Source organism: Cervus elaphus, chromosome X (genome assembly GCF_910594005.1).
Source record: "Cervus elaphus chromosome X, mCerEla1.1, whole genome shotgun sequence".
NCBI lineage: Eukaryota > Metazoa > Chordata > Mammalia > Artiodactyla > Cervidae > Cervus > Cervus elaphus.
The window spans coordinates 123,185,391-123,300,466 of record NC_057848.1 but is presented as its reverse complement, the minus strand read 5'-3'; the positions used below and the strand labels follow the sequence as shown (position 1 = coordinate 123,300,466).

Sequence of the window (115,076 nt, the reverse complement as noted above, 5' to 3'; positions counted from 1 at the left end):
CCAGTATTCTGGCCCGGAGAAGTCCATGAACTGTATGGGATTGCAATTGACTCCATGTGGTCGCAATGAGGTTGGACACAACTGAGAGACTTTCACATACACAGCTAGCAGAACTATAAAATGGTTCAGCACAGTGGAAACAGTTTGGCAGTTCCTCAAAAACCTAAACAAATAAAAAGCTAAACATAGAATTATCATCTGATCCAGGGACTTCCCTGGAAGGCCAATGGTTAAGATTCCATGTTCCCAAGGCAGAGAACACAGGTTTGATCCCTCACTGGGGAACTAAGATCCCACATGCCACATAGCACAGCCCCTCCCACCTCAAAAAACAAGAATTACCACCTAATTCAGCAATTCCACTCCTAGGTAAACACCCAAAAGAACTGAAAACTGATACTCAACAAATACATATGCATGTGTGTTAACAACATTATTATTCACAGTAGTCAAAATATGGAAATAGCCCATATAATCATCAGCAGATGAATGGATAAACAAAATGCAGTATATACCTACTACAGACTATTATTCGGTCATAAAAAGTTATGAAGTCATGCTATATGATATATATTACAGTGTTGATGAATTTTGAAAACATTATGCTATGTGAATAAAAACTGATCACATATACCACAGCCTTGTCTAACTCAATGAAACTATGAGCCATGCCATGTAGGGTCACCCAAGGTGGATAGGTCATGGTGGAGAGTTCTGACAAAACGTGGTCCACTGGAGAAGGAAGTGGCAAAACACTACAATATTCTTGCCTTGAGAACCCCATGAACAGAATGAAAAGGCAAAAAGACATGACACTGAAAGATAGGTCAGTACGTACCCAGTATGTCACTGGAGAAGAGTGGAAAAATAACTCCAAAAAGAATGAGCAGACAGAACCAAAGTGAAAACAAAGCCCAGCTGTGGATGTGACTAGTGCTGGAAGTAAAGTCTGATGCTGTAAAGAACAACACTGTGTAGGAACCTGAAATGTTGGGTCCATGAATCAAAGTAAATAAGAAGTGGTCAAACAGGAGATGGCGAGAGGGAACATAACATTTTAGCAATCAGTGAACTAAAATGGACTGGAATGGGCAAATTTAATTCCGGGAACCGTTGTATCTACTACTGTAGGCAAGAATCCCTTAGAAAAAATGGAGTGACCCTCACAGTCAACAAAAGAGTCTGAAATGCAGTACCTGGGTGCAATCTCAAAAATGACAGAATGATCTCTGTTCGTTTCCAAGGCAAACCATTCAGTATCACAGTAATCCAAGTACATGCCCCAACCACTAACACCAAAGAAGCTGAACAGTTCTATGATGACCTACAAGACCTTCTAGAACTAACACCAAAAAAAGATGTCCTTTTCATCATAGGGGACTGGAATGCAAAAGTAGGAAGCAAGAGATACCTGGAGTAACAGGCAAGTTTAGCGTTGGAGTACAAAATGAAGAAGGGAAAAGGCTCGTAGAGTTTTGCCAAGAGAATGCACTGGTCATAGCAAACACCCTCTTCCAATAACATAAGAGAAGACTACATGTGGACATCTCCAGATGGTCAATACTGAAATCAGACTGATTACATTCTTTGCAGCCAAAGATGGAGAAAGTCTACAGAGTCAGGGGAAAAAAAGACCAGGTGCTAACTGTGGAGCAGATCATGAACTCCTTATTATAAAATTCAGGCTTAAATTGAAGAATGTAGGGAAAACCACTAGACCATTCAGGTATGACCTAAATCAAATCCCTTACAATTATAAACTGGAAGTGACAAATAGATTCAAGGGATTAGATCTGATAAACAGACTGCCTGAAAAACTATGGACAGAGGTTCATGACACTGTACAGGAGGCAGTGATCAAGACCATCCCCAAGAAAAAGAAATGCAAAATGGCAAAATGATTCTTTGAGGAGGCCTTACAAATAGCTGAGAAAAGAAAAGAAGTGAAAGGCAAAGGAGAAAAGGAAAGATACACCCATCTGAATGCAGAGTTCCAAAGAATAGCAAGGAGAGATAAGAAAGCCTTCCTCAGTGATCAATGCAAAGAAACAGAGGAAAACAATTGAATGGGAAAGACTAGAGATCTCTTCAAGAAAATTAGAGATACCAAGGAAACATTTCATGCAAAGATGGGCACAATAAAGGACAGAAACGGTTATGGACCTAACAGAAACAAAAGATATTCAGATGAGGGGGCAAAAATACACAGAAGAACTATACAAAAAAGATCTTCATGACCCAGATAACCATGATGGTGTGATCACTCACCTAGAGCCAGACATCCTGGAGTGTGAAGTCAAGTGGGCCTTAAGAAGCATCACTACAAACAAAGTCAGTGAAACTGATGGAATTCAAGCTGAGCTATTTCAAGTCCTAAAAGATGATGCTGTGAAAGTGCTGCACTCAATATACCAGCAAATTTGGAAAACTCAGCAGTGGCCATGGGACTGGAAAAGGTCAGTTTTCATTCCAATCCCAAAGAAAGGCAATATCAAAGAATGTTCAAACCACCACACAATTGCACTCATCTCACACACTAGCAAAGTAATGCTCAAATTTCTCCAAGCCAGGCTTCAACAGTACATGAACTGTGAACTTCCAGATGTTCAATCTGGATTTAGAAAAGGCAGAGGAACCAGATCAAATTGCCAACATCCATTGGATCATAAAAAAAGTAAGAGAATTCCACAAGTGCACATGGAACATTCTCTAGAATAGATCACATCCTGGGCCATAAATCTATAAACACTCATGAAAGAAATCAAAGAAGACACAAATAGATGGAGAAATACATCGTGTTCATGGATCAGAAAAATCAATATAGTGAAAATGAGTATAATACCCAAAGCAATCTATAGATTCAATGCAATCCCTATCAAGCTACCAACAGTATTTTTTCAGAGAACTAGAACAAATAATTTCACAATTTTTATGGAAATAAAAAAAATCTCGAATAGCCAAAGCAATCTTGAGAAAGAAGAATGGAACTGGAGGAATCAACCTGCCTGACTTCAGTCTATACTACAAAGCTACAGTCATCAAGACAGTATGGTACTGCCACAAAGACAAAAATATAGATCAATGGAACAAAACAGAAAGCCCAGAGATAAATCCACACACCTATGGACACCTTATCTTTGACAAAGGAGGCAAGAATATACAATGGAGAAAAGACAATCTCTTTAACAAGTGGTGCTGGGAAAACTGGTCAACCACTTGTAAAAGAATGAAACTGGAACACTTTCTAACACCATACACAAAAATAAACTCAAAATGGATTAAAGATCTAAATATAAGACCAGAAACTATAAAACTGCCTAGAGGAAAACATAGGCAAAACACTCTCTGACATAAATCACAGCAGGATCCTCTATGACCCACCTCACAGAGTAATGGAAATAAAAGCAAAAATAAACAAATGGGACCTAATTAAACTTAAAAGCTTTTGCACAATGAAGGAAACTATAAGCAAAGTGAAAAGACAGCCTTCAGAATGGGAGAAAATAATAGTAAATGAAGCAACTGACAAAGAATTAATCTCAAAAATATACAAACAGCTCATGCACTCAATTACAGAAAAATAAATGGCCCAATCAAAAAATGGGCCAAAGAACTAAACAGACATTTCTCCAAAGAAGACATATAGATGGCTAACAAACACACAAAAAGATGTTCAACATCACTCATTATCAGAGAAATGCAAATCAAAACCACAATGAGGTACCATTACACGCCAGTCAGGATGGCTGCTATCCAAAAGTCTACAAACAATAAATGCTGGAGAGGGTGTGGAGAAAAGGGAACCCTCTTACACTGTTGGTGGGAATGCAAACTAGTACAGCCACTATGGAAAACAGTGTGGAGATTTCTTAAAAAATTGGAAATAGAACTGCCATATGACCCAGCAATCCCACTTCTGGGCATACACACTGAGGAAACCAGATCTGAAAGAGACACGTGCACCCCAATGTTCATCACAGCACTGTTTATAATAGCCAGGACATGGAAGCAACCTAGATGCCCATCAGCAGACGAATGGATAAGGAAGCTGTGGTATATATACACCATGGAATATTACTCAGCCATTAAAAAGAATTCATTTGAATCAGTTCTAATGAGATGGATGAAACTGGAGCCCATTATACAGAGTGAAGTAAGCCAGAAAGATAAAGAACATTACAGCATACTAACACATATATATGGAATTTAGAAAGATGGTAATGATAACCCTATATGCAAAACAGAAAAAGAGACACAGATGTACAGAACAGACTTTTGGACTCTGTGGGAGAAGGCGAGGGTGGGATGTTTCGAGAGAACAGCATGTATATTATCTATAGTGAAACAGATCACCAGCCCAGGTGGGATGCAGGAGACAAGTGCTCGGGCCTGGTGCACTGGGAAGACCCAGAGGAATCGGGTAGAGAGGGAGGTGGGAGCGGGGAGCGGGATGGGGAATACATGTAACTCCATGGCTGATTCATGTCAATGTATGACAAAACCCACTGCAATGCTGTGAAGTAATTAGCCTCCAACTAATAAAAATAAATGAAAAAAAAAAGTCTACAAACAATAAATGCTGGAGAGGGTGCGGAGAAAAGGGAACCCTCTTACACTGTTGGTGGGAATGCAAACTAGTACAGCCACTATGGAGAACAGGGTGGAGATTCCTTAAAAAACTGCCATACGACCCAGCAATCCCACTGCTGGGCATACACACCAAGAAAACCAGAATTGAAAGAGACACATGCACCCCAATGTTCATCACAGCACAGTTTACAATAGCTAGGATGTGGAAGCAACCTAGATGTCCACTGGCAGATGAATGGATAAGAAAGCTGTAGTACATATACACAATGGAATATTAATCAGCCATTGAAAAGAACACATGTGAATCAGTTCTAATGAGATGGATGAAACTTGAGCCTATTATACAAAGTGAAGTAAGTCAGAGAGAAAAACACCAATACAATATACTAATGCATATATATGGAATTTAGAAAGATGGTAACAATGACCCTATATGTGAGACAGCAAAAGAGACACAGATGTAAAGAACAGACTGTTGGACTCTGTGGGAGAAGGCAAGGGTGGGATGATTTGAGAGAACAGCATTGAAACATGTACATTACCATATGTGAAATAGATCACCAGTCCAAGTTCAATGCATGAAACAGGGCACTCAAAGCTGGTGCACTGGGACAATCCTGAGGGATGGGATGGGGAGGGAGGTTGGAGGAGGGTTCAGGATGGAGCATACATGTATATCCATGACTGATTCATGTCAATGTATGGCAAAAACCACTACAATATTGTAAAGAAATTAGCATCCAATTAAAATAAATTAATTAATTTTTTAAAAAATAAGAAAAAGCAGGAGAATTCCAGAAAACATCTACTTCTGTTTCATTGACTATGCCAAAGCCTTTGACTGTGTGGATTACAACAAACTGTGGAAAATTCTTAAAGAGATGGGGATACGAGACCACCTTACCTGCTCCTGAGAAATCTGTATGCAGGTCAAGAAGCAACAGTTAGGACATGGAACAACAGACTGGTTCCAAACTGAGAAAGGAATATGTCAAGCCTGTATATTGTCACCCTGCTTATTTAACTTATATGCAGAGTACATGATGTGAAACGATGGGCTGGAGGAAGCACAAGGTGGAATCAAGATCGCTGGGAGAAATATGAAAAACCACAGATATGCAGATGATACCACCCTTATGGCAGAAAGTGAAGAGAAACTAAAGAGTCTCGTGATGAAAGTAAAAGAGGAGAGTGAAAAAGATGGCTTAAAACTGAACATTCAAAAAACAAAGATCCAGTCCCATCACTTCATGGAAAATGGACGGGGAAACAATGGAAACAGTGACAGACTATTTTCTTGGGCTCCAAAATCACTGCAGATGGTGACTGCAGCCAGGAAATTAAAAGACCCTTGCTCTTTGAAAGAAAAGCTATGAAAAACCTAGACAGCATATTCAAAAGCAGAAACCTTACTATGTCAACAAAGGTCCATGTAGTCAAAGCTATGGTTTTTCCAGTAGTCATGTATGGATGTGAGAGTTGGACCATAAAGAAAGCTGAGCCCCAAAGAATTGATAGTTTTGAACTGTGGTGTTAGAGAAGACTCTTAAGAGTCCCTTGGACTGCAAGGAGATCAAACCTGTCCATCCTAAAGGAAATCAGTCCTGAATATTCATTGGAAGGACTGATGCTAAAGCTGAAACTCTGATGCGAAGAGTTTGGCCACCTGATGTGAAGAACTGACTCATTGGCAAAGACCCTGATGCTGGGAAAGACTGAAGGCAGGAGAAGGGGATGACAGAGGATGAGATGGTTGGATGGCATCGCCAACTCGATGGACATGAGTTTGAGCAAGCTCTGGGAGCCGGTGATGGATAGGGAAGCCTGGCACGCTGCAGTCTATGGGGTCGCAAAGAGTCGGACACGAGTGAGCAACTAAACTGAACTGAATAAAAATAAGAAACTCAGATGATGATACTGAGTGCAAATCAGAGCAATGGGAGAGGGAGTGTTGGGTGACTGAGACAAGGAGGTCTTGCTATTTTATATGAGATGGTCAGGGCAGACCTCACTGAGGAAGTGACATTCAATCAGAGACCTGAAGGAAGCCTGGATTATTAGGCTGATTGCTTCCCACGGTCCTGTTTGACATGTTCCTCTGATGCCTGGATATCTATAAACTGGTAGTTGGATCTATAAGTTGACCTGCTACACATTCAGTTTGGGGGCAAGAATCCTTCCTACGTGGTGCTGTGAGATCTTCCATCAGAAAGCATGTACATCTGGGTCTCGTGACTTTATGGCCCTAGATAGCCACTGCCTGGGTCCACTATTTCATTTAGGGGTATGCAAGTGATGAGAGTCCATCATTCCTTGTTCAATATGAGCTATTTTTAAAATTCTTGTTACACAGAGATTACTTTCAAACAATTCTCCCTCCCTTATCCTAAAGTCCCTCAGTTTAAAAACATTATTGAATAATTCCTTAAAGTCTATCAGTTCAGTTCAGTCGGTCAATTGTGTCTGACTCTTTGCAACCCCCTAGACTGCAGCATGACAGGCTTCCCTGTCCATCACCAACTCCCAGAATCTGCTCAAATTCATGTCCATCGAGTCAGTGATGCCATCCAACCATCTCATCCTCTGACATCCCCTTATCCTCCCGCCTTCAACCTTTCCCAGCATCAGGGTCTTTTCCAATGAGTCAGTTCTTTGCATAAGGTGGCCAAAGTATTGGAGTTTCAGCTTTAGCATCAGTCCTTCCAATGAATATTCAGGATTGATTTCCTTTAGGATTGACTGGTTTGATCTTGCAGTCCAAGGGGCTCTCAAGAGTCTTCTCCAAAACCACAGCTCAAAAGCATCAATTCTTCAGCATTCAGCTTCTTTTATGGTCCAACTCTCACATCCATACATGACTACTGGAAAAAAAAACACAGCTTTGACTAGATGGACCTTTGTCGGCCAAGTAATGTCTCTGCTTTTTAATATGCTGTCTAGGTTTGTCATAGCTTTCCTTCTAAGAACCAAACATCTTTTAATTTCATCTGCAGTGATTTTGGAGGCCAAAAAAAAATAGTCTCTCACTGTTTCCACTGTTTCCCAATCTATTTGCCATGAAGTGATGGGACCAGATGCCATGATCTTTGTTTTTTAATGCTCAGTTTTAAGCCATCTTTTTCACTCTCCTCTTTCACTTTCATCAAGAGGCTCTTTAGTTCCTCTTAGCTTTCTGCCATAATGGTGGTATAATCTGCATATCTGTGTTTTTTTATATTTCTCCCAGCAATCTTGATTCCACCTTGTGCTTCATCCAGCCTGGCATTTCGCATGCTGTACTCTGCATTAAGTTAAATAAGCAGGGTGTCAATATGCAGCCTTGACGTACTCCTTTCTCAGTTTGGAACCAGTCTGTTGTTCCATGTCCACTTGTAACTGTTGCTTCTTGACCTGCATACAGATTTCTCAGGAGAAGGCAAGGTAGTCTGGTATTCCCATCTCTTTAAGAATTTTCCACAGTGTGTTGGGATTCACACAGTCAAAGATTTTGGCGTAGTCAATGAAGCAGAAGTAGATGTTTCTCTGGAATTCTCTTGCTTTTTCTATGATCCAATGGATGTTGGCAATTTGATCTCTGGTTCCTCTACCTTTTCTAAATCCAGCTTGAACATCTTGAAGTTCACGGTTCACGTACTGTTGAAGTCTGGCCTGGAGAGTTTTGAGCATTACTTTGCTAGTGTGTGAGATGAGTGCAATTATGTGGTAGTTTGAACATTCTTTGGCATTGCCTTTCTTTGGGATTGGAATGAAAACTGACTTTTTCCAGTCCCGGGGCTACTGCTGAGTTTTCCAAAGTTGCTGGTATATTGACTGCAGCACCTTCACAGCATTATCTTTTAGGACTTGAAATAGCTCAGTTGGAATTCCATCACCTCCACTAGCTTTGTTCATAGTGATGCTTCCTAAGGCCCACTTGACTTCACACTCCAGGATGTCTGGCCCTAGGTGAGTGATCACACCATCGTGGTTATCTGGGTCATTAAGATTTTTTTTTTGTATAGTTCTTCTGTGTATTCTTGCCACCTCTTCTTAATATCTTCTGCTTCTGTTAGGTGCATACCATTTCTGTCCTTTATTGTGCCCATCTTTGCATGAAATATTCCCTTGGAATCTGTAATTTTCTTGAGGAGATCTCTATCTTTCTCATTCAATTGTTTTCCTCTATTTCTTTGCATTGATCACTGAGGAGGGCTTCCTTATCTCTCCTTGCTATTCTTTGGAACTCTGCATTCAGATGGGTATATCTTTCCTTTTCTCCTTTGCCTTTCACTTCTTTTCTTTCCTCAGCTATTTGTAAGGCCTCCTCAGAGAACCATTTTGCCTTTTTTCATCTCTTTTTCTTTGGTATGGCCTTGGTTACCACCTCCTGTACAATGTCATGAACCTCCATCCATAGTTCCTCAGGCCCTCTGTCTATTTTCAAAAGCTTCAGATACATGATTTCATAGCTCCCCCTTAAAACCCTTCAGTTTTAATGCTCATGTTATAAGAGTCCCAATTTGGTTGAAGTCATCTACCAACTTTCATTTCTCTAGAACTTCAGTTCCTAGATTGCTATCCCTGTCTCCAATACCAACCATCCTTTGAACCTTGCTGATTTGATTTCTGTTTAAATGACCCTTCCACTTCTGCACAGAGACCTGCCCTCCCTTCCTTGACCTCCACTCCTCCAGTGATCTACCCAGTTCCTCACTCACTCCCACAGAAATAACCTTAACATCATCACCCAAAGTGGAATATGTACAATATTAAGTTCATGTACCCCACTCTCAGAGAATTTCTTCCCATTGCTTCAGCTCATTCTCTCTAGTACCCCAACCAATCGTTTGTTGTTGTTGTTCAATCATTCAGTTGTGTCCGACTTTGTGACCCCATGGACTGCAGCATGCCAGGTTTCCCTGTCCTTCAGAACATCACCCAGAGCTGGCTCAAATTCACGTCCATTGAGTCAGTGAAGCCATTCAACCATCTCATCCTCTGTTGTCCCCTTCCCCTCCTGTCTTCAATCTTTCCCAGCAGCTGGGTCTTTTCTAATGAGTCGGCTCTTCGCATCATGTGGCCAAAGCATTGGATCTTCAGCATCAGTCCTTTCAATGAATATTCAGGACTGATTTCATTTAGGATTGACTGGTTTGACCTCTTTGCAGTCCAATGGGACTCTCAAGAGTCTTTTCCAACACCACAGTTCAAAAGCATCAATTCTTTGGTGCTCTGCTTTCTTTATGGTCCAACTCTCACATCCATACATGACTACTGGAAAAACCATAGCTTTGACTATACAGACTTCTGTCAGCAATCATCATACCCTAAAAACAGACACTGAAACATCTTAAAGACTTTGCACCCATGAATATAGACACCAAGGCATATCAGAGACAAGTCACCATGAAAACATCCCCCCCGCCAAATCATTATGACTTCAAATCCTGCCAAAGATCCATGAAAATCTCAGCTATCTCCCACATGGACAGAACCCCCAAATTCATAACCCTGCAATCCCCCAGGTACCTCACACCCTGGGATAAAGACCCTCCAAGAGTATAGAAACTTTACAACCTGAGGCACAGCCCACCAATAACACAGACCTCATCCTCCGGAACAGACCAGCAAACAACTTAGATACCTCATACATTAGACACATACCCGCCAAAAGTTCTGAGACCTCCAACCCTGACACAGACCTGCTCAAACCTCAGAGACCCCAATCATGTCTGACACCTCACACATCAGACACAAACCCTCAAAGAACTCAGAGGTATCCCACACCAGATCCCAAACACCTTAGAAACTATACATCTTTAATCACAAATCCTCCAAAAGCTCATAGGCCACATGTGGCAGGCACAGACCCCCAGAAGGCTACACATCTCATACCATGGACACAGAATCCCAAAAAGATTTATAACCTTATACCTTGGGACACAGAAACCCTGAAAGAATGCAAACATCAGATCCTAAGACAGAAAACTTAAATCAGCTCAAAGATCCTCAATACATGGTCCATATCCACAAAAGCGTCATAGAGAACTTAACACCCAGACACACAGCCATAGAGAGAGTTCAGAGACAGCACATCCTACAAACAGATCCCAGAGGAGAGACAGCTCATTCTACAAAAAAAATCCCCCAAACAACTGTAGATGCTACACATCCAAGGATATCTACCCACAAATTGCTTGGTTGCTATTATCTTGAACAGAAACCCAGACAGCTGAGTAACCTCACATTCTGGACACGGAAACTAAATTGCCTCAGCTCGGAGCCCTGAAACATACATCTAAACAGGAACCAGCAATGCAAACCTTAAAATGCCAAAGCCTCCATACTCAGGGATACAGACCCACAGAATATCAAAACCTCACCATCAGGGAAAAGTCTCACAGAGGTTGACAGTCCCCACACCCTGGACAGCAAAACCACAAAGGGCTCAGAGGCCTCAAACTCAGGTAGAAAGTGGGCAAATCAGCTTAAAAGAATTCACAACCTAGAAAACAGGACACCTGGTGGAAGAGGGGTTAAGATCGCATACTTCTACCGCAGGGGCATGGGTTTGATCCTTTGTCATGGAACTAAGATCTCATGTGCCACACAGCATGGCCAAGAAAAAAAAATAGAAAATAGGACACAAGACAGCTTAGAAACCTCATACTTCAGACATAGGTCTCCCAAAAGCCCAGAGACCTCACACCATGGGACCCAGAAGAGCTAAGAGATTTCATTCTGTGGAACAAAGACCCAAGTAACTCAGGTACCCCACACCATGGATGGAGACTCAACATACTAAACTATAAAGATATCATGACATAAACAAAGACTCTCAAGCAGCTCAGACACCTCACACCCTGGGACACAGAACCCCTAAGCACCTAGTATCACCATATGATAAAATGTCCCCATCAGCCTTTGAGATTACACAACTTGGAAGACAAGATTCCCTAAATTACTTGCACATTTAACATACTGCAAAGAGACATTAAAAAGTTTACTGATGGGATTTCCATGGTTGTCCAGTAGCTAACACTCTGTGCTCCCAGTGCAGGGGGCCTGGGTCCAATCACTGGTCAGGGAACTAGATCCCACATGCTGCAACTAAAGATCCCGAGTGCCGCAACCAAGACCCAGCACAGCCAAAAAAAAAAAAAAAAGGAAAGAAAAGTGTTACATTAAAAAAAAATCTTTTTTAAGAAAGCTTATTGATCTCACATTTCAGACAACTGCTAAATCACCTCAGATACCTGGCACATGGCTAAACATACCTTGGAACAGCAATGTGGCCTCAAATTTAACGAGAAAACCTCAAAAATTCAGAGATGTTAATAGTCAGGGATGCCAACCCTCAAAATATCAAACACCTCACAACCATGGTAATGAACCCACAAAGATTTCAGAGAACTCATGCCATGGTCAAATACAAATCAGCTCACAGACTTGCACGTGCTCAGAAATGTGAGAGGTACACTTTGAGAAGTAGAACCCCAAAGGATTCAGAAGCCTCACAGCCCGAGATACAGCTTAGAGACCACACATTCTCACATATGGACCCCCAAACAGCCAAAGGAAGTCACAGCCTGAGACAAAGAAACACAGTTATCTCAGTGACCTCACATCCATGTGACACAGACTCCCAAACATCTTAGAACCTCAGACTGTGGGTCAGAAACCCCCAAACGGGCTCCCCTGGTGGCTCAGTGGTAAAGAATCTACCTGCAATGCAGGAGACCTGGGTTCTATCTCTGGGTCAGGAAGGTCCCCTGGAGAAGGGAATGGCAACCCACTCTAGTATTCTGGCCTGGAGAATCTCCATGGACAGAGAAGCCTGGTGGGCTACAGTCCATGGGGTCGCAGAGTTAGACATGACTCAGTGACTGAGCATGTGCACACCCTGGAAACATAGACCAAAGTACTCAAAGTCTTCACATACTGGGAAGCAGAGTCCCAAATAGTTCATGGACTCTGCACCCTAGGATACAGATCCCCAAAGAACTAAGATATCTCACACCTGGGACACTGTCCCTCAGCCAGCCTAGAAGCATTACTCTGCCCCCTGCAGAAAAGGTGACAGTATAGGTAGTCTGGTGTTGTGGCTGCTGTCTCCCCTCTCCCGCCACGGGGCCAGAGAGGGAACTTTCTCCAGATTCACCCGTATCCTTACTGTGAGAGCTTGGTGGGGTTCCTGGAGTAAAAACCTGCCCTGCAGCCCCCAGAAGCTTCACACTCTCTCTCTAGCCTGCACTCAGCCTCCAGCAATCTGTCAAAATTTCTAGTTAATGTTCCTCTCAGCTCATATAGCATCCGGTGGCTTCTGCCCCAGGTGAGCAAATGCTCTGGTCCAGCGCTCCCTGCAGGCACTAGTTTTTTTTTCCCCAGATTTCAGGATGACCATCTGTCCTGTGATCTCAGTTCTCTGATGAGTTCATACTATTGTTAATTTGCTCTCTGTCCAACTTCTTTCTTGTTGTAAGGATAGGAGTTACTTTTCTTCAGTTCCTTACGTGTCCAAGTTGAAACCAGAAGTCTTTTCATTTCTTTTTAAGAACATTTTCTCTCTCTCTCTCTCTCTCTCTTTTAAACTATTTTATTTATTTATTTTTGGCTGTGCTGGGTCTTCACTGCTGTGTGGGCTTTCTCTAGTTGGAGAGAGCGGGTCCTACTCTCTAGTTGCAGTGTGCAGGCTTCTCATTGGGTGGCTTCTTTTGTTGCAGAGTACAGGCTCTAGGGCATGAGGGCTTCAGTAGTAACAGCACGTGGGCTCAGTGGTTGTGGCTCCTGGGCTCTAGAGTACAGGCTCAATAGCTGTGATGCACCGGGTTAGTTGCTTCACAGCGTGTGGGATCTTTCAGGATCAGGGATTGAACCTGTGTCTCCTGTCTGGGTAGATACCTTACCACTGAGCCACTAGGGAAGCCCCTCTTTTCATTTATTTTTTATCTTAAAAGCTTTCCTCCTTTTCATCCCTTTTTCTTAAGCCATTATCTGTTGTGTTTATTATGCTCCTTCTTTGCTCAGTCCTTCTATGCTCACTCTTGGTTTCTGAAATGAGTTTTAGTCATTTCTAATTCTTTAATTCTATTACTTCATTTTTGGATTTTTCTCATTCTGATTTAAGCTGCTCTTTCTTTTTTTTTTTTCATTTATTTTTATTAGTCGGAGGCTAATTACTTCACAGCATTGCAGTGGGTTTTGTCATACATTGACATGAATCAGCCATGGAGTTACATGTATTCCCCATCCCGATCCCCCCTCCCACCTCCCTCTCTACCCGATTCCTCTGGGTCTTCCCAGTGCACCAGGCCCGAGCACTTGTCTCCTGCATCCCACCTGGGCTGGTGATCTGTTTCACTATAGATAATATACATGCTGTTCTCTCGAAACATCCCACCCTCGCCTTCTCCCACAGAGTCCAAAAGTCTGTTCTGTACGTCTGTGTCTCTTTTTCTGTTTTGCATATAGGGTTATCATTACCATCTTTCTAAATTCCATATATATGTGTTAGTATGCTGTAATGTTCTTTATCTTTCTGGCTTACTTCACTCTGTATAATGGGCTCCAGTTTCATCCATCTCATTAGAACTGATTCAAATGAATTCTTTTTAATGGCTGAGTAATATTCCATGGTGTATATATACCACAGCTTCCTTATCCATTCGTCTGCTGATGGGCATCTAGGTTGCTTCCATGTCCTGGCTATTATAAACAGTGCTGTGATGAACATTGGGGTGCACGTGTCTCTTTCAGATCTGGTTTCCTCAGTGCGTATGCCCAGAAGTGGGATTGCTGGGTCATATGGCAGTTCTATTTCCAGTTTTTTAAGAAATCTCCACACTGTTTTCCATAGTGGCTGTACTAGTTTGCATTCCCACCAACAGTGTAAGAGGGTTCCCTTTTCTCCACAGCCTCTCCAGCATTTATTGCTTGTAGACTTTTGGATTTGAAAAAATAAACAAAATTGACAAACCGTTAGCAAGACTCATTAAGAAACAAAGGGAGAAGAACCAAATTAACAAAATTAGAAATGAAAATGGAGAGATCACAACAGACAACACTGAAATACAAAGGATCATAAGAGACTACTACCAGCAGCTCTATGCCAATAAAATGGACAACTTGGATGAAATGGACACATTCTTAGAAAAGTATAACTTTCCAAAACTGAACCAGGAAGAAATAGAAGATCTTAACAGACCCATCACAAGCAAGGAAATCGAAACTGTAATCAGAAATCTTCCAGGAAACAAAAGCCCAAGACCAGATGGCTTCACAGCTGAATTCTACCAAAAATTTAGAGAAGAGCTAACACCTATCTTACTCAAACTCTTCCAGAAAATTGCAGAAGAAGGTAAACTTCCAAACTCATTCTATGAGGCCACCATCACCCTAATTCCAAAACCAGACAAAGATGCCACAAAAAAAGAAAACTACAGGCCAATGTCACTGATGAACATAGATGCAAAAATCCTTAACAAAATTCGAGCAACCAGAATCCAACAACATATTAAGCTGCTCTTTCATATCTTATATCATTTATTAATCTCTTAGTTCATTTGGAAATACTAGGATAGAAGTTTCATTGGGTTTTTTTTTTTTGTCTTTCTGACATTTTCTTATTATCCATAGGAATGTTATTCTGCTCCTTATCCTCTTTTTTCTTGTAATAATGTTATATGAGATTTGACTTTCCTTCTTTTATATAAAATCAATTTTCTTGAATGTTTAGAAAGGAAGCATGGTTCAGGATTGCTTTTTTAACTTCATGGCTTTATAGCTCCCTCTTCTGTTTTTGTAAAGAGCTCAAAACTGTGGGAACTTGGTCTCTGAGATCTTGGGGTTTCTATCCTACTTTCACTTTTATCTGGACCTTCTTTTTCCTTTAACTCTATGTTCTTCCTGCTCACATTGGATTCTGTTCCCAGTATTTCCAGTGTGGTTGTTTTGACAGTTCATAAGACTCAAACTGTTCCTCCTTTCAGAATTATTCTTTATTTTTGTGTATGGATGACAAGTTCTATTAATAAGTTTTTAAAAATCTCTATGAGATACCGAGAGTTGAATTGGGGGAACAGAATGAAAACACTAGAATATTATTAATAAAGAATAATTTTAGGGGATTGTCTGGCAGTCCAGTGGTTAGAACTCAAACTCTCATTTGCTGATGGCCCGGGGTTCAATTCCTGGTGAAAGAATTAAGATTCCATAAGCCTCGTGACCAAAAAAAAAAAAGAATAATGTTAGCAGTCCATGGGGTTGCAAAGAATCAGACACAACTTAGTGACTGAACAACAACAATGTGGGGGAGGGTGGATACTGAGTAGATGGACAGTGATGGCAGGAAGCTTTTCACTGCACATCTGTTAATCTTCATTTTTTAAGTAAATGCATATCACCTATTCCAAATTTAAGTAATTCTTCAAATTGTGCCTCCAAAATAAAAGACATCAACCCATGAGGACAGGAATTGGAGAAGAAAATTCTGGAATGTATTTTGGTGTAGGAGGCATGTGGATGAGTGGTAATAGCAGAACAGAGAAATCAAAATTATATACTAGCAGTTGGGAGGATAAAAATCAGCATGATATTAAAAGTGGAATCCCCAAATGACTCTGAAATCAATAGTATCAGGTACTCTGGAAGTAAGAGTGTATTCCAAAACATGAAAAGATTCTCAACATCGTTAATCAGAGAAATGCAAATCAAAATCACAATAAGATTTCACCTCACCTGTCAGAATGGCTATCACTGAAAAAGTCTATAAATAACAAATTTTGCTTAGGATGTAGAGAAAAAGGAAACATTGTATACTGTTCTTGGGAATATAAACTGGTGCAGCCACTAGGGAAAACAGTATGGAGGTATCTCAAAAAAACAAAAATAGGCTTCCCTGGTGGTCCAATGGTTACAAATTCACCTTGCAATGCAGGGGACACCGGTTTGAGCCCTGGTCCAGGAAGATTCCACATGCTGTGGAGCAACTAAGCCCCTGTGCCACAACTATTGAGACCGCACTCTAGAACTCATGAGCTGCAAATACTGAATTCCAGATTCCTAATCTACATAACACGAGAAACCACCACAGTAAGAAGCCCTCGCTCTGAAACTTAGAGAGCAGCCCCTATTCGCCACAGCTAGAGAAAGCTCGAGTGCAGCAACGAAGACCCAGCACAGCCAAAAAAAAAAAGAACTATCACATGACCCAGCAACTCCACTCCTGAGTATTTAACTGAAAAAGAAAAAGAAAACACTAATTAGAAAAGATACATGCACCCCAATGTTCATAGCGGCATTATTTACAATAGCCAAGATACGGAAGCAATCTAAGTGTCCATCAAAGATGAATGGATAAAGATGTGATGCATATATATACTACTTGATCATAAGAAAGAATGAAATTCTGCCATTTGCAACAACAAGAATGGACTTGGAGGGTATTATACTAAGTGAAATAAAATCAGACAGAGAAAGACAAATACTGTATGAGATCATTTATATGTGGAATCTAAAAAATAAAACAACTAGTGAATATAGCAAAAAAGAAACAGGTTCACAGATATAGAGAACAAACTAGTGGTTACCAGTGGGGAGAGAGAGGGGGCAACAAGAGAGGGGTAGGGGATTAAGAGGTACAAACTGCTATGTATAAAATAAATAAGCTACAAGGATACACTGTACAGCACAGAGAAAATAGACAATTTTTTATTATAACTATAAATGGAATAAAATCTTTAAAATTTTTGAATAACTATGTTGTACATCTGAAACTTATATAAATAATATTGTGCATCAAATATACTTTGATATAAAAAATAAGAACTTAGACCCAAACATCTCCAGTTCTACCACATGAGTCTGGAAGGATATAAAAGATCTGAACAATTATTAATAACTGACATATACAGGACATTACAGCCAATAACAGCAGAATAAACTTTGTGAAATGCATATAGAACATTTATCAAAATTAACCACATCCAGAGTTTTAGACTAAGCTTAATAAATTTCAAAGTGCTGAAATATCTCAGAGCATATTCTCCCATAATAGTAGAAATATGTGGCATCAGGACTTCCCTAGTGGTCCAGTGGTTATGACTCTGTGCTCCCAATCCAGAGGGCACAGGTTTGACCCCTGGTCAGGGAACTAGATCTCACATGCAGCAACTAAAGATCCCACCTGCCACAATTAAGAGTTTGCATGCCATGGAACCTTAAGACAAGGCCAGAGGAAATAAGAAATGTATACAAAATAAACTTTGTGCATGTTAACAATTTTAAAAAAAAGAGTTCACATGCCACAACTAAAAGACCCCACATGCCACAATGAAGACATGGCCCAGCCAAATAAAGAAACAAATAGGGACTTCCCTGGTGACTCAGTGGTAAAGAATCTGCCTGCCAATGCAGGAGACATGGGTTTGATTCCTGATCCAGGAAGATCCCACATGCCACAGATCAATTGAGCCTGTGCTCTAGAGCCCGGGAGCAGCAACTACTGAGCCCATACACCCTAGAGCCTGTGCTCAGCAAGAGAAGCCACCACAATGAGAAGCCTGTGCACCACAAGTAGAGGGTAGCCCCTGCTCACTGCAACTAGAGAAAAGCCAGCACAGCAACAAAAACCCACCACGTCCAAAAATAAATAAATAAAATTATTTTTTAAATGAAATACATATAAAAAAAGAAATACATGATATCATAACTAACAATATGATGACAAACATCTAGAACTTCTGGGAAATTAAGTAGTACATCACTAAATAACAGATGGGTCAATGTAGAAATCAAGTTAGAAATTAGAAAACTGAATGATAATGAGCATGAAAGTGAAATCGCTCAGTCCTGTCCGACCCTTTGCGACCCCATGGACTCCCCATGACCCCATGGACTCCCACCAGGCTCCTCCGTCCATGGGATTCTCCAGGCAAGAATACTGGAGTGGGTTGCCATTTCCTTCTCCAGAGGATCTTCCTGACCCAGGGATCAAACCCAGGTCTCCCACATTGCAGGCAAAGACTTTAACCTCCAGGCCACCAGGGAAGACCCACATAAAACCAGGAGATACAGCCAAAGCTGTACTTTTACAAGCCTGGGTGCATATGTAGGGGGAAAAAAAAGCTTGAAGTTAAATAACCTCAGATTTCATCTTAAGGAACTAGAAAATGAGGGATAAATAAAACCCAAAGCAGGACTTCCCTGGTGGCGCAACGAGTAAGAATCGGCCTGCCAATGCCGGGGACATGGGTTTGATCCCTGGTCAATAGCCCCTGCTTGCCACAGCTAGAGAAAGTCCACACACAGCAATGAAGACCCAGTGCAGCCAAAAATAAATAAATAAAAAATTTTAAAAACATTTAAAAAATTAAATCTTAAAAAAAATTGTCTATCTATTATTATTATTTTTGGCCATACCACAAGGCATGTAGGATCTCAGTTCCCTACCTAGGGATCAAACTCATGCCCCTGCACTAGAAGCATGTAATCTTAACTGTTGGACTGCCAGGGCGGTCCCGTGTAGTGATGTCCTTTTTATTCCTGATATTTGTTATTAGTATATTCTCTCTTCATTCTTGATTAGTTTTTCTACATGTTTATCAATTTTTAAATAAGTTTTCTAACAACTAACTCTTGGTTATTAATAAATATTTTTTATATATTTGTTTCCTATGTATTGCTTTCTGTACTTCCTTTTTTTTCCTTTTTGCTATTGCTTTGGATTTTTTAAAATTTTTATTTATTTATTTATTCATATATTTTTAATTTTGGCCATGCTGGGTCTTCGTTGCTGCCCTCAAACTTTCTCTAGTTGTGGCGAGTGGAAGCTACTCTTCATTGCAGTGTGTGGGCTTCTTATCATGGTGGCTTCTCTTGTGGAGCACAGGCTCTAGGTGCATGAGCTTCAGTAGTTCTGGCACATGGGCTCAGTGGTTGTGGTGCATGGGCTTAGTTGCTCCTTGGCATGTGAAATCTTAATGGACCACGGATCAAACCCATGTTCCCTACATTGGAAGGCAGATTCTTAACCACTGGACCACCAGGGAAGTCCTAAGATATATATATTTTTTTATATGAACCATTTTTAAAGTCCTTATTGATGTATTTCAATATTGTTTCTGCTTTTTATGATTTGGTCTTTTGGCTGCAAGGCACATAGGATCTTAGCTCTCCAACCATGGATTGAACCCACACCCCCTGCATTGGAAGGCAAAGTATTAACCACTGAACCACCAAGGAAGTCCCAAATAAATTATTTTTAAACAAGGATATCACTACAGGTCTTATAGACATTGCAAGTATTAAAACAGGGGAATTGCCAACATCTGTTGGCTTATAGAAAAAGCAAGGGAATTCCAGAAAAACATCTACTTCTACTTCACTGACTATGCTAAAGCCTTTGACTATGTGATTATACAGATTACAACAAACTGCAGAAAATTCTTAAAGAGATGGGAATACCAGACTACCTTATTTGCCTCCTGAGAAACCTGTATGCAGGTCAAGAAGCAACAATTAGAACTGGACATGGAACAGCAGACTGGTTGTTGAACAACAGAAAGGTCCAAATTGGGAAAGGAGTACATCAAAGCTGTATATTGTCAACCTGCTTATTTAATTTCTATGCAGAATACATCATGAGAAACACTGGGCTGGATGAAGCACACGTGGGAATCAAGATTGCCAGGAGAAATATCAATAACCTCAGATATTCAGATGACACCACCCTTATGGCAGAAAGTGAAGAGGAACTAAAGAGCCTCTTGATGAAAGTGAAAGAGGAGAGTGAAAAAGTTGGCTTAAAACTCAGCATTCAGCAAACTAAGATCTTGGCATCCAGTCTCATCACTTTATGGCAAACAGATGGGGGGAAAATGGAAACGGTGATAGACTTTATTTTCTTGGGCTCCAAAATCAATGGGGACGGTGACTGCAGCCATGAAATTAAAAGATGCTTGCTCCTTGGAAGAAAAACTATGACAAACCTATACAGCATATTCAAAAGCAAAGACATCACTTTGCCAACAAAGGTCTGTCTAGTCAAAGCTATGGTTTTGCCAGTAGTCATGTATGGATGTGAGAGTTGGACCATAAAGAAAGTTTAGTGCCAAAGAATTGATGCTTTTGAACTGTGGTGCTGGAGAAGACTCTTGAGAGTCCCTTGGACTGCAAGGAGAACAAACCAGTCAATTCTAAAGGAAATCAACCCTGAATATTCACTGGCAGGACTGACGCTGAAGCTGAAAATCCAATATTTTGGCCACCTGATGCAAAGAGCTGACTCACTGAAAAAGACTTTGGTGCTGGGAAAGACTGAGGACGGGAGAAGAAGGGGGTGACAGAAGATGAGATGGTTGGATGGCATCACTGACTCAATAGACATGAGTTTAAGCAAGCTCTGGGAGATTGTGAAGGACAGGGAAGCCTAGCATGCTACAGTCCGTGGGGTCACAACAGTCAGACATGACTGAGGACTGAACAACAATGCCCTCCTGCACTGTTGGTGGGAATGTAAACCGATACCATTATGGAAAACAGTATGGAGATTCCTTAAAAAACTAGGAATAAATCTACCATATGACCCAGCAATCCCACTACTGGGCACACACCCTGAGAAAACCACAATTCTAAAAGACACATGTACCCCAATGTTCATTGCAGCAATATTTACAATAGCCAGGACATGGAAGCAACCTAGATGTCCATCAACAGATGAATGGATAAAGAAAGGTGGTATATATATACAGCAGAATATAACTCAGCCATAAAAAAAGAGTGAATTTAAGTCAGTTCTAGTGAAGTGGATGAACCTAGAGTCTCTTATACAGAGTGAAGTAAGTCAGAAAGATAAATAAAAGTATTGTATATTAATGATATATGTGGAAAATGGCACTGATATATAGAAAAATGGTACTAATGACCCTAGTAGAGAACGAACTAGTGGACACAGTGGGGGAAGGTGAGGGTGGGACAAATTGAGAAAGTAGCATTGACATATATGCACTGTCATGTGTAAAACAGTGAGTAGGAAGTTGCTATGTAACACAGGGAGCCTGTCCTGGCACTCTGTGATGACTTAGAGGGGTGGGATTGGGGGAGGGGAGGAGGATCAAGAGGGAAGGGATCTGTATATAATTATGACTGATTTGTGGTGTTGTATAGCAGAATCCAACACAACATTGTAAAGCAATTTTCCACCAATTAAAAAATTTAAAGAACAAAAAACAGAGCTATGAACACTTTTATGCAAATAAATTTCCCAATTTAGATGAAAATATGCAAATTCCTTGAGAAACAAAGCTCTCCAAATGAACACGAGAAGATATAGACAGTCAAGTTTTGATCACGGTAAGCTGAATTAAATGAGATAAATATCCCCTCACTCTCTATTTTCTGTAAATAAGCATGTGGAATTGATATTTCCTCCTTAGAGGTTAGATAGCATTCACTGGTGAAGTCATCTGGGCCTGGAGTTTTTTGTAGGGGAATGTTGTTGAATCCAATTTCTTTAACAGTTACGGAACAATTAAGAGTATCTATTTCTTCTAATGTCATTCTTAGTCATTTTATTTTCAGAGAACTTGCCCATTTTATCTAAGATATCAAATTGTTCAACTTGTTTATTATATTTACTTATTATCCTTCATATATCTGTAGGATATGTAGTGATGTCCTAATTTTTATTCCTGGTGTTAGTAATTTGAATATTCACTTTTTTCCCTCTTGATCAGTCCTGCTAGAAAATTTTCACTTCTACTGACCTTTGAAATGATTAGTAAAACTTCATGAAAAAAATGCACCTACATACTGTCATGTACTGCAGGTAGGAATGCAAAATAATATAAGACCTATGGAGAACAATTTGGCAGTATTCATTGAAATTACAAATGCACATATACCTCTTGACCCAGTAATTACATTTCTGGGAATGTGCAAAACAATGCATATATGATTATTCATTACAGTATTTTCATAATTAGAAACTGAAGACAACCCAAGAATAAATACACTATGATACATACACACAAACGAAAGCTCAGGAAGTATAAAAAAAATGAGGAAGTTCTCTCTATTGACTTGTAAAGATTTCCAGGATATATGGTTAATAAAGCAAGCTGCAAAACAGTGTATCTAGTTAGTATGCTACATTTTGTATAAGAAAGGGGGTTATATCTAGTCATAATTGCTTGTATATGTATAAAAATATTCTGGACAGATACACAGTAAACTAACAAAGATGGTTACTGAAGAAAACCCAAGTTCTTTGGCCTGGAATACAAGTTCTTCTAGGAAATGCTTTGAACCCAGATTTCCTGACACTTTGGTATAAGACTTTAGTCAAATTACTGTTTCTTCACCTCAACACAAGATAACAGTACCTATCCTCATAGGGTTATGAGGATTAAATGGATTAATGGAGTGTCTGGCACATAGTTAACATTCAATAAATCTTAGCTCAATTATCATCATAATTTACCTGGCTCTAGCCTACCTTCTCATCCAGGTCCTCAACAACTTCCTTACAGCTGTGGCTTTCAAGCCCAGCTATAAATTAGGATCACCTTGGAGACATTTTTTTTTTAATATTGAGGCCTGACCCCACTCCCGAGACCATATAAATCAGAGTCTCTAGGGAAGGGGGTTAGTGCAACCCAGGCACTGACATTTTTAAACAGCACCCCAGATGATTTTGATCATGCCTACCAGATTATTGATTCCCTCAATGCACCTGACACATGTCAGGCTCACTCCTGCCTCTGCACTTTTGCCCACATTATTCCCCCTCCCACTCCCACTCTGATTTGGGAAGCCTTCTCCATCCCACATCCATGCTTGTTGAATTTCTACTCATCTTCCAAGACCTAGTTTAGATGCCCTGTCCTCCATAAGGATCTTGCTGTTTTTCACACACTCCTCTCTTTGATGATTCCCTGCTGCCTACAGGGTAAAGTTCTTCTCCACATATTTAGTCCCTGTCCTTGTATCATTCCAAACTACTTGTTCTTCTGCAGCCACACTTATGCCTGAGCCGCTGCACATGCTCTTCCAAACCCCAGCCTCAACCATACCCTTAACCAACTACTACTCATCCTTCAAGGCCCAGCTCATATAGCACTCCTATGACGCCTACTCTGAGCCCCTCTGCTAGTCCCCCTGAGGTAGAGTTAGGTATTCTCTGCCCTCTATTCCCTCGCACTCTGGACTTATTTCTAACACTTAGCACATGATGTTGTCATATATTTGTGCAGGGAGCCGGCCTGAATGTACAGGCCCCTTACGGCCCTAAGAGAGAACAAAGGGTCTCTCTTTGTCCTGCCACCCCTTCTTGTTAAAGTATAGACTGGCATTTGTCTCCTTCAGGGAAAAAACACCCCGGTGACCTTTTGCCTGTTTTTCTGGTGCTGATAAACTCATCATGCTCGAAACCTGTTTTCCATCTAGATAATGTTCTGTTGATGAAGCCTGTTTTCTATCTAATGTTCTATTGATCTTAATCATGTTGGGCGCTAGGGTAATTAATGCTTTACTGATCTTGAGTGTGGGAATTTAAAACATCTGTAGCTCTGCACGTATGCAAACCCTCGATCTATTCTTAGTAACTTCTGTTAGCGTATATATAGGCGTGGTATTCTTCAATAAAGTTGGCGGAGTCAGACGCAAGCGGACTCCGTCCCTCTCAACCCCATCTTTCTGAGTCTTATTTTTCCTAGGTACTCTGGTAATTGCGTTCTCGACCAGTTCGTTTGCCGGCAGGTTCCGGCATATTTGTCTGGGTTGCCAGTTAGTCTGAGCTTCTGGAGGGCAAGGATTGTGATTTTTCCATCTAACTTCCCTATAGCACAGAACCTGCACAAAGGAAGTACTTAGAGAATGTATGACAAATTCTATTGCTCTGTTGGGGTTTACTGGTATTCATTCTGAAAATTGCTAGTCTCCCCTTCAAGTTAAAGCCCTGATAACTGAACAAAATATTTAAGGTTAGTATGAACAGCACTGAGGAAACTGGATTATCACCTTTCATTTTAGCCCACTTTTGTCCATAGCCCTTAGATCTAGGGCTAAGATCTCAATACCTTATTTACAAGCCAGGCTTTGAGGTCTAAGATCTTATTAAGGTTAACAAGCCAGCCTTTGAGTACCGCCCCCTCAACCAATTCACTGCCTGACAAATAGCTCTGCTTAGTCAATGGTCCTCACCTAGGCTATATATTCAAAAATCAGCTGGGGAGCTTTTCAACATCCTGCTGCTCAGGAGCCCCGGCAGGTCAGTTACTTTAGAATCTCTGGGGGTGGGCCTCAGGCATCAGTGCTTCTTGAAGTTACCCAGGTGATCCCAAACAGCTGTCAAGCTTGACAGTCACTGGTAGATTTGAAACCATACAAATCCTGCCACTGGCTCTGCTCTTATTTTTTCCTCCCGACTCTACCCTTTCTTCATACCCTGACTCCATGCTCCTCTTCTCTCACTCCCACTGGCTTGTTCTCCAGTCATTCACATTTATTGCCTTGATATGACCTGAATGGAAACTGAGTAGTGGAAACAGCACTGAGCTGGGAAAGCCTGCATTGAGCCTGGGTCTCTGCCCCTTTGTGGTCTTAGCCCTTCATTCTGGATGTTTGTTTCCCCTTGAGTTGAATGGGAGATCATGCTACTTGTTCTGCCTTCTTAAGAGGCTTGTGTGAGGAGCACAGGAAATAACAGACCGTAAAGTTCTTTGGGTGCTGGAGAGCACTGTGGAGATGTAGGGAGTATCTGCTGCTGCTGCTAAGTCACTTCAGTCATGTCCGACTCTGTGCGACCCCATAGATGGCAGCCCACCAGGCTCCCCTGTCCCTGGGATTCTCCAGGCAAGAACACTGGAGTGGGTTGCCATTTCCTTCTCCAATGCATGAAAGTGAAAAGTGAAAGTGAAGTCGCTCAGTCATGTCCGACTCTTAGTGACCCTATGGACTACAGTCTACCAGGCTCCTCCATCCATGGTATTTTCCAGGCAAGAGTACTGGAGTGGGGTGCTACTGCCTTCTCCGAGGGAGTATCTAGAGCTGCACAACCAGCATAAGGGCCATACAGTGTTAATACCACTCATGCAATACAAGACCATATCAGGAATTCCCTGGCAATCCAGTGGTTAGGACTCTGTGTTTTCACTGCAGGGGGGCATGGGTTCAATCCCTAGTCAGGGAACTAAGATCCCACATGCCACAAGGTAACTAAGCCCACGTACCACAACTAGAGAAAGCCCTCCTACCACAATGAAGAGCCGGAGCACCGCAATGAAGACCCAGTGGAGCCAAATACACACACACACACACACACACACACACACACACAACCTGGGGAGATTCCTGGTGGTTCAGGGTTTAGGATTCGTGCTTTCACTGCCATGGTCTGGATTCAACTCCTGGTCGAGAAACAGATCGCACAAGCTGCACAGTGTGGCCAAAATAATAAAATAAATTAAAAGCCAAATTTGAAGGTTTGACAAAATGTGAAACATTTTGTCAGCACTATGACAAAATGTGAAGGTTTGATAAAACTAGCGGTGTTTTATATTATTCTCTACTTTTCTGTACACTTGAAAAGAAGATGAAAAATAACTATACAAGAGAAAGACATAAACTTTTTTTGGCTGCACTAAGTCCTCCTTGCAGTGCATGGGCTCTTTGTTGCTGTGCATGGGCTTTCTCTAGTTACAGCGAGCGGGGGCTTTCTCTAGTTGTGGGCTTCTCATTGCAATAGCTTCTCTTGTTGCAGAGTACAGGCTCTAGGTACATGGGCTTCAGTAGTAGCAGCTCTTAGGCTGTAGAGTGCAGGCTCAGTACTTGTGGCACATGGGCTTAGTTGTCCCACACCATGTGCGATCTTGGTTCTCGAACCAATGGATAGAATCTGTGTTCCCTGCACTGCAAGAGAGATTCTTAACCACTGGACCACCAGGGAAGTTCCAAGATACAAACACTTTTAAAGCAAAATAAATCAAAGGGATTTTTATCATCATCTTGTCCTAGCTTAATTTTATTGTCCGCCCTGGTATAGTGTCAGGAAATGATATATCTTGGAATTGACAGCTGCTTCAAATCCTTTTTGTAAGATACAGATGTATAAATCAATAACAATAATTTTTTTTTAAACTTGTCTGTTTCCTCTACCTGATTTTGGATATGTTGTTGAGGACATTTCTGCATGTACTCCACCAAGTAATGAATGCTCAGTGTGTTCCCTTGAAGAAAACAAAAGGAATGGGAGAGACCCAGGAAAAGCCTGAAGGGGGAGAGGGAATAGGGGTTCCTTCACTTGGATGAAGTCATTCTCAGGTGTCAGTGGGTACCCAACTAACATCCTCTCCCTTGTTCAGTTGCCACTGCAGTTTCTTGTAGAGGGGTTGAACAATTCCACTGTGCAACCACTAGGGGCTCTGTAATAAGGTAACAAAGTCACAGTTCATGGTGCTCTTTTTGTTTAATTATGTATTTATTTATTTGACTGTGCCAGGTCTTAGTCGCAGCACATAGATCCTCGTTATTTTTTTAATGCAGGATCTATAGTTGTGGCATGTGAGCTCTTAGTTGTGGCATGTGGGATCTAGTTCCCTGACCAGGGATGGAATCCAGGCCCCTTGCAATGGGAGTGCCACTGGACCACCAAGGAAGTCCCTATAATGCTTTTCAAGACAGTTGCTCAGCTTTTTCAACAACCTCAGAACTGATTGGCTACTTGGAAAATATGGGCCTGGCAAACAAGCTACAGTTCGCCTGTGTAGCACTTTCATTCGATTCAGACACGGGCGCCCTCCTGGGCAGAGGCAGCTCCTCTGGGTTCAGTGTGGCTAGCCTGTGGATTTTAGAAAAAGGCCCTGGAACTTCCCTGGTTGTCCCTGGTGGTTAAGACTCCATGCTTCCAGTGCAGGGGGCTAGGGTTCAATCTCTGGTGGGGGAACTAAGATCCCACATTCTGCAAGGCAAAAAGCAAAGAAAAAGCTCCCCTCTCTCCTGGCTGGCACAGCCTTGCACCAAGATCCACAGCACAGCTAGGTGAACATAGAAACAGTTGACTTTAAGATCCCTCATCCTGAGAAGACCATCTCTTCAGCAAGTGGTGTTGGGAAGTTGGGCATGTGAATCAATGAAGCTAGAATACACCCTTACATTATACACAAAAATAAACTCAAAATGGCTTAAAGACTTAAATATAAGACAAGACACCACAAAACTCCTAGAAGAGAATATAGGCAAAACAGTCTCTGACATAAATTATACCAAGGTTTCCTTAGGTCAGTCTCCCAAGGCAATAGAAATAAAAGCAAAAACAAACAAATGAGACCTAATCAAACTTATAAGCTTTTGCACAGCAAAGAAAGTCATAAACAAAACAAAAAGACATTCTACGAACTTGGAGAAAATATTTGCAAATGATGCGACTGACAAGGGCTTAATTTCCAAAATACACAAAGAGCCCCTACAATTCAATAACACACACACAAAAACAAATAACCCAGTCGAAAAATGGGCAGAAGACCTAAATAGACATTTCTCCAAAGAAGACACACATATGGCCAATTCAGTTCAGTTAAGCCACTCAGTTGTGTCCGACTCTTTGCGACCCCATGGACTGCAGCACACCAGGTTTCACTATCACCAACTCCTGGGGCCTGCTCAAATTCATGTCCATTGAACCAACCATCTCATCCTCTATTGTCCCCTTCTCCTGCCTTCAATTTTTCCCAGCATCAGGATCTTTTTCAATGAGTCAGTTCTTCACGTCAGGTGGCCAAAGTATTGGAGCTTCAGCTTCAGCATCAGTCATTCCAATGAATATTCAGGACTGATTTCCTTTAGGATTGACTGATTTGATCTCCTTGCTGTCCAAGGGGCTCTCAAGAGTCTTCTCCAACACTCAATTCAAAAGCATCAATTTTTCAGTTGCTCAGCTTTCTTTACAGTCCAACTCTCACATGCATACATGACTACTGGAAAAACCATAGCTTTGACTATATGGACCTTTGTTGGTAATGTCTCTGCTTTTTAGGCACATGAAAAGATGTTCAATATCACTAATTATTAGAGAAATGCAAATCAAAACTACAATGAGGTACCATCTCATGCCAGCTAGAATGGCCATTATTAAAATGTCTACAAATAACAAATGCTGGAGAGGGTGTAGTGAGAAGGCAGCCCTCTTACACTGTTGGTAGGAATGTAAACTGGTGCAGCCACAATGGAATACAGTACACACACACACACACACTGGAATATTACTCAGCCATAAAAAAGAATGAAATCATGCCATTTGCAGCAACATGGATGGACCTAGAGATTATCATACGAAGCAAAGTAAGTCAGAAAGAGAAAGACAAATACTATATGATATCATTTATATGTGGAATCTAAAATATGATATAAATCAATATATTTATGAAACAAAAACAGATTCACAGATATAGAAAGCAGATTTGTGGTTGCCAAGGGGAAGGTGGGTAGGGGAAGGAAGGAATGGGAATTTGGGATTGGCAGATGCAAACTATTACACATAGGATGGATAAAAAACAAGGTCCTACTATATAGGATGATATTTAATATACTATGATAAACCATAATGGAAGAGTATGAAAAGACTATATATATATATATACATATATATATATATATATATGAGTCACTTTGCTGTACAGCAGGAACTAAATACAATATTGTAAATCAACTACACTTCAATAAAATTTTAAAATAAATAAAATGAGACAATTAAAAAAAATGATCCTCCATCCTCACCCCCTCAGCACAAGATGTCCTCTGTACAGGGAAAACTTGCATGACTTTATAGGGCAGTACTGCTGACACACAAAATAAGTACTTGTGATTTGGCCCTTGACTATCCCCAAGATCTCAGACTTCAATTGTCCCACCCTCCCCTGCTTTCATGCACTGCTTTCACTGCATGTTATCTGCATTCCCAAGACACTGGCCTTTACTCTGGCCCTGGCTGAGAGGAGCCTGGTCCTGCCTCAGGGCTTTTCACTTGCTCTCCCTGCCTTGCCCCTCCCACTTTTCTTTACTTCCCAAACCTTTGCAGATCAGGGTTTTCAGTTCACCAATACAGCCAATCCTTTCTCCAAGTCTCCCAGGCCTTCAGTACCCTCACTACCCTCTGAAAGTCTTATTTACAAGTTTATTGTTGATTCCACCTCCCTAGAGGTGAAATCTCTCCGCAGGGAACAGTCCATTCAAACATCACCACCCCTCCCACCCAAACCCTGTACTAAGGGACTTGCCCAAATTTTAGCCTGACTTCTAACAGCCTAAGGCTAGGTGCCTGGATGACACAGCCTCCTTTCAAGTTCCTGTCTGAAAAAGCTCAGGGTTGTCAAAACAAGCTACCATTTGTTCTAGCCAACACCTGATGACAGGCCGCTGATCTCTCTTTCTTACAGCATTTACTAAAAAGGGCTTACAATTGTGAATTCCTCTGTCTCTTTGAGATGTACTCTTTGGGACCCTATGGACTGTAGCCTGCCAAGTTCCTCTGTCCATGGGATTCTCCAGACAAGAATACTGGAGTGTGTTGCCATGCCCGCCTCCAGGGGAATCTTCCTGACCCAGGGATCTAACCTGAGTCTCTTATGTCTCCTGCATTGGCAGGCAGGTTCTTTACCACTGAAGCCCATATATATACATATACACACACACACACACACACACACACACATATATATATATATCTCCTAGGACTCAGAAACATCTTTCTCAAGGTCCTGAGAGCCAGTCCTTTGAAATATAATCATCAAGGAAGGATAGGGTCTCCGTTTCCTTCCCAGTAACTATGAGAGGATAGAATAATCCTAACTTTAATAATTGCCAGCTAACAGACACAGCTGGCCTAATTGTAAGCCAATAGGGTAGGGGGCATCCCCAGAAGAAAAGAACCAGATACAGCTTTTTGACATAAGAGAAGCCATTTTATGACACCAGTCAGAATGGCCACCATTAAAAAGTCTACAAATAACAAATTCTGGAAAGGGTGTGGAGAAAAGGGAACTCTCCTACACTGTTGGTAGGAATGTAAATTTGTGCAGCCACTATGGAAAATAGTACGGAGTTTTCTTAAAAAACTAAAAAGGTTTCTCACCTTCTCAAATGGCCTACTCTGTCAATAGAGTATGTATCTCCCTGAATAAATCTGCTTTCAGTCAAAAAACTAAAAAAAGTTGTTATATGATCCAGTAATTCCACTCCCAGACATATATTCAGAGAAATAGCAGCACTATTTACAATAGCCAAGACATGAAAGCAACCTAAATGTCCATCGACAGATGAATGGACAAAGATGTAGTAAATGTATACAATGTAATATTACTCAGTCATAAAAAAGAATGCAATAATGCCACTTGCAGCAACATGGATGGACCTAGAGATTATCATATTAAGTGAAGTATATCAAGAAAGAGAAAGAAGGGAATTCTCTGCTGGACCAGTGGTTAGGACTCAGCACTTTCACCACTGGAGCCTGGTTCCTTGGTCTGGGAACAAAGATCCCAAAAGCCGTGAGGCATGCCAAAAAAAAAAAGAGAGAGAGAGAAAGAGAAAGACAAATACCATATGATATCACTTATATGTGGAATCTAAAATATGACACAAATGAGCTTATCTACGAAACAGAAACAGACTCACAGACTTAGAAAACAGACTTATGGTTGCCAAACGGGGGGAGAGGTAGGGGAAAGAAGGACTAGGAGTTTGGGATTAGCGAAAGCAACCTATTATACATAGGATGGATAAACAACAAAGTCCTACTGTATGGCACAGAGAGCTATAGTCAATATAATGTAGTAAACCATAATAGAAAAGAATATGCCATATATATATATATATGTAAGCCTGATCACAATGATTGCTCTTGAACACGTTTCTTAAGGAAACAAAAGAACAAACAACTGAAAAAAAAAAAAAAGAACAAACAACTGTTGTCAGGCAAGAGAAGTAATAATAACAAAGATAATGAATCAGCTGTAAAGACTCTCAGTTCTGTTTCAAAGGTAAAGATTAGCCTGAAGCACTTTCTTGAGCTGTTTTGCAGAATTCAAACCTACCTCCAGCACTCAACCACCAGATCAACTGGAACCTAAGGGATGATGATGTTGACCTTTGCTGACAATCATGGCTTCAACTATAGCTTGGACTCTGACAACCTTTGCCCCAGTTCTACGCTGAATTTTCCACTGCTCAAGCTCCCCCCACCCCAACCCTGCCATGGATATATACACACCATGCAATCTCCCAATAGAATATTTATGTACCCTCAACTTAAAACTTCCCCAATTTTGCTGTTCAGGGAGTCACTGCTTTGGGAAAAATCCCCACTGTTCTCCTTACTTGCTTCAAGTAATAATAAATCCTTCCTTCTCCTGCTCTTTGCCTTGGTTATATCTTTTGGCTTGACACCCACCAGGAAGCAAACCCAGTTTTTAAGTAACATAATCGCTCTTACGCTGACCAACTGTCTTTTTGAAATTTTTCACTTCCCTCACTCTACTTGAGCCCCTGCTTGTTCCTCCTCTTCCTCTTTCATTCTCCCTTTAAAACACCCTGCACAAATCGGAATGGAACCCAGCTTTTTCCCCTACTGTCAGTACTTACTGAACAAAATCTATTTTCACTGCTTTAGAGTCTCAGTTCAGTTCAGTTGCTCAGTCATGTCCGACTCTTTGCAATCCCATGGACTGCAGCATGCCAAGCTTCCCTGTCCATCACCAACTCCCGGAGCTTGCTCAAAACTCATGTCCATCAAGTCGGTGATGCCATCCAACCATCTCATCCTCTGTCTAGCTTTGTTGTCTAGCTTTAAAGTCTAGCTTTGTTGATATTTTACACTCTCTACCTTCACCCTCCCTCAGAGGGAAGGGACCATGTTTGTTTTGTTCACTGCTGAATCCTAAGTGCCTCCAAGAATGACTGGCACAACAAAAATTTGCTGAATGAACAAATAAATGTTTGTTAAAATGCATACAGTAGGAGACTTCCCTGGTGGTCCTGTGGTTAAGAATCTGCCTGCCAATGCAGGGCACACAGGTTCAATCTGTTCTGAGAAGATTCCACATGCCATGGGGCAAATAATCCCGTGCACCTCAACTACTGAGCCTGTGCATTCTAGAGCCCACAAGCCACAACAAGAGGAGCCACCACAATGAGAAGTCCACGCACGGCAACTAGCGAGTAGTCCCCGCTCGACACAACTAGAGAAAGCACATAGCAACAAAGACCCAGCACAGCCATAAATAGATAAAATAAAAATGTTTTTTAAAAATGCATGTAGTAAAAAGACCCTGTTGGGCTGCTACCCCACAGGCCTACAAGGCCTGTGCATGCCCAGCTTCAAGACCGAAGAAAGAGCCCAGAGCTCAAGACAGAGACATTAGTGGTTTACTGGATTGGGGATCTTACATGTCTGAAGCAAGGTCCCGGAGCGACACCTCACCGTGCGTTGCGGATGGCGGGCAGGACATGGCTGCAGTCTTCGCTCTGGGGAAGGGGAGACTGCTAGTTATAGGGGGAATTGACGTCAGGTTGGCTCATTGGTTACCAGAAACTAGCAGAGGAGCACGCCCCTCACTGCCCCACTGATAAGAACATTCGTCAGTAGCTGGGGCCTGGGGCAAGTATGTGGGAAAGTCAGTCATGTGAGTAGGGTATAGGTGAAGCAGGCACTGGTCCAGCAGGGGATGTACAGAGAGCAAGAGAACAGCCATCTTGAGTGGTCCTTGACCATACAGACCCCAAGATTGGGAGATAAAAGGCCTAAATTTTAGTCTCGTCATTTGTCTTGGTTAACTTGTTATGTGAGTCAAGTTGCTTCATCAACTTGGTTCAACTACTATCTGTGTAATCTGGGGCAGCATATGAAACATCTCTTTGTCTCTGTATCCAAGCAATTCCTTCTGCACAGGATTACTGGGAAGACTGAAATAGTGTATGAGAAACAGCACTATGAGAGTAGGTGCTCAGGAAATAAGTTACAAGTTTGCCTTTTTAGTGGGTCTCCCTTATCTGGTCTCTTACCCAAAGCCTGTAGGTTGTGCTCTTAGAGGAGTGCAGACTCTGGAGCCAGACTGCCTTGAATGTGAAGTCCTGCTTTACTCCTTACTAGAGAAGCACTCACATTCTTATCTGTAAACTGAGGGTGATTGTAATTCCTACCTCATAGGGTTGCCCTGAGGCCTAACAAAGTAAATATACTCAAAACAGCACCTCATATATACATGTTACATAATATGATTGGGCCGTCTTCATTCAGAAGAAGCATCAAGCTTCAAGAGCCCCAGTGCCTCTGTGACTTCACACCTGTGGCTGGAGCAGTCAAAGGCTCCCCTTCGCTGTCCTTACAGGGGCCTGGAGGTCAGAAGTCAGTTATTAACCCAGTCTCGGATTGGGCCGATTAGCACCTAATTCCGTCTTCACTGGGCCAATTTGTACCTCATTCAGTCTTCACTACCTGTTCTGTAGTCTGAAGTTACTCTTCTGCGCCCCGCGCCTGCTCCCCTCTTCCCTCGGCTTATCTGTGGAAGCAGCGGTTTTCCCAGGCCAAAGACGGCTCCAGAGCAATTTTTTTAATTGCTGTGGTCCCACCCTGCTCCACAGACCCCCTTTTCGACTCAGAGTCCCCTGGAGTGTGGGTGAGCCCTTTGTAACTGTCTGAAAGACTGAGGGTGGGGTCTGGCGCGATTACTGTGCAAATTTAGCTTTTCTTCGGGGTGGGGGGATGATATGGGGTCCAACGGACCTAAGATTGAGTCCTCTCTAGGCCTTGGAGATGTGAGGACGGGATCGAGAGGGGTTTCCTCCGGGTCTAACACACCCACCCCGTTCCGTTTTCTGCTTTTCTGCCTCCCGCGGGCACCACAAACTGCAATCCGGAAGAAAGGAGGACCCACAAGCGCTTGTCTACCCTCGAGGACTCTGCGCCTGCCTAAACTGCCCTGGGGGGCCGCACCCCTCCTCTTCTCTCTGTGACCTGTTGCTGTCGCACGCCGCTTTGTCCACATCCCCTAACAGTCACTTCCTATGGGTCGGGCCACAGTCCTCGCCTCAATCGCGCTGGCCGGCTCCACAAGTGACTCCCCCACCCCACTGACCGAACATGGCGAGCAGGACGCGCATGCGCACACCCCACCTCCACAGAGCACAGCGCGACCCCTTTGGAGGGCCTGGTAAGGGCGGAAGGAGCATGCGCAGATGCCGCGAACCGCTCCGGAAGGGAAGATGGGCTGAGTGGGTGGATATTTGCAAAGCCAGACCTGTTCATCTCCGGGCCCCTGCTGCCCTCCTTCTCCCTGAGTCTTATCTTCCTACACTCGGTCAGGACTGTAGGACAGCCGCGTATCGGAATCTTAGTGTGAATCCTTCCGTTTAGCTAGCAACCCCTCTAAAAAAAGAAGACTGAGTTAATAAAAAGCATATTTAATCTGTTGACTTGCTTAGAATGGGTGCAGCCTGTATATCACCGTCCAGTCCTTGGTTCCAGAGCAGGCGACTCTTCTTCCTCACCTGGGAGTGGCAGAAATAAAAGGGGAACTTGCCCCCTGCTGAGCCCCTTCGCTGGACTTTTTGGGTTCCCTCCTTCCGAGCCCCTTTGCCAGTCTCTTCGAGGGCCTGAGCCATCTTTGGGCTCCCTGTGATCAAGGTCTCCTCACTGTGTCCCACATCCCCGCCAATGGGACAGTTTCACATGGTGCAAATGGCCTAGGGTGGAGGGCACAAGCACTACGCATGAGAGTTACTACTGACCGAACACCTTTTATACTAGATATGTTGTACTAGGATAGAGTGAGTATTCGACCCACTTCACTGAGGAGGAAACTGAGGCCAGAAGAGGAAGACGACTCGACCCAGATCACACAGCCACCCCTTCAGTGGGTGCATGATCAAGACTTATCACAGACAGTGCCTCTAAATCCTCACACTTGGAATAGGAACCTCTGCTCTGCAGGCCCCCCACTTCTGGGTGTTGCCCAGCCACACTGGCAGGAGTTTCACTGGCACTTCGGCCTTGCCTGGGCTGACTAATCTCCCTCGCACCCATTTGTTCTGTTCAGTCTTTCCTAACTCAACCCTGGCGGGCACGGAGGGGATTTAAGGGCTGGGACTTCCCTCATAGCTCAGTAGGTAAAGAATCTGCCTGCAATGCAGGAGACCTGGGATCAATTCCTGGGTTGGGAAGATACCCTGGAGAAGGAAATGGCAACCCACTCCCAGTATTCTTGCCTGGAAAATCCCATGGACAGAGGAGCCTGGCGGGCTACAGTCCATGGGGTCGCAGGAGTCAGACAAGACTTGGTGACTAAACCACTAGAATTGTTGGAGAATTATTGGAGAATTCTCCACCAGAATCGTTGGAGAAACTAGTCTAGGTCCAGGGCTGGAGAGCTGGGAGGCCCTGAGAGGGCCAGCCCTGGGTTGGCCTCTGGCCAGGCACAGGGCGGGGGTGCTTTGCACCCTCTGGAGGAGGGGTGATGAGGATCCCCAAGGGAGAAGAATGCTTCCACCCGCATTACCTCCCTCCTCCCAGGCTCCTGCCCCCTGAGGGCAGCAGCTGTCACTTCCAGCTTCTTTGGCGCCAGCTGGCTCCTTGTTCTCAGCCTTCATGCCTGCCTGCTCACTTTCCTGCTTTCCTACCAGCTTGCCTGCTGGGTCGATGTGTCAATCATGTGAAGACAAGGTGGATACAAGTGAAACTGAGGCAGTGTACTAATCACAAGACATTGATTCCACCAAATGATGCAGGTTTATTGGGATGTCACACATATGCATTCATTCACTGAACAAACTGTGTTCTTTGCCAGGCCCTGAATGGCAAATGAAGGATACAGAGATCAGACTACAGCCCTGAACTCTCAGGGATCAGGGTAGGTATTGGTGCAGAGGTGGGCATAGAGAGCCATGGGAGCCTGAGGAGGAATATCTCACCATCCAGGGGGTTATCTGTGTGGTAGGGTTGCCATATTTAGAAAATAAAAAATAGAGAGCCCCACCCTGATATGAATTTCAGTTAAATAACAAATAATTTTTATTAGTGATGTTGGGGGAGTGTGTAATTTCCTCAGTTCTGTCTCACCACAGCAAAAATTTGAATCGATGGATGGATCACTGTTACAGCTCAGTTTTATTTGGCAAGCAAAGGAAAATACATCCTCCAGGCATGAGGGTGGGCTGACCCAAAAGACATGAAGAGAAGCCAGAAGTTCAGTTTTGGCTCCTCTTTTTATATGTTTTTTCCCCTCCCCCTGAGCCTGTCCTATGTAAATTGGGCTAGCCAGGAGGGCTGTTTGTTTCACCTGAGGTTCTCACTCCAGTCCTCCAACCTTCCTTTGTTCTATTTTCACGGGCTTTTTCCTTTTTTTGTCTTTTAGCCACAGCCATTATGGACTCCTTTTTCCTATTCTAACTACCTAACAGGAATAAATGAGTTAACAACTACATAAGGAAAAGAAATATATACTTAAAACTGTACCTGGCCTTTAGGAAGAGCTATAGGCTGGAAGAAGCACAAGCTAGAATCAAGATTGCCGGGAGAAATATCAATAACCTCAGATATGCAGATGACACCACCCTTATGGCAGAAAGTGAAGAAGAACTAAAGAGCCTCTTGATGAAAGTGAAAGAGAAAAGTGAAAAAGTTGGCTTAAAGCTTAACATTCAGAAAACTAAGATCATGGCATCCGGCCCCATCACTTCATGGGAAATAGATGGGGAAACAGTGGAAACAGTGGCTGGCTTTATTTTTCTGGGCTCCAAAATCACTGCAGATGGTGACTACAGCATGAAATTAAAACACGCATGCTCCTTGGAAGTAAAGCTATGACCAAACTAGACAGCATATTAAAAAGTAGAGACATTATTTGCCTACGTGTAGTCAAAGCTATGTTTTCCATTAGTAGTGTACGGATGTGAGAATTGGACCATAAAGAAAGCTGAGCACTGAAGAATTGATGCTTTTGAACTGTGGTGTTGGAGAAGATTCTTGAGAGTCCCTTGGACTGCAAGGAGATCCAACCAGTCCATCCTAAAGGAGATCAATCCTGGGTGGTCATTGGAAGGACTGATGTTGAAGCTGAAACTCCAGTACTTTGGCCACCTCATGCAAAGAGTTGACTCACTGGAAACTGGGAGGGAATGGGGGCAGGAGGAGAAGGGGACAACAGAGGATGAGATGGCTGGATGGCATCACCGACTTGATGGACATGAGTTTGAGTAATCTCTGGGAGTTGGTGATGGACAGGGAGGTCTGGCATGCTGCGATTCATGGGGTCACAAAGAGTCAGACATGACTGAGTGACTGAACTGAACTGAACTGATGTAAATATTAGCTACTATTACTCTTCAGAGTAGTGTCTCTTAGCCTTTTTTTATGCTAAGGACACTTCTGGCAATCTGGTTAAGTCTAAAGACACCCTTCCCAGAATAATGCATGCATAAGATAAATAAAGATTACAAAAGAAATACAAATACTAAAATAAGAAAGATGTCTGTAACATAGTTATATAAGTACTTCTTTATTAATATATTAAATACCAAACTCTATCAATAGGTTTAGTGACTAACATAATTTCAAAATAGTGATGTAATTTGAGAGACCTGAAACAACTATGATATGCTATGAAAATCTGATTTCTATTGGTTACAAAGCCACAGGTACTGCTAATACTACTGTAGTTTGTTACCTACATTTTGTATAATGACATGCTATATATCTGTTAGTGATAGTGAAAATAAAGATGCAACTCCCCCCCCTCCAAATCCATGTGCTCCTTAAATTCTCTCTAGAGACTCTGAAAGGGCCCTGGACCCTGGGTTAAGAACTACTGCGTTTAAATGGAGCCATTAGCTGAACACTTCCTCTCTTGTCACCTCCAACCTTGTCTCTTCCCCTACTCTCTTTCTTCGGGTCTCAGAGAAGAGAATTCCTATCTGGAGCTTGCCCTTCCCACTGGGCTCTTGGTCTCAACCTCTCCCACTTCCTTGGGGAATTGTGCCATTGAGCATCTCCTCTCTTTGTTGTTTGAACCTCTGTCTCAAGATAATTAAAAAATAGGGAACAGAGTGAACTCAACTTTTGCACACGATAGATACTCATCAGTTAGGGTGCATGAGGGCCAGAGGTGAGCCGAGAGGCATGTCAGGGACACCAGAACCAGCAACATCCAGCATTACCCAGAGTTAAGGTTAGGGTTAGCTCTACCAGGAGGTGAGAGAAGAGCAAAGGTTTTTCTTTACTCCTGGGAGATAAAAGCCACAGGATAACCCATTTAACCTTTATGGGTGCCTGCGGATATCCTGGCAAAGGCACTAGCTCTGACTCTGAGATGACATTGACAAATATAAAGAACCCCAGCAGATGAGTGTGGAGAGCAACTGAACATGTGCCTATAATTTGAGTGAGTTGGGGCACAATTGAAATGAATGGTTTAAATTCTGAAGGGGTGTGTGGGTTGTGAGAATGACTGCAGTGAACATCTGAGAGCATGCTGAGGACGCATGCTAACCAAGTGTTTATCATTTGTATAAACTGAACTGATGTCTAAATGAGCCTGTGTGATGCCAGCCTAAGGTCATGATGACTTTACCTTTGCCCAAATCAATGGCCATTGTTCAGCCATTGTGTAATCAGAACTTTCTGACTGCACTTGACATGGCTGACCAACTCTCCCTCCTAGAAACTACCCCTTAGCTTTCATGACACCTCTTTTTCCTGATTCCCCCTGCTTCTCTGTTTCTTCTTGGCCTTCTCCCTGAGTGCCTTTTCTGGGGAGCCCATCTATCTCCTGATTTCAATAGTGCCCCTGTGCTGAGGACTTTCCACTCTCTAGGCTCATTTTTTCCACTGAATTTCAGAATGAGACAGCCAATCATTTTCTGTCCCCCTACACCAGATGTTCCTTAGGCACCTCCAACACATATCCTAAACTAAACTTAATCATTGCCTCCAACATCTGTTCTATCTCAGTTGGTAGCAATATCATCTTCCCAGACACCCAAACTGGACCCTGGGAATGATGCCCTCTTCACTCCATCTAACCAGCTGCCAAATCATGATCTAATGCCTACATCCTCCTTAAATCTGGCACATCCTCTATATCTTCCTCCTATCACAACCCAAAATCTCTTGTCTGTACTATTATAACTAGTGAGATCTCCCTGTTGTTTCTCTTAAAAGAAGCCTCCAAGAAGCCAGAAGGAACCTCTTCCTAAAGCTAAAATTTTAATGTTACCCCCTCCTTGCTTTAAACCCTTTGACTGGTTCTCTCTCACTTCTAGGCCTCTCCATAAGTTGCTGCATTATGATTGTCTGACTTCAGCCTGTACAACACTACTTTTCAGCAATAACATGTGACTTTATAACTCCCCACAGTAGTGCTACCAGGTAAGATAAAAGATGCTCAGTAACGAAATTTGAATTTCAGATAAACAACAAATAAATTTTAGTATAAATGTCTCCCAGACAGTATTGGGGACATACTTATACTAATATTGTGGTTTCCCTGGTGCCTCAGATGGTAAAGAATCTGCCTGCAGTGCAGGAGACCCAGGTTCAACCCCTGGGTTGTGAACCTCCCCTAGAGAAGGGAACAGCTACCCACTCCAGTATTCTTGCCTGGAGAATCCCATAGACAGGGGGGCCTGATGGGTTACAGTCCATGGAGTCACTGAGTCGGAAACGACTGAGCAAGTAACACTTCCACTGCTTTTTATACTAATATTATTTGTTACTGTCAGGGGAGTGTGTCATTTCCTCGGTTCTGTCTTGCTGCAGCAAAAATTTGAAGTGATGGACAGATCAGTGTTACAGCTCAGTCTTTTTTGGCAAGCAAAGGAAAATACATCCTTGAGGCATGAAGGCGGGCCGACCCAAAAGACACAAAGAGAAGAGAAGCCAGCTCAATTTTGGTTCCTCTTTTTATATGTTTTTTCTCCTCCCCCTGAGCCTGCCCTATGTAAATTGGGCTAGCCAGGAGGGCTGTTTGTTTCACCTGAGGTTCTCACTCTGGTCCTTGGAACTTTCTTTGTTCTATTTTCACGGGCTTTTTCCTTTCTTCGTCTTTTAGCTACAGCCATTATGGACTCCTTTTTCCTATTCTAACTACCTAACATTCCCCCCTCAAGAGATGGGAGGCCCAATTTTTTGGGAATGGGGCATCAAGGTCTCTCTGGCTACTTCCTGCTGAACTGGGACAGCGAGGGGCATTGAGCCTCCCCCTCTTGCTAGTCTCAAGCCTCAGAGTCCTTATAGCGGTGTCCATCTAAGGGTGAGTGATATTTTCCATGGTCGGCTGTAGTTTTATATATCCTTGTTGAACTGGCACTGCATGTTGTAGCTTGTTGACCTTGGCAGAGAAAAAACGGGTTAGACAATCTATAATACATGGAGCAATCATAAGCAGCATCAGTATGGTGATAACAAGGATTAGTAGGGGCATTAGCCAACTCCAAATTCCCTCCCGTCAGGAGAAGGATTCCCCCAAAGAGATATTGTAGCCACCCTGAGAACCCTTCAGCTCATTCTTTGACACCCTATAGGATCTGAATGTTTTTCTTGAGGACTCTGAAACTTTCTGTAACTTCAGTTCAGTTCAGTCGCTCAGTCGTGTCTGACTCTTTGTGACCCCATGAATCGCAGCACACCAGGCCTCCCTGTTCATCTCCAACTCCTGGAGTCCACTCAAACTTATGTCCATCGAGTCGGTGATGCCATCCAGCCATCTCATCCTCTGTCGTCCCCTTCTCCTCCTGCCCCCATTCCCTCCCAGCATCAGGGTCTTTTCCAGTGAGTCACCTCTTTGCATGAGGTGGCCAAAGTACTGGAGTTTCAGCTTCAGCATCAGTCCTTCCAATGAACACCCAGGATTGATCTCCTTTAGGATGGACTGGTTGTATCTCCTTGCAGTCCAAGGGACTCTCAAGAGTCTTCTCCAACACCACAGTTCAAAAGCATCAATTCTTCAGCGCTCAGCTTTCTTCACAGTCCAACTCTCACATCCATACATGACCACTGGAAAAACCATAGCCTTGACTAAATGGATCTTTGTTAGCAAAGTAATATGTCTCTGCTTTTTAATATGCTATCTAGGTTGGTCATAACTTTCCTTCCAAGGAGTAAGCATCTTTTAATTTCATGGCTGCAAACACCATCTGCAGTGATTTTGGAGCCCAGAAAAACAAAGCCAGCCACTGTTTCCACTGTTTCCCCATCTATTTCCTATGAGGTGATGAGACCAGATGCCATGATCTTAGTTTTCTGAATGTTAAGCTTTAAGCCAACTTTTTCACTCTCTTCTTTCACGTTCATCAAGAGGCTTTTAAGTTCCTCTTCACTTTCTGCCATAAGGGTGGTGTCATCTGCATATCTGAGGTTATTGATATTTCTCCTGGCAATCTTGATTCCAGCTCGTGCTTCTTCCAGCCCAGCATTTCTCATGATGTACTCTGCAGATAAGTTAAATAAGCAGGGTGACAATATACAGCCTTGACGTACTCCTTTTCCTATTTGGAACCAGTCTGTTGTTCCATGTCCAGTTCTACCTGTTGCTTCCTGACCTGCATATAGGTTTCTCAAGAGGCAGGTCAGGTGGTCTAGTATTCCCATCTCTTTCAGGATTTTCCACAGTTTATTGTGATCCACACAGTCAAAGGCTTTGGCATAGTCAATAAAGGAGAGTTTTCTGGAACTCTTTTGCTTTTTCGATGATCCAGCGGATATTGGCAATTTGATTTCTGGTTCCTCTGCCTTTTCTAAAACCAGCTTGAACATCTGGAAGTTCACGGTTCACATATTGCTGAAGCCTGGCTTGGAGAATTTGGAGCATTACTTTACTAGCGTGTGAGATTAGTGCAATTGTGCGGTAGTTTGAACATTCTCTGGCATTGCCTTTCTTTGGGATTGGAATGAAAACTGACCTTTTCCAGTCCTGTGGCCACTGCTGAGTTTTCCAAATGTGCTGGCATATTGAGTGCAGCACTTTCACAGCATCATCTTTCAGGATTTGAAATAGCTCAACTGGAATTCCATCACCTCCACTAGCTTTGTTCATAGTGATGCTTTCTAAGGCCCACTTGACTTCACATTCCAGGATGTCTGGCTCTAGGTGAGTGATCACACCATCGTGATTATCTGGGTCGTGAAGATCTTTTTTGTACAGTTCTTCTGTGTATTCTTGCCACCTCTTCTTAATATCTTCTGCTTCTGTTAGGGCCATACCATTTCTGTCCTTTATTGTGCCCATCTTTGCCTGAAATGTTCCCTTGATATCTCTAATTTTCTTGAAGAGATCTCTAGTCTTTCCCATTCTGTTGTTTTCCTCTATTTCTTTGCATTGATCGCTGAGGAAGGCTTTCTTATCTCTCCTTGCTATTCTTTGGAACTCTGCATTCAAATGCATTCTGTAACTTAGCTGGTGGTATTTACCCAGAAACAACAAGTCTCATTCAAGATGGTTTGAATCCCTCTTTGTTCAGGGATCAGGAGATCTATCTCCTATCTGTTTTGGAGTACAACCCCTGCCCAGATGTGTTGGCTTTTTAGAGCTATCCTGAGAAATCTTATCCTCAGAAACTTAATTTTGGGGGTGTTCATTAGAATGGCACTCATTTGTAGTCCTGAATAGGTATCTGAGATCTCCCAGGGGCTCACAGATGTATTGAGTGTCCTCTTCTGTTTTCTTCCATGGCTTGACTCATGAGTAGTGAATCCAGAAATTGTGTCCTGGTACCTTGACTGCTGTGGGGGTAGAAAGTATTACAGGGTAGGGGCCCTTCCATGTGGGCTGGAGTTGAGCCTTTGGGGACCCATCTTTCTAGACTTTAATTAGGACTTGAGTCTCTGGAGCATATAGTGGTGGCTCTTTAGAATCTTTTGGGTCCTGGTTGACACCCCACAAGCATATATCCTTGTTGGAATTGCCCAATGGCCATGGTATAAGACCAGAGAGTCTGAGCCTCTTGATCTAGGAAGAGGTCATTGACATAAACAAAAGGTCTCCTGTATAGCATCTCATAAGAACTAAGACCAACCTGTTCCTTAGGGGCAACACGGGTGCAGAGGAGAGCTATTGGTAAAGCCTCCTTCCACCCAAGGAAGGTCTCCTGGTTTATCTTTTTTATCGCTGATTTTAAGAATTGGTTGGCTCTTTCTACTTTTCCTAAGGACTGAGGCCTCCAGGCACAGTGGAGATAATAAGTAATGCCCAGTGCTTTAGAGACCCCTTGGGTGACCTTAGAAGTAAATGATGTCCCATTGTCACTTTGTAATGACCTGAGCAGACCAAATCTCGGAATGGTTTCATGGAGTTTTTTTTTTTTTTACCACCTCCTCAGCCTTCTCAGTCTGGGTAGGAAAGCCTTTAATCCATCCTGTGACTGTATCTATCATGAATAATAGGTATTTATACCCTTGAGAAACTGGCATCTGGGTGAAGTTCATCTGCCAGTCCTCTCCTGGGTAGGTCCCATGCCATTGGACAGGCTGGGCCAGCTGGGGTCTTCGAGCTCCTTGGGGGTTGTTCAGTTGGCAAGTGGGACAAGAGGAGACCACTTACCTTATAGTCATTTGGAGGCCTGTTTCTCTGAAGGAACTTTCTAGTAATCCTTGGAGGGCCTTCTCCCTACATGAGTGGTGGCATGTAAGGAGTTAACCAACTTCCATTGGAGGTTCCCAGGCAGAAAAAGGAGTCCTTCCTTGTGGAACCACCCCACATGATCTTTTTGAAAGCCCTTACTCTTAGCTTTAAGAGTCTCACCTTCAGTATATGAAGGAGTTTCTGGCAAATTAGTCTGTGGAACTAAGGTGGCAATCCCTATCAGGTCATTGTTCTGTAATCCTGCTCTCTTAGCTGCCTGATCAGCTGCTTGGTTCCCTCATGCCACTTCTGTGCTCCCTTGTTGGTGTGCTTTATAACAGGACACTGAAACCTCAGCGGGTAGATGGACTGCCTCCAAGAGCCTAAGGATTTGATCACCATATTTGATTGGGGACTCTCGGGTGGTCAAGTGGCCTCTTTCTTTCCAAATAGCAGCATGTGCATGTAGCACCAGAAAGGCATGCTTGGAGTCAGTGTAAATGGCTACTCTTTTCATTTTTCCCAGCTCAAGCTCAAGTCAGGGCTATGAGCTCAGCTAATTGGGCTGAAGTACCTGGTGGCAAATGTTTAGCCTCTATGGTCTCAAAATTAGAGACTACTGCATATCTGGCTCTTCTTTTTCCATCAAAGACAAAGCTGCTTCCATCAGTGTACCAGATTTCCTCAGGATTGGTCAGAAGATCTGACAATCCCTCTCGGGGTTTTGTCCAGTGGTCCAAGGTTTCTAGGCAAGAGTGAAAGGGGAGAGAGCCCTCAGGGGTAGGCAGGAGGGTAGCTGGGTTAAGAACCTCACAAGCGGATATAGTCAGGCCTGGATTTTCCATGAACACTACTTGATATCTGAGGATCCTTTGATCAGACATCCATAAATGGCCTCTCCCATTCAGGAGTTGTTTCACTTGGTGGCTGGTAAAAATAGTTTGCCCCCAAGAGAGAGTTTTAAAGCATCTTCTATCAGGACTGCAATAGCTGCAAGATTTTGAAGGCAGGGAAAGATCTCTTCCCAATAAGGGAATAGGACACTCAGGGACCACCAAAAACTGTTGGGAAAATATTTGTCCACCCCAACAGCCAAGTGCTCAGTGAATCTTTTTGTAATTGCTTTTCCTATAGCACCCAAAATGGTACAGGTTTGGGAGGAGAAGGCTCAGGAGAAGGAAGTCAGGACAGAGTAGGTAGCCCCTGTATCAACCAAGAAATTCTCGGACCTACCTGCCACATCCAGTTGCACCCTTGGGTCCAGCCCCATGATGGTTATCTGTGACAGGCAGGCTGGCTGGAGCGGGCGGCTTCAGTCCTGTTGAACCATCATGAGGGAAGGCTTGGCACTTGACCTTGTGGCTCTTGGGTCCTGAGGGCAGAGTGCTGCCCAATGTCCCAATTGATGGCATTTGTAGCAAGCTGTTTTAGGAGACCTGTCATGGTTTGGACATTCTTTGGCCCAAATGTCCCGCCTGTCTACAGATTGGGCATTTGCCTTGTGCCTTGTCCTTCAAGGACTCGGGGTTTGCCACAGGGCTTCCCTGGAGGGCGGCCAGCATCTGGGCATGCCTTGTCTCTTTCCTTTTCTCCCTTTCCTGGGCCTTAGCCTCCCTCTCCTGTTCTCTATTATGACAGGTATTGGTGGCTGTCTGGACCATCTCATCTAAAGAGGCAGCAGGGTCCTGCTGCTGCAGCTGTTGTAACTTTATCCTGATGTCTGACGCACACTGGGACAGGAATTAGTCCTTTAGAATCAGCTGTCCCTCGTAAGAGTCTAAGTCCAGATTGGTAAACTTTTGGAGGGCCTCTTTTAGACTTTCCAGAAAGGCAATGGGGTTCTTGTTGGACTCCTGGGTTATTGCTGAGACCAAGCACAGTCCCACAACTAATAGGCTTCCTTCTATTTCCATGGGTGGACTTCCTTAGGGGTTAGTCTTTCTGAAGCTTATCCTACCCAGTACCATTGCAACCTGAGAACCAGGCATCCCTGGATCAGGGTGCAGATCCCCAGGCAGGCTGAGGCATGACAGCCTCCTGGAGATGGAATCCCCAGGTAGGTCAAGGCATGTTGGCCTCCCGAGAATTGGGTTCCTGGGCAGGTCAAGGCATGTCAATCTCCTGGGACTCCTGGACTGGCGGATCCCTGAGCAGGTTGACGTGTTACAACCTTCCGAGGACCAGATCCCTAGGCAGGTCAAGGCAGGTTGACCTCCTGGGACCCACGGACTGGAGTTGGGCATCCCCAAGGTCTCCAGCATGACCAGTGTTGGGTAGGATTAAGGGGCTGGGTAGGATTAAGGGGTTGTAATCTTAACTCATTGCCGGTTTGCCCACTGAGGATGGGAATAGATATCATGATGTAAAGCAATCCAAGCCTGTGCCCTGAGACTGGGAACCTGGCAAAACAGCCATAAGCCTTATCCTCTTATTGCTCTGAGGGAATGTAAGTCACTGATTTCCTCCCCTAGTCCTCCATAAGAGCAATTTAGGGTGTTTCCAATGGTAAACATTTCATTGTCATAGACCCACTTTAGGCAATAACAGAAGTAATGACAAAGGAGTGGGCTATTTGGTCCTGTTTAGGGCATTAGAGTATTTTAATAACAAGTGGGGTGGAGTGATGTTACTTACAAGGGGGCAGGGTTCTGGTTATAGGAGTTAATAAGTGGCTTAAGAACAAATTGATAAGAGGCAATAGACCAGATGTTCTATAAAAGTGGAGTGAAGATTTGATCCGGGGGTATGTTTGTAACTTTAGGAGAACGTGGTAAGAGTTTGGGCCCAAACAGCCTGCAGGGCTAACTCCCAAGGTGGCAAACATTATCCCTGGAAGCCCAATTGCCCTTGAAGGGATGCCACCAATAGATGGACTTCTAGCAGGCATTGTGTGCCTGTCACCCGCCCTAGCAGGTTCACTGAGAAATATTGCACATGTTGTAGGAAACATGGAAGATGAAGGCATGAATATCTAGAGAGATTGGATATTATACAGTATTTCTTTCTCAAGGGCCAGCTATTTTCTGGTTGACTCTCCAGAAGACTGTAGAGGCAACATTGTGGGCCCAGGAAAAGAGCATGAAACAGGAGGGAAGGGGGCAGGGCACAACTTTTGAAAGAATGACATAGCCCAAGGGCATAACATAAACCAATTAAAATCAAAATGGGTCCAAGATGACAAATCAAATTCAACTAAACCTTGATCCTCAATCTGCAAGCTAAATGACACACCCAGAGGTGACAGGACAGTTCCAAGTCACTGTCAAAAGACCGAGGAGTGGGTGGGGGAATGACCCACTCATTAGCATATGAAATCACCCAGCTCAAGAAAACTAACCACACCACATTCCATGGCCACCGCACTTGCCCTCTGTGATGGCCCACACTCTTGTAGAGTGCTTCTCTCTGAACCCATACAAATCTACCTCTTACCTATCGCTGTGTCTCTCACTGAATTTTTTTTTTCAATGAGACATCAAGAACCAGAGCTTCATTAGATCCTGAAACCAGGCACCGTGGGTTTTGGCCAGGCTCAAGTCCCAGTTGGATGCGACTGAGTGACTAAGCATAGCACAGAGTCCCTGCCACGTGGGTTTGAGTCCCAATCTTAGGTAAACGGTTTCAAGCACAACTTTCAGAAATGGAAAGATGATGACCTGCCTAATACTTTGTAAGCAGTGGCATAGATGGAGAGAGGAGCTGGAGGATAGGAGGAAAAAGCAGTGGGAAAAATGTGCCGAGGAATCCCCTTCATAATCTGCCAGAAAATCTGCTAAATACCTGACCTGTGCCCACAATTTTCATTGGCCTGATCCTTGGCACAAAGGCGATTAAGGACAGAACGCTCACTCACTTGGGCAACAGCTACTAGGGCATAGCAGATGGTGCAAACTTTGGGACACACTGGGGAGTAGAGTAGCCCTTGCCAGAGTCCCTCAGTTGCACCCACAGCCGCTCGCCTGTTTGTGGGGGTGAGGGGGGGGCGGGTGTCGAGGAAACAAGAAACGAGAGACTGTAAGGGAATTAAGATTTTGTTAGCCATATGTCCTTCCAGCCATAGGAGCAAGGATCTCCTACCTTAATCGGAGGTCTTCTGGAATCTGAGCTGTGTGAGCTTTCTGCTGAGTTTGTTTTTGTTGTCCCAGTTTCCAGCACGCTGGACTCCTTGTCACTTCCACTGCGCTGGGTTTTCTTGAGTTCAGCTTCCACCATGGGAACTTTCGCTGAGTTGGGCTTCTGCTGTGCTTGGGCTCCGCCTCGTGGGGGCCGAGCCGAGGTTGTTTCAGCCAGGTTAAATCCGAGAAATGGCATCATATTCCTAACAACCCTACAAAGGAGGTACTTTGATTATATCCATTTTATGGAAGAGGATAAAGAGGCATATTCAAGTAGCTTTCTCAAGGTCATCTCTAGCAAATGATGAAGCTGAGATTCAAACCCAGACCTCTGGTATCAGAGTCTGTGCTGAAATTTCAAGGAGTTGAATTGGTAGGATGCCAAGGGATAAATGGGTTGAGGACACTGGTGGGAATGGGTAAAGAGAGAGGAGAAATGAGAGAGGGTCTACACTGTCCAGGAGAAAAGTAGGAAGAAGCTGCTGGGCTGGAGAAAATAGAAAGGCCCACAGATCAACAGGGTTCAAGGATATAAAAGAAGTGGTGGAGAGAAGACCTGAGGTAACTGGGAGAACATGGTCAGAGTCAGAGGCGGTGGTTTGTAGACGTGGGGGAATCATTCCAGGACATGACAAGGTTAACAGTGTGGTTTAGACAGAGGTGGTTAAAGTAGAAAGGAGGTCCTTGGAGCTGAGCATAATTCTTCATGAAAGAATCATGCAGCTGGGCCTGCAAATTCTCCCAAGACTGGCTGATTTATTCCTTAATTCATATTGAGTGTGTAGTACATGTCAGGCAGTGTTCTTAGCATGAGGTAGCCAAGAGGTAAAGGACAAGACCCTGCTGCCATGGGGTTTACCTTCCAGCACACGGAGAACACACAAACACTCACACAAACAAGGCCAAGTTAGACAAGACTCAAAATCCTTAAGGCACAATTCCACAATGCCAAAAGTTCTGGCAAGTATCAGGCTCTTTTTCATACTTTGGAGCCCAAACTCATTAGGTGACAAACAGGACCTGAAATAGCATAAGGCTATTTGTTGTCTTGATTCACTCAGTGTAAATTTTCATATTTTTGCCTCTAGAACTATTAATGTTTAATTATAAGCGACACCCCAGACTTTTCTCGGTAGATAACTACCGAGAGTATAGAGTATATGCAGTATATAGAAGTATGTAATATAGGGTAAGTGTCTTCAGAATTGAAAAAATTTCTAATTCCAAAGCATATCTGGCCCCAAGTTTGGAAAGAGACGGTGGACCTGTAAGTACTATGCAGAGAATTCAAATATGCAACGTGTTGATTCAAAAACTGGCCCCTGAACAGGAAGGGCAAGGAGAGACTGAAGAAAGAGGCAGACTATTCCAGATTGGTAGGTGGCAGATTTAATGAGCAAGGGAACTTCTAAGGTTTGTTCTGGGTGACCAAAAGACTAGTAGATCTCCACACCTATCTGCCAGAATCTTAAAAGTTTATATAGAGGTGTTCACAGGATTCAGTTAGGTGGTATTCAGTCCAGATGGTCCCAACAACACCTTACTCTCTCAAGGCCATGTTCTTGAAACAGCTCTAACTGTGGCAACAGTGAGCATATTCCAGGGACAGAAGTGGGGTACAGAGTGTCCCAATGCCTGGGTCCAGCTGTGTGGTCAACCTGAGGTTATGTACTCTTGATGACATCCTCCAACACAATGGAATAGCAACTAAGTGACTCAGCTTGAGAGGTGAGGGAGAGGAGGTGACATTGAAGCTTAGTTCTGAATGACCAAACAATAGCAACAACAGCAGCAACAAATACAGTCATGCAAAGATCAGGAGAGCATTTCAAGCATAGAGAATAGCTAATTCAAAGATGAACACAGCTGGGGTGGGAGGATAAATTGGGAGATTGGTATTAATATATACAAACTACTATACATAAAATAGCTTCCCCGGTGGCTCAATGGTGAAGAATCCACCGGCCAAGCAGGAGATGCGGGTTCGATCCCTGGGTCATAGATCCTGGGAGAAGGAAATGGCAACCCACTCCAATACTTACTCTTGCCTGAGAAATCCCACCGACAGAGGAGCCTGGTGGACTCCAGTCCCTGGGGTTGCAAAAGAGTTGGACAGACCGAGTGACTAAACAACAACATGTATAAAATAGATAACCAATAAGAAACTACAGTATAGCACAGGAAACTCAATACTCTGTAATGGCCTATATGGGAAACGAATCTAAAAAAGAGTGGATATATGTTTGTATATAACTAATTCACTTTGCTGTACACCCACAACTAACACAATATTGAAAATAGACTATACTTCAATAAAAATTAAAAACAAAAGAAAGAACACAAAGAGGGCACTGTGGTTGGACCATATTTGGCTCCGTTAAGAGTGCTATCACTGAGGGATGGGGGCGCTTCATGTTGTCTGAAAGATTGTGAATCTGGTACTAAATCCTTTCATGGATATTGTGTAGTGACCATGAGTGTGGTAGTAAGTCAACATTTAGGAGGCCCAGAAGGAAGTCTTCCTGGGTGGGAACCCAGATAGGGAGATACTTAAAATAAAGGAAATACACAGCTCAATGAGGCTGAAAATGTAGACTAAGGTTATGGTCTGAAGACCTTGGCTTGGGGAGAAGTGTATAAAGAAGTCAGATAAGGTAGGCTCAGAATTATAATTAGGATACTGGTGAAAAGATGTTTTAGGGTGTTCTGGGTCTTAAATGACAGTCTCTGGTTGAGGTCCAATGTGAAATGTGTGATCTGGGCTTTGGGGTTTAAAATAGATGTTAGACATAGAAGACAGTACCAAAGGCTCAAAGATGTTTTTTGCTTCTCTGCTTATGCCTCTTTGGGTTTGTTTCTCAGCAGCTGTCTCAGAATGTCGTTTTCTAGCTTCTCTTGTTATGGCTTTCCACATCTGTATCTCTGAGAACCTGTCGGTCATCTCTGTTCTTCTCAGTCTCTTCCTCAACATATTTCTCTGTATGTGGCTCTCACAATCACCATCTTTGGATATCCATGCCTAGGTTCTAGAATCTGGTTCTTTGTCCCTTCCTTTGTCTGTGTCTGTACTGAAATTATTTCTTTTTCCAACTGAACTTTCCAACTTCCCTCTCGGAAGGCATGAACCTTTTATTATTCCTCTGATTATTTTATTATTCCTCTATTATCCTTAGTGCCCCGCACAGACTGGCATATAGGTCTCTCTGATATTTTTATACTTGAACGGAGGCTTTTTCCGAGGAGTAAGGAACACATTTTCTTTTTTTTTTTTTTCTTTTTTTTTTCTTTTTCTTTTTTTTTTTTCCACTTAAAAATATGGAACGCTTCACGAATTTGCGTGTCATCCTTGCACAGGGGCCATGCTAATCTTCTCTGTATCGAGGAACACATTTTCAATCTCCTGTCCCCCTCCCCCCAGCAGAGCTGCAGGCCTGACCAAAGGCCCGGGGGTGTGGTAGTGTTGCGACGCGGCTATTCGTTGTTTTTCCCTGGGTGTAAAGACTCTCTGCCTGGACCTTGCCCCGGCCGGCCTTGTCCCCGCGGCGGGTGACGTGAGAGGCCGGCGCCCACTTGTTTGGCTGAGGGGCGGGCCGCCCGCCTCGCCGGCCCCGCCCCGCGGCTCCGCCCCGGCCAATCAGCGAGTGCTCGGCAGTCCAGCCTGCAGAGAGGCCTGAGCAAGATGGCAGCTGCATGTCGGAGCGTGAAGGTAATCGGGTTTTCGCCCTTTTGCACCCACTGGGACGGCGCAGCCGTAGAACCAGCGGGGAGAGAGCGGTGCTGGGAGAAAGCGTCACTCTTATCTAGGCCTGTTATTGCGACGGCGGGGCTCGGGAGGTGAAGGTCAACTCTCCGGGGCACGTGCATGTGGGGTGACTGGATGGCTGTCTGGGGATGAGACGCCGAGAGGGTCCCATCGTTAAGATGGGGGTCAAGTCGCGGCGGTGACCGGGAGCCTCCCTCGCAGAAGCCTGGTGAATGGGTAGGGGTGGTCCGCACAGTGTAGTTGTTGACCGAGCTCCTCTTCACAGGGTCTGGTTGCCTTAATAACCGGCGGAGCCTCAGGCCTAGGCTTGGCCACAGCGGAGCGACTGGTGGGGCAGGGGGCCACTGCTGTACTTTTGGACCTGCCCAACTCAGATGGGGAGGCCCAGGCCAAGAAGTTAGGGAAGAGCTGCGCCTTTGCCCCAGCCGACGTAAGTGGGGTTACCTCACCTCTCCCATGGGGTTCCTTTTCATGAGGGTGCCTGTCTATGTGAGCAGTGGACCCATCTCCTTTTCCCTTTTGGTCTGAGCCGTTTTCATACGCCTCCGGATAAAGAATTGCTAAAGCTGTGATTCACAACAGGGAGGAGGGCAGGGAGGGAGGTTGCCGATTAGCCATATCAGAATCTTCTCAAGGAGATATGTAGAGTTATTGTGCCCTGTAATTTTAATTTTTACAAAGTCAAAAAACTTATCATAAAACAAACTACAGAAAGTAAAGATTGATGAAATCATATTAGCAAGTAGGGGTACCAAAAAGCTAGTTTATCTTCATATTAATAATTCTCACAACTTGTCTGATCCACAGCAGTTGAGAATCTCCAGGGGTATGTAAGTTTTTCAAAAGAGGGTATAGATTTCAAAAATGTTTTGAAACACTGCTCTATAATACCTAACATTTTCACCTTTGTCTCACTCTAGAGTTTTCTTTCTCTTGGCCTCTCCCTTGCTTACACAATTCTGTTGTCACTCAAAGACTGGATTTGCCCTGCGCCCCCCACCCCCTGCAAGATTTAGTGGTATGTGTATGATGGTAGATGAATACCTTCTCCACTTTTCCCTTTGAAGGTGACCTCAGAGAAGGATGTGCAAGCAGCCCTGACTCTAGCAAGAGAAAAGTTTGGCCGTGTGGATGTGGCAGTCAACTGTGCAGGCATTGCAGTGGCCAGCAAGACATATAACTTAAAGAAGAGCCAGGCCCATACCTTGGAGGACTTTCAGCGAGTTATCAATGTAAGGCCTTAGAGGTTCTCCAGGGGTAGTAGTAAGAAGTATCTGACTGTGAGTGTCCCCACACCCACAAAAGGCTACCTCTGCTTCAAGTCCTATACCACCTCTCTACTGGTCCTCCAGGTGAATCTCATAGGCACCTTCAATGTGATCCGCCTGGTGGCTGGTGAGATGGGCCAGAATGAACCAGACCAGGGAGGCCAACGTGGGGTCATCATCAACACGGCCAGCGTAGCTGCCTTTGAGGGCCAGGTGTGTGAGTAGGGGCAAGGCTTGTACCTTGGTGACTTGTTGGGGGCCCTGCCCCTTATGACCTCCACTCCCTCTCCAGGTTGGACAAGCTGCATACTCTGCTTCCAAGGGGGGCATAGTGGGGATGACACTGCCCATTGCTCGGGATCTGGCTCCCATGGGTATCCGGGTGATGACCATTGCTCCAGGTAGACATATCCCCTCCCTGCCACACCTGGGATTGGGTGGGATCTGTGGGCAATTGAGCAGGGAAGGTATCTACCATCTAAACAGCAGCAGCCTTCTATCTCTGGATATAGGGAAGCACCACAAGTAGAGTTACGGTGAGGAGGGACCAGGTAAATATGAAAGTGAGGGTGGGTCTCTGATTCTGGCTGTCTTATCTAGGCCTATTTGGCACCCCGCTGTTGACCACCCTCCCAGATAAAGTGCGCAACTTCCTGGCCAGCCAGGTGCCCTTCCCCAACCGACTTGGTGACCCTGCTGAGTATGCTCATCTGGTACAGGCCATCATCGAGAACTCATTCCTCAATGGAGAAGTCATCCGGCTGGATGGGGCCATCCGCATGCAGCCTTGAAGGGGGAAGGCAGAGAGAACAAAGGTTCCTCTGTCCCTCCCCCTCCTGGAGTGCTCTACTCCAGCTTGGAAGGAAGCCCAGTAGCCATTTTGTAACCTCTGCCTATCAGTCACCCTGTGTGCCTAATAAAGTCTCTTTCTCACAGAGGAGTGAGCAGCACTGTGTGCTGGGGGAGCTGGCATGGGGAATAAATGTGAATGGGTGAAGACTGACAGGGTTGGATGCTCAGAACCCATGGGTGGGGTGGGAATGGCAGTACCGTACACCTTTTGTGTCCTATTACAACATGTAACCTTGATTTTAATGAACAACTTTATTACCCAGGGTCAGAGGTAGGGTACTGGCTCAGCTCTCTCCCACTGGGAAATGGATTGGGGGGGGGGGGGTCTGCAGCATTTTTCTGACTGTTAGCTTCTGTGAGCTTGATGCTGGAGGTGGGAGAGGACCATCCTGAGCTCAGCGGCTGTTGGTGTTAAATTGCAGATGATATTGGGCTGTAGGTTGATTGGTATAGATTATTGAATTCAGATAATTCTGCCTGTGAAAAGAAATCCAGAGGCTTCAGCTAATGGGCTTTCCCCCTCTCCCTGGCCCTTGCCATCCCTCCCTACCCTCCCTTAGCATTCATCCTTGCTGCCACCCCCCCCCCCCCAGAACTCACTGGGCTTTTTGCTCCTTAGCCAGCTGCTGGTTGAAGGAGCCCAGTCCCCTCCGAAATTCAGCACACAGCTCCCTCTCCTGTTCTTCTAGCTCCATTGCTGCCTGGGCCAAGTTCACGGTCTGGCTTTCCCATTTGGCATCCAGTGTTTGTTCAGCTTGGCGCTGTGCTTCCTTTTCATGGCGTTGTGTCTCCTGTACTTTCCTGATGGTGGCTCTCTGCTCTGGAGTCATGCCCTTCCAGCAATAGGGCAAGACCCTGTGGGGAGCCACGGGGTTTTGGGCAACCTGGGGGTTCTCAGTCAGTAGGTCACTTGTGATCTGGTTCTGGACTTCCACGAGGTTCGCCTCCTGTTGGCGCTGATGCTCACGGCGCTGCTGCTCAGCCAGCTCAGCTGCCTGGTGGGGTCCCCGAATGTGAGCATTTGGATGCTCAACCTCAGGGAGCTCTCAGTCACAGGGGGAGGGGGAGACATGGCCCTACTCTCCCCCATTTCAGGGAGAGAAGGAAGAGATACTGCATGGCCTTTGAGTGACTTAAGGTGGGGGAAGGGGTGGAATGGGCAGGGAACTCCTCTGCCTTCTGGAAGCCCTTAGACTGAGAGACTGGGGAAGGGAGGGCAGTGTTCTGTTCTCAGGTCATCCTGAGCCTGGAGGTGGGGAAGGGGACCTCCTGCCCTAAGAGGGCCCTAGGGTGAAGGGGGAAATCCCCAGGTAGATGAGAGGGCTGGTTTGATCAGTAGATTGGGGAGAGCCTGGTGCCCTGGATGGCTCTTATGCTGTACATACCTGGGCTTTGTTGGCATTGGCCGTGGCAGCCATCATGGCTATGCGGCAGGACTCCTCCAGCTTGGCCAGTTGGGTGGCCCGCATGTCCATAGCTAGGCGTAGCTGCTCATCGAGCATGTCTACACAAAGAAATATGGCCAGGGCACTGTCATTCAGTCATTTGTTCAGCAAGCTTTGTAAATGTATGTTTATGTATGTGCAAGCTATGTGTATGTATGTTTGGGAGTGGGGTAATGTCCTCATTGCAGGGATGTGTGGAAGCAGCTACTCTTTGGGGCTAAGGATAATAAAAGTGACAACCACAAGAATTTCTCAGGTGCCTCACTGAAATATGCTTCCAATGGACCTGGGTCTCAATGCCAGCTCTGTTGCTTCGGAGCTGTGTGACCTGGGGAAATTATTTCATCTCTGAGCTTCAGACTAAGGGCTAGGCTGCAGGCATAGCATGAGCAAAAGTATTGAAAGTGCTTCAGTCCAGCTACAGTGGTCTCCATGCTGTTACTAGAACATGCCAGACAATTCTGCCTTAGGGATTTGTAATAAATGTTGCTCTTGTCTCATGTTCTTTTGCTTCCTTCAGATCTTTGCTCACTTTGCTCCTCAGTGAGGCCTTCTATCTTTCCTACCTAAAATTGCCACCTGCCTGACCCCAAAATTTATCTTCCTCCTCTGATTTATTTTTCTCCCCAGCATTTATCACTATCCAATATACCTTACATTTTACTTAATTATTTTTGTCTATTGCCTGTCTCTCTCCTCACTACAAGGTAACCTTTGTAAAAGCAGGGACGTTTGTCTGTTTTATCTACTGCCATACACTAGCACCTACATCAGAGCCTGGTACATACTGGGTGCTTGGTAAATATCAAATAAGGAAGTGAAGAAACAGCATGATCTGTATCTTAAATTACAAGTAGTCTGCTCTTGCTGGAGCATAAAATGCAAGTGACTAGGGAACTCTACAGGGGTCAGACTAAGGACTGGAAACTTGACCCTGAAGGTGATGGCGAATATGGAAGGATTTTAAGTAAGGGGGTGACATGGTTAGATTTGCATTTTAGAAGGCTCCTTTTGGTGCCAGTATAGAGGACAGTGAGGGAGGCTGGTGGGAGACAGTGGAGGTAGGGAAGCCCTCTTGGAGGCTATGGCAGTAGGCCGGCTGAGAGGGCTGAAACCAGGCCAGTGATGGAAAGGATGCAGGGGAAATATACGGAGGTTTCATTAGCAGAATTTGATGGATTGGATTAGGGAGTAAGGGAGAGCAAAAGACTCGGATGCTTCCCAGGGTCCTGGCTGGGATGACTCCGTGCATGATGTGGCCACCTCTGGAACTAGAGGATACAGAATGCAGAGCAGGTTAGGGAGCACTGATGAATTCTCTTTAGGAAGCTGAATTGGAGGTGGTCAGCAGCCACCTGGATACCTGACTGTGCAGGTAAAGAGTCCTCTGCATAGAGATGGTGATGTGGTAGCCGAAACCAGAATGAGGGTTGAGGGCACCTGAGGCAAGTATGCAGGGTAAGGAGAGCAGCATGCCAAGGACAAAGTCTCTAGAAGGAAGAGGAATCCACAAAGTGTGGACAGAAGAGGAATGATCGGAGAGCTATAGCAGAATATGCTGTCACAGAAGCCAAGGAAGAGAGAGGTTTAAGAAGGAAGAGATGGTAAGAGTCAAGTGTAGCAAGAAAGTCCAAGTAAAGGAGAAAAGACTGAACAGAGCCTCTTGTACCTGATAACAAAGGACATTGATGCTTTTTGTAAGAGTAGTGTCAGTGCAGGTGTGTGGGGAGAAATGAGATCTCAGGAGTTGAAGTGTGACTGGAAAGTTAGGAAGGAATGACAGCAAGTAGAGACAGATTTTTCAAAAAGTGTGGCTGTAAAGGAAAAGAGCTAGCTCATAGTATCTAGGGGAATCAGAATGGAGAGAGGCTTTTGTTTTATTCTTAAGGAGGGTTATACAGGGACTTCCCTGTTGGTCCAGTGGTTAAGAATCCTGCCAATTCAGGGGACACGGGTTCAATCCCTGGTCTGGGAAGATTCCACATGCCTCGGGGCAACTGGGCCCATGTGCCACAACTACTGAAGCCATGCACCCTAGAGCCCATGCTCCACAACAAGAAAAAGTCCTTGCGCAGCAACAAAGACCCAGCACAGCCAAAAAGAAATAAAAATTTTAAAAAGTTTTTAAAAAGAAGGGTTAGACATAAGCATGTTTACAGCCTTCACAGAATATGGCCAGTGGAAAGTGTTGAGAACCTCAGGGCCAGGGCGTACCCGAGGGAGCACAGCCTGCATGGGAGGCAGGCGGAATGGGGTCCAGAGCATAGGCTGAAGGCTTGGCTCTGGAGAGGCACAGGGACAGACCACAGAGACTGGACGGCAGGGGAACGGAGGATAGGGGTGCCTGGTTTCATTTCAGTCTTCATAGCATCTCAAAGAGGAAAGGTCACCCCATGTTTCCAGATGAGGTCCAGAGGTGAAGTAAAATGCCTAAGGTTACACAGCCAGCACTTAGTAAGTTAGAATCCAGATCTCTCAAGGAATCAGCTCATGCTCCTTTCATGACGCTACACAGACTCTCCCCCAGCATTCTGCTGTTCTGTTGCCTAACTCTACCTTCTTGTACACCTGCCTGCTGTCACTAGGCAGCTGGCCCCTGGTGCCACTGCAGCTACTTTGACAAAAATCACCAAATACTCCTAGTTTCTCAATCTGATAGGTTTCTTTTCCTATCTGAACTTCTCTGAGGGCATCTGACATTATTGACGACTCCCTCTCTGAAACCTCCCTTGGCCCCTGAGTCCCCATTTTCTCATGGTGACAGAGCAAGTATGGTGTAGCAATCACAAGTGCGGGCTCTGGAGCCAACCTGCCACCTGAGTTCACTTCCCCCCTCCTTTAATATCTCTGTTCTCAGTTCTTTCAGTTTCCTCCACAGAAAATAGGGATATTACTAGTACTTGCCTCATAGGGTTGTTGAAGATGAAATGAGTTAATACATGGTAGAAAGCTTGGCACAGTGTCTGGTACACAGTAAGTACTCAATAAAGGTTAGCTCTTCCTCTTGCTACCCACTCTGCCGAGAATGGCCTTTTCTCATTCTCACTCTCTGCCTTGCCAAAATTGTACCCGGCTTTCTAAAATTTGGTTCCTGACAGCTGGCCTGTGCCAACCCCCTACCGTCCCTCCCTTCCCCTGTGAGAACTGACCCTCCCATCTTGATGTTCGCTCCGTGTTCTATGGACTTCCCTCATAGCTCAGTTGATAAAGAATCCGCCTGCAATGCAGGAGACCCCGGTTCAATTCCTGGGTTGGGAAGATCCTCTGGAGAAGGGATAGGCTACCCACTCCAGTATTCTTGGGCTTCCCTTGTGGCTCAGCTGGTAAAGAATCTGCCTGCAATGTAGGAGACCTGGGTTCGATCCCTGGGTTGGGAAGATTCCCTGGAGAAGGGAAAGGCTACCCACTCTAGTGTTCTGGTTTAGAGAACTCCATGGACTGTACTGTCCATGGGGTTGCAAAAAGTCAGACACGACTGAGTGATGTCCTGTATATATTTCTGTCACAGTACCTGTCATAGTACCTAATGCAGTGTTAAAGCATAGATACTTGCTGGTAAATAACTTGTGCATATATTTTTTCCTTTTACTCTAAACTGATTTTCTGGAAGTCCTGGTTCTGTGGGTTCCTGGAGGGCAGGGTGCCTGTCTTGTTTATTTTGGTCTTCAGTTGTTCATTCAATGATGATTTTATTGAACTCCTGAAACTGGCAGGTAATGTACTAGGTAACTGGGATATAGAGGTGGAAATGAGAGACGTGGTTCATCTTCAGTGAGTTGACATTTTGGGGGAGAAAGACATTCCACAAATACCTCTATGGTAAGTGGTATAACAAAACAGGGTGCTACAACAGGGGTGCTTTTAAAGATGAGTGGTGTGAGTAGGTAAGAGATGGTCCTTGCCCTTACTCTAATGGAAGAGGGGAACATGGCCACAGATGTCAGAGTAATAGTAGCTACTGGTTATTGTAGCTACTATTGTACTGATGCTTGTGCTTTACTTACGGTGTCTCATTTCATTCTCACATGAGCTGTGTGGTATGGGTAATTTTCTCATTTTAAAGATAAGCAAAATGAAGCACAGAGAGGAGGATTCATTTGCCCAAACTAGCTAGTAAGTGGCAGGACCATTAGGTTTGTCTTTACTCTGCTGTCTCCAGGCAATGGAGTGCCAGGCTGATCAGGGATCAATGGCTACACTGTCAGTTGATGAAGGAGGTTGGGACCTGCTCAGTCTAACCTTTCAGCATCAGCCCTTACGTGAAACTGGACCTGCCCACACAGTTCTGGTCTTCAGCTTAGGATGGCTCCCCACTAGGCCTCAGGTCACAGCCGGGAGGGCCTCGCTGCTTACCTGCACAGTTCTCATCAACTCTGGCTTGCTGTTGCTCTTGTAGCTGCCTCTCCAGGCTGTATTGGAACTGCTCCTGCTGCATTCTCAGACATGCAGCCCTCTCCAGATCTTCCCCAGAGAAGTACTGCAGGCTGACTGGGCCATAGTAGGGAGCATTGTCACCAACATAAGCTGGAAACTCCCTCCAGAGTCGGTCTGAATCCCAGAAGTCAAATTCACGCCTGTTCTTGAGTTGCTGCCTCTGTTCTCTAAAGTTTTGCACTTTCTTGGCCAGCCGACGTGTCCGTTCTGCCTGTTCCTTCTCTAGCATCTGAACCACCATATCATATTGCGCCTGGTTGGTACCTGGGGGTGGTGGGTAGGGGCATGGAGAAGGCCCCACAGGAGAGACAGTCTAGTCAGCACAGCCACTGCTCCCAAAGGCCTGTCTGGTTTGTCTTACCACACCCCCCAGACCTCAGGCTGCACTCCAGAGCAGAACTGCCCTGCCTTAGCCCACTCAGGTCCTTGCTTTTCCCCCTTGGCTGGCCTCTGGCCTTGGACTTTTTACCATAAGCTGCCTCCTTGCTCCGTTCTGTTGCCTCCTGAAGCTTTCGTTCTTCCACCTGGTTGTTCAGGGCTTCAACATCCACCTGATCGCAAAGAAATGGGCTAAATCAAGGTAGAAGCCCAGCAGTGGGCCTCGAATGCTCTAACACAGACTGCTCAGAACTTACCTGCCTCAAAATCCTCCTATAGGATCCCCAGTATCTACTGGATAATGTCCCACCATCTCACCATGGTTTGTAAGTCCCTCAGTGGTCTAGCCTCTGCCTCCAGCCTCTTCTCACCCTCTTCCCTTCTCCCACCCTCAGGAGCTCTGCTTACAGTTCTCTACATATCTTACGCTGTTTCATACTGATAGCCTTTGCTCCAGCAGCTCCCTCCACTTGGAACACTCTTTGCTCCCCTTTTTACCCAAACTCCTATTCATCCCTTAAGACCAGCTGAGACTTTCCTGATCCCTCCAGCAGGTGCTACTCCCATAGAACCTAGGACCCTCTATCCACATTACCTTGAACGTTGCCTCTATTGATTGTCTCCTAGGCTGTGAGCTTCCTAAGGGCAGAGACTGGGCCTTAGTCAGCTTTGTGTCCCTATTGCCTAACCCAGTGCTTGGCACAGAACAGGCCTTGAAACGTTTGCCAACTAGATCTCAAGTCACACTACTCATCCACCCACCCAGCAATCTATTTTTTTCTTAAACATCGATATTTTCTCTTTATTTTGATTATAATTCATTTAAAACATTTCAAAATAGTGCAAAAGGGAATACAGTTTAGTCAAGAGTAAGTGCCCCTCCCATCAGTTACCAGTTTCTTATGTAACCTTCCAGAGAGTTTTGGCATATGCATGCGATACCAAATATTCTTTATAGACTTCTTTTGGCTCCATTTACTTGTCTCTTGAAAACCAGACCACTTGGCCCAGAGTTGACTGGAGGAGTCACCTGTCACTGGCTCCTCTTCCCCTGCACCTCTCGGCCTCTTTCTCAGGCCCTCACCACACGTGGGGGTGGGTGCCTTTTTCCCTTCCTCCTTCCTTTATAACCCTGCAGTCTGCTCGAATCAGGGAGGGGCTGTGATGGGTACAGCTATGTTCCTCTCCTGGTATAAGAGTGAGGTGACCCCTGGTCCAGAGAAAGTCCCCACTGCCCACTCACCCCCATGACTCTGGTCCGCACATTGAAGAATCGACTCTGTCGCTCCTTTTCTCGATTTCTTCTAGCTTCGATGGCTGCCACCTCCTTGGGATCTGGTGGCAGATCTACCTTATACATCTGGAGCAAGGGCGAGTTGGATGGCCAGTCAGTGCTAACCGTCATACTTGACTATACCCCCACCCCCATTCCTTTCTCCCCACATTATCTTACCAACTATTGATTCCTACTGATTTTACTTCCTGACATATTTCATATCTGTGTTCTCTATCTCTGCTGTCTCAACCCTAATTCAGACCTCACAAGCTGGTGCCAGATAATGTTCCCAGGACCCTCACTGGGCTCCCTTGTTCCAGTGTTAGGCTCTCTACTGCTTCTCTGCCTTGGCTACCAAAGTGATTTTTCTGAAAGCAAATCTGACCATGGCACACCTCAGCCTAAAACCTTTGAAAGCATCTATAAAGCAAGTGGGCTTCCCAGGTGACTCAGTGGTAAAGAATCCGCCTGCCAGTGCAGGAAATGCAGGAGGGAAGATCCCCAGCCCACTCCAGTATTCTTGCCTGGAGAATCCAATGGATGGTGGAGCCTGGTGGGCTACAATGAGTTGAACCATGACTGAGCATGCACGCATGGCATAAAGCAAATAGTTCCCCAATGTTTTTGTTTTATGAGTCTTCATGATCTGATTCCTGCTCACCTTTCCAAGTCTCACACTGATTTACAACATCCCTTTTGCATTATGCTCTATTTAGTTTTTTCTGTTTCAGTAAATGCCACCACCATTCCCCCTTTATTTTTATTACTTATGCTCTAGTCAAATTAAAGGTTTAAATTTGCCTGTATTCCTTTGTATTTTGGGAAGCCCAGCCAAAGCCACGGCCAAAATCTCTTGCTAACATAAATCTGATCATGTCTTGCACCTGCTTAAAATCCTCCACTGGCTTCCCACCACACTTAGATCCAAACCCCTTACTGTGGGCTTTCAAGATCCAGTTCCTGCACACCTCTCCAGTTCATCTCATGCCTCCCTCTTCCTTGTTTACTGTTCTCCAGGTACGCTGGCTTCCTATCAAGTCCTCCAACACTACAACCGTTCCCACCTCAGGGCCTTTGTACACTGCATTCCTTTGGAACACCATTCATCAACTCCTACAGCTAGTTCCAACCTTGCTCGTTCACTGTCTAACCATTTTGTAACTAAAATATTTGATGCACACAGGGGAATTATATATAAGCCATATGTAACTTAGAAAGCATGATAAAAGAGACCCATGAACCAACTCCCTAGTTAAGAAATAGAACATGATCAATACTATTTAAGTGTCTTATGTCTGTTCTCCCCCATCCTTACCCTAAGAATAACCACTGTCCAAAATGTCACCATTCCCTTAGTAATATGCACTAATATACCCTATGTGTGTGTATGATTCCCTGAACAATATTTTAAAACATTTTGTCTTGAAACTTGATGGAGTATTACATAGTATGCATTCTTCTGCATCTTGCTTTTTTCACCCATGTTCATTTATCAATTAACAAATATTTGTGAAGTGCCTACTGACAGACAATCCCTTAAGCATTTGGGAGACATCAAGGAGCAAAAGTGACAAAAATCTGAGTCCTTGTGAAAGTTACTTTCTAGTGGGGATAGACAAGACTAGAAAGAGTACATTAAATAGTTTGTAAGAAGATGATCAGTGCTTTGGGAAAAATATAGCGTAGGATAAGGGGAATTGGAAGTGCTAAGGAAATGGGGAGAGTGTTGCAACTTTAAATATGGAAGTCAGGGGAGGCATAACGGAAAGAAATACTTGAAGAAGGTGAGGGAGTTTCCTATGCAGATAACTAGGAAAGCACTGCAGGCAGAGGGAACAAGTGCAGAGGCCTTAAGGTGGACACAAGAGGCACACACACATTCAAGGGGACAGCAGGGAGGCAAGTGTGTGAATGAGGGAGGAGTGGGAAATAACATTAGATTGGGTGGGGAGATGCAGAGCATGTAGGACCTCACAGACCATTGTAAAGGCTGCAGCTTCTACTCAAAGAAATGGGCAGCCATTGAAGGATTTTGAACAGTGGGAGTAATGTGTCCTGTCTTTGATTTGTAAAGGATTGCTCTGGCTGCTGTGTTAAGAATAGACTGGAGGGGATGGGAAGGGTGGCTAGAGGCAGGGAGACCAGACAGGAGGCTATTGCAATTGTTCAGGCAAGAGATGATGATCACGCCAGGTTAGTAGCAGCAGATGTAGGGAGAAGTGGTCAGATTCTGGATATATTTTGAAGACAGAGCCAACAGGACTTCCTGATGGGATTGGGTGTGCTGTGAGGAAGGAGTGTTAAGAATGACTTCAAGGATTTGGGCTGGGGCAGTCAGATGCGTTGCTATCAACTAAACAGTCTGTGTGGGGAGAATAGAATAGGATGAGAATCTGGAGATTGGTTTTGGAAGTGTTGAGTTTGAGAGATCGACACCCATTGATACATACAGATAGTATGGAAAATTTTGTTATTTTTCAAAAAGATATGCTATTGGGAATTCCCTTGCTGTCCAGTGGTTAGGACTCTGCACCTCCACTGCAGGGGGCATAGGTTTGATCCCTGGTGGGGAACTAAGACCTCACAAGGCCCCCAAAAAGTTTTTTTTTTGCTGTTTCTCCTTACAGGATTCTATATTCTTATCATATTGCCCTCACAATTAGCCACATAATCTGCTTTGCCCTCTGGAAAGTGAGAATTGACAGTGCCATTCCTAAGCAGAACTAACAGCCATTAGTGATAGCCATGTTCTCTCTTTACTGCTGTGGGGCCAGCAACGTCCCAGGTGAGGGCTGTCCCTTCAGCCTTGGTCCTGGAGTGAAGACAGAGCAGAGATGTAGCCAACCCACAATGGACAAGAAGCAGGAGTGAGAAACCTGTCTTTATGAGCTGCTGAGACTTAGAAACATTTTTTAAGAGTTTATTTGGGCAAAAAACAAATTGGGCACTGCCAAACCAGAAGTGGTTAAGAGCTTAAGGAAAGATGTTTAAGAGATGGAACACAAGGAAATTATTTGATTGGCTATAGATGAAATGCTTGTTTTATTTGAGAAGGCCTAGTTGACTGTGTTTGAATTGGTTGTCCTTAGGTTTTTTTAATAGTTTTTAAAGGCTTCTTCCCATTTACAGTTAGTACAAAGTATTGGTTTTATTCCCCCTGATGTACAATACATAGCTGAGCCTATCTTACACCCAATAGTTTGTACCTCCCACTCTCTTACCCCTATAGTACCCCTTCCCCATCACTGTTAACCACTAGTTTGTAAGTCTGCTCCTTTTATATTATATTCACTAGTTTGTTGTATGTATTAGCTTCCACATACAGCCACTGAGATTTTGAGGTTGTAACCTCAGCATAATTCAGCCCATCCTTACTGATACAAGGAATTTAAAGCTATGAGGCAGTAAGAGATCTCTAAGGTACTCTAGGTGGATAAGAATGCCTCAGGGGACAGAGGGAGAGGAGGAGCCAGCACTGGAGGCTGAGTGGCCAGTGAGGTGATGTGAAGTGTGAAAGTCGCTCAGTTGCTTCAGGCTCTGCCAGGTGGAATGGACGTAAAAACTGGAGTTCCCTGTCTGACAAGCTGAGTGAAGAAAGTGCTTTTGGGAGGAGAGAGTGAGCAACTGATGATGGGTTAAATAAGATGAGGACTGAGAACTGACTAATTTGAAGGGGAGGGTTGCTTCTGACCTTGATGAGAACATTTTTGTGGGGCCTGACTGAAGTGGGTTCAAAAGAGACTAGGACTCTGCAGCACAAACAATCCAGTTTAGTTAACTGCCAAAAAAAAAGAGGAACTTGTAGATTAAGAGAGACATATATACAGCTGGAAAAGTGTCCCTAGCATATGCCTAGAAGTGGAAGTGCTGGATCATAGGGCATCAGCCTATTTAAACTTTACAAGATAATGTTGTTTTCCAAGAAGACTGCACCAATTTATACTTTCACTATAGTGTATAAAAACTCTAGCTACCCCACATCCTCAGCAACACTTAATGTTACAGACTTTTTAATTTTTGCCAACTTGTGGGTATAAAGTTATAATTATCTATTTTAATTGTCATTTTCCTTATTGCTGATGAGGTTGCAACATCTTTTCATGTGTGTTTTAGGCATTTTTTCTTTCTCTTCTGTGAAGTGCCCATTCATATCTTTTGTTCATTAAAAAATGTCCTTTTCTTATTAATTTTAGGAGTTTCTTATGTATTCTGCACACCAATCATTTCTTAGTTTACCTGTGGCAAACATCTTCAATTTGTGCCTTGTGTTTTCACTTTGTTATTATTTTATAATAATTTATGTTAATGACTGATACATACAAAGGAAAATGGTTAACACATATAAGTTATGAAGTACAACAAAATGAACACCTGCAAACCCTCCACAGAACCCAGATTGATACTTTAGAAGCTTTTTGTGTGCACTTATCATCTTTTCACTTTATGTTATAATTTGGAGGAATTTGAATGCAGTCAAATTTACCAATCTTTTCCTTTAAGTTCAGAAGTTTTTATCATTTAAGAAATCCCCTGAGGTGATAAAGATATTCTCCTATATATCCTAAAATTTCTAAAGTTTTGCTTTTCTTATTTAAGTTTTTAATCTATTTGGGAATTGCATTTTGTATATGGTGTGAGAAGTATGGATCCAATTTGATTTTCTCCCCAAAAAGCTACATTTCATCTTCTTAAATGGAAATTATTGTTGTTGTTTAGTTGCTAGGTCCTGTCCGGCTGTTTTGCCACCCCAAGGTGTAGCCCGCCAGGCTCTTCCATTCATGGGATTTCTAGTTCCTGTCCATTATGAAATTGCTGTCCTTTGGTCATTTTATCCCCTCAGCCTGATCACACCAGTATCTCCCAACTGAACTTCATTTACTCGATTGCATCAACCAGGCTTTCTCACTTTTCTGGACTTGTCCTAAGACTCTTCCCAGTCTCCAGACATCGTTTAAAAAATAGTTACAGGAATGGCTGTAGCAGCCACCAGACCTTTTCCATGTCTAAGTCTCAGCACTGACGCCAGCTTGCTTATATTCCATCTGTCACCACAATATAAGGTCAAACTGAAGGGGAAGATGACACAGACAGCTTCTTGAACTGCTAACATCATGGCTTAGTAAAGAGCAGGTAATAAGGTAATGGGGTATGATGGGATGGAGCAGAGGGATAGAAAAGATGGAAAACAGGGGAAAGGGACAGAAAGGTCAGGGGCAGAGGGGGAAAAGAGGAAGGAGGGCAACAGGGCGGTTGATAGGGGTGGAGGACAGAGCAGAGAAAGGGAAGGGAAGCAAGGGACTGGGCAGAGGGGGGATGGAGAGGAGGGAATGGGATGGGAGTGAGGCATGAAAAGACAGAGATGAAGAGGGGGAAGGGAAGAAGTGGAGAGCACAGGCTTAGGGACCCTGACTCCCAGGGGTTCACACAAAATACCTTTCTCATCAAGGAGTCCCAGTTGTGAAGCTCCCAGGTTAGGTCCAAGACTATAGCGGCAGTCTCTGAACTCTGCTTGGAGAAAAAGGAGGGAGGCGGGGGGCGGGGGTGGGGTGGGGTAGGGGTAGTACCTCTGGCCACAGTTTTCCCCAGCCCGCATCCCCGTCGTTCCAGAGTTCCCTCGTCTCCATTCACACCCCATCCCCCTTAACACCCTATCCCATGTATAACTCCACCCCATTCCAATTCCAACCTACTCTACCCTCAGCAAGATTTGAGCTCCTCTAACACGGAATCCTCCTGCTGGCCCCTCCTTCCTCCCCTCCCTGGGATCTTTCCAATTCCCGACCCTTTTCTTGTCTGAATCTTCCCGCCGGCCAGGTAAAAGCCGCAGCCGAGCTCCCACCTTCCTCTTGCCCTGGAGGGCATAACCCTCCTGTGACTTCTGACTTGTCTCAGCAAGGGTTGGCCTCGTCAGCCAGCTTTCCGGGATCCCCAAAGCTGCGACACCTCACTGCTCTGCTTGCCTCCTCAACTGCCAGGTCGCCAGTAGCGGCAGTTTGCATTGCCAAGCAACAAGAAAAGGGGGCGGGGCCCGAACGCCAGTCGTATCCTCGCGCCTTGGCAACCGATCAACAAAACCGCCACGTCAGTCCGAATGCCCCGCCCCTTGGTTCCCGCCCGCGCCGGAAGTCGAAAATCCCGTTAGGCCTGGACTTAATCTCGCGAGGTTTACTGTCCGCCCGGCCTGCACTGCGGTGTTTCCCGCGCGGGCTATCCCAGTTGGCGGGCGAACGGCGCGGCCTTTCTTAGCGCCGGCGGCGCTGCCGCAGTCATGGGGTTCCTGAAGCTGATTGAGATCGAGAACTTTAAATCGTACAAGGGTCGGCAGATTATCGGACCATTTCAGAGGTTCACCGCCATCATTGGACCCAATGGCTCTGGTGAGATAAGCCCGGCTGGGGCCCTGCGCAAGTCCCAGCCTGGACCCCCTATCCGGCAGCAGAGTAGTACAACCCAGCCTTTGCAACCTGAAATGTCGCGAACCCTAGCAGGTTCCTTGCCCTTCTAAGGGGTTCGATCCGGACCCGCTTTTCCCGCTCGGGTGCTCTGATTCGAACCTCTTCCCCAGGTGTCAGTTGCTCGCTCTTTGCGTGACCCCCGTCCCGGCCTGAGTGGTACGGGCCGAGCTGTACGTTACCCCGCCCACTGCCCCCTGCCTCCAGAAGTGGCGCGTCCGGAGCAGGCTTCAAGTCGTGGGCCACGCATTTCCTTGCCGGCGCACCTGCATCCGGCCCCACACATTGTTTGTACCACCAGGAAGATGCGGGGCCGCTCCTGGGCCGCTCCTGGCCTCTGGGCCAAATGGTATACTTCTGCTTCATCCCAGCGCCTCCTCCCGCCTCGCGCTGGGACACTCCAATTCCTTTTTTAAATTTTTCCCTTCTGTCTTTTAAAAACTCTTCTCTGGAGGCGGCACTTTTGAATTTCGAACTCCGTGCTCCAGTCTCGGTAGTGCTTGGGGTCTGAACCCCCCGCCCTATCCTCAACTGAGAAGTGGGGAAGCCTCAAATTCGCCCCTTTCTTACCACTGAAACCGTCGGAAGTCAGAACTCTTTAGCTTGTCAAATTTATTGAATGTTTACTGCTTTATAAGGATTTATTCAATTAAGGTGCTTTGGAAACCGCGGAGAATAGACTAAGCCATGCTTTCAGAGAACTTATAGTTCTAGGGGGAAGACGATAATAAAGGAGAAAATAAAGTTATTTTTCGGCTGTGATAAGTGCTGTGCAGGGAATTAGATTGATGTAATAAAGTGATGATGTGATAAGTGACTCGGATGGCTCTTTAGGAAGAGTGGTCATTTAGTTAACAATACTCTATTGTGCATTTCAAAATTGCTAAGAGTAGATCTTAAAAAAGTCACAAAAAATATTAACTGTGAGGTGATGGATGTTAACTTACTGGGGCAGCCATTTTGCAATATATACAAATACGGAATCATATTGTACACCTGAAACTAATCCAGTGTTGTATGTCAGTTCAGTTCAGTTCAGTCGCTCAGTCGTTGTTGACTCTGCAACCCCATGGACCGCAGCATGCCAGGCTTACCTGTCCATCACCGACTCCCTGAACTTGCTCAACCTCATGTCCTATCTAGTCGGTGATGCCATCCAACCATCTTATCCTCTGTCGTCCTCTTTTCCTGCCTTCAATCTTTCCCAGCATCAGGGTCTTTTCCAGTGAGTCCGTTCTTCGCATCAGATGGCCAAAGGATTGGAGTTTCAGCTTCAGCATCAGTCCTTCCAATGAATATTCAGGACTGATCTCCTTTAGGATGGACTGGTTTGATCTCCTTGCAGTCCAAGGGACTCTCAAGAGTCTTCTCCAACGCCACAGTTCAAAAGCATCAATTCTTCAGTGCTCAGCTTTCTTTATGGTCCAATTCTCACATCTGTACACTACTAATGGAAAACATAGCTTTGACTACACGTAGGCAAATAATGTCTCTACTTTTTAATATGCTGTCTAGGTTGGTCATAGCTTTACTTCCAAGGAGCAAGCGTGTTTTAATTTCATGCTGCAGTCACCATCTGCAGTGATTTTGGAGCCCCCCAAAATAAAGTCTGTCACTGTTTCCATTGTTTCCCCATCTATTTGCCGTGAAGTGATGGGACCGGATGCCATGATCTTCGTTTTCTGAATGTTGAGTTTTAAGCCAACTTTTTCACTTTTCTCTTTCACTTTCAAGAGGCTCTTTAGTTCTTTGTTTTCTTCCATGAAGGTGGTGTCATCTGTGTATCTAAGGTTATTGATATGTCTCCTAGCAGTCTTGATTCTAGCTTGTGCTTCATCCAGCCCGGTGTTTTGCATGATGTACTCTGCATATGAGTTAAATAAGCATGGTGACAATACACAGTCTTGACATACTCCTTTCCCAATTTGGAACCAGTCTGTTGTTCCATTTCCGGTTCTGTTGCTTCTTGACCTGCTTACAGATTTCTCAGGAGGCAGTTAAGGTGGTCTGGTATTCCTGTCTCTTGAAGAATTTTCCAGTTTGTTGTGATTCACACAGTCAAAGGCTTTGGCATAGTCTGAGGCAGAAGTAGGTATTTTTCTGGAAGTCTCTTGCTTTTTCTATGATCCAACAGATGTTGGCAATTTGATCTCTGGTTCCTTTTGCCTTTTCTAAATCCAGCTTGAACATCTGGAAGTTCTCATTTCATGTACTGTTGAAGCCTAGCTTGGAGAATTTTGAGCATTACTTTGGTAGCATGTGAAATGAGTGCAATTGTTGTAGTTTGAACATTCTTTGGCATTGCCTTTCTTTGGGATTGGAATGAAAGCTGACCTTTTCCAGTCCTGTGGCCCCTGCTGAGTTTTCCAAATTTGCTGGCATATTGAGTGCAGCACTTTAACAGCATCATCTTTTAGGATTTGAAATAGCTCAACTGTTATATCTTGTTAAAACTGGGGGGAAAAGGAAAAAGGAAGAAAGGGTAGTCAGGTAAAATGTCTATTTCATATCTAAATTCCCTGTCTCTAAATCATACACCAAGGATTCCTCCTGTCTGCCCGAATTAGCTATCTATTTGGAATCCTGCTGTGTTCCTCCACCTCAGAGGTGTTTCTAGCTAAATCACTTCCTAGCCTGAGGGACTGCCCTTGCTGAAGTAGCCCTAACTGATGACCTTCCCTGGAGACTTGCCTAGATTTCACTCTCAATTAAGCAGGGTTTCTCTATAGCAGCACTATTGACATTTCCAGTGAGATAATTCTTTGCTCTGGAGTCCATCCTGTGCATTGTAGGGTATTTAGTGGCTTCCTTAGCTTTTACCCACTAGGTGACAGTAGCACCCCCCCCCCCCCCCCCCGTGACTCAGGTGTGACAATCAAAAATGTCTCTAGACATTACCAGGTGTCCCCTGGGGGGAGAGGCAAAACCACTTCACTTCCCCCCATCTTCTTAGATGGCTAATGCTTGGGGTTCCATTGCAGTTTCTTAGGGTTTTAGTGTGGTGGCCCCTGTGGAAAGAGCCAGGATGCACCTCTTGGCATTCAGTCCCCTCAACATGGGTAAATTTGTATGCACAAGTATTCCAAAAAAAACCCTTGGTCTGACTGGCCCTCCCTTACCTGTTCTTTAGTGTGCAACTCATAAGACTTGCCTTGATTCCCTTCAGTGAATTTCTGCTCTAGACACCTGGTACATGTTAACTTTTATTCTCTCTTGAATTCATGGTATATATTTTGGTATTTTCATCATTGGCCTGTGGAGTTCCCCAAGAACATTCCTTGAAACATTTTATCATTGTTCAGATCATAATGCATGTTATAGAAATGTTTACAATATTGAGTGGTTGCAGGTAGGGAGGCCTTTGATTGTGTGATGTTCTTGTCATCCTTGGAGAGCATGGGAGAAGCCCAAAGGTTGGAAATGGGTTGCCTAAAAGACTGACTCCTCATCCACATGTTGTGCTAGTCCTGCTGTGATGAGGGAAACCAAGCTAAGAGTCCAGACCTGGTTTGGATAGGATAGGATTGCCATTTATTGAGCTCCCACTATGTGACAAGTATCAGTACTTTACTTTTTGGGACATTTTACATTTAAATTCTCACAGTGACCCTAGGAGGGAGGTACCGTCATCTTTGTTTTATAGACGAGAATACTGAGGCACAACAGGTTGTGATCACCTGCACACTTAATTCTCAGAGCCAGGATCACAACCTGTGCCTGATACACCTGTGCTGCTGCCACTCCCACAGAGAACTATGTGCTTACCCATTGAGTCATGTTTTTAAGATTTTCCAGGTGAGGGAAAGGAAAGTCAGCTAAATGTTAGTTGCTCAGTCCTGTCTGACTCTTTGTGACCCCATGGACTGTAGTCCGCCAGGCTCCTCTGTCCATAGACTTTTCAGGCAAGAATACTGGAGTGGATTGCCATTCCCTTTTCCAGGGGATCTTCCCAACCCAGGGATCAAACCTGGGTCTCCTGCATTGCAGGCAGATTCTTTACCGACTCTGCCACCAGGGAAGCTCAGTAATCCCTTATATTCTGGAATGGTCCTCCCCAGAAGACACTGACTTTTTAAAAAGAGTTGTCTTGTAGAACATTCCACATTCTGTGTTTGCCTTAAGGTTTCCTCATGCTGTCATGTACCATGTTTCTCTAGATGCTGTATTTCTTATAAACTGGGGGGCGTAGGTCTAAAGGTCTGTTTAGATTGAGGTCGAATATTTTTGGAAACACACTTCATAGTGATGCTGTGTACTTCCTGTATCACTATAAAGACATGCCTTTTTAAAAATGTTAAAATACGCATAACGTAAAATTTCATCTTCACCGTTTCTGAGTGTACAATTCACTAGTGTTAAATATATTCACATTTTTGTGCAACCAGTCTTCTGAACTTTTTCATCTTGCAAAGGACTATACTTGTCAAACAACAGCTCTGCATTTTCCTCCTTCCCTCATCCCCTGTGTTTTTTGTTTGTTTGTTTGTTTTTAAACTTGGTTGAGATCAAACTATGTTGAGTTTTTTATCATGCTTGTTTCTCCTGTTTATGGGCATCTTCCCATGTCATCAAAGGTTGTAAAGGACTTCCCTGGCAGTCCAGTGGTTAGGACCCTGCACTTCCAATGCAGGGAATGTGGGTTCAATTCCTGGTTGGGGAACTAAGATCCTACATGCCTTGCAGTAAGGCCAAAAAAAAATTGTAGAATGATCTATTTTGTGAATATATTATTTCCTTAAATGGGGCTCTAGTTTTTGGCTATTGTAAGTAGTAGCTTCAAAGAAGCTATTTTTCTAAGCCTTTGAGCCAGGGCTTTGGTCAGGCCCAGTCTTTACAGGGGCAAAACAGTATTTTGTCCTCCTGACATTTTAGAGGACATTTCTGTTCTCAGTGTTTCTTTTATTCCTTTTCCCCTCCCCTTATTTCCCCTCCTCTACTTTGTCGTGTCCTCCTTTAGGTAAGTCAAATCTCATGGATGCCATCAGCTTTGTGTTGGGTGAGAAAACCAGCAACCTGCGGGTAAAGACCCTAAGGGACCTGATCCACGGAGCTCCTGTGGGCAAACCAGCAGCCAACCGAGCCTTTGTCAGCATGGTCTATTCTGAAGAGGGTGCTGAGGACCGCACGTTTGCCCGTGTCATTGTAGGTGGGTGAGGCTGGCCAGAAGGTTCTCCTTGGGTCCACAGGGGTGGCTAGACTAGTTTGTTGGGGTAGGAGGGAGGCCTGACCCTTGGCTAACTCATGCATTGTCTTGTAGGAGGTTCCTCTGAGTACAAGATCAACAACAAAGTGGTCCAGCTACATGAGTACAGTGAGGAATTAGAGAAGTTGGGCATTCTTATCAAAGCTCGTAACTTCCTCGTCTTCCAGGTGGGCTTTTCTTTCTTTTTTTTTGACTGTTGGATGATTGTTGCTGTTTGGGCTTTTCTCTTGTTGGGCAAGCGGGACCTGCTGTGTGTGTGTGCCTGTCTGGTGTGCAGGCTTCTCATTGTGGTGGCTTCTTTTCATGTGGGCACTTTTAACAGTTGTTGGCTATCTACTTTTTTTCATATCCCCACTGGACTTGCTCCATCTCTGGCTTCATCACCTCTCTCTGAACTAATGTAGCAGCTTCCTCACTGGGCTTCCTGACTCCAGTCTGACCCCCTCCTGTTCATCCCCTAAGATTCATCTTATGAGAGCACAAATATTCCTTCCTCTTAAAACATTTCAGTGATTTCTCATTGCCGTCTGATGGCAGTTCTCAAATTGTAGTCTCCAGATTGGCATCAACTGGGGACATGTTAGAATTGCACATTTTCAGGCCCTACCCCAGACCGATAGGGGCAGAGACTGGGGTGAGGCCCAGCAGTTTGTGTTTTTCCAAGAGCTCCAGGTTATTATGATGCACACTAAAATTTGAGAACTGTTGCATTAGCATGAAATCCAACTCCTGTCATTCATGAAACAGCCCTGCTTTGGCTCTTGCTCACCTCACTACCCTCATCTGCCAATATTCTTCTAGCCCTGCACTCCAGCCTAATTAAACTTTTTACAGTTCCCCAAATTTGCCTGCTTTCTTTGGCCTGCAGACGTTGCAATGCTAGTTTTCCTCTATGTGGAATAACCTCGTCTCTCTCACTTTTTTGTTTAGTTTTTTCCCCATCTTCCAGACACAGTTGTCACCTTTGGGAAACCTTCCCACATAGATACTCCTACCAGTCATCTACCCTCAAGCTTCATTTAGTTCTTTTTATGTGCTCCTGCTGTCACTGCACATAATACATGGTGTTGTCTCTGCTTCTATTTCTTCTGTTCCCCATGTACCTTAAAAGACAGGGGATGTCCTCAAAGCTCAGTGGTGAAATGTGGCACCCGGTGTGGGGAAGGGATCAGTGAACATTTTCTGAATGATGGAGTGGGTAGGGGAACTGAACTGAGTAGGGTCTAAGTGGGGAGAGTGTTTTGACCTTTACTAGGGTGCTGTGGAATCCATTGCCATGAAGAACCCCAAAGAGAGGACAGCTCTTTTTGAAGAGATCAGTCGCTCTGGGGAGCTGGCCCAGGAATATGACAAGCGAAAAAAGGAAATGGTAAAAGCTGAAGAGGACACACAGTTTAATTACCATCGCAAAAAAAACATTGCAGCTGAACGCAAGGAGGCCAAACAAGAAAAAGAAGAGGTAGGTGGCCAGGTTGCCTCTGGGATCTGAGAGGCCAGGATGAAGCCAGTGCCTCACTGATGCACCCCTGCCTCCACACCCCTATTTGCACAGGCTGACCGCTACCAGCGCCTGAAGGATGAGGTGGTGCGAGCTCAGGTACAGTTGCAGCTTTTCAAACTTTATCATAATGAAGTGGAAATTGAGAAGCTCAACAAAGAACTGGCCTCTAAGAACAAGGAGATAGAGAAGGACAAGAAGCGGATGGACAAGGTAGAGGATGAGCTGAAGGAGAAGAAGAAGGAGCTGGGCAAAATGATGCGGGAACAACAGCAGATTGAGAAGGAGATCAAGTAAGTGGTAGGACTGAGCCTGCGACTTGTGGAAAGCATCTTCCCCTTGACTTGGCTTTGGCTAGAATCAGGCATATTTCTTGACTTGCACGTTAGACAAATAGAGTATTTAAGTACTCAGATTCCATGTAGATAGGTACTCAGAAGAGGAGAGCTTGAAAAGGGTGGTGGCTTTGCCAAGAAGAAGTGATGGGAAGCCACTCGTGACTGATAGTCCCTTCCTAGAAGAGGAAAATTGGAGCTTGAAGGTCAAAGAACAGAAATTTGAAAAGGTTAGATCAGATGGGGAACAGTTACGTGAACACAGGATACTCTTGGGAGTTGTTACTAAGAGGTCTGGCCTGGCTAGGGTTGAGGCAGGGGTGGTAGCTTTACCTTCTAGAGTGGCTGGAATGCCAGGCTGAAGCCATCACAGGATCTGTGGGGCATCGGCCCTGTTCATTTAGGCACTTCCTTGAGGCTTGGAAGGGAAGTGCCTAATCCCCCTTTGGATTAAAAAGCCTTGGAACCCTCCCTTCTCCCACTGAGCTAATTTGTTCCCCCTCCCCTCTGGTGAAAGGGAGAAGGACTCAGAGCTGAACCAGAAGCGGCCTCAGTACATCAAGGCCAAGGAAAATACTTCCCACAAAATCAAGAAGCTGGAAGCAGCCAAAAAGTCACTACAGAATGCTCAGAAGCATTATAAGAAGCGTAAAGGTGACATGGATGAGCTGGAAAAGGAGATGCTGTCAGTGGAGAAAGCTCGGCAGGAGTTTGAGGAACGGATGGAAGAGGAAAGTCAGAGTCAGGGCAGAGATTTGACCTTGGAGGAGAATCAGGTAAGCTCTGAGGGGTGGAGGGATGGGCAAATAGATTGCTAGGCTGATAGGACTGATTTGGTCATCCCTGTCCCTGACACAGGTGAAGAAATATCACCGGTTGAAAGAAGAAGCCAGCAAGAGAGCAGCTACCCTGGCCCAGGAGCTGGAGAAGTTCAATCGAGACCAGAAGGCCGACCAGGACCGGCTGGATCTGGAGGAACGGAAGAAAGTAGAGACAGAGGTGGGCATGCCTTACAAGATTAGGGGTGATGGTCCAGAGAAATGGAAGTAACGATAGTCTTGACAGTAATGACCTTAGTTAACATCTAGCATGGGGCTTCCCTGGTGGCTCAGTGGTAAAGAATCTGCCTGCCAATGCAGGAGACACAGGTTTGGTCCCTGGGTCAGGAGCATTCCCCTGGAGAAGGAAATGGCAACCCATTCTAGTATTCTTGCCTGGGAAATTCCATGGACAGAGGAGCCTGGCGGGCTACAGTCCATGGGATCTCAAAAGAGTTGGACACAGCAACTAAACAACAAAAGGCAAGCTCTTACTGTGTGCTAGGCACTGTTTTTTACATATATGCCGTCATCTTTTAAAAGATTTATTTATTTGTCTGTTTTGTTTTTGGCTGTCCTGGTTCTTAGCTGCTGCTTGCAGGCTTTCTCTAGTTGCAGTGCTCAGGCTTCTCATTGCAATGGCTTCTCTTTTTGTGGCGCATGGGCTCTAGGGCCCATGGGCTTCAATAGTTGTGGCTCTTGGGCTCCAGAATGCTGGCTCAGTAGTTGTGGAACATGGGCTTAGTTGCTCTGCAGCATGTGGGATCTTCTGGACCAGGGATCGAACCTCTCTCCCCTGCATTGGCAGGTGAATTCTTAACCACGGGACTACCAGGGAGGTCCCTGCCTAAGGTTATTAACTGGCAGAACTGGGATATGAACCTGGGCAGTGTAGCCCACACTTTTTTGTTTTTTTTGGCTGCACCTTGTGGCATGTGGAATCTTAGTTCTCTGACCAGGGGTTGAATCTGCGCCCCCTGCAGTAGAAGGATAGAGTCCTAGCCACTGGACCACCAGGTAAGTCCTGGAAGCCCACACTTTCAAGTATACTTCACTTACTGTCTTCCTAATAATAATAATAGGAAAATAATAGGAATGATGGAAAGTTATTATAATATTCCAAGAGCCTACAGTGTTCCAAACATTGTGCTAAGCAGTTTTAAATGTTTAAAAGAAGGTATTAGGCATTAATAGCTATTTTATTAGTATTTAATAGCTAAGGGCTTCCCAGGTAGTGCTAGTAGTAAAGAATCCACCTGCCAGTTCAGAATATAAGGGTTCAATCCCTGGGTCGGAAAGATCCTCTGGAGTAGGAAATGGCAACGCACTCCAGTATTCTTGCCTGGAAAATTCCACGGACAGAGGAGCCTGGCACGCTAGAGTCCATGGGGCCGCAAAGAGTAGGGCATGACTGAGCAATTGAGTGCACACACATATAGAATTAGTGGCTAATACATGTTAAGCACTTAATGTGTATTCTGTGAAGTGGAGGTTACCTGCATTTTATAGATGAGAAAGCAGAAGTGCAGAAAGGCCCAGAAAGCTTTACTTTGTCTTGGTTTGAGCCTCCCTGATTGGTGAGGAAGATGTTCCAGGCTGGGTAGAACACCTGTGAGAGGGTCTCATAGGGCCCATGCTGGCCCCATCAGTTAGCAGAGGCACACTGAACACTGTATATCTGATTTTTAATAGGCTTCTTATACTAGTGACAGATTGTCTGTGATTGTTAGGCTCTTAGGATGAATAGGCATATGGGGGATGAGCCAGGGCTCCATGGTCTTGGCCTTAACTTGCTCAGCCTATGGTGATGTAGTGTCTTTGTTTCACTCCCAGGCCAAGATCAAGCAAAAGCTGCGGGAGATTGAAGAGAATCAGAAACGGATTGAGAAACTAGAGGAATACATCACAACCAGCAAGTATGTGGCTTTGTAACATCCCCTCTTACCTCCAGGCCTGTTCTTGTGAACCTTACCTGTCCTGTTCCTCCCCAGGAAGGACCCTCATAGTCCCTCTTGGCCAGGAATATTTTCTGGCCAGCCAGGATAACCCTGGTATTTCCTTGCTTTGTAGGCAGTCTCTAGAGGAACAGAAGAAACTAGAGGGGGAGCTGACAGAAGAGGTGGAGATGGCCAAGAGACGTATTGATGAGATTAATAAGGAGCTGAACCAGGTAATGGAGCAGCTGGGGGATGCCCGCATCGACCGCCAGGAGAGCAGCCGCCAACAGCGAAAGGCAGAAATTATGGAAAGCATCAAGCGCCTATACCCTGGTTCTGTGGTAAGAGTGGAAAGGGAACTCATTTCCTAACCACTTTCTTTCGTACTCGCTGTCAGATAATTTTCCCAGCAGCCCCATGAGGACAGGATTGCTAATCCCATTTTTACAGCTGGGGAGAACTGAGGGTCAGAGAGGTTAAATGACTTGCTCAAAGCAGCATAGCTTACATGTATAAGAACTGCAATTCAAACCCAACTTGTTCTGACTCTTAACCTTGTGTTCTTTTCGTCACACCAGTTGTATCTTTCTGGAAGTTTTGTCTTGCTTGTGTCCACTCCTTTATGGGAGGTGGAGAAAGTGAAGAGGCCTTTGGGAAAGGGAAGGGGCTGCAGGGCAGGAATTAGTTCCCAGGATGTATCAATAGCTCTGTGCAGGCTTCAGTGTGAGCTCCTTGGACATACAACAGTCGGCTCATTTACTAGGTTTTATCAGATCTCTTGGCCTCTTGAATGAAATCCTGAGTTCCCAGATTCCCTGAATATTATCCCTCTATTGCTGTAATTCCATCCCTGGGTTCAACTTAATTGGGTTCTACAAATATTTCTTGATCATTTCGGTAGATCAAGGGTCCCCAACCTCCAGTATCTAATGCCTGATGATCTGAGGTGGAGCTGATGTAATAATAATAGAAATAAAGTGCACAATAAATGTAATGTGGGATGATTCAAGCGCATTGCATTTATTGTGCTCTTTATTTGTGGAACCCAATTAAGTTGCATAATGCCTGTGGTGGCAGTGGTCTGTGACATGGTAAAAGTGAGGTTTAGAAAGATGATTCTGGATTCAGACATGACTGCCTGAAGTTGTTGTTGCTTTGGGGCCAGAATAGGCCTTTTTCCCATAGTTTGGGGGCTGTACTCCTGATAGAGATTCTGACCTGCCATCCCTCTTCTAAACTGGGAATTAGGGTTCCTGAGCCAGCTCTCAAAAACTTCATGCTTCACTCTTCTGACTTTCCTTAGTACGGCCGCCTCATTGACCTCTGCCAGCCCACACAAAAGAAGTATCAGATTGCAGTAACCAAGGTTTTGGGCAAGAACATGGATGCCATTATTGTGGACTCAGAGAAGACAGGCCGGGACTGCATTCAGTATATAAAGGAGCAGCGTGGGGAGCCTGAGACTTTCTTGCCTCTTGATTACCTGGAGGTGAGGCTGGTGGTGATGGGGCCAAGGCATTGTGAGAGGGCTGCTCCTCCTAGCCCTCCATGTTCAGCCACTTAACTAAGCTTTTTCTCACAGGTAAAACCTACAGATGAGAAACTCCGGGAGCTGAAGGGGGCAAAGCTGGTGATTGATGTGATTCGCTATGAGCCACCTCACATCAAAAAGGCCCTGCAGTATGCTTGTGGCAATGCCCTTGTCTGTGACAACGTGGAGGATGCCCGCCGCATAGCCTTTGGAGGCCACCAGCGCCACAAGGTATGGATTCCTTTGCCACATTGTAACTGGATAGGCTTAGTATTGGCGATTCCTTTGTTCAGCTTCTCCCCCCTCCTCTCTTTTCCCTGCTGTATTTAGACAGTGGCACTGGATGGGACCCTGTTCCAGAAGTCAGGGGTTATCTCTGGTGGGGCCAGTGACCTGAAGGCCAAGGCCCGACGCTGGGATGAGAAAGCAGTAGACAAGTTGAAAGAGAAGAAGGAGCGGTTGACAGAAGAGCTGAAGGTAAACCACAGGGAGGGCTGTCCCTAGGAATGGGGGTCCTAAGCCCAGGCCAGCCGGCCACCTTCTTACCACTTAGCCTTTCCCTCTTGTCCACTTCAGGAGCAGATGAAGGCAAAGCGAAAAGAGGCAGAACTACGTCAGGTGCAGTCTCAGGCCCATGGACTGCAGATGCGGCTCAAGTACTCACAGAGTGACCTAGAACAGACCAAGACACGGCATCTGGCCCTTAATCTGCAGGTGGGGCCTGACCTTCAGCCCTGTTCACCAATGGCCATCCTCATATTCCTGGTCTAGGCTTTTCTAGGGGTGGGGAAGTTGTCCCTCTTCCGTCTCTCCTCCCAGTCTATTCCTGGGAACCAGGAATAGATGGCATAGAGTTAGACAGTCAGGGGTTTAGGACTTGGCTCTATGATATTAGGCAAGTTACTAAACCTCTCAATGTTCAAATCTTTTGCTCATTTTTATATTGGTTTGTAAGAGTTTTTTGAAAAATATATTCCAGAAACGTCTTTTTCAAATGCATGTATTACAGATACTCAAAAAACAGAATGAAACAAATACCAAACAAAAACAAACAAACCTCAGTGTCCATTTTTTCATCTTAATCTGTAAATAATCTGTAGAATTATAGGGTCCTTGCACAGATTGAATGAGTTAATACATGTGAAGTATTTAGACTGATTGCTTGTACCAAGTGAATGTTCAGTAAATGTTAGGTGCTATTAACCTAATTCATTCAACAAATATTTGAGTTTCTTCTTAGTTTTGAAAGTGAGCTACAGATATTTCAGTCCCTGTGAGTGGAGGTACTTTTCTACCTATATTAATGTGTTTGATTATAGGTGCTTCTCCAGACCACTCTGGAGGTGTTATGTAATATGTAGTATATATGTCATTTTTCTAAAATCAAAAAGTCTAAATTCCAGGACACACCTGGCCCCAGGGGTTATAGATGAGGGAAGTGTAGACCTGTAGATAACGATGTTTATTGTGTGCCCAGTCTTTTGGATTGATGCTAGCAGACTGGAGGCCAGGGAAGGAAGCCATATGATGGTTCAAGTGAGAGATGATGCAGCCTTGAGTGGAGCAGTGCTAACTCAGCTTCTGTGTGTGGAGAGTTAGCCCTTTTTGTCCATGGGACTGGTACACACAGGGTGGCTCTTTTTTTCTCTAAGGATCCTGGTCTCTTTTGTCCTCTCAACTCCGTTTCTTACAGGAAAAGTCCAAGCTGGAGAGTGAGCTTGCCAACTTTGGGCCTCGAATCAATGATATCAAGAGGATCATCCAGAGCCGAGAGAGGGAAATGAAAGACTTAAAGGAGAAGATGAACCAGGTTGGTAGAGGATGGACCTGCCCAGCACAGGCAGGACTAGGATTGGAAGCAGTACTCTGACCCAAAGGGCCTTTTCTCTCCCTTGCTTCTCTCCTTAGGTAGAGGATGAGGTATTTGAAGAGTTTTGTCGGGAGATTGGTGTGCGCAATATCCGGGAGTTTGAGGAAGAGAAGGTGAAGCGGCAGAATGAAATCGCCAAGAAGCGGTAGGTGGAAGTCTGGGTAGAAGGGGGAGATTGAGGTATCCTTGAGCCCCTAGCCTGACATCTGGGGAGTCAAATGCCATCATAAGGTAAGGAGCAGCTTTTAGAATGATGGACATTTATTGTAGTCACCTTTAAAGAACAGGGACATCAGGGAAGCATGTGTCACAGTATAGGGATTAAGAGTGCCAGCTTTAAACATGGTTTACCTGGATTAAAATCCTAGCTCCAAGGTTCCTTTACCTCTCTAAGCCCCAGTTTCCTTATGTGTCAGATGGGATAATAATGATACCTATCTCATAGATTGTCAGGTGGCTCAGAGGTTGGGCTTAATCCTTATAAAGTATTTAGCATGATACTTAGCACCTACTAAGAGCAGCAGATAATAGGCCACAGCAGTGAAAGCCTAACCACTAGAACCACCCAGGGAACTCCCAATAGATACTTTTATTATTGTCATTATCCTAATAGGTGATGAGTGAGAGGAGGGCCAAAGTTCTAGGTTGGAAGAATAGTAACAAAGCAAGTTTCTCTTCTTTCCCAGTTTAATTATTCATTTGTTCAACCAACCTTGTGCCAAGTTGTCCTGTGCTAGGTATTGGAAACAGTGGGAAGATGAGGGTAAGATAGATGAACATGACAGTCTCTCTGAAGGAGGTCACCCCTTGAATCCTGGGCTTAGTCAGCCCATCACCCATATTGTAACAGTTCATTGGTCTCCTGCCCCCAAGCCAGGCTCAAGGGATATAGAATTGAATCAGAGACTGTCCCTGTCCTGATGGAGTTTTGGGGTAGTGGAGGAGACAAACAAGTAGATTAGCAATTTCAGAATGATGCTGTACTTTCGGTAGATAGAAAGTACAGAGGAAAATGTTCAAGGAACTGTAGATCAACAAGAAGAAAAAAAACAAACCTAGAGACCCAGTAGAAGAATGGACAGGATGTAGTCATATATAGCATTTCATGGAAAGAGAAGCTCGAATGGCTAATAATCGTGAGTTGATGTTCAGTCTCATTCCTAATCAAATAAATGCAAATTAAAACAACCTAGCAGCATTTGGTGAAAATAAGTCTACATGAGCCCTTTGACTTAGCAAAGCCACTCCTTGGGTCTGTATCCCAGAGAGAGTTTTGGCCACTGGGTCTCAAAGAGACAGATTCAGAGTTGTTCATCTTGGCATACTTTGTGATAGTGTGACGTTCATAGCAATGTGGACAGCTGTCACTGCAGGGAAATACAAGTTAAATGTGATGACTGTACAGACTATGGAATACTCTGTTCAGACAGGAACTAGATTTACAGGCAGTAACAAGGATAAATTTATGACACTGTACTTTTGTGTAAATTTAAAAACGACATATTACAAGTATGCATTTTAAGGTTATATACACATGTATGTGTCTACCTATCTGTATATGATGTACATCACTTCGGTGTATTTGCTTTGTATTTGTATTTGTAAATACATTTGTATTTGTAAATACATGTATTTTGTATTTGTAAATACATTCGGTGTATGTATTTGTAGGGAACATAATAGGAGTAGAAATCTGATTGAACCCAAGGAGACAAGAGAAAGGTCTTGTACAGACAGTGATCATAAAAGTTATATGAAAAAAAAAAAAAAAGTTGTATGAACTCTGGGGTATGATTGACTCAACTGCACCCAAAAGGGAGGAACCCAACAAAGTATAATAGAAACAAAGAACCTGTTCGCAATCCTCAGGAAAGGTTTTACAGAACAAGGAGTGATGAACTGGAGACCTGTAGAGTGATTTAGCCAGCCAGGCAGTACACAGAAGGGAGTTCCAAGCAGTGAGAACAGCATGCTCAGAGGTGTGAGAGAGCATGCCTTGTTCTGTAAACTAAGTATTAAATGTCTGGAGCAGAAAAATGGGGTCAGGAGGAAGGTGGGGGTGTTGGGAAGGTCAGCAGGGACCAGATCACAGAAGGCTTTATGAGTCATTCTTAAGAGATTGAACTTAAAATTGCATAGCTCAAAATTATAGAGTTAATTACATTCTATTTGGATTATAGTGACTAATAGGTTTAAGCTGCTAGCATGACATCTGGCAACATCTGTCACACCATATTGGGTGGAGGGGCGGTTGGAAGTTAGCCCTGCCTGTCCTGCTAATATCTGTGTATGCTAGTTGCATACTTTTTTAATTTCTAAAGAGTTAGGAGGAAACTACCAGGGATCTGTTTTCTCCATTTTTTTTTTTTAACTATCCAATCTCTGCCCCCATAGAAGTTCTGGAATCTTGGGGCAGAGGTATGTGCAGGGGTTTGGGGAGTTGGAAAGAGTCAAAGCCCATGAACTGAATACAGTCAGTCAACCTGGAGATGGTGATGATAACTAAAATTTATTGAGTACTTACTGTGTACCAGACAAGGTTCTAAAGACTTTATACATATTAATTCCCAATGACTGAGGTAAGTACTATTGTTATTTCCATTTTTCAGTTGAGAGAACAGGTAAAGAGATATAATTAACTTGTCTGAGATTCACTACCAGTAAATGGCAGAGTTGGGATACCAGTCCTCTTATCCTACCACATTATACTGTAAGGATGCCATAGGAGAAGAATCCCAGGTTTTGGTGTTTAGACTGGGATCTGATTTCACATTTGCTAGCTGTATGGCCTTGGGCAAAGTCTTTTACCTCTTGGCGCAAGTTTCTTTTTTTTTTGTAAAATGAGGATAATAATGCCTTGTAGAGCTTGTTAGAGGATTAGAGGTAATGTATGTAAACTACACAGAAGCTTAATAAATAAGAATTAACATAGCTAGTGGATTCAAGTGGACCTTTTTATATCTGCTTCTAGGAACTTGTCGGGGGAGGGCTCCAGTGTTTAAAAGAAGATTAATGGAGTTTGGCCCAATCTCTTCTGCCTTGTGCCATACCTACAAAGCTAGGCCAGGGAACTTAGTTCTGTAACTTGAGGGGACGGTTTTATATGGATCTGTGTGGATGAGCTCAGTGGTGGCTTATATTCAGCAGTAACTGAGTCCCTGTGCCCTAGGCTTAGTTCTCCTTTCTCCCCACAGTTTGGAGTTTGAGAATCAGAAGACTCGTTTGGGTATCCAGTTGGATTTTGAAAAGAACCAACTGAAGGAGGACCAGGATAAAGTACACATGTGGGAGCAGACAGTGAAAAAAGATGAAAATGAGATAGAAAAGCTCAAGAAGGTAAGAAAGGAGAACATGAAAAACTAAAAACTAGGAGAAAAAATTAGAAGAGATAATATCCATAATTTATAAAGCCCTCTAAATAAGAAAATATTTAGAGACCTAAATAGAGAGAAATAGAGACCTAAATAGAAAAATGAGTGGCATCAACAGTTCAAGGAGAGATTCAAATAACCCATAAACACATATCCATAATTGAGCCTTAGTAGAACTCAAAGGAATGCAAATTAAAACAATAATTACGTGTAATTTGTTTCTTATCACATCACCCAAGATATTTTTTTTTTAAAAAAAGGATACTAGCATGTTGCACAAGACCAGCATTCTTAGGCCATGTGGCAGCATCCATTGAGAGTCTTCAGAATACATTTCTCCTAACTAATACCCGAGGAGATCCAAAGTGCTGGCATAGCTTTGTGCACACAGGTTGATAATTAGTGACAAATATTTATAGTTCCATATAGGAAACTGTCCCGTGTCTCCTGGGAATTAGGATTGAAGCAAATTATGCTACATTCATGTAAGTATTTGTGTAGTTTAATAGTTTCATATTTGAGTAATATACTGACCTCTTTTAAAGATTTATGTTGGCTTAAAATATCCTTAATGTTAAATATGTACAAACATACCACTTAACCAAAAAGCCAGGACAAACTTCCAAATTTTATAATTAACCACATTAACTCAGTGCAACAGGTGATGGTGTTTTGCTGATACTGAGTTCCTTTTCACAGTGTGCCTGTGCTGACTGCCATGGCTCAGTTTCTTTGAGTCAAGCATGCCTGTTCCACCAGTTATTTGACGACTCATTTACCCACACCCCTTCTCTTTAAATTCCTGTGGAACATTTTTTAAAAATTTCTTTGGCTGCACCAGGTCTTAGTTAGGGCATGCAGGATCTTTAGTTGTGGCACTTGGGATCTAGTTCCCTGGCCAGGAATCGAACCCAGGCCCCCTGCCCTGGGAGTGTAGAGTCAACCATTGGACCACCAGGGAATTCCCTAAACTGCTGTGAAACTTTTGTTCCTTGCAACATCCCTACCTGAGGTGATTTGATTCTCACTTGGCTTAAGTATATCATTTGATTTTTATGTCTGCCTTTGTTTGTTGTTGGTTGTATGGTTTTGTTTTTTGGTTTTTCCCTCCATTAAACCCTGATGATTGAAGTAGTCTTCTTTGGTGTCACTGCAATCTTCAATGCAAATAGAGATTGGGTAGTAAAATCCTGGGGCAGGAGTAGGTAGACATGTAGATGATCCAGAATCATTTATTTCTTTTTGACTTTTTATTTTGAAATCATTTTAAATTTAGCAGAAAGTTGCAAAAATAGTACTAAGAACTCCCATCTACCTGTCACCAAGATTCATCAATCATTATTTGCCGTATTAGCATTTGCACTCTGTATGTGTATTATTTCTTATGCATTGCAGATATATCCCTTTCTGTGACTTTCAGATCAAAATGAAAACGTTCTCCTTAAAAAAAAAAATCAGAACATAATAACTAAGATTATAATCCCCATTGACTGACCACTCTCAATTCCAGTCCTTTTACTCTTCCTAGGGCCAGTCCCATATAGAATATATTCTTCCAGACTTTATAGGCATTAATTACATTCTTACATGTGTGAAAAGTGAAAGTCGCTCAGTCATGTCCGACTCTTTGTGACCCCATGGACTATACAGTCCATGGAATTCTCCAGGCCAGAATACTGAATTGGTAACCTTTCCCATCTCTAGCAACCTTCCCAACCCAGGGATTGAACCCAGGTCTCTGCAATGCAGGCAGATTCTTTACCAGCTGAGCCACAAGGGAAGTCCTCTTATAAGTATACTTATGAAAAACATACAGTATTATGCTTTTTAAAAAGATTGATGTTGTTGCTTGTGACAGTAATGTTGATGTGAGAAAGATACTTAAATAACATTAAGTCAGAACACAGATTTTTAATTATAATTTAGTCTCAACTATATAGACTTATCCATAAGTAATATTGTGAGGTGATAAGCTAAATGTTAATTGGTTACCTCTGCCTGATGGGATTTCAAGTAATTTCTTTTTTTCCTCCTATTTCGTACTTTTTTATACTTTGAACATTTCTACAGCAGGCAGTTTGTATATTGGGGTTGGGGGGAGATCAACAAAATAATTTGGAAAAAGGTAAAAAAAGCCAGAGGAGTGATGGGGGTTTGTAAAAGCAGAGCTCATTGAAGATAGATTCCAAGAAACAGAAACTACCTGGTAGAAAGGGTGGGCACAGAGGGAGAAGATTCCATTCCATTCCAGTGGGAATGGAGGGAAAGCCTTCACTTCTTGTCCTGTTCCCCCTGCTGGGCTCAGGAGGAGCAAAGACATATGAAGATCATAGATGAGACCATGGCCCAGCTACAAGACCTGAAGAACCAGCACCTGGCCAAGAAGTCAGAGGTGAATGACAAGAACCACGAGATGGAGGAGATTCGTAAGAAACTGGGGGGCGCCAACAAGTGAGTGGGTTCAGATCTGGGCTTGGCGGAAGTACATAGTATGGGCAGCTTGCTGGATTTGGATCTCACCTATCTCCCTGAATCTTCTTAGGGAAATGACCCATTTACAGAAGGAGGTAACAGCCATTGAGACCAAGCTTGAACAGAAGCGCAGTGACCGCCACAACTTGCTACAGGCCTGCAAGATGCAGGACATCAAGTTGCCACTGTCTAAGGGCACCATGGATGATATTAGTCAGGAAGAGGTGAGTATCATGGCTGATGGTGGGTGTGGGCTGTGAAAAACAGAACCAGGGATGGGGGATGAAGGTGGCCAGGGAGGGCAGGTGAGAGAGAGAAGGATGGTGGGTGAGGGTGGTGAAAAGGAGGGATGCAGAGGAGATGAAGCAGGGTGAGGCTGTGAAGACAGGTGAGGTGAAAGGTAATAGCCTTGATGTGAGAGGGCAGGTTTGGGGGTAGGGTGTTTGTCAGTAGGTGGAGAAGGAGGTAAGCCAGTAGAAGAGGAAATCATTCGTTAACCTCAGGGACCTGAGCTAAGATAGTTCAGCAGATTATGGATATTGGTTGTTCAGTCATTCAGTCATGTCCAACTCTTTGCTACCCCATGGACTGCAGCATGCCAGGCTTCACTGTCCTTCACTGTCTCCCAGAGTTTGCTCAAATTCATGTCTATTGAGTTGGTAATGGTATCTAACCATCTCATCCCAAGAGCAAAAGAAGATGGAAGTTGAGGGCCCTGAGGGATGGTAACTTAGCAGTGAGAGAGGTTGGTCAGGAGAAGGTTAGGTAAAGGACAGCAGCAATGCAAAGGTGATGAAGCATAGTTATGGGAAAGGGAAAGACACGAGCCAATAGAATAGCCAAGGCATTTTATCCACTGGAAGTGAGGCTTGATAGCAAGGGGACAGGACTGTTAACTGAGAGGAGGTCTGCAGATATCTTGTCTTTGACCTGAATATGTATCTCAGTCCCACATGTCTTTCTCCCTCCTTTCTTCCCAAATAACATTTCCATTTAATTCAGCAAAATCTTCTGAACACTAGCAGTGTGCCAGGCATCATGGTGGCACATGATATAGCTACTTCTAATCCTAAGCACAGCCTTGCCAGGCAGTCATGGTCCCATGTTACAGATGAGGGTTTGTGTGTTTAAATGAGGATTTAAGCAACAGCACGTCTTGCCCAAGGTCACACCAATAGTCAGTAGCAGAGCCCAATTTTGAACTCAGGTCTTTCTGCCATCAAAGCTGCTTTTCCTTCTACCACAAGTGCTTTCTATCAAGGTGCTTCTCAAAGGCTGCCAAGAAGCCCCCCTCTCCAGCCCACTGTAGAGGAGTACTCTTATGGCCAGTCAGCTGCATTTGACTCTCCCTCTCACTATTGCAGGGTAGCTCCCAAGGGGAGGATTCAGTGAGTGGCTCCCAACGGACTTCCAATATCTATGCTCGAGAGGCTCTCATCGAGATTGACTACGGCGACCTGTGTGAGGATCTGAAGGTGAGGTTCAGCCTTGGGGGTGGGGACATCCTCCCAGCTGTCCAGAGAGAGGGTCAGCCCATCTGGTGGCCCTGTGAAGACAGACCATGTCTGGAAAGAAGGGTGAGCTGGCAAGGGGGGTGGAGTTGTGATCTAGATTCTCCCCTCATATGCACACCCAGACACAGGCACATCTCCTACCCCCCACTCCCAGCTGCTCCCATCCCTGCCTGTTACCAGTCTTCCCCTTCCACCTGTGTACACAACTCAGTCTAGATACATGGAGAACAAGCTCCTGTACAGTGAACAGATAAACTCTGGAGGTTCCTCAGGGCTCTGTCCCAGGCATCCCTTCCTTATGTGGGGTTCTCATCCTTCGTATCTCCTCTCCCAGGACTTCAGCTGCTATCTCTATGCTAGGTCCCACAGGTACCTCAAACCCCAGCCTTCCTCCCCAAATCTGCCTCTTCAGTGTCCTTGACTCTCTCTCACTTTGCATATTTAATGAATTAGCAAGCCCTGTCGATTCTACCTTCCAAATGTCTACTGAATTCTACTTTTCTCTGTTTGTACTGTAATCTAGTGCAGGCTGCTTTCACCTCTCACATGGACTACTACAGGAGCCCCCTGAATAGTTTCTGATGCTTTCCAAGCTATCATTATAGCCAGGGGAACTTGATATTTAAAAAAAAACTTTTTATTATGGAAACTTTCAAACAGATACCGAAGTAGAGAGAATGATATAATGAACCCCAGGTACCAATCATTCAGCTTCAATAATTAGCAGTATATGGTCAATCCTGTTTTTTATACCCTTCCCCCTCCTAATTGGCACATTTAAAATCAAATTCTAGGTATCATTCATAATTACCTCAGTATATATCTCTGGCAGGATTCTTTTTTTAAAAATGTAGCCACAATATCATACCAAAAAATTAGCACTGACTCTGCAATGTCACCTTAATAGTCAATAAATGTTTAGATTTCCATGAGTGTCCCATAAATATATTTTTTTAAAATGTTTGTGTTTTTAAATCAGGATTCAAGTGAGGTCCATGTGTTAAAATTGGTCTCTTATGGTCTATAACATTTTCTTATCCTTTTTATTTATTTCTTCCTCTTTATGATAGAAAGTGGGTCATTCAATTCAGTTCAGTCTCTCAGTCTTGTCCAACTCTTTGTGACCCCATGAACCGCAGCACGTCAGGCCTCCCTGTCCATCACCAACTCCCGGAGTCTACCCAAACCCACGTCCATTGAGTCGGTGATGCCATCCAACCATCTCATCTTCTGTCGTCCCTTTCTCCTCCTGCCCTCAATCTTTCCCAGCATCAGGGTCTTTTCAAATGAGTCAGCTCTTTGCATCAGGTGGCCAAAGTATTGGAATTTCAGCTTCAACATCAGTCCTTCCAATGAATATTCAGGACTGATCTCCTTTAGGATGGCCTGGTTGGATCTCCTTGCAGTCCAAGGACTCTCTAGAGTCTTCTCCAACACCATAGTTCAAAAGCATCAATTCTTCGTTGCTCAGCTTTCTTTATAGTCCAACTCTCACATCCATACATGACCACTGGAAAAACCATAGCCTTGACTAGACAGACCTTTGTTGACAAAGTAATGTCTCTGCTTTTTAATATGCTGTCTAGCTTGATCATAACTTTCCTTCCAAGGAGTAAGCGTCTTTTAATTTCATGGCTGCAGTCACCATCTGCAGTGATTTTGGAGCCCAAAAAAACCAAGTGGGTCATTGGTCTTGTACAATTTTCTATACTGTGAATTTGACTGATTATGTCCCATGGTGTTATTTAACATGTTCTTCCATCCCTGTGTTCCCTATAAACTGATTGGTAAATCTATGGTTTGATTGGATTCAGGTTTATTTTTTATTTTTGGCAAGAATATATCATAGGTGGTGCTGTGTACTTGTAAACTTCCTTTTGCATCACATCAGTAGACACTGAATATCAGTTCTGTCTCTGTAGTGATAAGATTTGATGAATATACGACATTACCTATGAAATATTAAGCTTTTATATCCACCAATTAATTATATGAAACACTGATGCCAGAGGAACATGTTAAATAAAGCACAGGGATACAGTTAGCTAAATCCAGACTGTGGGAAACTCAAAAGGACAAAAGGCCTGATCTCTTCCATAAATAAATGGGAAGAAAGAAAGAAACAGAAAGGGAGAACTTTTATAGACTTATGAGACAAATCAACCAGTTAAAATTTGTAGACCCCCCCTTGAATCCATTGCAAAGAAAAGAGAGGCAGGGGAATTTCTAGATTAAGTGAGAATTAAGAGACATACAACCAAGTGTAATGTGGGCACCTTATTTGGAACCTGCTTTGAAAAACCTGTAAAAAATTTTTTTACGTAGCATGATCAGGATGATTTGAACACTGTAGATAGTTTATGATGGATGTTCAGGAATTGCTGTTAATATTTCTAGGTGGTAATGGTATTGTGGTAAAAACATTCTTAGTTTTACAACAGTGGTTCTCAATGGGAGGGGTAGATTTTGCCCCCCCGAGGGGACATTTGGTAATGTCTGGAGATACTCTTTTCACACCCACTTGTCACAACTAGGGCAGAGGTTACTGCCAGTATCTAGTGGATAGACACCAGGGATGCTGCTAAACATCCTACAGTACACAAGGGACACTACCCACAACAACAAATCATCTGGCCCAAAATATTAGTGCTGAGAGTCAGAATCCCTATTTTATAAATACATACTGAAATTATTTATGGATGAAATGTCTGAGATTTGCTTGAAAATAATTGAATATAGAAAGGAATTGGGTGTAGATGGCAGCGTATTGGCCATGAGTTGATAATTATTGAAGCTGATAATAGGCACGTGGGGGTTCATTTTATCATTATCTGCATTTTTGTGAATGTTTCAAGTTTTACGTAATGTAAAGTTAAAAAAGGAAAAACAATCATGATCACCAGGTTAAGGTGTTGTTAGCCCCATCAATTTTATAAGGGAATTTTATCAAGTTCCCTATCAGCCTTTCACAGCAGGTTTTAGCAGTCATTAACAAATGATCATTGCCTCTATCTATTAAGGGCTGCAAAATGGTAATTTTCTGATTTTTTTATTCCTCCTATGTTTATTAATTGGATTTCTAAAAAGAACTTTCTCACATCAACTGTTTAGTTCCTTTGAAATACAGTTAGTACAGAGAAGGTAGGATAAATACTTAATTCTTTGCCTTTATTTCTCAGCTTTTAGAGTTGGTTGCCCTTATAACCTTTAAAGGTGACCAGTAAGGTTTCTAATTTATATTTTTTATGAACTTAGTGTTTAAACATATTTTGGTATTTTTCAGTCTGTTTGGAGTCATTTTTCTTTTTGATACTCATATTATCCCATTCTTGGCCATTGGGAGCCACTTCACGTTGAGTTTTGCTATTCTTTTTTTTAGATTTTTATTACGGAAAACTTCATATGCATAAGTAAAATAGTACAGTGCTGCCTCATGGCCATCACCAGTGTCAGCAGTTATCAACTCATGGCCAGACTTGTTTCATGTGTACCCCCACACACGCCATCCTCTCCGCCCTCCCCACCCCCAGGATATTTAAAAGTAAATTCTGGACACTGTGTCTTTTCATTTGTATTGTAAATATTTCAGAATGTATCTCTATAAGAGAAAATTCTTTAAAATATTTAGAATTATCATACTAAAAACCCAATAGCTTAACATTGGAGTTATATGTTATTATATAATTCCTTAATATTAATCTTATGATCAGTATTCACATTTCCCAGATTGTTATACACACACACACACTCTTTGCTTGTTTGAATTGAGAGTCAAATAAAAGGAAAGAAACAGATAATTGATTTAGTGATTGGTTGATGTCTCATTTAATCCAAAAGTTCCTCCTGTCTATTTTTATTTTTCTCTACAATGTTTATTGTTGTTGAAGAAATTTGTTTATTTCTCCTGAAGGATTTTCTACGTTCTATACTGTTGATTATGTCCTGTGGTTTTTAAAATATTGCCCCAGAACAAAGCAAAAAAATGAGTTCTGCTAGACCCTATAGTTCCTGTAAGTGGGTTGATGATCAGTGCTGTTAACTACAGACTCACATGTGTAACTTTTAAAAAGTGAAAGTAATTTTAATACTATATTTTGTTTAACCCAGTATATCCAAAAGAATTAACATTTCAATGGTAAACATTATAAAATTTATTGATGAGATATTTGACCATTTCTCTGTACTGAGTTTTCAAAATTCATTATCTGTTTTACACTTCTAGCATATCTCCATTTGGATGCTAAATTTTCTTCAAAAATACTTGATCTGTATTTAGATATCCTAAAATTTACAATTGAAAACGGAGAACCACATACCCAAGTTGTTCCAAATAGAAGTTTTGTAGTAACTGAATTATCAGTTTTTAAATTTAAATTATCTAACATTTAGTAAAATAAAAATTTTAGTTCCTCAGTCACACTAGCTGCATTTTTCATGCTCAGAAGTGATGTGTGGCTTATGGCCAGTATATTGGACGGCTCAAATCTAGAGGTTTGATTGGATTCAAGTTTGGGGGTTTATTTGGTCAAGACTACTTCAGATGAGGTCGTTACTTCCATCAAGAGGTTTATAACATCTGGTCAGTGGCTCTTTTTGTGTAGTTTGCAGCCATGATGATTATTGCCTAGACCCATTTTATAATTTGTCAAGAGTTGCAAAATGGTCATCTTATTCTATCATTTCTTTATTAGCTAGAACACTGTAAAGAGATTTTCTCTCATCAATTTTTTGGTTACCCTGGGGTATTTTGTATAGGAAAGGCAGGATATATGTGCTGGATTCTTTCTCTTTATCAGTTTATAATGAGTTGGTTCTTTGGCATTCTCAAGATATGGGCACTGAGTTGTTTTCATGTTGTTATGAACTTTTATAAACATTTGATGTGTTGCACTCTTAGGATTATTATCCTTCTTGTTGCATGAAGTTGTTGGCATCTTTGGCCCGTGGGGACTCATTCAAATTGGCTTCTGAATAATTTTGACACAACTCTTGTACTCTTTGATATCTTCCTTGATTTCTGGTGTGTCCATCCAGGCTCATCCTTTACATTTTCCACCCCAGATATGGAATTAGCCATTTCTCTGAGAAGCTCTGACTTCTTTTTGTCAGTTCAGTTCAGTCGCTCAGTCGTGTCCAACTGTTTGCGACCCCATGGGTTGCAGCATGCCAGGCCTCCCTGCCCATCGCCAACTCCCAGAGTTTACTCAAACTCATGTCCATTGAGTTAGTGATGCCGTCCAACCATCTCATCCTCTGTCGTCTCCTTCTCCTCCCGCTTTCCATCTTTCCCAGCATCAGGGTCTTTGCCAGTGAGTCAGTTCTTCACAACAGGTGGCCAAAGTATTGGAATTTCAGCTTCAACATCAGTCCTTCCAATGAATATTCAGGACTGATCTCCTTTAGGATGGACTGGTTGGATCTTCTTGCAGTCCAAGGGACCCTCAAGAGTCTTCTCCAACACCATAGTTCAAAAGCATCAATTCTTCGTTGCTCAGCTTTCTTTATAGTCCAACTCTCACATCCATAGATGACTACTGGAGAAACCATAGCCTTGACTAGACGGACCTTTGTTGGCAAAGTAACGTCTCTGCTTTTTAATACACTGTCTAAGTTGGTCATAACTTTCCTTCCAAGGAGCAAGCGTCTTTTAATTTCATGGCTGCAATCACCATCTGCAGTGATTTTGGAGCCCAAGAAAATTAGTCTGCCACTGTTTCTCCATCTATTTGCCATGAAGTGATGGGACCGGATGCCATATCTTTGTTTTCTGAATGTTGAGCTTTAAGCCGACTTTTTCCACTCTCTTCTTTCACTTTCATCAAGAGGCTCTTCAGTTCTTCTTCACTTTCTGCCATAAGGGTGGTTCATCTGCATATCTGAGGTTTTTGATAGTTCTCCTGGCAGTCTTGATTGCAGCTTGTGCTTCATCCAGCCCATCGCTTCTCATGATGTACTCCGTATATAAGTTAAATAAACACAGTGACTTTTTGTGAGGAATGCTATTATTTAGCGACTACCATCTGGACACTGGAATGTTCATGTCTGCCGGGTTGCTCAGTGTTTCTAGAACTTTTCAGTAGACTGGGCTACAAAATACACTTTATTTTGAAGGAAAAATCTATCATGAGTTCATATTGACACTTCCAATTAAAATTGTAGTTTTTACAGTTTAATATTGATTTTATGTTTGAGTCTCCAATTATTCTTGCTAAAAATCTAGTATACTTACTTTAGTGTATCCTATATATAGAAAATCACACCAAGATATTATTAGTAACAGTTCAATTACTGAGTGCTGTTTAAGATTTCCTTGATGTTCTTTTGGTCCTTAAGCTAAAGGCTTACTGAGCATGGACAGTTGTGTTCCAATGTTTTTGTTTTTTGCTTTTTTTGTGTTCCTGTGTTTTAAAGTGATTTGAAAGGATCTTCTGAGCATTTAACCAGCTTAGTATATAGTCAGGTTTATTTTGTTTAGTTTTCAATTTTTAAAGGATTTTGCTTTTTAGCATTCTGCTTTATTTTTTCCAAATTTAATTTGGAATCTTGTCAAACCTACAGAAAATTGAAAGAATAGTACAGTTGAACACCCATATGCCTTTTCACCTTAGATTGATTAATGAACATTTTCCCAGTTTGCTTTCTCTCTCATCTCTCTTCATTCCCTCCCTTCCTCTGCACTGCACACTTTTTGGTTTTGCTAAACCTTTTGAGGGAAGTTGTAGACTTCAACTCTAAATTCTTCAGCATGCTGGAATAAGGGATTCTTCTCTACAACCACAGTTCAATTTTATACCTAAGAAAATTAATAATAATTTTATATCTAATATTCCACCCATATTAAAATTTCCCTAGTTGTTAGTGTCTTTTGTAGTAGTTTTTTAAGCTATAATCCAGTCAATCCCATGCATTGCTTTTGATTATTCTCTTTAGTTTCTTTTATTTATTTAGTTATTTTCTTTTAATGTAGAGCAGTCTCCCTACTCTTTTTCATGACATTGATCTTTTGAACAGTTTGCATGTTGTCTTGAAGAACAAGATAGTTATGTGTACATTATGAATATGTTAGTTCCTTTTCATGACTGCTTAATTTGTTCCTCCTAACCTTGTATTTCCTATAAATTGGAAGTTTGAACTATTTTGGAGGCTTGATAGGTTTGGGTTAAGTAATTTTTTGGCAAGAACATTTCACTGCATACCATCCTCCAGCCCCATCCCCGCCCCTGGCTGTGCTGAGTGATTTGCGGAATCCTAGTTCCCTGACCAGGGGTTGAACCTGGGCCATGCCAGTGAAAGTGCTGAGTCCTAATCACCAGACTACCAGGAAAGTCCCTGATGTGTACTTTATATTGCATCTCTCCAGAGGCACATGTCAGTGTCCTACTATGCATGATGCTAAGTTTGAGCCTGAGTTAAGGTATCTATTGCCAGATCCCTCAATACTAAGCATACACTTTTCCCATTGTAAGTAATAAGGAATCTTTAGGGTGACTTTTTGGCATCTTGTGAATATCTTGTTCCCCTAACATTTCTTTTTTAACCCAGTGGCTTTCACATTTTGATTCAGCTTAATTTTGTTTTATAATTATGTAAATTCTTCATTTGATTCTAAAACCAGAAGTATAATACAAAGTATGTGAAGAGAAGTTTAGCTTCTTTTCTTGTCTAACTTCACCTCCCTCTATGTGTGACCATTTCAGGTTTTGGATTATCATTTTGTTGTTGTATTTTTAAAATACAAACATACTTTTATGCAAATATATTCACATTCTCTCTCTTAGATAAAAGATAGCATTCTGTTGTGTACCTTTCATATTTTATTTCTACTGAATCCATGAATTGCTCCATAGCAATATATAGAGACAGAGATGTTCAAAAAGGCTTTTCTTAATATATATATATATATATATATATATATATGTGTGTGTGTGTGTATCCTTCCTGTGCTTGAAGTCATTCAGTGGTACCTCACCTACCTTGGAATAAAGCCCAAATTTCTTACACAAGGCATAAAAGACACTTTATCATTGGGCTTCTTCATGTGCCTCCAGCCTTGCCTCTGTCTAGTGCATGTGTGCGCGCGCGTGCACACACAAACACACACACGTACACACAACAACAGTTGCTACTGTTGCCATGTTGAATTGCCCTTTGTTTGGCACTTTTTTTTTTCCTGCACCGCTTGGTGTGCAGAATCTTAATTCCCTGATCAGGTATTGAACCCAGGCTCCAACAGTGAAAACACCAAATCCTAACCACTGGACCACCAGGGAATTCCCGTTTGACTTTTGAAGTTCATTAAAGTTGGTTACTCTTTTGAATTGCTTTGATTTCCTTGAATGAACCATGGGTAAACCCTGGTTTTGCATGTGATATCTGCATAGAAGACTATTCCTTCTCTCCATTCTCACCATTCATCCTAGCGGCCTGAGCTTAAAAATATTCCTGAAAGCCTACCCTAGCCCATATCTGAGTAAGTGCATTTGTGTGCTGACCCGTCACCGTCTGTTTATCATTGTTTGGGTATTCACCATATGAGATTGTTTAGTTATATACATTCCTCTGTTACTCCATGAGCTCTATTAGTACAGGAGCCCAGGCTCACGGGATATGAGGGGCCAGTGCCTGGTGTTGGAAGGCATTTAGTAATATTTATTGACTAAAAGTGACAGAAAGGCACAAGCCCAGATATGCATTGCAGTATCCATAAGACTTAAAACCAAGTTCAAGTGGAATTTGCTCAGGTGTAGTGATCTGAGCAGAAAATGTCATTGTCTTATTCATTGTAGCGCTGTAAATGGAGTCCAGACCAGCCTGTGTGGGAGCCTGTAGGTCACCCTGAGATGGTGCTCGCTCATGACCTTGGCTGAGAGCCAGAGAGGGGTACCATCAGCTGAGAGATGGAGAGGCTGACAGGGCCTGGGGGAAGAGCTTTATTATTGTTGTTCAGATGCTCAGTTGTGGCTGACTCTTTTGCGTCCCCAAGATTGCAGCACGCCAGGCTTCCTTGTCCTTCACCATCTCCTAGAGCTTGTTCAAACTCATGTCCATTGAGTTGGTGATGCTATCTTGTCCTCTGTCGTCCCCTTCTCCTCCTGCCTTCTATTTGTCCCAGCATCAGGATTTTTTCCAGTGAGTCAGCTCTTCACATCAGGTGGCCAAAGTATTGGAGCCTCAGCTTCAGCATCAGTCTTTCCAGTGAATATTCAGGGTTGATTTTCTTTAGCATTGACTGGTTTGATCTCCTTGCAGTCCAAAGGGGAAGGGCTAGAGATGCGAAAAGTGACGTGAGCCTGTAATTTCTAGGGACAGTGGGAAATGGTTACTTTGTTCAGGATCTGATGAGAGGAGCAGGGTTGGGAAAAAGAACCTGCATGGACCTTCTGCATGGGAGCAGGCCACCGCTGGATCAGGTATCTCTGTGGGGCCTGGCCCTTCTTAATGCTGCTGGGCCTGGGCTTTGCAGGATGCCCAGGCTGAGGAGGAGATCAAACAGGAGATGAACACGCTGCAGCAGAAGCTGAATGAGCAGCAGAGTGTGCTCCAGCGTATTGCTGCCCCCAACATGAAGGCCATGGAAAAGCTGGAAAGTGTCCGAGACAAGTTCCAAGAGACCTCAGACGGTAAGAGTTTGTTCTTTTACTCAGGCCTAAGATGAAGGCAGGAGTCTGGAGGTATGGCAGGGGCCTGTTGTACATAACAACAGCTCCTGTTTTTACATGCTTTCTTACTCAAAACTCCCAAGAACCCAAAGTAGTAGGGATTATCACATCTGTTTTTGAATAGAGAACTGCTGAGGTTTAGAGAATGAATGACCTGCTTAAGGTCACATAGCATGTGATCAGCCCACTGGACACAGGTGATTGTGGAATTGTCTTCCTGGGCCCCTCCCCAGGCATTCCTCTCCCTGTGGGATGTCCCTGCTCTGTGTATAGTCACTTGTTTTTGTCAGAGCATGGATCTCAGCCTTGGCAGAGCCTGGGTACTGAGGGGTCACCTGTCTTTCCCTTGTGGTAGAATTTGAGGCGGCCCGAAAGCGAGCCAAGAAGGCCAAGCAGGCATTTGAACAGATCAAGAAGGAACGCTTTGACCGCTTCAATGCCTGTTTTGAATCGGTGGCCACCAACATTGATGAGATCTACAAGGCCCTGTCCCGTAACAGCAGTGCTCAGGTAGGCTGGAGCCCCTTGCCCAACTGACCCCTACCCATCCTCATTTAACCTTCCCTCTAGGCTTCCTGTTCTCATCCCAATCTAGACCTGACCCATCTCCTTTCCCCCTAGGCGTTCCTGGGCCCTGAGAACCCTGAGGAGCCCTACTTGGATGGCATAAACTACAACTGTGTGGCTCCTGGCAAACGTTTCCGACCCATGGACAACTTGTCAGGGGGGGAGAAAACAGTTGCTGCTCTGGCCTTGCTCTTTGCCATCCACAGGTAAGGCTGTGCCCCCTGCAGGGCAGTTGGTGGAGACTGCTGAGGCCACTGGAGGCTCTGGGGTCCAAGGATATGCATAGATCTGCAGAGGTGAAGATGATCTGGTGGACTCTGGATTGCATCTGTTTCCCTCCCTGCTGCAGCATATCTGTCCTTGGTTTCCTGGACTTATCTTCCCAATCCACCCTCATCCATTCAGCATGCCCTCCCCTGCATGTATTCAGTCCCACCGCCAAGCTTTTGCTCACATGGTTGCTGGCTCATAAGCCCTTTCATGCAAATCTAGCTTGGCCATCACCTACCACCCCTTCACATTGCATTCTCCTCCTCCTGTTCTTCTAGGAAGCCTGCTTCAACCACTGTGGCATACCCTGATATCCCCTTCCTAAATGCCAGTAGGACTTGAATCTGACTCCCCCCTACAACTTAGTGCTTGATTGTACAGCGTCAGTCAGTGAGCATTTCTTGATGGCTGCTCTTTACCACACCCTGTTGGGGGATTAGGGACACAGATGAGTCAGACATGGTTTCTATCCTCGAGGAGCTCATGGTCTAGTGGAAGCCAGATGTGTAAACAGACAGTGAGCTAAATGTTGTAACTGGGTGAGCGTGTGTGCTGTTGGATGCACAGAGGAGAGCCACCAACCCAATCTGGGAGGGTATGGGTGACCAAGAAAGGCTTTCAAGGGCAGGTGACACTTGAGCAGGAAATGCAAAGGATAAGTAGAAGTTAGCCAGGGAGACCAGTAGGCATTCCGAGGCAGAGACAGGGAGAAATGGTGTGAGTGGGTAGGTGAGGGTCGACCTCCAGGTAGCTTGGTCAGTATGACCAGAGCCTAGGACAGCTTTATCTCCTCAACCAACCTGGACATTCCAGAGAGGACCATGTCTTTTGGTTCTGCGGGATCCTGGAGCGCAGAGATGGATGCAAAGGAGAGTTCCGTTGGTGTACTGGCCTTTAGGGACTCAGGCAACATTCAGACCTGGGGTTTTTAGTCTCTGAAGAAACGGAAGGGGGTGCCGGCCTGTGTGATGGGCCCTAGGGCTGTCATGCCCTGCCTCTGCTCCCATCAGTATCAGCTTACCTACCGGTTCCCTCCCAGCTACAAGCCAGCCCCTTTCTTCGTCCTGGATGAGATCGATGCTGCCCTGGATAACACCAACATTGGCAAGGTGGGTACAAGGAAAGTGGGGCCCGGGAAAGAGGCCCCCAATTCGGGGCTGGGTTTCAGGGAACAACTCCTGAGTGTGCCCTAGCCGTTCCTGCCGCCTGTTCTCTGTGCCCGGGAGGCTGGGCTGAGGGTCATCCACACTGTACTAGTCAGTAGCCTCCTCTCAGCCTCTCTTCCCCCAACCCTCCACCCCCTACCCTACCCCACCTGCCTCTGGTTCTGATATAAGCCAGGGAGTGTTAGGGCCTCAGCCCTACTAAATGCTCGGTGGCCCCTCCCACAGGTGGCAAATTACATCAAGGAGCAGTCAACTTGCAACTTCCAGGCCATCGTCATTTCTCTCAAGGAGGAGTTCTACACCAAGGCTGAGAGCCTCATTGGAGTCTACCCTGAGGTAGGGCGGGCCTGGCTCAGGAGCCAGCCCCCACTCCCTGCCTGACACCCCAGGGCAGGAAGGGAAGGCTGCAGTGGAGGGGGCACGGGGGGTGGGAGAGCATAGGGACTCAGTTCATGAACAGCTTCGTTGGAGCCCTGTCCTGGAGGCTTACCAGGCCAGCTGGGCAGGGCCATTGAATTTGGGGACAGATAGAAAGGCAAGGCAGAGGCACCCAGAGAGAGAAAATGACAAAAGTGCAGAAATAGGCAGGTAGAGAAGGAACATGGGACTGAGCAAATCTTCTCACACCCAGAGAACCAGAGCCTGGGCTTTGGGCAGGTATGTAGGGAGGAGGGTTTGAAGCTCCCCAGTCCTAGGGCACTAGACCCCTCTTAATTCTCTCCTTACAATTTTATTTTTCTTTTTCTCCCTCCTCCTTCAGCAAGGGGACTGTGTGATCAGCAAAGTCCTGACCTTCGACCTCACCAAGTACCCAGATGCCAACCCCAACCCCAATGAGCAGTAGCAGTAGTTCTGCCCTCCTACCCTGTCTGGATCCTTAAGCTGCCCCTCTCCCAATCTCTGGATATCTGATTCCCAACCTTCCCCTACTTCCTGTCCCTGTTTGGTATAATCATGGGATTTAGGCACTGCTGTCAAGCACGAAGAGGAACAGAGGTGATGTTAGTTCTGGAGCAAAAATTCCTGAGCTTCAGGGAGCATCCTGGCCTCTGGAAGGAGGTGCTGAGCTGAGCTGAACTGAGCTGAACAGGGCCATCTGTCCATCCCCCTTTCCTCCCTTCCAGACCTTCTCCCATCATCCATAATCATGGGTCCTTTGGGCCCCCTTGCATTTTGCTTGTGTGTGGGTATGTATGCGTGTGTATATGTATCCGCATGTGCGCATGTGGGTGTGCTTGCAAAATAATAAACAGATATTAGAGACCCATTTTAGAAGGAGCCTAGGATGAATTTGATTCCAAGAGAGCTTAGTATGACAGCACCCCGGAGCTGGGCAGAAGTATTCCGGACCTCATAGGATTCAGGCAGTTACGTGAAACCGCCCTCATTCATGTTTTCGTTCATTTTGTGTGTTTGTCAGACACATACTGAAAACCTTTTTGTCAGACTCTATGCTAGGAATACAGAACTGAGTCAGACATGATCTCTACTCTCCTGCTAGGAAGATGCTAATTCATGAGTTCCCGTGGTTAGCTGAATCAGGTAAAGGTGCTTTGAATTTGAAAAGAGGACGATCACCTCCAGGCTTTCCGGAGGTCACTTTTTAGCTGGACCTTAAGTTGGTAGGATTTGGTTGGGTACTAGGAGCAGAGCCTGGGCTCTGGGGACAGTTCTAGTCCCATTTTTTATTACTTTCTAGTTTGACGCTGGGCAAGTCATTTGACCTTTCTGTGCCTCAGTTTCTTCATTTATACAATGGGGCTAACAGTATTTACCTACCTCATAGGATTTAATGATGTCAAACTCCTCACTGGAGGCCTTATCCTTGCTTAGAGCCCAGTAGGTGCCAACACCTCAGAATACAAGTCTTCACATGCCTAATGCCTGAGGGCTTCTGATCCCAATTGTTAAGGACAGAAGGAGCCTCCAGATTTGGGAGATGCTGAATGCTCTGGTTATTGGAAAAGTTCCAGGTCATTGATGGGGTTTACCTGGTAAGTGGAGGGCCTAAGGAACCCTATAGCTTAAATCACATATAACTGAGTGCCTAGATCTCAACCTGGGTTGTGAGGAGGTAGGGGAGAGGTAGCCTGGGCCACATCCTGGCTGAATGCGTGTGATGTTCCTTTTGGGAAATAACTGTGTTAGTTGCAGAGGTAGCTCAGTGTGCTGCCATGAGATCAGTCTTTGCTTCTTCACATCATCAGACCATCATCACCTTGTCCTGATCTGTATACTACATTTTTGTTTTTTAAAAGTTTAATCAATTGTAATTACCCAAGTAATGAGTGAATTTTCTTTTTAAGAAATTAGAATGTTGCAAATAATGGTAGTCATTCAACTACCATTCCCCATCCCATCTTAATTGCTGTAATGTCTGTTGTACATCCATCTTAACTTTAAGACTTTTACATGTGAATTCATTGACTATATTGTGTTTAATGCAGGTGATGTATTGACTCATTCTGCAGTTTTCTTTCTTTGCCTAGCTATATTTTTGAGATCTATGCATGTTGCTAAATGTAGAAGCAGTTCATCCTTTGTAATTGTTAGGTAGATTGCCATTATGTGACTCTACCACATTTTATTTACCCACTTCTCATATGATAGTCTGTTTTCTGTTTTTGCTTTTATAGGATGCTAAGCAGGAGCATTTGTGTGTGTGTGTGTGTGTGTGTGTGTGTGTGTGTGTATGTGTGTGAAAACTTACCTAGGGTGGATTACTAGAAGCTAAATTGCAGAGTCATAGGCTATTTATACTTTTGTTTTTAATAGATACTTCCAAATTGCCCTCCTGTGCTATTTACCCAGTATTTTTCTTGAGATTGTCTTAGGTCTAATATTGTTATCTACTTTAGTTTCATCCTAAGTAGCGATAACCGTGAAACAATGGGTTTGATGTGCTAAGTATGTAATTTTCTAATTCATATTAAAAGGGACAACTATCAAAACAAATTTATCTGTGCTCAACCAAAGAAATCACATACTGCTTGTGGTGTGTGTGCCATAATTTGGGAAATGCTGGCATATGTGGAAAAGCACAATTTGGGAGTCACCCTGATTCAAATCCTAGCTGCAGAAACTTGAGCCCGTTAGTTCACCTCCCTGAGCCTCGGTTTCCTCACGAAGGAAAGGAGATAATATACACCTACCTTGCAGCCATGTAAGGAAGATGAAATATATCTGAAGCTATTTGGCTGACATCTAGGTCATCACAGGCTTTTAAAGGTAGTAATTGCTATTCTTCCCACTTTACAGATGAGGAGACTGAGGCCCAGGAAGGTGAAGTAACCCAGCTACCAGGTAGCAGTGAAGGTTTGAACCCAGGCCCTCCAATTCAGTCTTGTGTTTTCTCCATTGTGAGGGTGGTTATCAACCTTGGCTGTTCATTGGAATCACCTGTGAAGCTTTTTCTTTTCCTTTTTTTTTTTTTCTGTCTGCACTGTGTGGCTTTCAGGATCTCAGTTCCCCAACCAGGGATTGAACCTGGGCTGTGGTAGTGAAAGCCCAGAATCCTGACACCAGTGAACTCCCTCTTTTTCCTTTTTAAGAATCAAAGCAATATATACACCAGTTAGAAAATAAAATAATACAGAAGGGCTTATAATGAAAAGCAGCAGTTCCTTGCTGCACTCCCATGTCCAAAGGATGTGGAGCTCCTTGCTCTGGTCCCACGCCTGGAAATCTAATTCAGTAGGTGTGGATGATAATCTGGGTAACTAATCCCTACCTCATGAGGTGGAAAGCATTACATGAATTGCCTCAGGCTAAGGCCCTGGCACATAGGAACACAAATGCTACAAAGGATTTAAATCCTGAGGCTCAGAGAGGTGAGATGACTTGTCTTCAGATCCCAGTGGTTCCGTTGCAGAGCCTAGACTTCAACTAGGATCTTCTCTGTTTGCCCAGTGCTTTCTCTTGTGTCACACTGCCTCCTATCATCACAAGACAACACACACTCAGTGCAGGCTGTGCCCAGAAGAGAGCGGACACTGTGGTGTGTTTCCAAGAGCCAGCTGGACCTGAGTGAAATCCCTAGGGCTAGTTGGAGGACACTAGGTTGACTCCCTTATGTTCTGGACCTAGTAGCCTTAGTCTGGGGACACAAACATGAATCAAATCTTTATCCTGTCCTTGAGGATCTCAGTGTCTAGTTGGGGAGGCAATTTATAAAACAATGTGATTAGCACTGTGACAGGAGCATGGATAAAGGAAGAGCATCTAGCTTAGGTAGAGGTTCAGGGAAGACATCCTCTAGTCTAGGAGGTGAAACCTGAGCTGAGTCTCAAAGGACTGGTAGGAATTAGCCAGTTGAGGAGTTGGAAGGGATTTCCAGATAGTGGGAACAGTATGCACAAGACCTGCGGTCAAGAAACAGCCCACCAGTTCAGAAATACTGAGCCATAAGGTTTCCTGGGCTGGGGAAAAGTAGCAGGAAGTGAAGCTGGAGAGGTAGTCAGGAACCAGATTTGAAGTGAGTCGTAAGAACCTGGCTATATAACAGATTTACCTCATAGAACACTTTGGTTCCCTAACTGGCTGTATACCAGAAACACAGGGTGCATCCTGGATGACACCCCCCCCCCCCCACCTAAAAATTGAGTTTCCATAACTGGGTGGGGGCCTCAGGATCTGGAGAGCTTATAAATGTGAGGATGTCTAGGGTGCAGCCAGGTTTGGGAACTGTGGGTTGGAGACAGCAGAGGAGACTAGATAAGAAACAAACCCCTCCTCCAACTAATAAAAAAATTAAAAAAAAAAAAAAGAAACAAACCCCTTTCTGGCTAACCAGTGTGGAAGCAGATTAGGTTAGATGCTCAAGCTGTATGCTCCCTTAGTTTCCCAGTTCAATTCTCACACTGTTTTATATTTGCCTGTTTTCTCTCTCCAAATAAGCTATAAGCCCCACAGGAGTGGGTGTGGGGCTATCTTGCTACTAGTATACCCCCAGCAAAAAGCACAGTGCCTGACCCCAAACAGGCATCCAAAAAATAGTTTTTGAATGAATGAATGCATGTGTGAAGGAGAAAATGGAGACAGATTAGTTAGGGAACTATTGAAAATACTAGGCTACTGAAGGGCAAGGGCAGTGGGACTGGATTGGAGATGATAAGGTGTGAGCCATTAAAGGAAGAGATGTGCTTCATCTTGGTGACTGATAATTGGATGTGAAGTGTGACTGGGAGGATAGAATGAATGCTCGTTAATAGCCAAGATTCCTACTCTGTCCCAGTCATTCTCCTTCATCATTCATTTGAATCAGAATCTCCTTCCAGCCTCCTCAGCAATTGAAATTCCTCAAGTTAAGTAAACATTCTATGTGTGCTGTGTGGTCTCCCCCTCCTCCCCAGCCATTGATTCATTCATTGAGTTCAATAAATCTTGGCTAAGCACCTCCTGTGCCCTTCCAAGGTGGAACTCTGACTCCCTCTTTCCTACCTCAGATGTTTTTGAGGGCTTCCCCAGACAAGACTTAACATCCCTTATACAGTAACCTAAAGGGAGATAACTCAAACACCAGACCTGTAAGGGAACCTACAGACTTCGTCCAGTCCCCTCCTGAGGCTCTCAGTGGGGAAGAAACTTGCCTAAGGCCCCACTACTAGGAAATGTAGGAGCCAGAACTGGAACCTAAGTTCCCTTTCCACATTGCCCCTAGAGCCTTGATTTCTCCCATTGCAGATCAGAACAGGCAGAAAAGGCCAAGGAGAAGGTTGGCCTTTGAAGGTCACTGGTACTGGACAGGCGAACAAGAAGCTTGCCAGTTACACTGCTCCCTTTTGGAAGCCCTCAGCAGACCTGCCATGCCCACAGTCCCTTTTAAGGGATTTCTTAAGCATGAGTTGCCATGCTCTGTACCATGTGACCTCACAATCCTGGCCAAAGATGACAAAGTTGGGATAGTATCTTACTCATGGACATCCAGTCTCTAAGCTGGACAATGGCCTATTAGGTGGACTGATGTAAGAACTCCACCTCCTAGCCATGGCCTGTATGAGATGACAAACGTATGAAACAATCAGATCCTTTTTCAGGGAGGCTGAATGTGAGGCATTCAGAAGAAGTGAACAATTAGAATTTAGCAAGGCAGAGACGTGGTGGATGAGGGATGTCAGAAACTGAATAGCAAAAACAAGGAGAAAGCTGCAAAAACCATGAAGCATGTGAGAATGTGGGGCCACAGGTAGCAGAAGCCATGAAGCAGCAAGACAATGGGCCAAAAGGACAGAGAAGCCATGAAGCAATAGGAGCCACAGTGTAGCAGTAGCCTAGAGGAACAGAAACCATGAGACAAAACCCTGAATCTGTGAGATCCACGGAGCAGCAGAAAGCTTGAACAGACAAGATCCATGAGGCAGCAGAAGCAATGGAAACTGCAAGAGCCTCAAGGTAGCTGCAACCGTGTGGCAGTGAGGCAGCAAAAATCAAAGAGGCAGCAGGATAGACCAGGCAAGCAGAAGTTACAGCACAGAGAAGCCCCCGATTAATTGGAACTGAAGCCCCAGAAGCCAGGAAACTGCAGGAGCCAGGAGGCCCAGAAGCTGTGCCCCGAAGGCCACGGGCTGGCATGGAGGGGAGCAGAGAGAAGGTAGTCAGTAGCAGTAGGAGGAGTATAAACACTGCCAGAAAGAAGTTGAGTCACCATTTTGAGAAGCACTAGAGAAGGGAGCAACAGATGCCTGCAGCTGAGGGGGTGACAAGATAAGCCAGGCTCTAGCGCTGCTTTGGATCATGAACCATTTTCAAGTTTCTGTTCTGTGAGGCTGCCTGTGTAGCTGTTTTTGTCTTCCTTATTTCCCTGTGAATGCTTCAATAAATCTCCATCACTAAGCTGAGTGTGTCTGTTCCTTATAATCTAAAAAAGGTTAACACTGGTGTGCACTTTAGATGGGTGGAGAATAGGGCAGAAGATCTCACAGGTAGGTTTGAACCAAGGCACAGGTGGAAATTCATTCTCACACCCTCACTGGCACAGGAACTTTTCATTCACTTACTCATTAGCTTCTTTTTCTCATCCAGTCAATCATTTATTCATTACTTCCTGGGTAACTCATTCATTCACTTATCATTCATGCAATAGTATAAGCATTTGCTCATTTGTTCTTTCCAGTATTCACTTGGTCATCACTTTGCCATCCATTCATTCAGCAAGCATATATTGAGCTGTAGCATGTCAAGCCCTGTGCTTGATTCTGGAGATAAGATATATTCCCTGAACTCCAGGAATTCAATTTACCTGGGGGCTCAGGTAATTAAGCAGATAGTGCACCAACTGTGACAAAAGAACTGCCAAGTGTAGATGAGGCAGAGTAGAGAATATGACCATTAGGTGGTTCTTCCTGGGGTGGGGTGGGATGGAGGGAGTTTTCAGGAAAGCCTTAATAGAGAAGGGGGCACTTGAAGTCTTGAAGGAAAGAATTTCTGTTTACCATGTAGAAACAGAGGAAAGAATATTGCCAACAGAAGAACTGCCTAAGAAAGATATATAGTGTGAAAGCACATGGATTTTGGGGGGAGCAGTGGAAGAAGTGGAAGCCAGGCAATCAATTCTATGGGCAATAGGAAACCGAAGAAGGGTTTAAAGCAGGGAAGTGACAGATTGGTATTTTAGGAAGATGACTCTTAATAGCTGGTATGAAGGATGGTTAGGGGCATGAAACATTGACATAAATAACATTTGACTAAAGAACATGCATGTGTCATAATTAGAGGCATGAATGAATACTTGGGAGTTACTGAGAAGGGAGGAAGTTCTGCCAGTGGACTAAGGAAGACTTTGGAAGAGGTGGAATTTGAACTAAGCCTTGAACAATAGGGAAGATTCCAACTAATGTAGATAAGGAGTAATATTTTTTCCAAGCAAGTATGGCAAGTCTGGGTTAACGAATATTCCAGTTTGACTGCAGTAAAGCTACATTTAAGGGAGAGGTAGGAAGGGAGACTGCAAGGTTTCTCAAAGATTTTTATATTCTGTTGCCATTAGGTCTGCCGAGAACAAGGGGGTTTGGGGAGAGGGAGTAAGTGGTGGGCAGGAATGTCCTTTTTCTGTTTTTTAAAAATTTTAAATACATGTTCATTTTAAAATAGAGGTAATGCATACACATTGTTCAGAAAACAAATCAATAAATCAGTACTGAAAAGGAGTACTGACCCACATGCCCCCATCCCTACTCTACCATCTTGTTATTAGCATCCATTTTTAGTTATTTCTTCTGATTGTTATTTCCATATCTAAATAATATTCCATATGATGTGTCTTTCATGTCCTGCTATGACAGATGAGGATTTAGATAATTTACACCAAGTTCAACTCTTGTCCTTCCTGCTTCTAATATGATTTAGTTTCTCTGTTAGATAACTTTTCTGAGGGGCTTCCCTGCATGATAGCTCAGTTGGTAAAGAATCTGCCTGCAATGCAGGAGATCCTGGTTCGATTCCTGGGTCAGGAAGATACCCTGGAGAAGGGATAGGCTACCCACTCCAGTATTCTTGGTCTTCGCTTGTGGCTCAGCTGGTAAAGAATCCACCTGCAATGTGGGAGACCTGGGTTTGATCCCTGGGTTGGGAATCTCCCCTGGAGAAGGGAATGGCTACCCACTCCAGTATTCTGGCTTGGAGAATTCCATGGGCTGTGTAGTCCATGGGGTCACAAAGAGTTGGACATCTACCATCTTGTTGTTAGCATCCACTTTTAGTTATTTCTTCTGATTGTTATCCCCACTTCTAAGTAATATGCCATATGATGTGTCTTATGTCCTGCTATGACATAAGGATTTAGATAATTTACACCAAGTTCAACTCTTGTCCTTCCTGTTTTTAATATGATTTCGTTTCTCTATTAGATAACTTTTCTGAATTTAAGCAACACTGATTCCTTGTTCCATGAGCGAGAGACCACTTTTCTGAACCAGAACTTTGTTAGATGAGAATACCTTTCCTATTTGCCTTCTTCCCCACTGCTCAACCTCTCAACTTCTATCATCTGGTCTTTTATATGTCAAAGTTGGTAACATTGGATTCTATTCTGTAATCATGATTAAGGCTTTTTCTGTGTGTGTTGTCTATAGTTTGATCCTAAAAGTTTAAAAGCAATAAACAGTTAATATTAACATGACTGTAAATATTGTTCATGCAGAGCCAGTCGATGTACTTTTATGATTTTTTCCTTGTAGCAGTTTTTCGTTTTTTGGAAGTTTCTAATTCTGTTTCTCTTTTACTATTTTACTTTTTCATATATTCCATTTTTTCTTTTCAAAAATCTCTATTACATTAGGTACACCAAGTCAACCGCCCCCCAAACAAAAAAGACCACCTTCTTGGAGCCCTGCATCCCTTTCTCAAATCTGGACTAGTTGTTCTCCAGACCTGATGCATGACTATCATTTTGGAACTTTCCTTCACAGCTTTCCTTGGCTATATGATTATTAACTGGTGGTTCCCAGGGTTTTTGTTGTGTCTGTTTTTTTCCATTGTTTTGATAGTATACATCCTCAAGTAACTTCTCAGAAAGGTTGTATAGGAGATAGACTTCCTGGATACTGTATTCCATTCTTATGCTTGGATACAAAGTTTCATTTCTTTGGGGCTTTTTTTGTTTGATTGATTGATTGATTGTGGTTTTGTGGCTGTACCTTGAGGCATTCGCAGGATATTAGAATATTAGCTCCCTGACCAGGGATTGAACTCATGCCCCCTGCAGTGAAAGCACAGAGTCTTACCACTGGATCACCAGTGATGTCCCCTAAAGTTTGAGATTCAACACCATTTTCCCACAGAACTTTGAAGTCTCATTGCTCTTATGTAAATTAACTCATTTATTTCTTCTGTCTTTCTGGGACCTCAAAGACATGAATGTTAGATTTTTTCTTATAGTGTCACAGGTCCCTGAGGTTCTGTTCACTTTTTTCCTAGTCTATTTTCTCTCTTTTTCCAGATTGGGTAATTTCTGTTGTTCTATATTCCATTTAGCTGATTCTCTCCTCTGTCCCTTCCTTTTTTGCCATCCATCCATTTTGTTTGGGTTATTGTATTTTTCAGTTCTAAAATTTCCATTTGATTCTTCTTTGTATCTTCTATTTCTTTACTGACAATTTGTATTTTTTCACTTGTTTTAAGCATATTCCTTATTGTCCATTAAGGCATTTTTATGATGGGGCTCCTTAAAAACCCTTGTCAGATGATTTTTAACATCTCTGTCATCATGGTGTTGAGTCTATTGAGTGTCTTTTCTCATTCAAATTGAGATTTTCTTGGTTCTTGGTATGATGAGTGATTTTCTGTTGAAACCTGGGGATTTTGGGTATTGTTTAAATATGAGGATTACTTAAATATCTTGTTTTACCTTGCCTCCTCAGACACTTCGAGCAGTGAAAGAGGAGACACTGACTTGTTACTATCAGATGGGCATGGAAGTCCAGTATCCCCACTCAGTGTCTGTTCATACCCCAGAGGGAGGGTTTCCTCATTACTCTTAGATGAGTGTGGGAGTTTGGCTCCCCACTCAGCCTTCCCAAACACTACTCCAGTGAGGAGGGGAAAAGTTACTCTTTATAGTCAGCAAAGGTAGAAGTCTAGGCTCCCCACTTGGCCTTTGCTGGTGGGACTACAGTTTTTCCTGTGGTGTTTGGCTGGAGTAGAATGGTTATTATCTAATTACCATCTTATCCAGCACCAAGTCTAGGATATGTGAGGTAAAAAGGAAACCAAGAGAAATCACCACCACGTTGCTCCTCTGCTACTGAGGTCCTCAGCAGGTTTGCCTTCTCTCCACCTCTCAGTCTTATGTTTATATGTAATGTCCCAGGATTTTAGCTGTACTTGGGGAGAGGAATAGGGAAAAGTACTTCTACTCCATTCACTCCACTCTTTAAATAGTAACTTTTTGAAAACTGTATTTGTGGTATTTAAAAATTTCCTAATTATGTGTTTAAGTTTTGGGATTTGTCATTCATTGCATTGGTCATTGGTTAGGCCTCTTCATTTTGAAATTCTTTAATTCTGGGAAATTCTCTTATATTCTTTGGTCAAATTCTTTGATACGTTCCTCTTTTCTGTTTTTGTTGTTGTTCTCTCCTGGAACTCATTAAAGTGGAGTGTTAGACCTTCTGAATTTATCTTTTGTATTTTTATCTGTTCTCTCTACTGCTGCCACACTTCTTACCTCCATCCTTCCCCTTCCTAGTTTTCTCTCTCCCTTTGTTTACTTTCTGGAAGAAGATTTAACTTTATTTTCCAACTCTTCTCTTGCATTTCTTTTCTTCCCTTCTTCTTATTTCCTTTCTTCTTTTCTTTCTCCCCTTCTTCCTTTTTGCACTGGGTCTTTGTTGTCCCACATGGGCTTCCTCTAGTTGTTTTAAATGGGGGCTGCTCTCTAGTTGCGATACACAGGCTTCTCTAGGCACGTGGGTTCAGTAGTTGTGGTTCACCGGCTCTAGAGCACAGACTTGGCAATTTTGGCGCATAGGCTTGGTTGCCACGCAGCATGTGGGATCTTCCTGGACTAGGGATGGAATCTGTGTCCCCTGCATCGGCAGGCAGATTCTTAACCACTGGACCACCAGGAAAGTCCTACATTCCTCTTTTTGCCAATCACATTTTAAAATGTCCAAATATCCATTCATGTTATCTTTTCTTATAGCATCCTGTACTTGTTTAATGGATGTACTATTATCTTGAATCTCTCTTGGAGTAATAGAGGTGTTTTTATATTTCATTGTGTTCTTTTATTTCCTTTAGGATTTGTTTTTTCCCCCATTTGCTTATTTTGGTCTCTTTCAATTTGTAATCTTTTCTCAGATCCCTGGTAATGTATAGTGGTTTGCTCATATTTAAGAACACAGCAATAAAATTGGATTCAAAGCTCTGTGTATGGGGTACAGGGCTAGGTGACAGGTGGCTTACCTTTAGAATGATTGGAAAATAGCTGACTACTATGCTATGCCAAAACACAAAGATCTTTCTCTGAGCTTGTTCAATTGCCTTAGAAAAGAAATGTCTGGTTTTGCCTAATGGGTAGACACCTGGCTACTGTGAATTGTACACAGAGGGGTGGGTTAACAGTTCAATATACAGCTTCCCAATTTATCACCGTTTTCAGACCAACATCTCACTCGTACTCTATATCATACCTGGCATTGTTAAGACCCAAGACACTCCAGGCTACTGCACAGAAAGATCAGCTCCACCTCAGTGGCATCACCTCCATGCATACTCCAGGCTGTGGCTTCCTTCACCATGCTTCATCAATCATCAATCCTCCATTTTCTTCCTATCTTCCAGACATTTGGAATCTCTTTCGCTGATGGACCTGCTCCTGACGGACATTCTCTTCATCATTGTGTTTTTATACTTTTTTAATTCCTTTACTATTATTTTAGCAAGGTTTCAGGTGGGAGTGGAGATAAACATGTGGTAAGTCTGCCATCTTGTCCTAGAAATCTACTAGTCTACTTATAACTGTTTATTTTTTACTTTTCTGATAATCTTCGTATCTTTAAATAATATACAATTTTTTTCTATTTATCAACTTACCACTTTTAGACATTATCTGTTACTTCCTGCTATTAATACCACCAACTGCCCTCCTACCATACCCCTAATATATAGACATGTCATTAATTATATGTCCTCTATTTCTTACCTTTGTACATTTAAATAATAGATTTATACTCCCTCTTTCAATCTCTCAACTTCTCTCATTTATACTTTTATATATTAACAAGATTAATAATATTTACATTCTGTTCAATAACCAAAGTTAAATCATCCATACTTTGCTAACAGGTCATTCTAAAAGTTTAAAGTCAATACAGTGTTTATGTTGTTATGATTATGTAAATGTTGTTCCTAATGCTCCAGTGTCCTAGGATTACATTTCTTTTCTTATACAGTTTTTGTTTTTCCCTGGAGTTTCTAATTGCCTTTCTTTTTTCCTTGCATTGTCTGACTTTATCTCCTTCTTAAGTTGTTCCAAATTCTTAAGGAAAGTATAAAATCATTTGAATCCCCTTTTTCCCCAGATACCTTCCTCCTGGAGCCCTCCGTCTTCCTGCTCCAATTTGGACTGGTTGCTCTGTAGGCCTGCAGCACAACTGTCATCCTGGGACGTCCCTTCATTACTCTTCTGGGTTGGACCCAATCTTTCCTGGACCTTATATCTTCCTCTTTGTTAGTTTACTCCTTTGTAGTGGCCTTTGTAGTTGTTCTCCACCATCCATTCCTCTCCTCCCCCATTGTATTAACAGCTATGCAATTTGAGTGGAATTGACCCCATTGCCAGCTCTAGGTATAGAACTTTATGATATAAACCAATCTGAGTAATCTCCCACATTATCACAGTGATGATTGGTTCAGAGATCATCCAATCACTGAAGCTTTTGTTCAGATTTTGAGGGAAGACATAGCTGTCTTCCCTTGGATATGAACAAAGAAGTATGTAGTCTGATTGCTGTTGTTAGCCATCTTTTGAGCATGTGGAAGGCTTACCTGACAATGGCGCTGACAAATGGAGAAGGCAGAGCCAAGAGAATTACAGAGAAATGGATCCATATTCCTGATCATACCTGGCCTGAAGTCTTCCCTGTCTATGGACTTGTCAGTTAAGTGAGCCAATAAATTGCATTTATTATTTAAGCCAGTTTGAGTTGGGTTTTATATTGCTTGTACATGAAAGCATTATAACTTATATTGTTGCTGTCTCCCTTTAGAGAAGGAAAGTGCATTTTTTGGTTGTATGAGGCACTATATTGTGAAAGCATATTTTTAGAGTAAATCTGGGATGAAATGTATATGTTGGATAACCAAAGGAGTGAACTCTATTGGCTGCCTAGTATTTAAATCTTCATCCTGTTTGGAGGGATTCCTCTTCGTGCGAGTCTCAATGAGAGGCAGGCCCCCACTTCCTCTATGGAAACCAAAGGTGGTTAGACTTCCTCTCCCTGCCCACCAGGCGGCAAGGACCGAATACTCTATTCATAGTTTTGAATCCAGTGTGAACAACACAAAGGAGACAGGAATATATAAGATTAACAAGTGGATGATATATTAGGAGAATATGTTTATAGTATGTAAAACTGACAAAAGATTAATAACTAGAAAAAGAAGATAGTAAATCCAAGAGGAAAATGGGAAAAGGAAATGAGTAATTAACAGAAGGAAAAACTTGAATTAACACAAGGGGAAACTTGAATATATAAAGAGATTTTCAACTCTGCAAATAGAGAAATGAAAATTAAAATAACATTGAGAAATCACTACAAGAATGGCAACATGGAGAAAGTCAGATATCATCAAAGCCCTGATGATGAGAGGAAAAGAAAACTGTGGGTGGAGTGTAAAATGGTACAGGTATTCCAGAGAGTAGTTTGGCAGTACGTCCTGTAGAGTATATGTATACCCTACAACCCAGCAATTGCACTCCTGGGTATATATTCCTGAGAATACTTAACACAGGTCATTAGGGAAATATAGTTGAGGTGGTTTGTTGCAGCATTGTTTATGCTTGCTTGCTTGCTTAGTCGCTCAGTCACGTCCAACTCCTTGCAACCCATGGACTGTAGTCTGCCAGGCTCCTCTGTGCATGGGACTTGCCAGGCAAAAATACTAGAGTGGGTTGTCATTTCCTTCTTCAGAGGATCTTTGCAACCCAGGAATCGAACTGCGTCTGTTGAGTCTCCTGCATTGCAGGAGGACTCTACCACCGAGCTATCGAGGAAACC

The 115,076-nt window shown here is 43.7% G+C and overlaps 3 protein-coding genes, 1 long non-coding RNA gene and 1 pseudogene across 6 annotated transcripts; 3 read left to right on the top strand and 2 right to left on the bottom strand.

Moving 5' to 3' along the window:
• The first annotated feature begins 34,427 nt into the window (after window positions 1–34,427).
• Window positions 34,428–37,194, top strand: LOC122688996. Its single transcript, XR_006339640.1, has 3 exons — window positions 34,428–34,766; window positions 36,399–36,461; window positions 36,966–37,194. It is a non-coding gene; the product is annotated as an uncharacterized LOC122688996 (long non-coding RNA).
• Window positions 37,195–51,589: 14,395 nt separating this feature from the next.
• Window positions 51,590–51,661, bottom strand: LOC122691043 (annotated as a pseudogene).
• Window positions 51,662–51,831: 170 nt separating this feature from the next.
• Window positions 51,832–54,248, top strand: HSD17B10 (hydroxysteroid 17-beta dehydrogenase 10). Its single transcript, XM_043897871.1, has 6 exons — window positions 51,832–51,986; window positions 52,309–52,473; window positions 53,111–53,275; window positions 53,396–53,524; window positions 53,604–53,712; window positions 53,912–54,248. The coding sequence occupies exons 1-6, from the start codon at window positions 51,960–51,962 to the stop codon at window positions 54,100–54,102; spliced, it is 786 nt and encodes a 261-aa protein (XP_043753806.1). The 5' UTR covers window positions 51,832–51,959; the 3' UTR covers window positions 54,103–54,248.
• A 158-nt stretch (window positions 54,249–54,406) lies between these two features.
• Window positions 54,407–67,715, bottom strand: RIBC1 (RIB43A domain with coiled-coils 1). The gene is made up of 8 exons (XM_043897870.1): window positions 67,536–67,715; window positions 67,130–67,201; window positions 61,664–61,780; window positions 60,512–60,593; window positions 59,962–60,306; window positions 55,549–55,667; window positions 54,764–55,158; window positions 54,407–54,640 (listed from the first exon to the last, which is right to left on the bottom strand). The coding sequence occupies exons 2-8, from the start codon at window positions 67,136–67,138 to the stop codon at window positions 54,559–54,561; spliced, it is 1,149 nt and encodes a 382-aa protein (XP_043753805.1). The 5' UTR covers window positions 67,139–67,201; window positions 67,536–67,715; the 3' UTR covers window positions 54,407–54,558.
• Window positions 67,716–67,870: 155 nt separating this feature from the next.
• Window positions 67,871–113,995, top strand: SMC1A (structural maintenance of chromosomes 1A). 3 transcript variants are annotated; one of them, XR_006340169.1, is made up of 26 exons: window positions 67,871–68,073; window positions 73,106–73,294; window positions 73,406–73,518; window positions 74,607–74,810; window positions 74,904–75,142; window positions 75,702–75,960; window positions 76,043–76,183; window positions 77,836–77,918; window positions 78,073–78,280; window positions 79,243–79,428; window positions 79,522–79,701; window positions 79,801–79,947; window positions 80,047–80,184; window positions 81,164–81,280; window positions 81,379–81,485; window positions 84,535–84,676; window positions 87,017–87,162; window positions 87,254–87,407; window positions 88,548–88,658; window positions 98,161–98,317; window positions 98,712–98,866; window positions 98,978–99,129; window positions 100,233–100,302; window positions 100,585–100,695; window positions 112,639–112,770; window positions 113,379–113,995. XR_006340169.1 is itself a non-coding variant. In XM_043897869.1 (25 exons), exons 1-25 carry the CDS (start codon window positions 67,965–67,967, stop codon window positions 112,714–112,716), a joined length of 3,696 nt encoding a protein of 1,231 aa, XP_043753804.1. In that variant the 5' UTR covers window positions 67,871–67,964; the 3' UTR covers window positions 112,717–113,995. The 3 variants fall into 3 exon arrangements, 2 of the variants coding, with proteins under 2 accessions (XP_043753804.1, XP_043753803.1); XM_043897869.1 differs by having other exon boundaries at window positions 112,639–113,995; XM_043897868.1 differs by lacking the exons at window positions 112,639–112,770; window positions 113,379–113,995 and adding an exon at window positions 101,120–107,190 and having other exon boundaries at window positions 67,873–68,073.
• Window positions 113,996–115,076: the final 1,081 nt, after the last annotated feature.

Excerpts from the sequence above, each read along its gene's own strand:
- SMC1A (XM_043897868.1), top strand. The coding sequence starts at position 67,965 with ATGGGGTTCCTGAAGCTGATTGAGATCGAGAACTTTAAATCGTACAAG. Across the intron at positions 78,281-79,242 it reads GCCTATACCCTGGTTCTGTG|TACGGCCGCCTCATTGACCT; the intron begins GTAAGAGTGGAA and ends GACTTTCCTTAG. Across the intron at positions 100,303-100,584 it reads ATAACACCAACATTGGCAAG|GTGGCAAATTACATCAAGGA; the intron begins GTGGGTACAAGG and ends CCCCTCCCACAG.
- RIBC1 (XM_043897870.1), bottom strand. Across the intron at positions 60,594-61,663 it reads TGCGGACCAGAGTCATGGGG|GTGGATGTTGAAGCCCTGAA; the intron begins GTGAGTGGGCAG and ends CTTTGCGATCAG. Across the intron at positions 55,159-55,548 it reads CCAATGCCAACAAAGCCCAG|GCAGCTGAGCTGGCTGAGCA; the intron begins GTATGTACAGCA and ends GGACCCCACCAG.
- HSD17B10 (XM_043897871.1), top strand. The coding sequence starts at position 51,960 with ATGGCAGCTGCATGTCGGAGCGTGAAG. Across the intron at positions 53,276-53,395 it reads ACTTTCAGCGAGTTATCAAT|GTGAATCTCATAGGCACCTT; the intron begins GTAAGGCCTTAG and ends CTGGTCCTCCAG. Across the intron at positions 53,713-53,911 it reads GGTGATGACCATTGCTCCAG|GCCTATTTGGCACCCCGCTG; the intron begins GTAGACATATCC and ends TGTCTTATCTAG.